Here is a 144179-nt window from a genome sequence, read left to right on the forward strand (position 1 = left end):
ACACTAAACTAAGATGGTGAACATGGTAGCCATTATACCTGTTAAACATAAACAGAATGTTAGCATTGTCATTGTGAGCATGTTAGCATGCTGATGTTAGCATTTAGCTCAAAGCAGTGCTGAGCTTAAGTGCAGCCTCACAGATGGCTTAGTCTCACTACATTTCTGTTTGTTGGTGGATTAACATAACATATTACAACATGTTCATTAGTGAGCATTGTTGTGATGGTAGGCGTATTTTTGAAGTTTGGACAGAGCCAGGCAAGCCGTTTCCATCTGCTTCCAGTCTTTATGCTAAGCTAGGCTAACCACGTCCTTACTGCAGTTCTGTACTTTTAAAAAAGTATTTTCTGGGGCATTTTGCTTTTATTCAAAGATGGACAGAAGACAGGTGACAGGAAATGAGGATGGGAGGTGACATGCAATGAAAGGAAAAAGCATATTTACCAAAATGTTGAACTATACCTTTAAAGATTTCAGTATCTCCTTCAAGATCTCTGTTGAGGATTTGCAACAGTTCACGGTTGAGTTTCTAAAAGAAAAAAAAGTTGAAATTCCAAACATCAACAGAAAGCTGGGAGGAAGTTTAGAAGTTTGGGGGCACTTCAAATCAAGGATTGTATCTTAATAAAGTTTTGTTAAAATTTCTCCAAATTTAACTTATTTTTTCTTTTCAGCTTCTATAGCTTTGGTTACTTTTGAATTCATGCACCTTGGAGGAGCTACAAATTTGCACCAGATTTTTCACCCAAACTGTGGACTAACTGTGGACTAAGTATCGCGTGTCATGGGCCGACTGTACCGCCCTCCTTCTCTCTTTGTTTGTCTGCCTGTCCCCTGTTTGTCCTCCTCCTCCTCCTGTGTGTGTGTGTGTGTGTGTGTGTGTGTGTGTGTGTGTGTGTGTGTGTGTGTGACCATCTGGGCGTGGTCTCCCGGTTCTGCTCTGCTGAGGATCTGACACACCTGCTACATACCTGTTTTCCATCCACCAATCACGAGCCTGCAGTATGTCTACCTGGCTCTTCACTCCAGTCTTTGCCAGATCGTCTGTTTGCCTACGTGGTATTACGCTTCGGTCGCAGAGCCTCTGCGCTAGAGTTTTCGCCTGTTTGTACTTGTCTCGTTTAATTCTATGCTTCCCTGTGCTCAGGTTAACCGCTCGGCTCAAATCCTGGATCCTGATTGCTTCACCTGCTCCAGCCAGCTGCCCTACTCTGCCTGCTCCACCGGACATACAGCCATTCTCCACACCCGCCTTGCTCAGCGTCTTGGACCGGCCCAGCTCACTCAGTTTACCCTCTTTACCCAAGTGTCAGATAAACTGAGGTTTTCTCTGTACGCTAAGTCCTGTCAGGATTTGCTTTTGGGTCCAGATTCCCCTGTGTCTTATAACATCAAGTATCTGTATCAGGACTGACACGGATCAAAAACCTCTCCAAAAGTCTAAATGGATGTAATGAACTTCAAAATGTGGTCACCTGATCCATAATCAACCTCTGGAGTCTTTAACAAGCACATCTGTCTGCTCAGCTATTGATGGTTTGTTTTGTAGGCCTGGTGAAAAGCGGAGTGCTAATGAGGTTTTCCCCAGCTCCAGCCAGGCAGGGCACCACTCAACCATTAAGTCAATTAAGAGTAGACTGGGGCTCCTTTAATTTGGTTCTAATTAAAGTGCAGGAAGTGAAACAGCAGCGCTCACCTACCTACCTTCAGGCTGAACGGGCTTTCTTGTGCTCTCTGGAAGCCATTAGCACATGTGGCCTCACTGGATGGATTGAGCATTTACTGGGTTTTACAGAGCTCATAACAGCGTGTCATCACAAGTTAGATGAAGAATTTATTGTCTGTGAAGAAGACCGTTGCTCTCTTCCACGGCCTCTGAAAAGACTTTCTTTTGGCGGATCTTCTTCCACAGTTTATAAAGGTATGGCAGTCTGTACAGTTACAATCTGAGCTTGCTTGTCTGGTATGAAGGTCATGAAGAGGAATGAACGCCAGTCCCTCCAGTCAATATCTGAGCAATGACAACGGGTTGCCTGTTCTCAGGCAAGCACAGAGAATACTGTCTGACCCATATCACGTTCTCCACGCAGAGAAGGAGCTCTTATCCTCTGGCAGACGATATAGAGAACCCCAATGTAAACTCAGTGACTTTAAAAACTCATTTGTGCCTACCTCAATTAACATTTTAAATAATGTTGCTTGAGGCTGCAGGGGTTGTGCAATAGCTTCATGGTGTTCTTATCACTGCTTGTGTAATATATGTATTTTTTTTTGTGGTTGGGATTTGCTACAGTATGTGCTGCTTTGTTTATTTGTTATTTTTTATTATTACAACTATGGCGGCAGCCAGTTATGTGTGCGTGTGAGTCAAATTTCCCTACGGTGACACTAAAGTATTTCATATCGTATTTTAAAGTACATACTGTACTAATGTTTACAGTCAATGACATTACTGGCAAGTATGTAATGAACAAATGTCCCATATTGTACTGCATGTACAGGAAATTATGCAAAATGTGTTGATGGATGCCACTAAAACCCTTTTTTTTTTTTAGACCATTTACTACAAACCACTCTTACTTTACATCACAGCTAATCATTTTGTCTTCAGCTTTCTGACATGCACCTTGTTACACAAATTTAGTTGTTTTTTTTTGTCTCGTGTTTGAATAAGCCCATGACTCACTTTTATGTAAATGTTGGCATGGCAAACAGACCTACACTTTCAACACAGCTCAAATTTGAATTGAATGCTGTCACATTAATGTAAAAGTTCCAGCAGCACGGTTTAATATACACAGAGATATTAAATGCACGTCTTGTTTCACCCTCTTAAGAGCTATATGTATTAAATATATCAATTAATTATCATTTCATATGCACAATCTAATCAGTTTAATAGACCACAAAACCCCTGGAATGAGCCAATTTTGAGTCGTTGAGGACATTCCTCTCATGTCTGATCAGTCTATAAAAATGTAGAAATGATCAAAATAAACAGTTCAGTTTGCCAGCTCTCATCGCTCATCGCTCCCCACTAGAAAACCCAGAGCTCAGTGCGAGGGGAACATAAACTCAGAGCCTGCAGGTTGATGCTGGGGTGGAGCTGATGTTTAAGAAACGCTATATGAACAGCGACAGCATAGCTTTCAGGTGGTGGTGTGGCAGCAGGCGTGCAGCAAGAGCAGAGCAGAGCCCTGACAGCTGGAGTCCACGGCCGTGATCAAAAAGGGTGCGTTGGATACATGTTGCAGTGGCAGGAGCAGCGAACTTGATTTGACTGCCTGAACTAGCAGCCTTTGCTTTATTCTATGAGTCAGACCAGCTCTCGCCACCTATCTTTTCTATATTTGCATGGAAGAGAAATATAAATATCCAGCAAAATGCTTTACATACTGTGAGCAAACAGGAATTAAATGAGAATGCCACTTTGTCTTGTCATTCTCTGCTTGTGCACTGTCAGATATTTGAAAAAAGGCAGCTCTATCTAATAAACTGATAAGAACATTTATGAGAGGATTCACTGTGAGAAGCTGTGGCGAGTGTCCATCATGCTCATGATGGACATTTATTAAGGGTTTGTTTTACAATGCATCAGCGATGCAGCCTAAGAGAGAACTGAGAACACTCTTCTTCCTTCATATCATTACTCAACAGATACAGTAGATGATGCTAGCAATATTTTGTTTTGCATGTCTGAAAAGGGCTAGTGAATTATAAATACAAGAAACCTACGAATGTTGAAAGAAAGCTGAAATATTTAGAGCTGCTCTAATCAGTATTTTCAATTTAGATCTGTTAACAAACCCACAGAGAATTATCCTCACCTCTGCAGTTCTCCTCAGCTCAACGTTTTAGAGTCTTTTAGCTCATTGTTTTGGTTTGATGGCTGTTCAGTAGTTCAGCTCAGCACTATTATGACAGCCATTTCCAACACGAGGAGGCAGCTGTTTTTAGTGAAAAAGCTCTGTTAAACCCACTGTGCACTACCTGCTCAGCAGCAATGCAGCAAAAGAGCCCCATATTTCTCTCAGGAGCTGGTGGAGACCAAAAGCAGAGCTAAAAGGAGAGTGAATGTTGGACTTACATTCATCAGGTGACACAAACTCCAAATGAATGCTCTGTGTCTGCTGGATGTGAAACAGGAAACTGACTGCTAACTAGTAAGCCATAACAAATCTATAAGTTGATAATATGTCATTGTTGTGTTTACAGCTTGTTGAGCTGCTCTCAAGAGGCAAAAAAATAATCAGTTAATACAGTATAGTATTACAGTGTCTTATTTTTGTAGTTTCGTCCATCATTTCTGTCAGTAATAATAACATTGCATTCACCCAGGTAATTGCTGAGCTCTGGGAATGCAGTGACATCGCTAAAAAGAAGTCGACGGGGCAACAGACAGGAGCAGTCACACAATCGGACAGGTTGTGAACAAACCCCAGGTTAGCCGCGCTTCTTTCCAGTTGTTTCCATGTTGCTGCCAAGATGTTGCCATGTTTCAGATCTCTGTAATTACTTTGGTGATAGAAATGATGGCCAAAAGTACAGAAATAAGTTGTAATAAATTGGAATTAATATCAATGGGACACATTTGACAGTGTTTCCTGAATGTAGAGGTGAGTACTTCAGTACAGGTGCATTTTGTAAAGCACTATCTCCACGCTGGCCATTAAACGATATCTCAGTGAGTTCCTGTAGCCTCTCATGAGCTGCTTGATGAGCAGCTGCTTTGTTTTTGGCCTCAGCACACAAAAAGTTCCCAGCATGAAATATTCTGCATTGAGTGACTGTAAAAGCTTGTCAACTCAGCACCGACCACACTACAAAGCAGATTTAATGCTGGGTTTGATAACACAGTTAGAGAGAAAATGAGGCGGCTGCCGGGAGGGCTGGGAATTAAAGTGCTTTTTTTCCTCCTCTTTCTTGTTCAAGTTCACACTCGGGTCCATCTGGTGGCAGGTGGTTCAGAGCAGCTGAATAGGCAGCGGTCCAGACTCTCCTCCTCACCCATCACACATGGCTAACTTATCAGAACAGACATAATGAAAGCAGCAACGACACTCACCGTGCCTGTAATCTCTGTCAGGGATGAGACTTTGATTCACAGACGCTTTCAGCACATTTGTCGACATTTTTTTCCCCCATTTTCCCCTCCTTTCCTGTTGGGTTCTGTGGCGGCTTGGCATTGTCTGTTTGTGTGTGTGTGTGTGTGTGTGTGTGTGTGTGTGTGTGTGTGTGTCCTCACACAGACGGGGTGGGCTGGCAGAGGTCACGGTTCGCCGGCCCGCCTAGATCCATCAAGAGGAACAAAGCAGGGGGAGAAGGAGCAGTGCCAAGCCCCCCTGAAATCAAAGACCAGGTTTGGGATTGGGATTCGCTCCAAAAGGCTGGACCCATTTTGGTAGTGCAGGGGGTCTCGGGCAGCCAGGGGGAGGAGGAGGAGGAGGAGGTTAAAAACAATAATCAAATCCACCACAGCGTCTGAGGACTGGGCCGGTTGAGAGAGCTGGCTGAAGCCTCTGCGTGCAGCATCCCTTCTCGTCCCTCCCCTTTGAAGTCTGCTTGCTTTTGTTCTTTACATAACTTGATCGGATATTTGAAAGGCTAATTTGTATGCATTCTGTGAGTGGGGGCTGGAGGGACTAAGGCAGAACCGCCCGCCACCCAGAATTCCACAGGGGTGCTGACAGGAAGGTCAACACGATTGGCCACAGGGGGAAATGGGGGACACAAGCAAGCCAGAAGCATATGATAAGTGTCTTTGAATTATTGCAGCTCTGTCCAAATTTGATGACAATGGCAAAGTGGTCGGGGGGGCTGAAATCCCTTTGCACACAGAGACCACACATGCTTTGGTGGTCTTCATTTTGCTGTCAGCTTCCCCACTGGACGATACAGCAATAGGCTGCGAAGGCAAATATGAATAAACACTTCAAAGGAGCTCTGATACGGCTGATTTCGGAGCTGGACCCTCCAAATGTTGTACTTTTATTTTTGTGCTTTTTATTCAGTGTACTATTCAGCTCCAAACAACCAACATACTTCATCTGAATTAAACTCAGTTGTTGGACATGAAGCAGATGTATTCCTTTATTGCACCAAGTGTTTATGATGAATTGGAATGAATAGAAAACTGAAACAGATCTTCATCATCTAGAAAAGATTAAAAATATCCATGATGTTAATACCAATACCTAAATGTTTTCCCACGGGCTACACACAGCACTTGGTCCCACAGAATGCCACCGGTCTGTTAGTCACTTAACCATGCCCCGAAACTAAAGTGTACTTTTAAGCCAGTGGGGGAAAAGAGTTTACAAAGAAGCGACACTAAGAGCTCCGTGAGGCTGTACACACGGCGCTTTGAGCTAAATGCTAACATGCTCCCAATGACAATGCTTACATTTAGCATCTATAATGTTAACCATGTTCACCTAGCCTGTTAGCACGCTAACTTTTGTTAATTAACAGCTGAAGCTGATGGGAAGGTAGTTGTGTCGGTATTCGGTCACAACATTCAAGATACGACACATCGATGTAAGAGCGTGAGTTTCTGTAGAAAGCATTTTTTCAGACAGTTAAGATTATATCTCCATCATGTGGGCCTGGACGCTCCACCTGCTTCTGTGCAAATAACCCAGAGCAGCATGCCTTCAGACAGCGAGGGAGGCGAGAGGAGGGAGGAAGGAGAGACTTTTCATCAACCTTGAGCTTTAATGACTTCCTCGAGGTGCTTTTTGACTGCCGTCCAGAGGCCCGGCGGGGGGGGAGCCTTCCTCCTCAGCCTTGGCCTCGTGCCAGGGTGACAATCAATGCCTCTGTGTCTCTTCTGCGGGAGATTATTTCGAAGGTCTCCCCCTTTTTATTGGAGGAAATGGTATTTGGAAGCTCAAACAGGATGTCCTGCTGACTGGCCGGGACTCTGAACCATCCCCGCCCATTCTTCCTCTATACCCCCAGCTCTGTTCTCTCAGAGGAAAACAGCTTAAATTAATCCAGGAGTCTAAGCAGCCACTTTCTCTTTTTCTTGTCTCCATTTGGAATGGCAGCGGAATCATTCACAAATGAAACTACCAGAGGCTTCGGTAGGTCTGCTGTCTGCTGGAGATGATGATCCATTCAAAGGTGCAGATGGAGTTTTACTGTCCCATAACACAAAATGACAACAATTTCTGACTTCTCCCGGATACTGTCCAGATTGGCTACATTTAAAAACAGCAGTCTTGTGTTAGCAAAACAACGCGAGAAAGTTTGCTGACATCACCTAGGGTCATTTGTAAAAGGAAGATTGTTATTTTTTCTTTCAAGAATTCTCTAACAGTCTCGCTTTAAAGCTGCACTAATTCATATTTTATATATTAATAATAAATCAAATGGGTAATGTGAAGGGTGCTGAATATTGTAGTGATGAACCCACAGATAATCATCACCAACTCTGCAGTTCCTCAGTCCCCTCAGCTCTATTCGTTTTTTTTTTTTTAGCTTATTTTAGTTTTAGTTTTGGCTTTCTGGCCCACAAACTCCGCTCCCATCAGCCTCGTTTCCAGCAGCAGCTGTTTTCAGTGAAAAAGCTCTGATAAAGCCACTGTGCACTACCTGCCCAGCAGCAGACAGCAGACAGACACAGTTAGAGAGCAGCTGGTGAACACAGTGGAGCATCTAGCAGCTGAAGAGCCAGACGTTTATCTTAGGAGTTGGTGGAGACCAAACCAGAGCGAAGAGTGGGAATATCGTTCCTGGAGTCTTGGCGTCACAGTGAGGTTGCAAGGTTTGGACCTGACTGAAAAGGAACAACTATCAGTCAAATCTTGCCTATAATCATCTGTTCTGTGTGAATGAACTCTGAAATGTCAAAGAAAACGTGTTCCAACTCTGGCAAATGTCAGGAGCATAGAAATGTAAAGCAGACATACCAGAGCCTCATGGTGAGATGCGGGTTTTCATAGCAGAACACAGTTCTGACCTTTAATCCAGTACAAAATCTGATCATTCTTAAGGGTTTTTTAAATCACAGCAGAAATACAGTAATTAGCTGTTCGTGTTCATGGCATGTGTGGAGTTCATAGTTGGCCCCCTGCTGTTAGCACTGACCTTCTGACTTTTAAAGAGGCAATTTGGGCTCAGTAAAAAATGAGAGGAGTGGGAGTGCGTTGGGTTTGCACTGTGGATCATCCAAACACTGTAGAAAGAAAAAAAAGATGTAAAAACAATCAAAAAGGTCTGAACCCAGAGCTGCGGCATGTGGACAAACCCCAGCTGGAGCAGTGCCGCCACTGTGCTGCAGGACCTTAAAGCTCAGGCTTCAGTGTGGTGTTGCTGTTTGAAGGGAGGACAGCTAATGAAGTAATGAAGAGGTGTCCGACGGGAGGTGGAAGCATGGTACGATTAAAGCATGATAAATTATGTTTCCTCCACTGGAAACTCAACTTTAACGTCTTGAGTTGTGTCCAACTTTCTATCAGTAGCATGTCTGGCAATTTCATATTTTCACAGCCAGAGTTTTCCAGCTCTGATACAGTGGAGGTTCCTCCCTGGCAGTCTACAAAACAACATGAAATACAACCCTGAGATTAGAGTCTACAGCTATCTACAGCTCTGAGAGGCTGCACTTAAGCCACGTGCACAACTTGTCAGATTAATGGAGACCGGAAGTCACTCATTCCACTGGAGGGGGTAAAGGCAGGGATGCCCAGGCACAGCGAGGACTAGCTTTTCCTGCATTTTGTTTGCCGTTTCCATTCAACTGTGTCAAGACAAAGAGCTCTGCTGCGCTGTTTCAGGGACAGAGATTGTGTCAACAAATCAGTCTGCCAAAATAGCAGAAGTTGAGCATGTGTTATAAGACAAAGCCACAGGCGGAAGTAATGAATTACATTTACTCTTGTTACTGTAACAAAGTTGTTTTTTGTGTACTTGTACTTTTTAAAGTGTTTTTTAAAATATGTAATTTTACTTAAGTACTTTTTATCACAAGTATTGTACTCCGCTACACTTCCAGTCTATTACAGAGTAAAAACAAGTCACATGAAAAAGTCCTGACAAACTGTGAGAACACAACAGAAGAAAGGAGCGGGCTAGCAGCTAGTGAACTATACAAAAATGCATGACAAAGCAATAAAGTTAAGGATCTTGTCATTATGGGGTGTGTTTGTGGTTAGCATCATTGTACCTCTGCATAGTTCAAAAAGGTTGCATCTACCGTAATTAATCCCTGACTTTAATGCACCACCCGGCGGGCACGCTAAGTGACACAAATCAGACTTGTTCGTGGGCTGCAGCTGGAGTTTAGATTTTCTCTACATCTCTGTGTTGTGTACTTTGGTTATGTTTCGTTCTGCTGTTGATTCTATAACAAGTGTCAGGCTATGAAGCCTAATAATGCCTGTTTTGTCTAAGTAGGAGACATAGTACTGGAAAAAGTTTGACCTGATGACGGCTCTAGATGAAAATCAGTGGATCACCAAAGCAATCCACCCGATAGCTGTTGAGATATTTTAGTCTGGGCCAAAGAGGTGGAGCGACCTTGCCACCCTTAGAGCCCAGATGTTAGCTTGGCTAATAACTCAAGATGACTGAGCCTTTGTCAATTATCCAATAAGAACTAGACATATACATGAAACTACAAGTGTATTTTTTGCACTTATTTAGCAGATTTTTAATATTTACTTAGGTCTTAAATACTCTTATTTCTGTGACTGCATTTTGTACTGTTTGCTGTTTATGTGTCTCCCTAGATTCTCATGGGATAACTGACAAAGACTATTTATAGGCTGTGCTTTTATTTATTGTGTAAAACACCCTGATGAAGGGTGCTGAAACACTTTGGTGAAGCAGTTACAGCACACTTTAAATTCTTCATTTAAAGGCCCACCAAGAGTTTTCCTGCCAGCTAACTTTTTTTTTTTTTTTTTTTACACAGTGAGCAAGTGGTGGAAGATTACAGACAATCAGACAATTACGCCCACTATACGCAGCTATTGGTGAGAGAGGTGAGAGAGTGAGCAAAGACATGCAAAATCCATGGAGTTCTGGGAGAGAAATCAGGGAGGCAGAGTGCGGCCGTCTGAAACAGGTACAAACACTCTTGCCTTTAGACGGACAAGTTGACACATGATTGTGTGAAGCATGCTGAGGTCTTTACACAGTGGGGCCTAAAGTGCCTGTCCTGTGGGCGATGCTTGAGAAAAGGCCATGGCGACAATTCAAATCAAAAGCAACATGCTCAGGAAATTTCATTTTTGATATTTGTTGTGTACAAGTGAAAATGTGTGCCTGATGGTGGTGCTGCCAGGTGACGTTGCCATAAGGCCCGCTCCTAGTGGGGCAAAAACATGACTTGTGCATGAAATCCACAGGATGAAAATGGACTGGAACAGCACACAATTGCACCACGACTAAATATAGGAGAACACCACTGAACACCTTCCAACTCCTCCACAGAGACATTTTTAACATTTATCCTGCAGTCAGCAGGAACAGGCCTGGTAAGATGTGTGACATGGAGACTGATGAAAGCATGTGCGATTCTTCCTCGCCCACAATAAATGGGGAAACTGGATGACTTCCAACTTTTTCCTGTCAGACCACCCACTTAGACTGACATAAAAAGAACATGCACAGCACAGATTTTGTCATCCACTAGAGGAGGGAGATCAACATTTTGATCCCAGAATTCAGTAGTTCACTTTGTTGCTGTACTTTTACCCCTTTAAACTTTGATCAAGGGACGTTTAATTAACACTGCGTGCAAGACAGATAAATATCATTTTTAGATTTTTAGGTTTTAAGTCACAACTTGCAATACAAATATTCCATATAAGGGTTTCTCCTGAAAGGGGGGATCCTCTCCATACAGCAGCACTGTGTGGTTTTGATTAGGCTTACCCTCAGTATCCTTCACACAGACAACACTACCCACACCAAGTTACTATGTGAGCTCTACAAGCCCTTCTGCACTCAAGTTTCATTTGGTTTTGACAGCTGGGGGCTCAGCATCAGGCCAATGTGTCAGTGAATCCAGTATTTGAAAGTCTCTATATTTGTCAGAGACAGTGTTGTGATTGAAGAGGACTGGACAAGAAGAATGGGGTTGGCTTTGTCTCATCAACAATAACTGTGGTGTTATGGCATCATTGCGGGTTCTCTCAACTTGAATTATTTGTTTTGAGTGAGTAATCCTTGTTATAGTTTACCACCAAAAAGTTGCATGTGAATGGAAAACAGAGTGGTTAATACCTGCAGTAACCTAAACTAAACAACACTGAACTTTACACATTATTAACTGAACATTAAAATTCAAGCAGACAGATACAAGCTAGTTTTTTAAATATTATCTTCTGCCAATAGCTCCTCCTCAATGTTACACACTGGACCTTTAACACAAAATGGATAACTAGAAAACTGTGGGATGAATATTATGCCATATCTCTAAACTAAAAAAAATTCTGAAAGCTGGAAATATATCAAAAACGGTTTTGACGTCTTGCATAGGGATGTGACAGGCAGAAAAAAAATTTTAATCTCTGCAAACATTGTTTTTCCTTCTTCACAACTGCAGTGCTCTTTTTACAGTGTCTCTCCAACACATTTTCGGAGTTTCAAATGTGTCCCTGTTCTGTTGGGAAGAAAGTTGTGAAACGTTGAAACTTGAGTTTCAAAAGGGCGAATCTTTGTTTTGAAACTTGTGCGAATGTACATTTGCACTCGTATTGCAGACTGTTCTTTCAAAGCTGAGTTTATAACACCCACTTTTCAGAGATCTGCCCACCCATTTGCAAGCTTGAGAGTCACATGATTTCTGGCAGCGTTGTCTCAACTCAGGTCTGAAACTCTGAAACTCCAAAACAGGACGGTCTGAAAAGAAAAGGCTGGGATCCTGGAGGCAGGGGCATTTGCTTCATATTTCATATTTGTCCCGGTCGGGCCGTGTTCACTGGGAAGCTGCTGAGCCCTGTTCCATTTCCCACTCGCTCAGCTCCGGTTCTGGTACCCATTCCAGCGCCACTCCCCGCCAGCATTCCCCACTGGGTCCCTCTGGCCCGGGCCTGAAAACCTCCTCCTGGCGGCCCAAAGCCAGTGCTAGAGGTGTAAACAGTGACACAAACACTCACCCAGTTCTCCGAGCTCAGAGTCAGCTCATAGGACTGCTAGCTGCACAGCTAACAGAGTTAACTAGCTAAAGGCAGTTACAGTTAGCAGCAGTTAGCAGTTACGTTAGCAACAAGTAAAGCTATCTGCCCATCAGGAAACTCCGTACCCAAACGTTGAATCACAGAGAGTTGAGGCAGAGCAGCCGGAGGACATCAAAGGAAAAACCAGAAAATATATTTTCTCCATAAAACATGATCCAGTTTCACCAAAATCAATGAATAAAGTTATAAAGTTGTGTGTACAGTAAGGCCCGGCCCCCAGAAACACTCCACTCTGGCGTGGCATCTACCGCTTTCCCAACCATGTCTCATTTGTGGTCTGATTAACAGTAAATTCATCAAATCCAGTGCTCCATATCACTATTTTCCGAGCTACTGTCTGCACACATAGCCGTCGTAGCCGGTGGCGAGAGCAGCGTTTACGTCACCATGACCACATGGCCCATACAAACAAGTCAAGGGAGACTGATAAAACAGAACTGATGAATGTCATTCAGGCTTATATAAAATCATACTGTGGCTGGCAGTTATTTGTCAACTAGGAAAGCTGCCATGGCTTTTGCCCTGTAGGCCGACGTTGTTGTTTGTTTTGTCAGCTGACAATTACGTGGTTGCTGCCACTGGCTGACAGGTTACACTTCCTTTAAACATTTTTCCCGACCCTCGCCGTTTAGTGGTGCACCGGTGCACAGAAATTGAGTGGACCCACTGTGGTTTCATCTAAAGTAGGTTGGAAAAATGATAGACACCTCCAGGACCCTGGCTTTTTTTTTTTTTTTTTTTTGGAGTTTCAGCATGGATAACTCTCCCCTCTCACCCTAGCCCCCTGTTTGCAACCTGGTAAATACCTCATATTTCAATGTCCAGGCTGTTAACAAGAACAAACAATAGACTTTTTGTCTGGCATCCATTATTTACATCCTGCTGTGACTTTTTCCATCAGTAAGGTTTTTATGATATGTTTACCTGTGATAACCATGTGAATGCAGGCACCTGGCAAATATGATTTGGTAACATTTGATTTTCCAACATTACAAGAACCACCCATACGCACCATTACCAAGAGACAAAGTGTAGGAAAGACTGTGGGGTACTGAGAGCTGTGAAGGACACACTGGTTGGGGTTTCTAAATTTTAGCAAAACAAGCACACCACTTAGCCCTACACCTCCATATTTGCGCGGTCACACGTAGGGGTAGGGTGTCCCAATTCTTGTTGAGATCGAGGGGAAGGGTGAAGTGCTAGGGCTATATGATCCTCCAAACGGTTTTTCAGAGGCACACTCCAAACCGAGTGTTACCAGAATGTCTTGCGAATCATCGGCAAGCTGGCGGCAAACTGCTCACAGGCAACAAAAGAAAACCACAAATGTAAGTATTTTTTTAAATAAAGATTTCAAAATTATAACCTGCGGATCATCTTTGTTTAATGTTGTTTCAATGTATTATAAACCTAGTTGTGTGTATCATTAGTATGCTCATGTCTCTAGCTAGCCCCTCTATATGAGTGCACACTGGCAGGGTAGGAGCACGGGTTGCTAGTACAGAGCACTGGCAATGTTCATTTTTTCACGTCTTCTTTTTCTTACATTTTCCTGATTTGCTGCCGACAAACGGAAAAAGACGCCTATAGCCCACGCAAGACAAATCTGAAGACGGCATTGTGAGATGTCCTGGCAACAAACTCGTTGCATCTGTTTACGACGTCATCGGAGACTACTGATGTCAAGGTCTTGAAGGGTTGCCCCATTTCATAGGGGAATATTTCAAACACTACCCCTTGTAACTCTGTTTCAAAGGGTGAGGGTCACTTGAAAAAGAGGGGTAGGGGTGAAAGTAAAGAAATGGGATTAAGATAACCTTACAGCTGTACCAGCTGCTAACAGGCCACAACATATACAGAGTGCCATAAGTTGCCGATCCCAGAAAAAGAATGAGGGAAAAAACCTAAACCTTGGACAGTTTCCTGCAGCATTGCCTCACGGGAGCTCTGCGGTGGGGCTGGGCCTGGCATCCTCTTCCATCAGCAGTGGGCACTGATGGCTCACAGCTCAGAGTTTGTTTTACTACACTTCAGTCTAAACAAATGAGTTCCTCGCTATATCTTTTGTAAGCCAACTTTCTTGTGTTTGCGTTTTCTTTCACACTCAGCATCTGTCACACAAGCTCATTTTAAGACCTGCCTTCTTGATGTTCGGCAACCAGTCAGTAGGAAAATGTGACTGACATTTGACTAATTCAAATTTGGGGCTGTATCTGAAATCACTCCCTCGTTCACTCATTCTCCACTCCCTATATAATAAACAATAGTTTCCTCTATAGTGAGCAGTAAATTGAGAAAGTAGTGTATATGCTATAGATACTATTCACTCATAAAATGGCAGAAAGTTAATATAGTGCACTATATAGTAAATAGAATATGATTTTGAACACAGCCCTGGTGTCACTGGTAAGAAAACGCCACACAGGAAATAACAAAAGTTAAAGCCCCTATGTTTATAATTTTTATGCGATTCTCGTATCTTACGCCTTCTGAATAATTTGAAAGTTTTGTTGTTTGAAAAATTAATCACGGTGAAAACTGGTGTTGCATATGTAGTGTTCAGCCCATTCATTTCCCTGTCTGACACATGCCTTTTTTGATACTACCACTAGGGGTGTCAAAGTCAGACATTTTCAAATCCTACACATAGGGGCTTTAACTTGAATTTCAAAGTTCTTTCAGTGACAAAATATTTTAGGGTTCGTGCACCAGGATAAAATATATACAGCCACTGGAAACATAAAGAAAAAGTAAAGTCAAGTGAAAATCTGTGCCACAAAAAGCTCATCCACAAGTTACTTAATAACTCATCTGTACAGCATACAGAATATTTATTGTATGTCCTCAAAATACACAAGAAACCATAAGACAGAACACAGGGTAAGAAAAACCCTTTAAGGTCATTTGGAAAGGACCACCTCGGTTTACCATCCTGAACTTTAATTTATCAGACTGGCAAAAGTGTCCTCTGTTACAAATCAAACAAAGGCATTCTCCTTGGAAAATTAATGCTGAGCTTTGATTTAACAACTCAAACTCCCACAAAATAAATAAAAGATCTTTTTTTCTTACACCCGTAACAGTACCTGTCAGCCAAAATTCCCACTGGCTTTTTATGTGTTAAATTTATCCAAAACATTTCACACATTTCAGAAATGCAGAACACAGGAGCTGTCTTTTCTTGACTCTGACATCATAAAAGGGAGTTGGTCTACAAATCCATTTCCCCCGATGGCAAAGACATAACGACTTCCTTTAAATCATATTCGGTAGACAAACATTAGTAGTATCCTAAACCAACTGAATCTATTAAATATGCTTTTGGCTTGTTACATTGGCCCTGTAGCAGAAAATGAGCCGACACAACAGCTTTCTTTAGGTTGAAGCCAATGATGGTCGGCAGGGCCAACCTGCAGCACATTATTCCTGGATTTGGTAAAAATGTATTTTCTATTGTATCATGAGAACTTTCACCTTAGTGATTTGTGCTCAGCTCACTCCAGCAGCCACTTATGTCTTACTTTATACAGTGTCAAAATATGGGAATAAAAAACTGCCAAATGATGTTGCACTTGTATGAAATATTGTGGTGGCTCCAATTCTTAAAGCTGGAAAGCCAATCTCTGTGTGTGCAATGTAAGTTAAATGTTTTATGCATGTGGAATACAGATATACACTTTAGTCTAATGGTTTGCAAGTCATGTTGAAAACAAATTCAATAGCAAGCTTTCTTTAAGATGACACAGCCAAAATGTGGGGATTTAAAGCAGCTATGTTTAGACTTTTTATGTCGTGATAGTCCCGATCCAGACCCGATCCAGTCAAAACCACTCCCCTTCATGGACTGGCCAGGGCTCTAACCTGGATTCTCACATACACTGACCTCACACGATTTAAGAGTGCTTCTGCAAGGATGTTGAAAGCAGTTTTTTTGCACAGTATAGGTTGTACCTTTATGAATAGCAATTGCGAAAACAAAACAGATTCCAAATTTTCCTACAATGTCGCACACACACACGTATTATGTCTCTTATGGATTGGAATAAAAATGTATAAGCGTCAACTTCACATCTGTGTGGCAGTTTTTTGTTCCCACTGAAATGATTCAGTATGACATTAAATTTCAATTCAAGTCAGTGACATATCGTGTCGTAGTAATGCTCAACTGTCACACAGATTCAAAGATATACCTGTTGTATAGTGCTTCAACAAAGTGTCATTCTGCTGTTTTTCTTTTTTTTACCATTTCAAATACACACACACACGCGCGCACACACACACACACACACACACACCTGCAAATTAAATTCAATAAATAAGACTTACAATGTTGTAAGGCAATGCTGACCATGCATTTGTCACAATGAACAACAAATCAAGAAACATACATGGTAACAATATGCACATTCATTAAGAGCAACAAGGTCGCCATTCGCCACTTGTATTTTTCCATAAATCAAGCGACGTTTTCAAGGCTTTCTGGGTGATCTCCTGATCGACAGGGCTCATCCCCACGACACCTGGCTCTAGTTTCTGTAGCGGGATGACCTCTTCTTCAGAGAGCCCAGTCCAACCAGCAGGCTGGACACACAGCAACTGGACCCAGCCACAGTGGTGCTTTTGCATTGCATCCAAAGTTGGAGTTCATTTAAGAAAAATCTAAAGTCTACGTGGAGACGGAGATCCAGCAGCCAGCTGCTCAGAGCCTCAGGACAGTCCGCAGGTTTCCAGGTAACTCTGCAGTTTTCTTACTGTACTTCTGTCCAAGGAGCAAAGGTCAAAGTCAAAAGTAGTGTTTGTGATGTGGAAGTGTCCGGTCTCTTCAATGAGGTTCACGATCTGGAGAACAGAGGGTACAAAGGGTTCAGGTTAAATGTTTTCGCCACAGAGCCCTGATTACAGAGGTGAATAGCAATAAATGCAAGTAAAATATCTGCCCAAACAATTAATATATTTTTTCATATTCAGAACGACCGTAACAATGAATTTAATCATGTACTGAGCTTTACATAAGCATAAGATTACATAAGCAGAAAGCGCCAGCGATCGGAAATGGTTTCACTTGTTTCTAGTGCAGCTTTACTTCTTCTGAGAACAGTAATAAGACCGATCATTCCTATAGTATCACTCTCACTCGATACGTGAAGTCGCTTGAAACAGGCTACTTTTAGTTTGCTAAGCTGACCTCAAACACGCCGGCAAATGCAGAATTTCTTTAAACAAACATGACTAAGAGTCTACAGCCAAACTACGTCACAGCAGGAGCCCAGCTCAATTATTTTTTGCACCATTCATTTGCTGCAGTAAGCGATAGATACGTTTAATGTATCTTCCGGCGTGTGTTGTATAATAAATGTGTTTAATGTGAAGGCAGTAGTAGGCTCTTACGTCAAACTACCAAAGGAAGTGTTAACCATGTTAGCTAAGTTTATCTTAAAAAAGATCAGCACTTCCTGATGGGAAGACGGTTTGAAACATTGAATGAATGAAACGAATCATTATTGCATCTCTGCAGCATGTGGAAGGCGAGGACGTCAGAAAACAACGAGAACTGATTTTTTACTGGAGTCGAAAAAAAAAACAGTCCGGGGGTATGAAGTCCAGCAGAGCAGTTTTGGCTTGAGAGCGAGAAGAGGAAAGAGGGGTCCACGCTCATTTGATTTGGTTAGATACAGGGTAAAAGAGTTTGTATGGGCAAAGCTTGTAACGCAATGAAAATGAGTGAGGCCTCCTCCCTCATGTACCTTTCCTGTGTATTACTGGTTTCAGACTTTGTACCCTGTGGTGAAAATGAAGCTTGGGGTTTGGAGTCCTGGGGATTATAAGGAACGCCACCCCATATATCTTGGTGTAGGTACAGTTCTCAAAAATGTGGGGAAAATTACAGCTTGTTTTTATGAGAGGGCAGATCTAAGTCAGATGCTCAGGCGTCACCTCTCTCATTTCACTTTGGTGCCTTGTTTTAGTTGGGTGGGTGGCGATTTGGCCAGTTTGCTCATTTTCATTGCTGTTTAGGATTCGTTTCAACTGGAAACAGCTACCAAACTCATGTCATGTTGCACTGTCTGAAGACATGCCATCTGCATTACAGTGTTGTGTGATACAATATGTGGTCCCCACCAGTGTGCAGGAGAGACTGTGAGTTAATCATTTCCATCTCTTGTAACAGGAAGTAGAGCCAGTTGGTGAACTCGGCTAGATTAGCTTGATTACTGTGCAAATTAAAGCCGTGCACGGGCGATGCCGTTTTGGATGGGATTTCGTCTTTCCTCAGAGCCAGACGTCTTGTCAGGAGAGCGAGGCAGAGCTTGGCAGCTGCAGCTGGGAAGATCCACTAATACCGTCACACGATAGGCCTCGAGAATATAAGCAAGAAACATGCAATCTCTTAGGTGGAGAGAGGTTAACCAAATAATTAATTGCTTCCAGATGAAGCTGCAGATTGCAGAGGATCTGTAACAGATCACAGCTCCTCTTCTAATCCAACGCAACAATAGCTGCTGACCAATAGTACAGGCATGTAGCGATATTATGCCGAGATCAGTGAAAACAGTGGACAGCCAATACACTTTTCATTTTTTTTATCTGGAGCTTGGCAGTTCAGTGTAACCTGTCCATAGAAGATAATGCAGTAAAGTAAACTGATAATATCAAACCTCAACTATATCCAATGTTTTCTTATTGGCTATGGACTTTGATACTTCTAAAGATTGTGAGTGTACAGCTAACACAGTCTATACGTTACAGTCACCCTAAAAACTCTTTTAAACTTGAAAACAGCTCCTGGAAAGGTAGACTCTTTTGGTCATCTCATTTTCTTCCTTCCAATTAACCGGTCACTATCACACCAACGTTTTGTTCTCCTAATTGAAAAGTAATGTTCAGTGTTCATCTGTTTCTAGAAAATCAGACCAAAATAGCTACATTACTGGCATACTTAAAGGGGAGCTCCACCGATTTTACACATCAATGTTTCCAGATGTTGGGAAGAACTACTGCATGTGTGAAAACAGTTGTATAAAGCCTTTTGTGTCTCCAGAGGGAGCGGTGTGGAGTCTGAGAGGTGAGCTCACCAGACCTCTGTAGCCCGCTCCTCATCTCTGCTGCAGGCTCTGGGCTACATTAGCCGCTACTAGCATAACGCATTCGAATCTCCAGCCAAACTGTTGGCAGTTAGAGTTGCATTATGGGTACTGTAGGCGTCAGGTTTTGGTAACTCTGGTTCTGCCGCGTCGATTTTGAGTGCGACAATCTTATTGTGCAATACTAAACTGGTGTACGCTTCACATTCAAAAGTGGCATAATATTTATTGATGACAGCTGCATAGATTTTCACTTATGGTAATGACAAATGCCCGACAAAGCTGAAAATATCAGCTCACTGTCTCACTTTGGCTGTTGAGCTAACCTTACGTTAGCTAGTGTTTTAGTTTCATGTTAGTATAGTATGCTCCAGCTTCCAAGGACTGATGTCACAGAAGTATAGCTGAGTGTGTCTTTAGTTAGGTGTCGGTCAGTTCTTGAAAGGATCTGTGCAGTCAGCTAACACTAGACCTTTTACAGGCCGACAAACTCACCACACTCAAAAAGACACAAACCACTCGATCACTTCTTAAATATCAAAGCGATAACCAGTGGTGTTTCCCTCTCTTGCAAACCAAACATTGGCTGAGCATACAGACAATAGGGTAGGTTTTAGTGACGGGACATTTTCAGGTAACTCAGAACTGTAAAAAAGTCAAAAAACATTGCAGTGGCACAATCCTTGGCCAACCCATCCACCCTGTTGAGCAGACGTAGACTGAGCATTTCAGCTCAACTGCAATATGTAGAAAGGGGTTCATCTTAAAAATGATGATGTCCTGATGTTATTCCCTCTGGCCCTCATCATTTTCTAGACACTCTTTATCAGTAATACAAGGAGAAACCCAGCATAGCAGAGGCAGAGAAAGCAGCTTCAGCCATCAGTTGCTTCTGCTGGTGACTGCAGCGCAGCGACAGGACGTGCTGAAGCCACAGGAAGTGATGTCAGCTTCAACACGTTACAGCGTTCACTAATCACTTGGCAGCCTACTCATGTTTAAATGTTCCTAAGCCTACTTTCAACTGAAGAGTGTGCCTGGGTTTGTTATGTGAAATGCATTGTGGGAGTTACTGGAAATATGTAGCTGAATTAGAGGAGGCAGGCTGAGTGAAAAAGGTACATCAGAAAGGATATCTTCAATTCCCAGAGTGTTACACACTGATGATACATTACAGTGTATGCAGTGTATACATACATACATACATACATACATACCTGTTGCAGTATATGACCTTCTCTTAGTGTCATCAGTCTTTTGTGCAGTTCCACCAGCTCATCCAGGTAAGCCTGGGAAACACAGCCAACATTCATATTCTGCTTTTAAATCTGGTGTAAGGTACAGGATAACGAACACACACTCAACCCATTCATACCAGACTCGTCTCCAGGCTGTAGCGTTTCACACAAGAGCCATATTTGCAACTGCTGTTTAACACACAGAGTTGGGTACAGTTGGAATTCTTCAATATCTGCACTGATACTGAGTTTGGTACCAAAACTCTCTTTTTTTCGACGCCACATTCTGAAATATAAATGATCTATTGTCTACAAACCCCCCTTTTCCATTAAGCAAAAGAAGCCGAAGTTCTTAAATATTTAATGTTATCTAAACACAAGCAGCTACACAACAACTTTGCCCAAAGAATAGAGTCTAAAACTAGAAACCTTTTTTTTTAAATGAGGAACTTTATGATCAAAAAAGAAGTAAATAAGATTATGAATTGGACACTAGATGACAGCTGTCAGTACTTGACATTCTTTGATACTACACATACATCAATGCTTTAATTATATTTTCCAAACAGAGCTGTCAACTGCTGCAATACTTCCACTGCTTATTTAACTACACTGTCCAAGTGATGTGTTCCTACAGGATTTCTTTCAGTTTATTCCTTTTGTCTGTTTGACAGTATCACATATATATTCTTTGTCAGCTTGTTGCAGCTCTTCATTGAAGCCATACGATGTTTAAACAGAGTGAAATATTCAAGACTTTGGTATCTTTGGAAACTCCAGCATATGGAGAAGTGGCTGCCACTATAAAGTTACAATAATTCTATAATAACTATAGTAACCCATCAAGTATTTCTAAAGGTGTTGTATAAAAGCCAAGCTCTGCTCAGGAGCAAGGATGTGAAGTCAGGTTGGATGACACGTTACCCCATTCAAAGCAACAGTAAACCCAGATCAGCCCTGCCTCACTGTCTGTCTGAATAGTGTAATATACTGTGCCAGCAGACTCTACTGAAGTCAAGCGCTGAGCATGCACATGTTTCCATATGCTGCTGGCATTTCCCAATCTATTTGATATGGGCTGCTTTATACTGAAAAACTAAACAAAAAAGACTTGTGTACCTTGTCACAATCTAGGCTTTTGTTCTTGTCCTGCTTGCTCTGCTTGCTGGGACTCTTCACTTCCAGTATCTGACAGAGGACAGAGTAACATCATCACGCTGGGTGACTTTGAGCTACATACATTAACACCTGGGTTCCCTTGTGGTACATTAAATAACACTATCAAAATACATGATACATAATATAATCTTACCTGGTTATTAGTAGTCTTTAATAAGGGTGGGGCTTCATTGCGGGGTGGGGGTGAGGGCGAGGAGCTGTCACTCTCACTGCCATCACTTAAACTGACTCTGGATAGTTAGTCACAGGAGAAAAGACAAAGAACAACTGCTTCAGGTGATGATTATAATGATGATTATACTTCTTCAATGAGGCTGGAGTCTAGAGTTCGCGGAGAAATAAATGAAAAAAACCCTGAGATTGTTAAAGAAAAATTACCGCCTCCACACATTTTTGAAAACTGTTAATGCAACTTTATATTGTGATATTGTACACTGTCTGGAAACCATTTGTAGATAATAAAACCAGATGTTAACGTCAGTTTTTGGGTAACCCCTTTAAATAAAGCTGCATTCACTGATTTGACCACTTGAGGGCAGCAGAACAAGCTGTAAACACATCTGACATAAGCTGAAGCTGATACGGCTAACGTGTTAGCAAACAGTCGGCTATTTACACATCCAGCAGACACAGAGCAACATGATCATTTGGAGTTGTGTTTGTGTCATCTGATGAATGGAAGTCCAATATTTATTCTCCTTTTAGGTTCTGCTTTGGTCTCCACCAGCTCCTGATAAAAAAATGGGGCTCTTTAGCTGCTAAATGCTCCACTGTGTTCACCAGCTGCTCTCTAACTGTGTCTGTCTGCTGTCTGCTGCTGAGCAGGTAGTGCACAGTGGCTTTATCAGAGCTTTGTCTCTGAAAACAGCTGCTGCTGGAAACCAGGCTGTTGACAGCAGACTTTGTAAAAGCAAAACAAATAGCTCAGGGATGCAAACTCATCAGGGGTTAAAAAGGTGCCAAAGATGTGAATCCCCCTAGGTGGTTCGGGGGATGCCACCCGGGAAGATTTATTTATTTATTTTGTTAAAATATCAGCTCTAAAATGTGGATTTACAGTTGATTTTAGCATCAGGATATGCAGCTATTGCAACTGCTGTTTGGTCTATTAAAAGACAGGGCGTAGATATGCCATTTATAAATTGGTTTCACAACCAACACAGAGAACAACTAAAAGAAAAACTGTCACAAGGTAATTTCACTTCTGTCATTTTCAGTGAGCTTGGCATTTGCCCCCTTCTCAAGTGACATAATTAGGCTACTATAACAAGCGTTCCGTTTAACTACATCATAAGTTAGGTCCATTTTAGCTAGGTTAAATGTCTACACCGTTGTCTCATGAATCAGTCCCATGTTCCAAAACAAATCCAAAAGCAAATTGTTTAAAAGGACAAATAAGTAGGATTTTCCTAAAAAAACAACGTATAGACTCATACAGAACTAATCCCTCTCAGTCATCACTTCTGACCCACTAGAAGTGTGTGGCGGTGTCTGCATCTGCTGAGGGGCTGCCCTCTGCCTGGATTCTCTTAGTTTCTTGTTAGTCTGCTGTGTTCGGGCCGTTTCTGGGCGTGGTGTGTAGCAACATCGCTGTCTCGGACTCTCGTCTGCTCCGTCTGTGTGTCTGAGGGCGGGGCTGAGCGGACAGATGAAGCCTGGCTTCGGTTGCATTCAATGTGGCTCCTTCCCGCAGGGTTGTGCGGAGGTGTGGGTGATTTTATTTGTGCTTTAGAACGTAACCTCCATGAAGCAATCAGAAAATAATGTTTTATTTCTCAGAGTCACTGCTTCTCTCGCTCTCTGAGAAGTGGCCAATTTTGAATCTTGTGTTTGCAAACACCAACCGAAAAATCCTACTTATTCTGCCTTTAATTAGATTGCGGTTATGACAGTATTAGCCTTGCTAATATTATCCTAGCATTAAGAAAATGGAACCATCAGGGGCTTATGTTAAGTTGGCTGAAGAGCTCAACTTATGTTGTAATCGTCAGCAAAATGGTAACGTTAGTAATGTTAAACATGTAAATGGTAAATGGACTGTATTTGTATAACGCCTTTCTAGTCTCTCCGACCACTCAAAGCGCTTAACATTAGTCCCAGAGCCCTAACGTCATACAAGTGGAATTTTGAACAAGTACACTAACTAACGTTAGACTCTATAGCGTTACATCCAAATTGTGACGGCTAGCGTTCACTAAGAACGTTAGAAATATTGATTAGTGCAGCTTTAAAAACCAGAAAAAAAACTAAGGAACTTCATCCCATTAATGCAAAGATCCTGAGATTTTAAAGGGATAGATATTGTGCCTCAGCGTAAACAGTATGGCGGTTTATACCATCATATCAGTCTGATGCCAGCTGATTTATATGTTGTGTCTTTTTAGCCATGCTGCCCTGACTGCAGAGGTACAGCACACCTTTACTGGCAGGAGAGCGCACAATGTGGCGATCAAAACCCTGTGCCAAACCCAAACTTGTTTTTGACGGAAAGTTCACCATTCTGCTTGTGAGAACACAGAGAAATCACAAACCTGCTCCCCAACAACCCACACAAATACAACAGTCTAGTTCAAATTCTACAATTCCTGTATTCCGTTAGTATTTGCAGTCTGTATCTATGATAACAGTATCATGAAACAAATGTGTATGGCACAGGCCTATCAACAAGCTGGCTTGTTGTGACCATTTACTAACCTGCGTTGGTGGTGCGTGAGATGTGTGTGTGCTGGTCGCTCCACGTCAGAGTCCATGTCATGGTCATCGTCGTCCTCTGAATCTTCATCGTTGTCGTCTGAGTGCAGATCCTGCATGACTGACTGCAACGGGCCCAGCACTGTGTGCGAGTGTGACAGAACATCGGAATTTTTTTCTCGAATTAAGCACAAGTAAAAACATGCATAAGGCAGCGGCTCATGCTGTGAGGTGGAGGGATGGCGGGATGGTCCCCTGGAGCTTGTGGCTGCAGAACCGCTGCTGGTTTGATCCCAGTAAGGACGGGGGTACATTTACACTTCTACTTTTAAAGGATAAGGCTGTCGTTATTCTATATTTTTCTTTTCCTCAACAAATCCCATGACAAGACCAAAAACCAACTAAAAGTTAGTCCATCTCTCCCAACTTTCTGATATCCTGTCTGTGGCTCTCAGCTCCGAGCCCACTGGTTCCTCCTGAAGACGTAAATCTTTAAAAACACCTCACAAATAAATAGTTCCATTTTTTAAAAAGGCTCACTGTAGTTTTTAACAAACATTACAGGAGGAAATAGTGCATTTGTTGGGGACTATTTTCAGCGGCGGATGAATCCACATGTGGTGCTGTAGTGAGTGTTTGGGGCAGCAGGACGGTGTGTGTGGGACTGAGTCAGAATAAACTACAGTGTGTGTGTGTTCATGCTAATGAAGGAACATGTGTGGCTCATTGATGTGTTTTTAATAGTCTTTGGACAACAATGGAGGTAATCACCTAAAAAGACAAATGTGTTCCCACACTTAGACATCATGTAGAGAGCAAGAGGACATATGTACACATGTTGCAGTGACTGGTTCTGTGACGGGTGGTATCATATCCATGATGTAATACCAAACCCTACTAACATGACTGCAAAGAGATGCATGAGTTTTCATGCATATAGACAAGCTGGAAAAATATTTGCCATGCAGATGTGAAAAGGGTGTGGGGGCCTCACAGGTCTCAGAGGAGCTGTTACCTGTGTGGGTGGTGGCAGGAATAGCCACCCTTTTCCTGATGATGAAGTCCACCACTGCATCCAGAGAAAATTACAAACACACAAGCAGAGGTCACCCTCAAGACAAGAAGCGCCAAGCCCTCTTCGACTATTTTTAGTCCTTAATGACTTTAAGACCATTTTTTCTTTCATTGTTTTTATAGTTTTAGACAGAAGACATTTTCATCAGTGACGATAACATTCTCTTTCCTGCACTGATCTGGGGGTTGCAGCGGCTCCAGATTCCAAAAGGGAACCAACATAAACAGTCAAACAGGGTTTAAACATATGGCAGGTTTAACCCTGATTATCTAAACCACTTATTTGGAAGTAAAAACAGTCAAAGTTGAACGAGGATGGCGCTCTGCAATATCTGGCTGACCTGCAACTGGCCGTTAGGATAATAATATCAATGCTTTCCTACATCCACAGATTTCGAGAATAAAGTCCAAATATTTTGATAAGTCATAATTTTAGTTAGTAATTTTTTTTTAAATTCAAAATACTGAAAAGTATTTAAAACATACTGTAACATTATGACTTTGTACTTAAAATATTACAACTTTTGGCTTGTAAAATAACTGTTTTATCTCATAATATTACGGCTTTTTCTCGAAATCACCTAATGTCCCCCCAAACAGTGGCCCTAATACTCCTCCGTAAGATCTCAGCTACAAAATTGGCCAGTAAAATGTTACCTGAGCAAAATCTGCTTTTTGTTCAGACCACATCTTTTTGCTCATTACAAAACCTGGAGAACAGTCCCTCAATTAAACTAAATTATGTGTTTAAATAAAAGATACTTCTGCACTTAAAAATCTATTTATGTTGCAGTAGGCATATATTCCATACTCTTCCTATCCTGAAAACGTTTTTTTGATCTCCGAGCAAAAAGGTTAGACAACAGGTTAGACTGTCAGAGGAAAAGAACGCCAGCACGGTTTACATTCTGTCTCTGCCATTGGCTGAGCTTCTTTTATTTCTGCAAAACAAACTGGACTAGAAGTTACACTGAAACCATGAGGTGCTCCACATCCAGATCATTTCTGACTGAAAAAGACAATAAACACGAGATCAGCTGTAAATCATGCATGTGCCAGATAATTACCTTGTCGTTTTTGCTGCGTGGGAGCAAAGCCTGAACTGGAGCTGGAGCTGGCTGGACTGGGCTGTTCAGACTGGGAGGAAGAAGAGAAAACAAACGGTGATAAGTAAAATAATATTCTAAAGAGTCCGGTCTAGACCTGCTCTATAGGAAAAGTGCAATGAGATAACTTCTGTTATGAATTGGCGCGATATAAATACAATTGAATTGAATTAAAACAAGACTGAAGTTGATCAATACAGTTTTTGACAAACATCAACACCGTCCAATATTTCCAAAAAGTCCAAAGTTCTCATGGCTGGTTATTCAGTGTGCGATTGAAGAATATACAATATTTTAATTATTTGGCGCCTGCCTGTGGACCGGAAAGACAAGAGCGTTAACCATATACAGGAAGGAGATATATATATATATATATATATATATATATATATATATATATATATATATATATATATATATAGCATTATTTTGGCCATATTGCCCAGCCCTATTGGACACAGTTTGATCAGTTTGTTTTCTGTGATGTTCTTTTTAAGTACAACTGCATGTCAGCAGACAGCTGGCCACTGGCTGTAGTCTTCGAGGTGACTTTAAGTGCTGCTTTTAACAAGTCGTGACGTGGCACATTCATCTGTCTTTGTCAGCGCTAATTCTTTGAAGTCATCTAGGTGTGTTGGGCCCTAAGCCAACATCCATCCAACAATCCACGCAGAGTCGCTCTACTCCTGGCTTTGTCTGAAAAGAGCCAGGCCATCTTTCCTGCTCGAGCTCAGGTCTACATTTAGCTTCATAAATCACTGAGTCCAAAGGTGTGCCACACACATGCAAACACACACGCAAACAGCGCTGAAACATAAGAGTGCTCACTACATTTAGTGTTGAACGCAGAAGTTCAGCATAATGTATGTCACTGCACTCAAAACAATCGTCCTGTCAGTTTATTTCTCAGCATGTGAACAACACTGGAGCCTGTTTCATGTCAAAGACAGAGGAGCTTCCATCTGGTGGTGCAGCGGGGGCCACCTGGGGTTTGATTCCTGCGAGCTCTAACACAAGACTTGCTTGTTGAATTTTGATCTTTTCCAGTTCCATTTAAGTAAATTGTTTGGTTCTACTAATATTTACCAAGTTTTTATGACGTAGTATATAACTGTTCATTTTTTTGGACATTAGTACACATTTAATAAACAGCATATATTATCAAATATTTTTAGGATGATATGGATTTGTTTGTAATATACTGTCATATTGTCCAGCACTATATAAGCTTGGAAAAGACAGGCATTCTAATAACACAGCCCTGAAATAAACTAATACCTAACAAACTGGTAACAGTGTAAATTAAAATGATTAATTATTAATAATTATTATTAAAAAAAATGAAATCTACCAGAGCATCAACAGTCTCAAGGCCAATACATGCTCTTTCAGAAGGCGGCATGAAGCTCATTTCAGACGTCCACGTCATCCAGTTTCTGGAACCGTTAGACACCGCCAAGCCGTCAGCCACGTCGGCTCTCTGCAGCGATCCCAGGTGTGCACAGGTGTGCACAGGTGTGAGAATGGGCGGAGCGCCAAGCACTCCACAGATTATTTTCTCCACATTCCTGACATTTGTACTTCTGCCACTGTTAGTGTTCACTGCTGAGTCACACACACTGCCTGTTGGCTGTGATTAAACTGTGCATGTTTAGAGAAGAGATGGGAGAACGCTACCGAAACAGGGATTAAGTTCTGAACAACAGCCAACAAAGTGTCTGTGCCAATATGGCTCATTGTTAGCAAAAAAAAAAAAAAAAAAAAAAAAAAAAATCTTGATCAGAAGACAATCACGCCTCATAATAAACTTCCTGTGATGAAACATCTAGTGGGTACCTAACTTTAGCCTCATGAGTATCTTCAAGACAATGTGGCAAATAGACAGCACAGTACTGTAGCGAGTGATGTAACAATTAATTTGTACCCACCGGATCCATTTTGATTTCACCCCTTCAGTGTTGAATGAGGGACTTGTGATGTTAAAGGACAGTGAGAGGGAAAACTTCCAACACATTTAGTTAATTCAATTTGGAGATGGTCACAATTGCAAAATGCTAGTAGGCATTAGAGTTAACCATAAGTATTTTAGGTTCCTCTTTAGTGAATTCAAATATGACCAACTCCTGACAATACCTGCCTCCCTGGGGAGTTCTGTCAGGAGCAGTGTTGTTTACGAGGCCAGTGAGAAATGTTTTCTAAATGAGGAGGCAGATGCCCTGTCTTCTAAAAAGACACAGACTCGGACTATTGGGGACGCAAATAAATGCCAACAATTACAGTCAGGGTTTCTGCAAGGTTTAACAAATAAAATGTAAGCCTTTTAAATGCTACATAGTATGAAATATTTAATACCTTTCTCATGGTCATCATAGATAAGTGGCAGAAAATTAATGAATGGATAAATCAATTAAATAATAATTAATTAATTTAAGCTCTCTTAAATTTTTGCCAAAACGCTTATGTGTTTGACACTTATGTGTTCACTCATTATGTATTGAAGTACCTAGCTAATGTGGCTAGCAGTAGTGACTGTGTTTGCTATAGGCCTGATGGTGCTGACTCAAACGCCACAAAAATGCCTTTTTAAGGATTCAATGCTTTTTCAAGACCTGCAGATACCCTGATAGTTTTTCAACATCAGCATGGCACACTGCAGGCAAATCCAGGTATACGCACTCAGCTTGTTTCATGACACTCCATCGTGATCAGATACACACCGCGTCTTTATAGTACCTGCTTGCACTCTCATATCAGCAAACACTCTCCTTCACAGCCTCAGCAAATCTCTCAACCTGATTAATCTCAAATGAGCTGAGGAAATAATACCACACATGAAATTACCATGTGTGTTCCAACAGTGGGAAGCAACCAGAAACACACTACGCATGTGATGTTGTTCATCAATGTAGGAAACGATGTATTAAGGGAGAAGCTGTGAAAAAAAAAAAAGTTTACTCCTTTGGTCAATGAGCTTGCACACACTGCAGCAATCAAAGTAGACAGTGGAGTAACATATTTTCATTCTTTTTTTAAATTCTCTTCTTGCATATTAAAAACATTCTTGTTCAATCCACAATATAGGAAGAAAGGTGTGGAAGTTTTCATTCAGCTGAGCTCAATGATGAAAATGTACATTGATAATGGGGGTCTCCCTATCTCCTCACCACCATGGCGGACAGGCAGTTTGCTGAGTACTGTTGTATATAATATTTGAGCTTTCATGGTCACCATAGAAAACAGACATTCCAGTCTGATTTTTTATCCTTAAACAGTCTCTCGATGTTTTTCCAGAAAATGTACTCACAATACATCCCATATTGAGAATTAAAATTACATATACTGTGAGAGAGGCTTTTACCCATATCACCTACTCTTACTGTCATTCTGTTCAGTTCTGCGGTTTAGCAGTGACGTGTATGAAGCTGCAGTTGTGGAGTCAGATTGGTGATGACCAGGGCATTACCCTGTGGCAGGAGTCAGTACTGTGCGTTATATGCATGTTTGTTGTATGACATGGGTATTACAGTGTATTACCACCCTTTACTATGGCAGGTAGGTTAAACCTAAACATTTCTATTCATAATTTATGGTTCAAATACAAAACTCTTTTACCTCAGGAGACAAACTTAGCTTTAAAGTGAGCAGTTGTGTAGTCTGTCCTACACTGGCCCCTCTAATCACTTTGATACAGAGTCATCTGTTGCTCTCCGTCCTCTTCAAACAGAACTTTTAGATGTGTAGACAGCTCATAAATTTCAACAAGGATGTAGTGTCAGTACTCAGGGGAAGAAAGAGCTCATCCTAGCAGACAAGGCTACAGACCAAATGGACACATCCAGATAGTCAGATGTGATTATCTGGCCACTGATTTGTTGACAGCTCTGAAGACCCTTGAAATTGAATGTAAACCCCGGCCCTGCACTGAGTTGCAGTGTGTTGAGCTTTCTTAGGCATTCAAGGCTTAGCCATCAATCCTGCAAATTAAATAACTGATAAATCAACGAGCATCATATACAAACAATATTGCCATAAAACAGTTGTGCTCATTGATTTGCCATCAAACCGACACAATTCCACTGCAAGAACTGAACTAAACATAAACACTGACACAGGTGTTCCTGGAGCTAAATGTGGGCACTGCTCAGGAGGTGCTACTAAATCCAAGTTTCAGGTACTTTCAGGGGCTGCCGATCGTGATTGGTCAAGCACATGTGATGTCACTTCACAACAAGGATGACTACAACAAACACAACAAAAGTAACCGCCATTTTGCATCTGTATCGACCATACTTAAGAAATAAGAAAGAACAACTATGAAGTAAAGCTGCAACAATTTGATCGACAGAAAAATAATCAGCAACTATTTTGATAATCGATTAATCATTCTGAATCAAAATTCTCTTGTTTCAGCTTCTCAAATGGGACTATTTCCAGGTTTCCTTAGTTTTCTAGGATAGTAAACTTAATATATTTGGGTTTTGAACTGTTATCGGACAAAACAAGAGCTTTAAAAACCACCTTGGGCTTTGGGAAATCGGGATGGGCAATTTTCTGACATTATATTGACCAAATGACTACTGTAATCAATCAATGGAGAAACTAATTGACAGATGAATCGATAATGAAAATAAACGTTGGTTGCAGCCCTACAATGAAGAATGCATATTAGACAAACAAAGATGTACGCCTCATTAGTATTTGGGGAGAGGAAGACATTCAGAGGGAGATGGAGTCACTGCTCACAAACAGATTTCTCAGCATCTGACAAAATAAGGATACAACACTCAGCCAAAGCGTACAGGGAAGACTGAAAAGACTGAACAAGATGATAAAAAAAAAAGGATCAAAATGCACACAGCGGAGCAAACCAATACAGTACAAAGTGGTTCTACCAGACAGCACATAAAATTGACAGTTGTATGACCTAGTATAGTTAGTAGGGATGGGGCATATCAAATTTTCATGCTATGTTTGTGGCCAACAATATTATAGTAAACAGTATTATCACAATAATCATCAAACTTTCCTGAAATACTACTACATAGTGCTAAAATACAGTAAAGTTACTTGAGACCATGATTGCCTTGGATTTTATTCAACTGCACAAACTAACAGTTAACTGTATATTGCAACTTTGTTGGACTGGAACCAACTTTAAACACACCAAACACAAGCAGGCTGGTTGTTTGAGACCACTGACTGGAAATGACTTTAAATGCAGCTTCAGTGTCTCTTAGATTCTATGCCCCATTCATGTTTTGATACATGTTCTGATTTCTTTGGGGTGTTATTAGTTGTGAAAGTTTGCTTCTTTCGGAGTCTTAGGTCCAATCAATCTGTCTGTAAGACATTCTGGAGTGCAGGAGCTTTGCAGTAAGTGTGACCTGCTAATAGTTAAAAGGCAGAACATTAGAACATAATAGTGATGGACCGCCTGTCTGCACACCATCTCCACATCTAACAAATACCATGGCCAGAGCTGAAGCTGACCTGTGAGAAAGAGCATAATTTATGTGATCTTGACGCAGTTTCCTTTTGGTCAGTCATGTAAAATACAGAGCTTCTAGCACTAGACAGACCAGGAGCCTGGTCCTGCTGTGGTTGCTCTGCTTCTATTTGACAGTCAAGCAGGGTCTCCAAAAGTAGATTGGGAGCCAGAGCCTTCAGTTTCAAGCGCCTCTCCTGTGGAATCAGATCCCAATTCCCAATCCTCGCTTTCAGCAGGTATTTCTGCCTCCAGAGCTGCAGAGTCTGGATCTGTGGTTGTGGGCCACCTGCTGCCCCTGTGTTCCTGCTCGACAACTGCTACTACAGTTGTTGTTATTGGCTCTGTTACTAATACTGTCATTATTATTCCTATAGCTGTCATTCCTATTATTATTCATTTATTAATATTAATGTTACCACTACCATTACAATATATAACGAAGAAATATACAATATAAAAGGCGACTGCCAGTGCAAACCAGAGCTGCCCAAGAAAGTGGTGAGAAGCGACCTCCAGAGAAAAAGAGATGTGAGGAGGCAGAGCGACTTCAATGGCTGTCACCTCCTGCCAACAAACAACACACAGCTGGTCTGTTGGTTTATGGGACAGCTTCTTCAGAGTGCCATAAATCTTAGCACCACTCTTTTTTAGGGCTTTTGTCCTGCTTTACTCAAAGCCACCAAAACTGCCCTCTTCAAAGACAATAAATAGTCTTTAGTCGGTGTTTGCTGGCATCAATCTGGCGTCTTCTCTTAACTCCTGGCAGAGTTACGATGGCCAAAAAGAAATGCCAGCAATCAAGACCAAACTGACCAAGACTATTTGGTTTGCTTGTCTAATTCAGCAGGGGCTATCCAAACAAAATTATTTTGAATGTGAATTAAGAAGCCAGTGCAATCTCTGTCCAAAGGATTTGCCCAGATAAAAAGTGTATAGAAAATACTCAGTCTGAACACGAGTCAGCAATGATTTTTAGAATACCACGAAAAGAGGACACATCGACTAAATAACCATAGTGCTGTTGCACCAAAACACAGATGGGCAAGTCTGAGCTAGTTCTACAAAGATTGCATTGCATGTTATATGACTTTTGCTATTTTCATGACATTAAAAAGAGTACTCTGATTTAGCATTGCACTACAGTTTTTAAAAAAAGGATCAAAATCGATGCAGCAGCACCAGAGATATTGTCTTTTTTATTCTATGCAGCCTTCGTCCTTGTCAAAACCTGGAGCCCACATTACCCACAATGCAACTTGACCACAGACAGTTCGGTTAGAGTTTGGGGTGTGTTACGTTTTTCACATGTGGTACTCCCCAACACACTCGGTGGAGTTCCCCTTTAAATTAAGGTCATATAACCTAAACTTAACTTTTAAATTTTATTTATTTATTTCTCTTTAAAAATGTTTCATGTCCATTTTATAGCTAAAATGTTGTATTTATTATTTCTCTCAAATGTTTGGTAGAAACTCATAATGAGGAAAAATATATAATTCATTATAAATTCCCTTATCATTAAGTTGTTTCTCAAACCCAAAAGCAAATGTTAAACTCACTTATCTGAATTTGGTCCACAACCAAACTAGTCTTTCATGTCACTTTAAGGGAGACTAATGTATGCAGACAGTTAAAATGACCATTTGCTCAAAATGAAAAAGTGTTTTGTTGTTACTGTCCAAAGGCTCTAAGAAATGAAAACAAAAATGCCTTTTATTGCATGAGACCATTAAAGGGTTAAGTTGTTTCTCAAACCAAGTGCCAGATATTATACAGCCAAAGTTTTGCTATAATGTTGACAACAATATTAATCAATCATCGTTGTGATATCACATACTATGAGACTCATAAAAATACTTTAACAGAAAGCCATCTACAATACATGTCACTGTGATAATGTGAATTCTAAAATATAAGCCGGGCTGAGATTTACACAACTTGTGCAGGTGACCAATCACTCAGCCTGTGCCCACAGAGTGTGCTAAAAACAAGGCCAACACGCCAGCCTGCTTTCCCTTCATGTCATCACCTACTCCACATTTCCTCCTCTCTGCTGTTTCTGGCCCAGGGCTTGGTGGATAACACTGAGATCAAACAAGTGGTCACATGGGAAATGAGAGCGGTGCACTGTGTCGGCCCGGTGCTCGGCCACCAGGGTTGCTACCCTGGGGTGAATCAAACACCTGGCATTTGTCACTCCACATCCCCTTTACAACCAAACCGACCCCCAGTCCCTGTACGGGAAAACTTAAAAGGCATTTACATACAGTGCAGACAAAAACACCGGTTCTGCTAGTAAGTAACAACTGCCCTGGCTAAACAAGCTGCCCCTACAGAAAAAAAAAAAAAAAAAAGATACCCAGAAGACCCACACTTTATACAAGCATTTGAGAATAGAAATGAAACACATCACATAAAAGAAAACTGCTCAAAGCATGGGGATTTAGACCTTTCTTCCAGAAATGCTCTCCCTTTTTCTTCTTTCAAAAGCTAAAAGGATTAAAGGGGAACTCTATGCTATTCACTGCCACGTCTCCCCTTTCTCCTCAGGTGTTGTAAAACCATAAATCTTTCTTGTCTACTATTTGGCTTTAAAACAGCCCTTCTTTATGGGGAGGTTCTCCACCAAATGTGCATGGACCAGGCAACCCAGTCAAAAGTCAGCCTATTCATGAATGGAGCCTATGTAGACACAAAGTTTTTCTAATCCTGGTACAGAGGAATACATTAAGTGAACACATTTTACATCCATATTCAATTATTTCCAATAAAAACACATTTTAAATGTACAAATTTGTCATTTGCTGTCAATAATGCAACAAAACTGCATCTTGTAATTATCTTAGTGCAGCTTTGTCCACTTCCTGTTTGGCCACCCAGACGAATGCAGCTGAACTCCCACTAGGTTTATTGGTGCCCACCCCTTCTTCCAATTCCCTTGCCCAGCCCCCTGGAGTCCACAGACCACCATTAAAGAAGATTCTCTCCCTTTGGTCATTTAATTTTATAGCCCTTCCATGCTGAGGAAGGAGTGACCACCAACAAATCCTCCCTTGGAAGAATTGGATGCCTTTCCACAATCCCTCCCTTCACCACTGTTTCAAGTAAAGTGGACTGAAATCAGTGAGTCCAGTGTGCTGGCCTTGTACAAGGGCATGACAGCTGCTTCTTAAACCTCCATGATAATGAAAGGGACATGGGTCTCCTTGCTGTAAGTGTATACATCAATTTAATCAGCTGCTTTACACTTAAACAGACCAAGGACTCTTATATTCTTTGTTTCAATAACCTTTAAAAGTCCAAAAAGGTGTACTACTTACATCTGACTTGGTAGACTGGTCCTCCATATCAGAATCATTGGGGTCCACCAGTTCCTGGAATGGCGGAAGTGTCGACACCTTCCTGCACTCTGCCTCGTCACCTTCTGGTCGCAATTTGCTCGTTCGCATCTGTGATCTATCCTTCAAGAGTTTCTTATCCGAATGTTGAGCATCTGACCCTGACATCTGCTTTCCTGATGAATCCACAAATCCCTTCTTACGTTTTTTGGTCACGTGATCGTCACAGTCAGGGGTGGACAGACGTTTGTTTAGCCCTGACCCATGAGTCGTCCCCTCAGTCCGATGCTCCTTGGACAGAGACTTGGGTTCCTTGAAGCCCATTTTAGGATTGATATCTCTAAGTGGCTGGTTCTCTTTGGGTTTCCTGGAAGGTTCTTTGGGGGCTTTGCTGGGTTCCCAGCCAGAGTCTCTGAAGGCACTTTTGGGCTCTTTCAAGTCTTTTGGAGGCTTGTCTTTGTGGTCCTTGGAGGGTTTGTGGAGTTTGGAGAAGCTGCTGCTGTTGGAGCTGGTGGTGGTGGCGGTGGTGGTCAGAAGGGTAGTACTGCTTCCTCTGGAGCCATCCTGTGGATTAAAACCAACAACATTGTATGAACACATCATACAGAACAAAAGACTGAACAATAAGCAATAGGTTTAAAATCTTGGTTACTGGCAGTCTAAATTATGATGTACGAACTGCATGATGGCAAGTTAAGTCACCTACAAGAAATTCTAACCTAACTAAACATTTAGGGTGCAGAATTACACAGAATCAACTAAGATACAAAAGAAAAAAACTTCAGCTCAAAAGGATTATGGAGCAGGGCAGAGGGAAATCCCACTTCTGGTCAGTGGGCAAACAAAGGCAAGGGCATAATTAGCCACCGAGAAATACTGTTGTCTGAGGATGGGATGGGCTTGTTTTGCTGTGATAATAACCAATCTAAATGATGTGCCAGTGAAAATAACTCAATAACCCAAAATATGTAAAACAGTGGCCCAATTTTGGATTAAATCTCATTTTTCTAGCAGTGTTCAAACCCTACTTTGCAGCACGAAAAAAAATGCCTCCTGTGATCATGTTGTGCTCTTGCTGTTTGTGTTGTGTAGACTTTGGACTGCACTTTAGACTTCATGTAGAACTTCTAAAATGCATAATACCAAACAACAAAGTGAGCAAAAACCAGGCAGCTAGGTCAAATGAAGATTAATCCTCTGCCTTTTACACAAGAGAAAACAAGCATGCCACCCTGCAGTTTGGCATTACCATCTGTGAAAAGAGGTCTATTCTTAAAAGAAAATCAAAAGGGTCTTCTTAGTCCCCATCTATGGGCTTAAAAAGCAAACTCAGGACTTCTTTTGAACAGTGCTGTTCAGTGGGGTGAAGGGGCCTTTTCAACAGCCACACATGCACAACCTTAAAAGTGGAGCAAAGAGCAATGTGGAGAAAGGAGGAAATGCATTCCTTCTAACGACGGGGGCCATTTGTCCCTGCGTCTCACCTCCAGCCCCTTGTCAATATTTCATCAATGCAGTAAACCCATTAAAGCAGTCTAGACGACGGGGTGTGTTACAACTCTGCCCAACCACCTCTAAAACCTTTCATTATGTCTATCTGCTGGTGACCCTGGGACCTCAGGATGTAAAGCTGCCGGCTCATTCTAAACGCCAGCATGCTCCTCCACTGCAGTGAACCCATTTCCCTCCCAGGGCTGCCCAACATAAAAACTGGTTTAGTGCTCTGGAGGGGACACACAGTGCCTCTACTGCCATCAACATTCAAGAGATCACTAAAGTGGCACTTTTTAACAAACCTTTCAGCACTGTGACATCGGCAAGTTAGCAGGTGACCCAAGTTCATGTAAATCACTGAAGGGTCTATAATAACAATGCTGTCAGTGTGGAACTGAAAGCGCAACATAATTACAAACGGATCCTGAATACATTTTTGCTTTCTAGGATTCTTTTCAGGAACAAGTGAACTAGATCACATAATTTACCATTTATAATATATTTTATGACCTTTTTAATGCCACATAGAATGCAGTTTAATACCTGGTCTAATACCTGATACAAATACTGATATACTGAATATCTTGTAAACTATTTGATTTTGCTGGCAAAATATTATTTACACAAATGTAGATCTCCTGTTTTTGAAGCATTTAAAAACAAATTTGTCTTTTAAAAATCCTTGAGACATACTAAAAGTAAGAATTCATTAAAACTACTTGACTCCCTAAAATTAAATTTTAAGTAATCCCTTCTCTCACACTTTATCCTTTTTTATAATTCATTTTGATTATTTTACTTCCTAATTTTAATTATTTACTTTTATCTGTATTTGTGGCAGTCATGTTGTCAGTTGTATTATAATGAACTAATATCATGTTCTACAGATGCCTGTTTGGGATTTTTTTTCTTTTTACTTTCATCCCCCACTTTATTGAATACAAAAGTTCAAACATTTCACCGACAAACAGATGCACACTGTCATTGTAGTTTCTGTGCACGACTGTGTTCAGGCACACAATTTAAATTTTAATCAGGGCCAGTAGAAATTTTGTTCGGCCAGTAGAGTCTTGACCCACTAGCCAGAGGCAAAAATTTTTATTGTTGGACCCTGTATACATACATATACTTATGTTTGTCTTTTTACCCTTTCTTAGCCCGTCTCTTGTGCTGCTGTAGCATGTAATTTCACCCAATAAAGTCTTATCTTAACTTATTTAAAATAAAAACTTTAATAAATAATGAGGGAAAACTTAAGTATTTTGTGAAATAGTTCTGTTCTATACCAAAAATACCTAATGTGTTACAATACAATAATTTGCACCGTGTGGGGTGGGGGGTTGACCTCCTGCTACACAAGTAATTCATCACACACACTCTGTTTAGACTGGAAACTGTTTCCATGTGAAATGGGCCTCTCCAAACCTGGCTCTTAAATGACACTATTTAAAGGGACTAAAAATAACACATAATGGAAACAACATGCCAGTTTATTGACATACACAATTTAGTGCTGCACAAGATAATGTCTCAAATCTCACATGTAGCTTCTAGGCCCATCATTTATGCCTTTTCCCCATCACCATCTTCTATTCTCTTTACTAATTTTGTACATTATTGTCTAAAACTTCTATACATAAGACGTTTTAAAAAGGACAGAGCAAAATATGGGTATCTTGAGACCCACAGGATGTCAAAGATTCACAGTATGTCTCTGAGTCAGTGGAGTAAGTGCTTATGGCTGAGCGGCAGCCAAGATATAGTTTGCTTAAGCCAAAGTTGTATGTCTTTGAAATCCCTGAGTTTAAATATATTGGACATCTTTGAACCTGCCAAAGATGTGGGGGATTAAGGATTGGGGACTTTGAAGGGGTAAAACGTTTCAGAGCTGGGTGGGGCCGAGAGCGGAGGCAGAGGAGAGGTTGTTTAGCTCCAGGCTGTACCTGGAAACACTGACCTTTGACCCATGGATGCTTTTGCTCTTCTTTGGGTCGGAGAAGGTGGATGTCAGCAAGCTGTTGGGAAGTGTAGGCAGCTTCAGGTGCTGGCCGAACAGGGAAGTGGAGCCCTCCTGCATTACCATCACCTGCCAGAAGAACAGCAACAAACCATAATGATCAGATGCTTCTTTGCTTTGAAAGATTTGTTTGGGTTACAGTTATAAAGTTGAAAAGTAGGGCTGGGTATTGAACTTAAATCCTTTTGGGTTCTGACTCAAAGTATAGTTGCCACTGAATGCTTAGTCTTGTTTACTTATTCTTTGATCAGATAGTTCCTAATTTAAATTATATTTTTTATGGGAAAATATCTATTCCAAGGTATCCGAAAATGTGCACTATTGGGATTCCTAGTCTGCCATTGATGTATTGAGAGGCAGTAGGTTTGGTTTTATATTCTGATACTGAACTAACCTTTTTATGTTAATAGCTGGAAGGGTTGCAAACACCTGATTTATGAAACATATCATCTGCATATAAAGCAATTTTGTGGTGTGTATTTTTAATGGTTATGGGTTTAACTGCCTCTGCCACTCATGTTTTTGGGCTAAAGGCTTAAGAAAGAGTACAAATAGAAAAAATGATGGGCATCCCTGTCTACAGCCTCATGTTATAAGTGGCTAGTGGATTGATTTCCCATCATTACTTTTGTTTATGGCTTGCAATAAGACCTTTAACATATACATAACTTTATCTCCAATTCCTATAATATGCATAGTATACCAGAGATAGGACCATTCAAGCCTATCAAATGCTTTTTTCAGTATTCAATTTAGCAAATTTTAGACTGTATTTATTTAGGCAAAGTTCTTGTATAGCTGTTTTGTGTGAAGACAAAATTAAAAACTGATGCATTTGAGAAAGTTTGGTTTATTTTGTCAAAGAAACAGGAAAACTCAGGTATCCCATTGTCACTGAAAATCTCGATACCCAGCCCTATTCAAAAGAGAATGCATTCATGGCATTTCTGTTATATGGTATTAAAATTAAAATCTTAAAGGAACGGTTCAAAATTTGGGCAATACGCCTCCTTTCCGAGAGTGACAAGGTTGATATCGAACTCATGTCTGCGTATTAAGTATAGAGCTGGAGTCAGGGTGTGGTTAGCCTAGCTAAGCATAAAGACTGTTAGCAGGGGGAAACAGCTAGCCTACCAACACCTCTAAAGCTCTCTACCTCTTTCTATACCAGCAGAATGCCAAATGCACTTTGAGGAAACCTCTTGAATATATACTGCTTCATACTTTGCAAAGAAGATGTGCTACCTTCAGACGACTGAGCAGAACAAGGGAGCTAATATTGAGCATATACAACGACATGCTAACCGTCAACATGTTAAACCGAAGACGTGTTTGGTAAGAGTGATATGTTAATGGGAGTTGGGTCAGATCGAGGTTGGATCACTTTCCCCACCACAAATGAACCGCTCCAGAGTTTGTTTGGGACCGGACCGAGACCACTTCCTCTCAAGGATCTCGGTGCGGTTGCTTTGGTCTGCGCCAGAGTGTGTTCACACCTGCCCAACAAAACGCACCAAGGGGGAAAAGGAACCAGAGTCCGATTTAACTGGACTAAAAAGCGAATGTGTGAAAACACCCGTGTTGGTATGTATTGTTTTTTAGTTTGGACAGAGACAGGCTAGCTGTTTTCTCCTGCTTCCAGTCTTAATGCTAAGCTAAGCTAACCATGGCCTGACTCCAGCTCTGTACTTAACACACAGACATGAGACTTGATCTTCTCATGTCACTCTTTGAGAGAAAGTGAATCAGTGCATTTCCGAAAAAAAGAAAATTTGGTGTTTGTACACAGCCCTGGCTTTGTAAATGGGAAACTAACAAAATGGCTCGGACCGAGCCACACAACACTATTCCAGCCATGATTTGTGTGTCAGGTAACATTAAATGACAGACATTCAGCTTACTTTCTAGTTTGCCAAGATCTGCTGTTGTTGTGCTGTTAGCTATAGCAGCAGGAGAGTTGTGAGCATCGCTGTCTGGAGCTGCTGTGCTGGCTCTGGGAAACCGTCTCGTCTACTCTGTACCTACAGTTGCTGCTGAGAAGCTAACAGCCAGTTTGCTAACCCACAACCTAGCTAACGTTAGTTACATTACTTGCTGTGTCGTTGTTCACTCTATATCATGGTATTTGTCATGGTATTTGATTCCTCCAGAATTGCATACTCCACCTTTAAGAGTAATGAATTAGTGCATTGCCATCTTCTATGCTAAGAGCAGCAAATGTCTACACAGCGCACATTCAAACAAGCTGCCTGTTTTTGCTGGAATATCCTGCAGTCATTACAGGGCTAAAACGGTAGCCAGAATATTCAAGTATAGACAACACAGCTGCTTCCGTGTGTCTATATTGGAGTGCTGAGGCAAATGACGGTAAATTTCCCTGCCAGGATAAAAGTACTGGTATCAGTACACAAATAACAATTTGGAGCCACTTTTATAGATGTCCAAATCTTTAGTCATCTATAGACAAGCCCGTTTCATCCATGACCCCCCAAAGCATGTTGGAAATCTTACTTTTGAGTCCTCTGAACTTCGTTTGTGAGGATCCCGTTGCTGTTAAAAGAGAGGGACAACAAAAGAGATGGATAAATATCATCTACAGCTTACAACAACAAGGTGTGGTCAAGTAACTTTGAACTGAATAAAATTGTACAGCACAATGTACTAAGACCTTTTAGTAGTGAGACTCTCTTCCTGACAATAGAGAATTTGAGTTTCGACATGGTCAATGTCAGCACTTGAGCCTTTTTTGAGGCTAAGAAGGGGGTGCAGGGCAAAGTAAATAGAGAGCACTTAGCTCCAGTCATAAAACCTCCCGACTACAGGAGTCCTCTGGCCGGGGGCCAACAAACTGTCTACACCCGACACTGAGGAAGCAGCCAGGGATGTCCCGAGCTGATCCTAAGAATCGGTATCTGACCAATCCGGGCATATTTTAGTTGATCGGTATCGGATAAAATGAAGCAGATCAAAATCCGTTCCTTTTTTTACTCTACTGTGTTTTGTCCGCCTCAGCCTGCTGGTGTTGCAGCGCGCTGCTCTCCTTAATAGCCACCGGTCTCCACACTGAGAGCATTTTGCTCCATATGCAAATTAATTTTACAGGGTGTGAATGTGAAATATTATTTGGTTGCACTGGGGATTGACTCTGTTCTGACACCTGGGTTGGCAAAAGAAATGGATTCACTAAACTCTGACGGTACAAAGGCTGTCATCTCTCCTCTGCTGAAGCTGCTCATTTTTAGCTGGCACAGACCGTCCCTTTCACCGGTATAAAAGAAAAATAAATAAAAGTCGCCGGCAACAGGTCACATCAGCTGTCACTATTTAACGTTACTTCCATGTGTAAGTTGATGGCAGGCCAAACTAAACTTGGCTGTTGTCAGGTTTGTGTGCTCTCTGCAGCCGCTGTCTGTACTCAGCCAAAGATTATTTCTGAGGTAAAAGAAGCATCAGTCTGTAACACCGTTACAACTGTGAGCGGACTGAGTGTTTCTGTAGTTCCAACAAAACAGAGCAGTGATGTCGATAGGTTTTCAATGTTGTGGGCCCCCGGGACCCACAGGTGGTCATTTGAGTGGTCCCCAATAAAATTTGTGTGTTTTTGACAAACTGTAGTGTTTGATGTTACATGTTATATTCATGTTAGGTGTGTAACGGTACACAAAATTCACAGTTCAGTATGTACCTCGGTTCTAGGGTTTTAAATAAACTTTGTGTCATTAATTTTGAAAAAATGTCAAACGTATTCAACAGTGGCTCACTGGCCCTAATTCTTACTGTAACAGATGAGACACTCAAATACTGGCATGTTGTTAATAAGAAAAAATAAATAACAAATAAATAATAAGTCATGCTCCATCATAAGACTGACCTGTTGGTAATTCCTGAACTTGTGCTCGTTGATACAGAGCTGCACAACAGACTGATCAACATGCACACGTGAAGGCACGCTGTAGCAGAGCTCAAGCACTTTGACCCTCTGTCTGAATCCTGTATTCTCTCGACGTAGAGCATGGTCGCATATCTGCAGCGATAAACGCTCCTATAGCATTAGTTATTACTCTGGCACGGTGTGAATCTGCAGCGCGAGGCTGCCTGAACGCTGCGGGGAGGAGGACTCGCCTTCCAGTCTGGTTTTGTCTCGTTGCGCTAACCGACACATTCAGGTGATGCCGTCGTAAATGACGTGTTTGAAGCGTTTCCACAGACAAACCCGACCTCAGCTGAACAATGTCGACATACAGTTTGACACTAATCTGTGTCCATGTTCGCTGTAACTAACCGGAAAACCGGAATGCTCCAATACAGTTGAGCAGCGATACTACATAAGTTGACTAGCATGCTACAGCTGATACAACAACTGGTGCGCTGCCAAAACGTTCAAAAAGCGAGGTTTCTTTTGTTTATTGCAATGATTTCAACACAGATTTGTTGCTCACTGTGTAGCATTATCAGGGAACCAAACAGTGTGCGTCCCCTGGACGCGTCAACAGTAAGTGGACGCAGGATGCGTACCTAGCAACATGACTGACAGAGTGATAGGTCTTCTCTCTAGCGGATCGTGTCACGTCAGTTTCAGGAGTCACATTCTCCCAATGGTTATTCATATCAATAATTTAAGACGATCAGCTTTAGAGTTTTGAACCAGGACCTTCAGTATTTGGATCAAATAGCTTGTGAAAAGTACGGTGGGAAGGATTTAGTAGCTACAGCTGTTATTTCAGTGTGTCAGATACATATTTAATTATCAAAAAATTATAAGTATCGGATCAGACTCGGTATCGGCAAATTCCCAATATTAAAAAGGACTCCGATCAGGATCGAGACCAAATAAACTTGATTGGGATATCCCTAGAAGCAACTAAAAAGGTAAAGTGAGGCCACTTTATCACAACTGTAATAACTATAGAGACCTTTAATGACTAGATAAGCTGATTTAAGAGCTGCTTAATTTAGTCATTCATTCTGCATTGTATATGTTTCATAAAACAATACCAACGCAAGAGAAACACTGGCATCTATACATTTAAACAAACTGTATTTTGCAGGATAATTCTAAAATAAAATGATAAAATACACAAAAAGCTCAGATAACATTGGCCAAACAATAAAGCAGCCTCTCCAGAGTAGAACTGATAGCAGGAGTGATTAGGTTACACCCCATATGCTGTAACAGAGTGACATTTCCACAGTCACACCGTGGTGCCTGAGAGTTAAATAAAGAGCCGTTTTCTCAGGTCTGGTAACATGTTTACTCCTTACAGAAAAAAATGTGATCGTGCCATTGATACCCTGACATTATGACAGCATTATTAGTCCATTGGAATATCTGGCATCCAAAAACATATTCATGAAAAAATAAATAGGCAGTTGCAGTAGAAGTAGCTGTATTGCATTAAGAAATGTCACTCATGCCCCAGCCTCTCCCTCGCCCTCCTACCCCTCCGGCTTTCAGGAGCTTCCTACGAAACTCCTCTGTTGGGTTGTTGAAGGTGAGCTTCTCACAGCGGAGATGATTGACAGGCGGGTGGCCCTCCAGGTGGAGGAACAAGTCGTAATCAAAGCGAACTTTCTTCGGTTCTTCCTGAGGAAAAGTGGTGATCCACCCAGAGAAGGAAACAAGGAGAACAGTCCCAATCAGTTTATAACGACTCAACCAACGTGTTATTCAGTTTGCTGCAGAGTAAAATTGTTAAAAGTACCTTGTTTTTGAAGTAAACTTCAATAGGCAAGATGAAGCCTGCGTATCCAGACTCCTCCACTTTGTACGGTGGATCCTTGCACACTGAAATAAAAGAGAAATTAACTATTAAAGAGAAGCGTCAACCTTCAACACAAGGCGACTAACAAAACAGAAAGACTGGCTTAAATGAATTTAGTTCTATAAAATGCAAAGCAGCTGCCCTCATCCAATCACTGTTGAGTGCACAGCAGCAGTCTGCGTGTGTTGGTCTCACCATTCTGAACACAAAAATCATGTCAGAAGTGTATGAAAACATATGCGACTGTTGTGACCTTTGCTTCTGAAAGTCTTTCAGTGTGTCACTGAATGTACTGAGCCACTAAACCTGCAGCTCCATTCTCATGAGATCTCATTAACTCCCATTTCCATTGCCTGTGCTGATATCAATACAAAAACTGTGGCTTAAACTAGAAGCAGGGCTTTTAAAGCTTGTTGATATCCACCCAGCTCATGACAAGGTGAAGACTTCCCCCCTCACACCCATGGGCCTTTAAAGACAAACAAACTCTACTAGAGCTCAGGTGTTCTTCCCTGGGAGGTGTGTGTTTGTCAGCCTCTCTCCCAGTGGACTCTGCACAAAAAGTACCAATTAAGTCCATGTATGTGGAGACCTGAGTGTGTTTACTGGAATAACAGATAGTAATTTATTATTATACTAATTCAAATCTGATCATGATATAATGTAAACAAGACTAAGAATGTGTATTTGGTGTCCAACTTCAGTTCTTGTAAGGTATTCAAAAAGCATTTGGTCCCACACCCATTCCTAAAGTGGACACAGTAGACTGCTGGACAACCAACAAGTGTAAAGGAATATAAAGGAAAAACCTAATGGATTTCTAAGCATACAACTGACAATTTGGTTTTCATTGATGAAGGAGACCTTGGAAATACCTTGAGTCATCCTCAGTACTGACCAGGCTTTGGCACCAACCTAATCATCACTGTGCTCTCTTGTTTCATTGTGGAGCTTCAAGGAGAAACCGTGATTGATGGCTCAGCTGACTACGCTGAGGTCGACCTCACCACTGGGGCCAAGCCATCCAAAACCAAATACCACTGAGCAAATATTATGGGTTAGAGTTAATTGTGCAAGTGGGTCAGGTTCAATTACACCCAGCTAAAAGAGCCCATTCACCACCACACCTTTATATAAACCGAGGCGGAGAAGGAGATGAGCTGAACCAACCCTGAATGGAAAGAAAAATTCACACTCAGGCACATAAACTCTGTACATGTGTTGGTATATTTTTCTTATTTGCATGGATAACTGGGAGACGTGATGTCATGCTGAGATATTTTCAGTGAAGCTACAGTGAACTTACACACCTCACAATTACAGCCCAGCCAGTACTGGCTTTCTTTTGGATATTCCTTTTAAAACAAAAAAGCACAACAAACAAATATACTTGATAAGAATTCTTTAAATTTGGTTATCAAAGAATTGTGACCATACGGGACATTTTACGGTCATATGTTAACTGTTACTGTAATTATTTTGTAAGCACTCCCTGATGGCAAACTCTGTAATGGAGACACTGTTTCTAAATGACCTCAAACATATGTTTGGCATTTCTGTGCTGACATCTCTTATTACTTATTGGCCGATGTATATATAAGCTGAGAAAGTTCATATCTTATAAGCTAAAAAACAGGGGCACCCTGGTGGCCTAGTGGTTTAAGGTGACGACCAGTGCTGGAAATCAACTTTTTTGTCCACCTGCCACTGTGGCCAGTGGATTCCAAAATCTACCTGCCACGCAGTTTTTTTTAACCAGTCTTACTTAACCGGTGTTTTGTCGATATGTGCTACCTATCGAGATGTGCTGCTCAGCGGTTCTGCACATGACCCACAACTCCCTGAAATCTCAGAGATTTTATAAAATAGTATTTCAACATAATCCCCATATTCTTACAGTATACGTGGAGTGAGTGGTGGTGTGATATAAAATGATTCTGTAGTGGGGGCATTATTTGATATTGGTCTATCGAAATACGCTACCCCTCAAATCTGAAATAAAGATATTATAACAGAGCATCAAAATATGCTCCCATATTCTTACAGTACACTTACCCGATTGTAATCAAAAAATATAAATAAAGACGTCATAATACCTTTATGGGATATACACAACTGGAAACATAGTAGTAGAATCTCTCAGAAGTTATCTCATTGAGCTTTTCCTACAGAGCAGGTCTAGACCGAACTTTTTATATTATTTACAGAGACCCAACAAATCCCGGTGGCAAGTTTACATACATTAGTCAACTATAACTGACCACACGATTAAATGACTGACTTTATGAAGTGACTGCAGCTTCATCATGTTGAGAATATTATGCTGCAGTCAGCCAGGTTGAGCAAATTCACCCGCATTTGGCGGGTGCTAATTTCCACCCCTGGTGAAAACAATGAACAGCAATGGTCCCAGTTCATGTCCAACCAGGGGCCTTTGCTGCATGTTCCCCATCTCTCTCTCTCATTTTCTCTCATCACTGTACTGTCACTATCTAATAAAAAGCACAACCAATAATCAATAATATGGAATGAACAACACCAATATCAACAGTTTGATAAAATAATAGTCGCAGCCCTACTGTTCTCCATGAAAAAAGAAAGACTATTTTAAATTAGACCTCTCATTTTATTTTAGTTACACGTCTGTCTGCCAATACACAAATTGTTGTCAATATAAATGGCAGAAATGGTAAATGGCTTTTGGCACTCATTCATCCATTCATGCACACACTTTACATGCACACAACCATACAGGGTGCTGGCCAACCATCGGGAGCAGTTTGGGGTTCAGTGTCTTACCCAAGGACACTTCGACATGCGGGCTGGGGGGAGCCGGGATCGAACCGCCAGCCCAGTGATCAACAATACACTTAAAATAACTTTGCAGGGAAAAGAGCAAAGGTGCCATTTCACACAGTAAAAGCAATATACGTAATGAATTTGGTTTTTGTTTAGGCATTATTGGATATGAAACTAAATTGATCTTGAGACGAGATGCCGCATAACACCTTCACTAAACAATTCCCTGGGAGAAACCTTGCATGTTTATCGTGTTTTGATGCAAGCAGCTTCCTGACCTGCCTTTTATTAAGGGCTGCACAATAATAATAATAATAATAATAATAAATATATATGAAATAAAAAATAAAATCATACTGCAATTATTTTGACAAATATTACGATATGATTCACGATTAGTTTGAATTATCATTTTTGCATTACAATTTTCATTTTCACTGAAAATTCTTTTTAATTAAAATCATGATGATGTGACATTTGTTGGGGTCTGTACCAAACAAACACGTTTTCTTCCATCTGGAGAACAGGATTTGTAGGCCGGGGCGTCTCTGCAGCACTGCAGTGCTTCATTATAAAGCTGTTTTGTCACAAAAAATTGCAGCTTCTGCGATTTGGATATTGCACTTGGCCATGTTGCAATTTTTTGATTAATTGTGCAGCCCTACTTTTATTGGTAATTAAAAAAAAAAAAAAAAAAAAAAAAAACACTTTAGCAATGAACGCTGTCTGAATACTGTCACTCACTGTCAAGAAACCCCTAGCGGTGTTGTAACTGAAAAGAAATTTAATCTTTTCAGATTTCAAGTTACAGGTCAAGTTGTGGTTAAAATTTGAGAAAACCCCTGAAACTGCATGAAGACACACAATGAACCCAGCTAACGCGAAGGAGAAGTCAGTGCAGCATCTTGGCTGGGGTTCAGTAGTTCAGGTTGAAAAGGTTAATATTATCTGAAGGAGCGTCTGAGAGGCAGAGATGCACAATGCAACCACTGACCTGTAACAGAAAACTTGCCAGTGGTCACAGAAGCTTTCAAAGAGGGACAGGGCCGTGTCGTTTATTAACATGGCCTTGGTTTAAACCCAGATGCCAATCACAGAACAATGCCAGTCACTATGTATTTGCCCTTTCTACACAGACTGGTTTGTAATGAGGCCAGGCTAGACGACAGACCTGACCATAAAACAAAAGACAAGACTGGAAATAAGAAATTCTTTAGTGAGGCTTGTGGCACATGAGCTCCTTCTGTTAATCCCCCTTCTTCCTAAGAGAGCCATTCATCTCAGCATCAGTTGTCCAATAAATGCCAGGCAAGTGTCCATATATGCCGCATAGAGAAAGAAAACAAGTTTATATTTTAACTGTAAAATGTCTTGAAATGATCACTAAGTCTACAGTTCCCCTCAGTTTTACTGAGCTTTTCAGCCTCTTTTAGCTCATTGTTTTGGTGTTACAGCCCAAAAGTTTGCCTTTTTGGTTCACTCTCACCGCTCTCATACTCTTGTTTCCAGCAGCAGCAGGCAGCTGTTTTCAGTGAAAAATCTCCAACTTCATAAGATGATAATATGTCAGATGTTGTTCCTGATGTTCTGCCCCCAGGTAACTAAAAATCAGATTAGTGCTGCATTAAGCATTTCATTGCACTTTTATTCCAGAGCTGAAACGATTAATTATCTGGTTAGTCGCTCGACAGAAAATTAAGCACTATTTTAATAATCTATTGGTTTATTAAGTCATTTTTCTAGCAAAAGAAAAAAAAAACTTGCTTGCTTCAGTTTATCCAATGTGTAGATTTGCTGCTTTTTCTATCATGGTAAATTGAATATGAGCATGTTGATGGGCAAAATGATTGAGTGCATTTTTCATTATTTACAACATTTTATAACCAAACATTAATCAATTAAATTCAGAAAATAACCAGTAGATTAAAAAAATAATAAAAACAACTGCCAGTTGGACTATTCCAACCAGTCAAAAATGTGGTTTGCTTATTGTTACTTCACAATGTTTGAGCTTCACTGTTCAGAATGATGTGTGTGCAGTCCAGTATGCAGCTTACACAAATGTGATGTGGAAACCTCCAGCGCACAGAGAATAGACTTTTCAGTGAAGTAGGAGACATCTTGCGTTCAGCAGTTAAACTTTTGAAATTAAAAATATTTGCATATTCATACATTTGTTTTTTCAATGAGGAAGAAGGAATACATGTCATTTTAAGACATTTTTACAAGGTAATTGGACTTTTTTGTGGAAAAAGCCTAGAGACACAAATTATTATTCAAAACAGAGTAGTTTTAAATGTTTTAAAACATGTTTAGAGGGGGTCTTTAATGAAATATTTTCACCATCTATGGCAGTGATTTAGCTGGTTTCTACAATGTCCAGGACCAAGTGACCACAGTAGAAACGGACAACTGTCACAACAGCACAAAGTCATGTGTTTGCACGTGTGTTCTGTTACAAGTTGCACATGAACACGCTACATAGACTACATACAGCCAAGGGCCAGTAGACCACCGATATTCACATTCATTCTGCCCCTATGTAAGAGGGGGTAACTAACAGTTTAAGTAGTCTGTGTTGCACTCCAAAGAACATTGCAAAGAGATGGACAAAAAGAAATAATGAGTCATTTTCATTTTAAGCGTGAATCTGATGAAACAGTCTTGAAATACAACAACAATTTGAGCAGAGTACAACATATTTCGTGGAACAAAACCACAATCGTATGACAGTATAGCAGTCTAAAAAACATCGAGTAGTCATGATATGAGCTGCTCTAACAATGGTGGGTGGTGATTAGCAGCTCAGTAGGGATGGCGTCTGTGGTTGACTGAGCACAGTCCTTTAAAAACAACCTCACACTATAGTTTTCTCCACAGTCCTACAGGAACTCTACTGACCCAAACAACATCACACTAATCATCTAACACCAGGACCCAGGAACACAAACGGGGGTTACGATTCGTCTGCCAGAACGCAAGAAACATCTAAGTTTGCGTTTTAAGCCAACTCACCAGATAAGTGGCCCAACAGGTGGCAAGTCTGAGGCGGTTTAAGGGTGAACAGGGTTGGGAAAATGGCATACATTCCTTACCAAACAGCAGCACCAGCATCAAGTAAAGCATAGAAAGACACAGACTGAAGCATGTTTGTCAAAAAAGAAAGAGGTTGGATGACAAGAAATTATACATAAAAACACCACCATATGCACATCCTAGACTAAAACCACATAGGTGTGAAGCCACACCCTCCTCAAGGGACCAAACACAGATGGAAAGGAGAATTGGAGGATTGAAGTGAGGAGTGGGGGTTGGGGTCAAAATCATGGGGATGCTCCTGATAGCAGATCCCAGACAAACAACGCACACAAACACACAGTGGGACACGGTGTTGCCAACAGACACTAATACCTCCCTTGAGAACCATTATGTGCGTATGATGTGACATTTGATGCTGCATCTTCTCAAAGGGTCTTTCAGAAAGTCGTACTGCTTAGAAGATGCAACTGTGCAGCTATTGCTATATATCACTAATGCAATTACAAATGTCATATCTTGCAGCCCCCAGTCAGCACTGGGGGCCAATCTGCACCCACCTGCCCTGGACTCCCAGCTACCCTCGCCTGCTCCAAATCAATGGATGACTGCACACTCACACTCCCAAACAGCAAGAAAGTCGGTTTCTCTCTGCCTTTGTTTTCTCACATAGAACCAAATGTTAGCTATGATAGCGGACATGTATTAGCCTCTGCATTGGACATATTAGCTAACGTTAGTTCTTGTTCCAACGGTCCTCTGCCAAACCAGCAAAACGCCAGTTAAAAGTTAACTTTAACCAGCCCCCTGCCCTGGCTACATACAATATAAGCTTATTACAGATATATCGGTATCTGTGTATACGTCGGCAGATAAGTATCTAGAAAGCACCCAACCAATAAAATCGACTGGGCTGATATATCATCCGATTTAATATTGTCACAGATACATCTGTATCAGTACTGGAGTATACTGTACGTCTGCTGATAAATAACAAGAAATGTACATTTAGAAACGGTGTAACCATTACATACTTTGTAAAAAATAAACTTGTCGGTGCTCTCCAGTGGACACTCGAAAATGTCCCCCTCAGTATGTATCTTGGTCAAAATAAAAATAAAAATCTAAGGGATCCATATCAAGATTAATGCTGATGTTATACGTTAATGTAAGTTATCAGTCAGTTATGTGGCTGTCTAACATTACATGTCGCAGAGGTATGCAGGAAAAACACTGTTACGCCCAGAGACTGGGCTCACAGTTTTTTGTTTTGTTTTGTTGTTTTTTGCCAGCTGCTTATCTGCACAGATAACTAAGTGAACTTTGTGCTGCTGGTTAGCTAGCCAGTGCAGTGAGTCCGTTCACCACATCGTCCACCGGGATGAAAGCCCCGGCGCATTCTCTCCTCGCCACCGCGGGCATGGAGCCTGGAGCCGAGGCGGAGAGCGTTTCTGACGGCAAACATGGCGTTGCTTAACGTTACAGACCGACAGATAACGGAGAGAAATACTCCTGAAGTTGACACGGTGGATTGTAGTCAGACCCGAGCTAGCTTCGCTTTAGCACAAAGTAAGAGGTCTCACTCTGTCACTATTTCGCAGTACCACAAACGTTCTTCGTTGGATTAGGCAGACTAGACGCTACAATGGCGTATTGCCTCCATACTGTTTGTTATTAATGTTCCTTTTGACATTTATTTATAGGTTTTATATAATCCAATACTGTACAGATATTCCATGATTTTCGTCCAGTTATCCAGGTTGAGTAAAATGTGCAGTGCAAAAACAGTTTCTCCAGCTGCTCACACTCTTTGAACAGCTTTCTCCTTTGAAGTGAGTAATTGTGCCGTAATGTAATTTTCTTTTGTTAAAATGGATTTTATAAAGCTGGTATTTAAAAAAAATATGTTCAGGAACCGGGATCGAAGTCAAGGTATCGGTATCGAAAGGTTTTGGACGATACCCAGCCCACTGAGTTGCATTATGGGAAATGTAGGATCCAGTGCTTTTTCAGCTTGACTCATACTAGGGACATCGAGTCTGGATATCTTGGCCCCTGCTGCACATGTTTTGACCTTTCCTTGTAAAATCTGTCTCTCACAAATCCACCAACTTCCCTCAAATATCTGTTGATCCAAACTGAAAACATTCAATGTGGGATCAGCAGCACCATTTCAAAGCTATAAAACAGACAACTGCCTCTGCCAACCAAAGAAAAAACATACAGTGCACCATGATATAGCTTTTTCAGAAGAAAGATAACTTAATCTAACACATGCAAAAAAAGGTAGCTGATCTTTTGCAAATAGAAACAAAAGGTCCTTGTGATTAGGCTATGTTCATCATCATCATCATAATAATAATAATATAAAAAGAGGGTCTACTTGAAGTTGTTTAGCATTAAACAGCACTGGGAATTTATCTGTCAATTACTTTCTTCCATTAGTCAACAAAATACTGAAAATTGTTAGACAACCAGGAACCCGTGACATCTCTTAAAATCCTTGACCAAAGGTACAAACCCAAAGATTCAATTAGTGACGATATAAAACAGAGAAAAGGAGCAAATCCTCCCATTTGAGAAGCTGGAACCAGAGAACGCTTGGCGTTTTGCTTGAGAAATGACTAATGACTAATTTTGAATTTATTTTCTGTCGATGGACTAATAGATTAAATTAAACCACTGTAACAAAAGGGTAAAGTAACAGCTGAAGTTCGTTGTGGTAAATAATTTCACCTTTTGGCTCCATTTATTTCGTTGCTGAAAAGGGAGACCATGGCTCCTTTAGTGATTCCTGACTCAAAATCTTCCAGCTTTGGTGTGTGGAGGTGCTGTAAATAAAGAGACAAATGTTTTATGGCAGGGGTGAGTGAGAAAGGAGTGAAAGAGCTGCCAACAGACAGCCCATATAAACCATGCTTCAATAAACCACTTCCTGCAACCTCCTTTCATTGACTGAACCGAGGAGAACCAGCATTTACAGCTCAGTTCCTGTTATTTGGTGGCGGCTGCCCCGTCTATTTGCACCTCCTCCCCTTCCCCATCCTTTCATGACAGCAACAGCAGCCAGCCTGCAGCTTTCATGGCTCTTGCTTTCTTTGTGTTCCACCTATACAAAGTAGGTATGATTTCTGAGGAATCGTAAAACAATTACTGGCAAATTCCTGCAGCTCTTTGATTTCTGCCAGATACTGGGAGAGGGGGACGAGGAGGGGTCTTAGGGGCCTATACACACAAAGTTGGGTATTTTTTTATCCAAAAACGCTGCACATACCACCTGATGTTTAGACCCTAATGTACACACCGACTCAGAAACTGCCGTCACTCATAAATAGCCTCAGAACAGTCTCGAACTTGTGTCAACTGTGGACAAACTTCCAGCTGCTGGATCACAGTAATTGGTCTGGTTCTTTTTGATGCGTGTTCTGTGGGTTCTTTTTTAGCATTTTTTGTAAAACTGGACCTGACATCCTAAAGTAGATCTTCCAGCATTTCTGCAGATCTCATTTCAGCACGAGAAATACTCCCTGCCCCTGACTGACACGGTCCTTTCTCCTCAGATGTGAGACAATCATCACTGCTTGAGGTCTGCATTTTGTTTTGTAATTTTGCCAAGTATTTAAAAAAAAAATAAAAAAAAATAAAAAAAATTATATACAATCATACTTTGTGTGCCAACTCTGTAGTTAAAAGGTCCAGTGTGGAACATTTAGGAGGAGCTATTGGCAGAAATGGAATATAATATTTATAAATATGTTTTCCTCAGTGTATAATCACCTGAAAATAAGAATTGTTGTGTTTTCATTACTTTAGAATAAGCCGTTTTTAAATAAGAAGCTGGTAGCTGAATGGTTTGCACACTGTTCTTTGCTAATGAGAAAGAGTGAGACTCAGAGCTTAGCGAATCCGTGTAACATTATTCTGTCAATGTGGATGTCAAAACTAGTCACCGGCATCGGTGCGCGCACACACACACACACACACACACACACACACACACACACAGGCATGTAGACGCAGCACACAACACAGCAGAGTACAGGAAAGAAAGGATCGGATTTTGATCTGCTTTATTTGAGCTGATACAGATCCATTAAAATACGCCTGCATCGGTCCTGATACAGTTCATCAAGATCGGCTCGGGACATCTCTAGTGCGGACATTTCTGTTTGGACAGAGGATCTTCATAATGCTTTATGAGGTTGTTTTGGCTTAGTGTTACCAAATAATTGATTCTGTACACATCCAGACCACCACCACACCATTCGGTACAGGACATTCGGTTCGGTATGCGACTTCCTCGGTTCGGTACGCCCTGAGACCCAAACTATTATTGTCAGAATTGTCTATTTATGTCGACTGCTCGCACACGCAGAACAGAAAGTTCTACAGTGCGACTTTTGCCCAGAAAGTTTTGGCAGAGCACCAGCTGTTATCAGTTGTAGCATGCTAGTCGGCCTAGCCCCGTTAGCCACGTTAGCTCATGTAGTGTCGCTGCCTCCGAATGGCAAACACAAAAGAGAGACCAGAGCTGGAGGATCCTCCCTGACATTTAGATCCTCTGTGTGGAGCGTTACGGTTTCTCGGTTAGTTACAGCGAACATGGACACAGATTAGTGTCAAACTGTGTGTCGACATTGTGCAGCTGAGGTCGGGTTTGTCTGTGGAAACGCTTCAAACGTGACAATTACGACGGCATCACCCGAATGTGTCGGTTAGCGGAACGAGATAAAACGGACCGGAAGGCGAGTCCCCCTCCCCGCAGCGTTCAGGCAGCCTCGCGCTGCAGATTCAGACCAAAGTAATAACTAATGCTATAGGAGTGTTTGTCGCTGCAGATGTGCGACCATAGTCGGTCGCAGAGAATACAGACTTTAAGCTTACGGTCCAAGTGCTTGAGCCCCGCTACAGTGTCCCTTCACGGGGGCATTTTAGTCAGTCCGCTGTGCTGCCCTGTATGAACGAGCGCGAGCTGCAGTTGTTCAGGAATAATCAGCGGCTCAGAGTCTTACGATAGAGCATTACTGACTTTGTCTTATTTTTATTTTTTTTCTTAATATGCCTAGAATGTTACAGCAATAATTATGGCCAATGAGCCACTGTTGAATGTTTCCATTTTTCAAAATAAAAGACAAAAATGTTATCTTCTACATTTGTTTGTTTTCCCCGCTGTTCCGAAAATGTACCCAACTGTGAATGTTGTGTACCTTTACACCTCTAGTTTCTGTACAGGGTTTCCCGCCTCACCTGAGCCAGAGAGTTCATCCACTAATGTCAAAAGAAATTCTTACAGTTTTATGAAAAATAATATCAGGCTGTTGCTCAAGAGCTTGTAACAAGTATTTCTACTGTGCACATATGCATGCATTTATTGCCTTCTTTTTTTTTTTAGCAAATTATTTAATTTTAAAGTACTCCAGTCCAGTATCACTTGTAGAACAGTAGACTGAATAACAGAAGAGAAGTGCATATTTATAAAACTTGAAAGGTGGCTTCCTTCACTGTAAAAAGTCACTAGTATTTTACTAAAGGTATGATGAGGTTTGCTTTTTGAAACTTTATTCAGACAGGCATAAGACAAAAGAAACCACACATGCACACAAGTACAGGAAAGCATCCTTCATCTCCTGCGAGGATATCAATACTGATATCATCAGAGCTCAGAGAGATCACATTAGCAAAGCCACAGCAAAGAGGAAAGGAATGCACAGCAGCTTCTGAGACATATTTCAGCCTGAGGATCTGTATCTTATGTATAGATCACTGCAGTGATTTGACTTATGTGGTATGTGCACACAAGCCACAAATTAAGCCTGAGCAGAGGATGAGGGGAGTTAAAAGGTTTCATGAGAGCGTTCCAGAGAGCCCAGGAGATGGCCAGAGGCTAACATGTTGGCCCAATCATTAAGGCATCAATCTGTGTGTGTGTGTGTGTGTGTGTGTGTGCGTTTCATGTTCTTATATCCTGGTGGGGACTTTAACCTGAATGCACACTAACCCATGGGGACTTGTGTCACTGTGGGGACAAAAATTGAGGTTCCCGTGGGTAGAGACGGCTTTTTGAGGGTTAAGACTTTTTAGAGTGCAGGTTACAATTAGGTTAAGGTCAGGGTAAGGGGCTACAGAAAGCCTAATGCCAATGACTAGTGAAACAAACGTGTGTGTATATATGAATTAAGGGGCTTATAACAGAACACTCTTTCTTTAAGGAAAGGCGATACTCTTCCACCCTCAACTATTGTTGTCTAGTTTGACTTCAGTAAGTGATCTGTGTGTCAGAGAAAAGCTCAAGACAGGAGGTGTAAACATGAAGCTTCAGGTAGCTTACGAGTGTAAACATCGATGAAACTCACAGTATCATGTCACAGGAGCGGTAATGAGCCTATTACAGCTTTGTGGCAAATAAGACAACACACTTGAAAACACAGTTGGACAAGCCTCACACAGAAGATTTTTTATCTTTATTGGAAGTATTTTCAGACAAAAGGCTTCCAGGATGAAGACTAACCTATGGGTTATATCTTAGGTCAACTTTTCCACCTTAAGAAAAGCAGCACACAGCCACTTCCCTAAATTTTACAATAGAAAGCATACAGAATGGGACAAATAAAGACAATTACAATCATTTTCATGGGTTCACATAAATAGATCACAGCCACTTACAAACGTTCCTAATGGGAACAAATGAGGTGATGAGTTACTGCTGTGAAACAGATGTGCCTGTGCTCATCCTCAAGACAGGGTAGGAGAACAAGATAGGAGTGAGACTGAATTTCTCATATGGATGTAACAGTATGTGTATTTGCAGGCGGTTTGATTTGATTTGTGACTTTCTTCGGTTTGGTACGCCCTACAAACCAAATATTTACTGTAGAATTAGCCTCATACGCTCTAATTAGGTCTATATCTTGGCACTTGTGGAGCATAAATTCTAAAGAGCGAGTTCCACCGGGACAGCTTCGGCAGCGGGGCAGTTATGATCTGTTAGCCAAACCATGTTGGGTTAGCCCCTGGATCAGTGGCAGCTGGTGACTCAAAAAATTGGACGACAGGAGGAAAACCAACCCACCGCGTCATGTTATTGTACACTAGTCGCTACTTATCTCTACTTTCTTATGTTATATTAAGCAGTAAAACAATTGCTTACAAGATTTCTTAAAAACCAACATCATTTTATTCAATCCAGATCAACCATACAGGCCTAATGCAGAAGACAGAGTGTTTATCAAGGGTGTGCGATGAAGCAGGCCAGTAGTCTGTGGTTGCTGTTGAGAAATTAAATATACATTTAAGTAAACAGTTGGCAATTATCCTTAACAGTTTAAACACACCAGCTCTATTTCTAGGCTACAAAGGAAATATCAAAGTAATTATCACAACACCATTGGTAAATTCTCATACTAAAATAGTAGGTGCAATTTTCTTAAATGGCCACTAAGTGTCAGGTTAAGACCATCATATTACGAAAATGAGCCACTGCCCACTACCTGATCCAGAGCAGGTGGAGGTTAACATAAGCACTCGCAAATGTAGCAATAATCCAACTAGCAACATCCTCCATGCAGTGCAGCCCGTGCAGCAGTCCGTTGCCCATACCAGGATCTAGTCCCAGGTGAGGGGAGAGCAGCTTCACATCGGCTGTCACATGCCACCATAGTCCCGCCATGGGTCAAGCCCGGACAGCTGAGGCAGCGAGGCCCGAGGCCGCACTCCCTGGCGGCGTCCTGCTGCGTCCCCCAGTCCAAATCCATTCTTGCCGTTAGCTTACCAGTCCTTCAGGGCTGCTACAACAAGCTAACTGTTGCATTGGCTAATGCAAGTAGCTAGCTAGCTACTGCTCAATAAAAAAATTTAAAAAAATTTAAAAAAGGAACGCAAATCTGAAAAAAGTGTGGACTGTTGAAAAAGCCTATAAAATAATTTCTTAGTGATGTGTTTAAAAGTAGCGAGCGATTTGCATATTATATAAATTTATTTTCTAATATGCTGCTACTGTATGAATCTATCTATCTATAACTTTACTCATGACATTTGGAAATTATAATTGAACCAACACGATGTCAATATTGTATTCTGGTTGTTGATTGGACATCCTCCCTAGAGCACCATTTTACATGTTTTGACCAATAACAGATTAGCATGAAAAAAATGAAGTACATTTGATATAAGAGATCCCGTCCTCCTCTGCCCCGTACCACCACTTCACACACACTGCCCTTTCCCCTCTGCCCTGCAGGTGGCGCTGTTGATTCATTTTAATCAGAATTTCAATAATGGATTTTTTTCCAAAGAATACAGAAAAAATATTTTATAAATGATACGGAGATTTTTTAATGGTTTATTTCAACCAATTATTCTTTAATATTTTGATCTCCATCTTGCAAAAATAGAGGAGCAGCAGCCTCCCCTGCCCTGGATGTACAGCTCATATAACGATGTCTAAGACTCGAGCTGGAAGAGCCTCTATCGTTTGGGGGATCTTATGGTTTTCCAGTAACTTACAGCGACACAGAACAAAGATCGGACTAAATCCAACTAAACTGTCGATACGGTTTTACCACAGATGGGTATTTTTCTGGAAACACAAACAATCTAAACCATTTAAGACGGCATCATCTGAATGCATCTATTGTGGTGTTTGAACCCCACTGTAATGTCCCATATGCATCAGTCAGGAAGTTGTTTCTGCCCTGTATAAATTGCTGCAGTCGTCCGGAAATTACTCACTGTCCCAGCAGTAGCCCTCACACCGGTGGATTCATGATTTCATTTTCTAAATAAATGACAAATGTTATCTTCTGCCTTTATTTTGTTTCTCTAGCTGTACCGAAAACGCACCAAATCCCAAAGCTGAGGTACATACCAAACCATAGACTTTGTGTACCATAACACACCGAGTACATAATGCTAAAATAAACTATGCTAAATTTCTCATTTCTAAACAAGCACAATATGTTAATTTATGCCAAGGCTGATGATTTGTAACACTGGAATATTAGAGGTTTGGTTTGGCAAGCTGTTACACAACCACACCCTCTTTTTCAACCAGGAAAAATCTTGGTTTCAACTGTTGTTTTTTTTCCTGTAACAAAAAGTACCTTGGTCTTAAAAAAACACAAAGAGAACCTCAGCTCTGGTGCATCTTTCCTGCACAGACCACAAATCTCAAACTCTTTTCACCAAGCTTGCCCATTTCTTTCCCATTACACTGTCTTACAGCTTTCCATAAAAGTGACAATCCTCTGAAATATCACAAACACCTTTGAAGAGATGCCATCTCCAGAGTAAATTAAATGGCAGCCGAGGCTCCAAATGAGGTGCTTAAGCAGCATGAGCCACTGCCGCCTATTGCCAAAATAGCACCCCCTTCACTGGTTCCAAAGAGCTCCTTTAACTCCATTTGTTCAGACGGCATTGCCATTAGGCCGTCTCCATGGCAATGCCTCAACGCTGGCCCGTTAACCGCATGGCAATAATGAAGCGCAGTGGCAGCTTTACTGACTGATTCGTCATTAATCTAAATGTGTGTCTGGCAGCTTCTCTGAGCTGCACAAATCACCGAGTGTGGGAGGACCGGCGGTAGGAAGTTACGCTCATGGTCTCATCACTTTCTCATTCTAACTGCTTTCTGTGTTTTGACTGCTACGCCTTGTGTGTGTGTGTGTGTGTGAAAATTCATTAAAGTGATGACATGTTGATAAGAACAGTCTTTGGCGCAATAAGGAAACAACTGATGTTGAAAAGCTGTTTGACGTCCTATCAGCGTGCTATATGCGCCTTCCTGTCGTCTGCGTCTTTGCAGGAGCAAATAAAGCGTGGCTGACACAAATGTAAACAATAGACGCCTCTTAAATTAAACCTGCAAGAGAGCCAAGTGGCAATGACAGATTTCATTCCATTTTTAAATCTGTACAGGAGTCTTTGAAATCCTGACAGGCCATTGGGGATCCCTGGTCCACATAAACGCTTTCCTGCTGCCATCTTTTTCACAGAATCATGAAGCTAAGTTCACACACCTAACCTCCATTCATCAAACACTGCTGTCAGTTATGTAAGGGAAGATCTAGGTGGAAGTAGCTCAGCACACAGGGCTTGGAATTCAAATGTATCGGGTCCCAATTTTTAAGGATTCAATTTTGTTTTATTCTCATCTTAAAAGCAATGAAATGATAAATAAATAAATTCAGGCATTGTGCTACTAAAACTGACTTTGACAAACCAGGTGAAACATGGAGAAGTAGAAATGACGTTCCAGTCCATTTAGCTTGAGATGGGCTCTGTCCTCCCAGCACCGTCCCACTCCTCACACTAAATATCACGTGTCCAGGGATTCATAGTGTGTAACCAATAACAGCTACTTTCCTAAGCCGCACAAATATTCCTGCTGTCCATAAAAGTAAAAAAAGAAAAGTAAAATGTTATCTACAGACTCCAAACACAGCAGACAGACTGTAGGTCTGAAAGCTAAATGTTAGCACTCAATTCCTTTTGACAGGTTTACTTTGTGCTTACGACTTGTTTAAATGCCTCCCATTTTATTTTTAGAGTGGATGGCGAGTCACCGTGTGAGACATGCAGGTGAGCAAAACCCTTCCTTCTAAAGTGAGGAACGTGTAATCTTCAACAGCTGCAAAATAGACTAAACTAAACACTGTAGCCAGAAAGAGAAGAAAGAAAGGAGAGAGTGGGTATTCTTGGCGTTGACCCCAAAACTTCCTGTATGTGTGCAGCCAGCTGTGGCCCTGCTGGACCACTCAGCAAGACTGTTAGTACTGACAGTGTCAAACAAGAGCCTGGCTTCACCAAAACACTAGCTACAAATCTTACTTACTTGGTTTGGGTGAAAACTGGGTTTTTTGTAGTCTTTTGTCAACATAATGTGTAAAGCCACATATCTATCACAATCCCGTGTTCCTGTAATTGTAAATTCTGTTTGATCAAAAATTCAATTAGTGCTGAAAGGAAATTAATAAACAACAATTTGTTACCAACTCAACCAATGCTGAAACAATTAGTTGATTAATCAACAGAAAATGAATAGACAACAGTTTGATTATCGATTAATCGTTTGTCGTTTATTAAGCAAAAATGCCAAACATTTTCTGGTTCCAGTTTCTCAAATAAGGTATTTGGAAACTGAATATCTTTGGGTTTTAGACTGCTGGTCCAACAAAGCCATCATCTGGAGGAGGTCACGCTGAGTTCTGGGAAAATGTGATGAGCATTTTTCCCATTTTATAGACCCACCAATTAATTTAAAATTAATCGTCAGATTTACTTGATAATAAAATTATAAAAAATATGCTAGCTGCAACTAGCTACCTAAAGTCAATCTGCCACTTGCATTTGAAAAACCAAGTTGGTTAGATGGGAATTAACCAGATCGTCTGAGATAAATTGAATATGACATTATGAAAATTCAGCAATGCAAGAAGAACTGAGATGCTTGACTATGTCAAACTAGTAGGGCTGTAACGCTGCACAAGATCCACGGTTCGGCATGTACCTCGGTTATAGGTCGAAGTGTTATAGGTTTGAAGCGTTTCCACAGACAAACCTGACTTTAGCTGAACAATGTCGGCCTACAGTTTGACACTCCTAGTTGCCCATCGTAACTAACCGGGAAACCGTAACGCTCCACACAGAGGATCTAAATGTCAGGGAGGATCCTCCAGCTCTGGTCTCTCTTGTGTTTGCCGTTCCGAGGCAGCGACACTACATGAGCTTGACTAACCGGGCTAACCGGGCTAGGCCGACTAGCATGCTACAGCTGATAGACAGCAACTGGTGCTCTGCCAAAACGTTCCAGGAAAAAACTCGCGCTGTGAGAATTTCTGTTGTTGTCGTCGACATAAATAGACTATTTCGACGGTAATAGTTTGGGTCACAGGGCGTACTGAACCGAGGAAGTCGCATACCGAACGGTTCGGGACGAATACACATACTGCTTACACCCCTACCAGACAGCCTTTACAACAAGCTGTATTCACATTAGGCTCGCAACCAATGATTATTTTGATTATCAATGAATCATTTCGTTGACTAAATGTCTAGGGTTGCTGCTAACAATTATTTCCATTATCGATTAATCTGCCAATTATTTTCTCGATTAATTGTTTAGTTATAAAATGTTAACTGTGAAAAAATGCAATTCACAATTTCTCAGAGCCCACGGTGATGTCTTCAAATTGTCAGCAACACAATTGAGAAGCTTTAACTAGACTCTTTAGCATGAAAAATTAATGAAACAATTCATTGATTACCAGATTGTTGCTGAGTAGTTTTTTGTCCATCCACTAATTGATTAATTGTTTTAGCTCTAATTCATATCAAGCATCACTTTGTCTATTTGAATTCAGCAGAAAGACATGGGCAGGTAGAAAGTAAACTGCTATGCAAAAACAGTCAATTACCACACTTCATCACAAAATAACTCCTGCCTGTAAAGTATATGTATATCAAACAATATAAGAGTATACAAAGGTGGATTTTACCTTTAAATTAATTTATTCTCAATCTGTACACAGATGTCAACATCACCATATGTGCAATGTAGAGATGACCAACGTCCAAATCAGCACGGCATCATTTTGCTTGTTCTAATCAAGTCTACAGTTTGTGAACGTAAAAAAAACTAAGATCACAGAGTTTTTTTTCCAGTGTGTCATATTCATAACATAACATTCGAACAGACGGAGAAAGAGTTGACTTGTGGGTGACGTTAGTTTAATTGTAAAGAAACGCTACATTCTCCTGAGCACATTTTAGAAATAAAAACACAGTCATTTTCTCTGATCTATTATACTTGGTCTGTGTTTCAACTAGAAACACTCAAGAGCATCTGAAGACCCAACAGATCAAGAAGCTCTTTGGCTCACAATTTGTAACCATGTAAAAACACACAGGCCCCAAAGACTTCACTGACACTGGAAAGATCTCATGGCATGTGTCATCGCGTGAGACTTATTGAAGGTTAAGTATTCTCCTGCTGGGCTTTTGGCCTTAGTCTTCGAGCCACACATCACATTTATCAAGACTGAGCTGAAGCACAAAAAGCGCAGGGAGAAGCATGCAGTGTGCAGAAGCCAAATCACATTTGGCGTCTTGTAATCGAAGGCCTTTTAGAAGAAACTTTAAGCTTTGAAGGTTCCATATCAACAGATAGAAATTTGATTCATAGACAGCTTGGAGGCACTGGGGGAAATGAATACAGTATGAGATTTCAAACTTGCTGTGTGCACTGCGCCTGTTGCAAACCACAACTTTTTTTGAGAACTTTTGACAGCTTTGAAGTCCTTCAATTTCTCAGCTGGTTATTAATCAAGGTGATATATATGTACTTGCCACATTAGACTTTCAGACCATTCAGGTGGTCTTCAGCTCAGAAATATCATTTTCACATGTTGAAAAATATGCTTTGAAAGTTTTGGCCAAAACAGACATGGTGGTCAAAATGCAGGTAAGGTTCCAGAGTTCTTAAAAAAAAAAAAAAAAAAAAAAAAAAAAAAAAGGTTCCTGGATCCCAGAAAAAAAGTTCTAAAAGTGAAACTTTTGTTCACAATAAGGATTAAAATGAGGTTCTTGTTCCAATAAGAAATAGGAAAGGACAGTTCTGCAAACTCATTGTTGTGTTGTTGGAGAGTACTTTTTAAAAGGCATATGCTATTCCACCCTAATTTCAATTTTACAAAATTCTAAGTGTAAAAAACAAACTATTCAGGCAAAGGAAAAAAAAAAGATGATTCCAGTGATTCTTTGAAGCAAAAAGTGCTCTGTTCTCCTTATTCTTTTGAAGCAGAGCTTCAATCTTTTCAAATTTCACTGACGGATAACAAAGAAAGTGACTGATTTTATTTTAGTGCCCTGTAGATCTTAAAGACTCACAAAGGCCTGGTTTTGTTTTTATAAAAGGGGTAAAGGGTTACTGTTGATAAAATTAGTATTACAAAAGTAATTCAGGACTAGTGCACAAAGACCAATTTACATATGGTTGGTCTCTAGCTGCTTGGAGTCACCTCAAACTTGCAAATCATTAACATGTTCAAGTTTGATCCCTAACAAATAACACGTTCTTTTAATCTGTTCAAACATGGAACTAAGGCTGCAACTAACGATCATTTTTATCATTAATTAATCTGCTGAAATGTCAGATAATAGTGAAAAAATGCCTGTCACAGCTTCCCAGAAGATTGCATCCCAGGTGGCATCTTCAAATATCTTCCCTTGTCCAAACAACCACAGAGAAACAACTGCAGAAGTCCAGGGAAACCAGCAACAAAAGAAAGAAATCACATTGGAGAAGCATTTTTTATTACAAAGTGACCGCTTATCAAAATAGTTGCAGATCTACATGGAACAATCAAACATTCAGTTTGTCAGTTTCTATCAAAGGTCAGTTAAAAGAGGTTTACTGTCAGAGAATAAGTGCTGACACCGTCCTGCACAGCTACATAACTAAAACACTGACAGGGGATGGTGTGAGGTTCATGATATGCAGTGGAAAGTGAAACGGGAATCTTATAATAAAACGTAGACCTTGACCAGTATTCTGATAGGGCTATAAAGATAATTTTAGTCTGATGTCATCAATAGACAATATTTTATGCCATTTCCATGCATAAACAAGTATTATGATAATGTCTACCCTAATTTCATCTGGGCAGAGTGGAAACGCCTATGAAACAGCATTAGAACCATGAGACAACACAATTCTCCACTGAAACCAGACTAATGACTCTCTCGCTGCAGGGCTACATTCAGAGCTGAAACTATCAGAATCAGAATCAGAAATCCTTTATTGATCCCCGAGGGGAAACTCTTTCGTTACAGCAGCTCACTGTCAGTCAGTGCACACAGGAACAGAAGTACTGAGCAAACAAATATCATACACTATAATACAGGTCAGATTAATTAAGTACCAAGTGGGTATAAGTATAAAATAAAATAAGTGTGAAGCACAAAGTGGGTTTACCGGTTGATGATAATAATACGGTATAAGGTAATGGTGCATGAACTGTCAAGTTAAGTGTAGCTTATTAAGATTATAATGAGACGGTGGATATTGCACAGCAGTAACAGAAGTATGAAAAATATCAATAAACAGGGAATTTTAAACTGAAAACAGAGTATATTGCACAATTATGTCAAGTATTGCAGAGATATTAATGATCAATGTCCAGTTTAGTGACTTCGGGTCATACAGACTAACACTTAGAGGGAGGAGTTGAAGAGTCTGATGGCCACAGGCAGGAATGACTTCCTGTGGCGCTCTGTGGTGCATTTTGGGGGGATGAGTTGATTAATTGATTAGTTAATTGAAAGAAAATTAATCAGCAACTATTTTCATTTACAAACTACAATCATTTTATGTCACTGAGAAAGTGTGATGGACTTTTTCACAATTTTTTGACATTTTATTGACCAAAAATAAATAGAGAAATTTACTGGCAAGTTAATTGATAATGAAAATAAATGTTAGTCGCAACCCTGGATACATTAATGTAAAAAAATCGAATTTTATAATTTCTACAACTATCTGATAATCACTCAATCGTTTCAATCATTTTTCAAGTAAAAATGCCAAACCTTTGCTGGTTCCAGCTTCTCAAATGTCAGGATTTAATGCTTTTCTTTCTCTATATATATATATATATATATATATATATATATATATATATATATATATATATATATATATATATATATATATATATATATATATATATATATATATATATATACACACACACACACACTCTAGACATTGCTGGGTTTTGGACTGTTGGTTAAATAAAACATCACCTTGGGCTCTGGGAAATTAAAACTATTTTCTGACATTTTATAGACAAAACGAAAATAATCTTGCACAGTCTGACATGCAATTAAACTGCAAGATTGCTATTATCACACAGTGTATACAGTATGTAGCTTATAGCACGTGTGTGTATGCAGTGTATGTGTATACATCCATTTGTGGCGGGGAGACGGCACAGCAAAATGAATGATCAATAGCAATTATCAGTCCAACCATGACCTTAAAGAATTCCTATTTAGCAATAGTTGTGCTTCAGGCTCACTGGCCTGTTAGGGGCTGAGTGCAACCAACCAAAACCAACACAAGTACCTGTCACTGCTTTACCTTTACACTTATAGCGCCCAATCACGCAGCTCTTACATACAAGGTTTGTCTGTCTCATATCCAAAAGCAATATCAGATATGATTCTGTTCGGCAGGGTTTCAAACCAGCACATCTGTACGGAGTGACGTTTAGAAGAAACACTAAAAATGCTCCAAACAGACATCAACACACCACAAAATCTATTTTGTATCATCAGACATTATGTCCAACCTTTCCATTCTGTCCGAGGATTACAGAGAAAAGGACACACATAACTTGTTTTATTTGCCACTATATAATATATATAACTATATATATAACTGTTTCTGCTCACAGAACCAAAGCCCACTGCCTTTTCTCCACAATAAGCATTACAGTACAGAGCCACTTAAAAACACAAGGGCATTTCCTGCCGCCCTCCACAGTCGTCCGAAGTCCCAGTCAGCTACATGGACTCAAGGGCTTGATGAGCAGGGTTCAAACCCGAATGTCTGCATGAGCATGTGGATGCTTGCTGCTCTGAGGGTTTGAACCCTGCTCCCACCCCCCCACCCCCACCCCCAGCAAAGGGCCAAAATGGAGCAGAAACAGCAGGTCTCTTACCTCTTTTTGGTTTAGGGAAGCTTTCATGCAGGTGAAAAACTACTTTCTCCACAAAGTGATGAATGTTGCTGTGCTCTGGTCCTCGGACAAACACCATCCAGTCGTGAGTGAAGCCCTCCACAGTGGGTTTCTTTCTGACCTGGGCACGATGACCAAGTTCTAGTTTCACCTGAACAGCACCCTGTGAAATAACATGATGCTGGGTTACTGCTCAAATTCAAGAACAGTCCAAAAATAAAATAAAAAGACAAAATAAACCTTTGACCAGACCTATACACGTGTTTGACAGAAAATGAAAATAATGTCTAACCCATTTTTTTTTTTTTCATACTTAACAATTAAAACCCCGAAAGCTGACGTTGAAACAAACCCTTCAGTGGCTTTGATTAGCTGTGATCACAAAGCACGTGATATTTCCTTGTCATGTCAACGTAATGTAAAACTCCATTCAAAAACCTGCTAATTTAAAGAAACGTTGCTTTTCGGCAAACCCACACATCTTCGTGAACCAGACTTACGACTCTTTGCTATGATCTAGTCCACAGGGACATTCAGAAAATTCCTAAAATAATATAAAACACGCATGAAGCAGAAAACATTTCCACAAACTTTAAACTACTGAAATTTGCTCCCACTGCTTTCTACCATGGGGTAACGTTACATGGCTGTTAAAAGATAATGTAATGAAAATAACAAGAAAACCCCTCGAGAAAGTTGATATTTTACCGATTTACGGGTTACTTTATGCATTGCATGGAACATTAAGCCGAATTGGAGGATGGACTGTAACTATTCTTAAATAGCCCTAATTTACGCATTAGCAAAAGCGTTTTGCTTTTTTGACGCGAAGCAGAAAAATACTGGAACTGCCATGTTTTTGAGTGGAATTTTGCATTAAAGTTGCACTGTTCATTCAGGAGATAGCGGCACGTATCGGCTCTAGCTAGCTGTGCGGCATGAAAATCCTCGTTACGGAGTAAAAACCAGCGACTCCTCCGGTGTGACAAAACAGCAAAATGTCCAAATATATACTCCATTAGACCGGACTGGCAAGCAAATCCTCCAACTGGCTACTCACCGAGTTGGCCATCCTTGAGGCCCCACGTTACTGTTATTTCATGGAGAATTAGTTTTAAATGAGAGTAGAGGTGCGTATAGTTCGCCTATGACGGCGGACATGGTCTCTCCTGGACTGAACTCAGACTCAAGACTTTCATAGGCTCGCCGGCTGTCAATGCCCTACAATAACATAGAGAAATTCCGCTGCGAACTTTCAAAATAAAACCCCCGCAGTGCGACCCCTCTGAGTGTACCTCCCTAAATTTCAGAATACTGTTAAAGCAATGCTTTTGCCATTTGGGGTATTAATTAATATGACATGGTATTTGCATGTTATTTACTCTGGCCATAGCCATAATTTTAGAAACACAGAGGTCCTGAGCCCCCTCCTAGAACACTTTGAGGAGGCACAAAAAAATAAAGTCTCTAAAATAGTTTACAAATTACGTAACCATTAGATTTTTCAGATTTTTATTTATTCAGTTAAGTATTCAATTTCCTAAGAATTGTATTTCCCAACATGAAGCCAACTCTAGCCAAAAAGTGGTCAAATTTAAATATATTGAGTCTTAAAAATACTCAAATCAGCATATAAAAATCCACCACATCATATTGTTGCAGTGTCACAATGTAGCACCCAACTGAAGATGGAAGACAGGTGTGTGCCTTCGTGGTAATTCTATGGCATTTTTGTAGGATTGTATTGCATGACTGTGGTCCTCAATATTGAATTAACAGCATGGTTGAATGAAGACCTCCATGGGCCCCTTGGTGTTTAAAGTCAAAGGTCCCCCACCTGTAACATTAAAGTTCATTTAGGTTCAATTTGATTTATGTCTTCATGACAGAGAGCAAAATACTGACCTTGTGCCTGTGTAAAACAACTGTAATATAACAGTTACTCTTTGTAGTGCCATATCAATCAATCAATCACTCACTGCTCTCATATTTCTTTAAAACTGTTTTTTACCTTTTAGCATAATTTACCGATCAAAATGTATGTTTTCTTTTATTTTGAGCGTAAAATTCTCTTATTTCCAGTTACTTCTCTGTCTCAATTCTGCAAAATTAACGACGCTGAGGGGTAAAGCGCACGCGCAGCTTCGTGTACCCGATGGGGCTGCAGACAGAGCACGAGACGGAAAGAGCCGAGAACAGCAGATACTCGGGCCTCCAATCAGGTGGCCGCAACCAACCTGTAATGATGTTGCCTTCAGGTCCCAGGGGAAAACCGGCGAATGAAGCATGTTTTAACAGTTTATATGTTCAAACCCGTTTAAAGCAGTCAAACATTAATCGTACATGACTTTCAACAAATAAACATGAAACTTTTACAAGCTATTTTGGAGCAAAAACTGCAATTTCTATGGATACCATTGGAAACGGTTGACTTTTTTCCATTGTTTACTGGTTTGACAATTTTTTATTTGTTGTCTGCATGTATGGTTACAGTAAATGGACCTCTAAAGGCTTGGGCATACAGCGACATAAATTAACAAAATGATATGATCACAAAGTTTTGAGAAAAAACATCTCTCATAATGTCTGTAATCGGAATTTTGCATGTTACCATTGTCTGCAAGGCTGTTGTTACCAACATTAAAATTAAATAATTGAATCAAACTGAAGTTTCATTTCCCATTTGTTCAGTCGTATTTTCATGTTTGAAAATGCATCATTTCTGCAAAAAGTGAAATCAGAATTGACAAATAGTTCTCCAAAGCATAATTATCACACTGCTAATTTGATTATATTCTACTGAATATTATTGTTCTTCAGTATTCTTCATTATTAGGGTTCAAACCGCGAATTAATGAGTTTGTGTCGGCTTATTGGAATTGCCAATGTTATTATTATTGTTATTATTCCTAGGAAATCTGCCTTCCCATGAGTGAAAATGAACCATTTTGCACACAGGTCCAGTCCTCTGCCAAACGTCCTCAACAGGAATTGTGGGCCAGTAGTCCTGATGGTGGCGCTACAGCAACCGCCTACAGTTTAAAACTTTGCAAATGTATAACTGATCAGTCGCACGCGCTACCACTTTGCAACTTACACCAAAATGTATGCTTAAATTAGTTGTAAAACTGCTTCAACTGTGAACCTATCTCCTCCCACATTTTCTACGCAATCGACACCAAACTTGCCACACTGCATCATCGGACTGTCCTCCACAATCGATCCAGCCAGATTTTTGAAATATCAAAAATTGAGCCCACAGTGCATCAAAATGTTTTACGTAAACAGTACGTAAAATATGGAGGACCACAGGTGCCACGGAAATAGTAATAAAGCATTTCATGAATTAATAACTAATTGTACAATAAAAATAGGCATGAATAAATCTGATTACAAATTCGTTTATTAATCTATAAATAAATAGACTAAATTACAAAGTAATTCCTTATTTGATATTTTAATGGGCAATAAAAAGAAGAATTATAAAAAGAATTAAACATTAATCCATCAATAAATAGTTCAATTTAAAAAGGGGTTTACAAAAACAAGATTAAAATAGTCAATAAGTACATCATTTTAAAATACATTCATGAATTTATATATAAATAATGGAATTTCAAAATCATTTTGAAAACGCAGTTTTAAAAGAGAGATAAATTACTGGATTTACACATTTAATTACAAATACAGATTTTAATCAGGCATTTAAAAGGGCAACTTCCTTTTGCATTTGCATTTCCCCGCTGCTTTTCCTTTTTCTATTAGCTATTCGATTTGCTTAGTCATTTAGCTTCTCCATTTAGCCTTTCTGTGACACTTTGGGCCTTGCGCTGATAAAACGAGGTAAAACAATGCAAATTAGACATGGGATGTAACAAGCTCTCTGATTGGTTAGAGAGCCACACCCGCCTTATACCAGTTGGTGTCCTTGACTCTGCTTTAGCTCAATGTGCGGTAGTAGGTGGTAGTGAGTCAGTATTTTTTCAGTAGTTTTACATTACACTTCACCATTTTACATCATGGCGAATTATTGTGTTTGTGTAGATTGCAGAACACCGTTTCCTAACAGAAAACGCTTGTTAGCTAGGGACTTCACTGCTGTAACGTTCAGCGCTCATTTTGGACAGGAGGCTTATGTTCCCGGTGACATGATGGAGTTCAGGACGGGATAACGAAGCCAGGACCGTGTGAGACTGACAGCTGCTGCTGTTGCTTCAGTACACACAGCTGCTTCATCAGGTCCACCGTCAGCAGGCGGCTGGTAAACGTGGAAAACGTGAGCTGTGCACCGTAAGTCTTGTTTTCTAACGCTTTCTAACTTCCAGATGATTCAGCATAATGATTTCAATAATGAGAAGCAACATATGGGAAGTATTTGTTGTTGTAAAGCAGCGAAGCCATCTTGTAAAACCCTGCAGCTGATAAGGCATAATGGCTAATGTTAGCTAGCATTAGTATTCTATTTTGTAAAACCTACCACATGAGAAGACGTAATCAGTAACTTCAACATTAGAACCCTGAAGTCTAGTTACACACTTTGTTTGCACAGCTAATACATTTTTAAAAAATGTTCATGTGGTGTAATGTTGGTGTGTTATCAGGTTTTGAGAGATAGGCCTACTACAAGTAATGAATTGACAGATCAGATGCACCTACACCCAGCGTTGCAGTGCTTGTAGACCCAGAGCAAGAGGCCTTCTCTTCACTGGCTCCTCAATCACCATCTGTGCTTCACTGTGGCTCACAGTGACCTCAAACCTTTCCATCGTTCATCAGATAGTGTAACGTTATTCTTATATCTAGTATTAGCTGTGCATGACTATAGCAAACAAATCCAATGTATTTACATAATGTAGGAGGGCAAAATATTAGAAACACCTCCGTATGATGCAGTCCAGTACAACTCAACACTTTGTCTGTGTGGGAAACACTGATGTATGAATCTTTTTTTTAAATCTGCTATTTCAGCCCATCAGCCATTTTAAGATAAAGAGTAAAAACACATGAACAAAGCTTTATACAAATAAAAAAAATAGCCCTCATGAAGATAGAATTTATTTCTGGGCTGTTGTATTGGACTGCATTAGTTTTAGCTTGGTGTACCTAATAAACTGGAATGTCAAACTGTCAATGGCTAATGGCACTTTTTAGCCACACTGTGGCAGCGTTGCCTCAACACTTCACACAAGACAATGTTTAAAATTAGGTTTAACAAATGACCTATATGTTGTCTCTACTTCTGGGTTTATTCACATGTACAACTTGTCAACGGCATAATCAGCCTTTTCTACAGACTTCTCTTGGTAGCCCTGCACTTCAACTATAATGGCAGCTGAGAGGTTGCTGTGAGTGTGAGGTGTGTTATATTATAGAAAAGAATTTCCTTCCCTAGCATATGCATGAGCCCTCATGGAGTCTCTGACAGAGAGATACTCCAGGTCACTAAAGGCTCTACGAGAGAGAAGTGCTGTCTTGTCCTCCACTGCACCTGCCCTCCTTTCCAGATCCTGCCAGAAGATCACCAAGGATGAGGAAGTTGCCCTGTATCTCACATGGCATTCATGGTTTAACAAAGGGCATTTAATGTGAAACCAGCACAGATGTTTTGGTTCCAAGTTTTCAGGTTGAGATTATTATAAATCAAGGCAAGTCAGATCAGTCCTACAATTCATATTCATATTATCCTCGGCCAAAGACATTCTTAAAATTAACATAAAATGATCTGTGTATTTTTATGTAGAGCCAGATGCTAATGAAAACATTTTCTATTAATAAAATATTGAGGATTGTACAGCTTTAGTTGGAAGTATACCCTGAGTGTTTTCTAGTTTTAAATGGGTTAGTGGGGGTTTTTTTTGTTCATATATATTTGGTACATCCACATACATATTTTAAAAAGTTCCAATCTAGTGTTTTACTAAACTAAATTATAACTCATTCGAAAGCCTTGATCTTAGTCTTTCACACCCAACCTGGAAAACACGACGGCCAATAGATTCTATTGGCTTTTGTCAGAGTGTACATGAAGCCACTCACTGTTTTGACCACACCCTCGACCTTGTTCTGGTATATGGCATTGAAACTGAACATTTAATAGTCTTTCCACAGAATCCTTCTTTATCGGACAATTATTTATTAATTTTTGAACTCCTATTACTGGACTACACGCCATTAGGCAAAAATTCTTACTCTAGATGTCTATCTGATATTGCTGTAGCTAAATTTAAGGAAGCGATCCCATCTGCATTAATTCAATGCTATGTCTCAATATAACAGGGGACTCCTATGCAAATCGCAGCTCCTCCCAAATTGACCATCTTGTTTACAGTGCTGCAGGCTTACTGAGAATGACACTCGATTTTATCACCCCTCTAAAAAAGAAGCTAATAAAACAAAGAAGGTTAGCTCCATGGTATAACCCCCAAACCTGCAAATTAAAGCAAACATCGTGACAACTTGAAAGGAAATGGTGTTCCAAAAATCTGGAAGAATCTCGTTTAGCCTGGCAAGATAGTCTTAAAACATACAGGAAGGCCCTCCGTAATGCCAGAGCAGCTTACTACTCATCATTAATAGAGGAAAATAAAAACAACCCCAGGATTCTTTTCAGCACTGTAGCCAGGCTGACAGAGAATCACAGCTCTATTGAGCGATGTATTCCTATAGCCCTCAGTAGTAACGACTTCATGAGCTTCTTTAATGATAAAATTTTAACTATTACAGAAAAAATTCATCACGTCCTGCCCTCAAGCGGTACCTATTTATCTTCAAACACAGGAACCTTAGAAACAACTGTAAAACCTGACATATATTTAGACTGCTTTTCTCCTATCGACCTTCTAACTTCAACGATCTCTTCATCTAAGCCATCAACCTGTCTCTTAGACCCCATTCCAACTAGGCTGCTTAAAGACGTTTTACCCTTAGTTAGCACTTCTTTACTGGATATGATCAATCTGTCTTTATTAACAGGCTATGTACCACAATCCTTTAAAGTAGCTGTAATTTAACCGCTTCTTAAAAAGCCTATTCTTGATCCAGGGGTTTTAGCCAACTATAGACCTATATCTAACCTTCCCTTTCTCTCTAAGATCCTTGAGAAAGCAGTCGCCAATCAGTTGTGTGACTTTCTAAATAACCATAGTTTATTAGAGGATTTTCAGTCAGGATTTAGAGTGCATCATAGCACAGAGACAGCACTGGTGAAAATTACAAGTGACCTGACCCTAATTGCATCAGACAATGGACTTGTCTTGTTAGATCTTAGTGCTGCATTCAACACCATTGACCATCACATCTATTTAAAGAGATTGGAACATTTAATTGGCATTAAAGGAACTGCATTAAGATGGTTTAAATCCTTTATATTAGATCAATCTCAGTTTGTACAACGATGAATCCTCTGTGCACGCCAAAGTTAGTCACGGAGGTCTGCATGGTTCTGTGCTTGGACCAATTCTATTAACCTTGTATATGCTTCCTTAAGGACATAAAAACCTGGATGACATGCAGTTTTCTGATGTTAAACTCTGACGTTATTGTACTTGGTCCCAAACACCTCTGAGACACATTATCTAAAGACATAGTTACTGTAGATGGCATTGCCCTGGCCTCCAGCACCACTGTAAGGAACCTCAGAGTTGTCTTTGATCAGGATTTATCCTTTAATTCCCACATGAAACAAACTTCAAGGACTGCCTTCTTTCACCTATGTAACATTAAAAAAATCAGGCACATCCTGTCTCAAAATGATGCCAAAAAACTAGTCCATGCATTTGTTACTTCTATGCTAGACTACTGCAATTCCTTATTATCCGACTGCCCGAATAAGTCCCTTAAGACTCTCCAGTTGATCCAGAATGCTGCGGCACGTGTACTGACAAAAACTAGGAAAAGAGATCACATTTCTCCAATATTAGCTTCTCTCCTGTGGAATCAGGTCCCAATGTGGGTTTGGGAGTCAGACACCATCCCCACATTTAAGAGTAGGCTTAAGACTTTCCTCTTTGATAAAGCTTATAGTTAGGGCTGGCTTGGGTGAGTCCTGAACCATCCCTTAGTTATGCTCCTATAGGCCTAGACTGCCAGGAGACTACCCATGATGCACTGAGCACCTCTCTCCTCCTCTCCCTCTCCATCTGTATGCATTTTTATCCCATTAATGCATGTTACTAACTCGACATCTTCTCTCTCCCATAGTTGTGTACTTGTATCTCTCCTCTCTCCTTCTGTCGCTTTCAGGAGGTTTTTCTGCCTCCGGAGCTGCAGAGTCTGGATCTGTGGTTGTGGGCCACCTGCTGTCCCTGTGTTCCTGCTCAACAACTGCTACTACAGTTGTTGTTATTGGCCTTGTTACTATTATTGTCATTATTATTCCTATGACTATCATTCCTATTATTATAAATTTATTAATATTACCACTACCATTACATTATGATTTTAAAATTCTAGGTGGAATTTGCATTGTGCTTCACTCTCCCCTAACCCCCTTCTCTCGCTCTCTCTCTCAACCTAACACAGAAGCAGCGGATGGCCGCCCACCATTGAGTCTGGTTCTGTCCAAGGTTTCTGTCTGTTAAAAGGAAGTTTTTCCTTGCCACTGTCGCCAAGTGCTTGCTCATGGTGGGATTTGTTGGGTCTCTGTAAATAATATTTTAAAGAGACCTGCTCTATAGGAAAAGTGCAATGAGATAAATTCTGTTATGAATTGGCGCTATATAAATAAAATTTAATTGAATTGATGTTGGGGTTAAGTCTTAGTTTACGTTTGTATTGAATGTGCCTTAATGTCTTAACTGCAATTCATAAATATTAGAATACATTAATAGTTTATTATTATGTATATAGGACACGTTTATTAGTCTTGCTGCTGCAGCATGCAGGCCTTACCATTAATGCAGTATCTGTTCCATATATATATGATCTTAACTACATAAAATGTTATACAGTATGACATGTTGTGATTGTGATTAATTTTATTGTCACCCAAATGAGGCCATATAAAGCTTTGTAAATACCCCCTTCTTCTGGACACACAACACATGAGGGTAAGGCTTCCTAATGTGCCTACCCAGAATGCAACAGGCCCAGCGGACAACCTGCCTGTAAGCTGTATAGCAGTACTGCCTGTGGATAGGGACACTATCTACAGTTAAACCTGATAATCTTATTAATCTTATTATCATCAGTGTGATATAAGTAGTGATGATGTAAATATGGACAACTTAGAATAGGAACACAGAAAATTATCCAGATTCAGTTTTAATATTTTCTTAAATTTACTATTTATCTACATAGTAAAGTATTTCTTAGCTGTTATGTTCACAAGTTCAAATAGGTAAAGTCAACTTTCCACATATATCAAGTATATGATTTAATAGCAATGATTTCTGGGTTTACCTGCTGAATACTCTGCATCAGTATGTACTGTATTACCTTGGTCCACAAGGTTTTTACTCTAATTGTAGAGAAAATCAGACAATTCAACAAGGTAATAGATTATCTCTCTCTCTCCCCTGTGGGGGAGTTTTAATATTAAGTACGAGATACGACTGATAAAAGCTGATACTCGCGCATTAGTCTGTTATGGGTATGTATCAATATTCCCACCAGTATTAAATGACCAAAACCTAGTTTTCTTATAGCCTGATCCGTGAAAGCAAACTTTACAATGTCACTGGGGTCTACAACCTGCAGTTGCTCTTTACAACGTCCAACACTGAGATATCAAGAATTCTAAAAGGACATTGCCAGTGAAATGGAGTGTTGCACCGGTGGAGATGACTTCATCTTCGGCTTCCACCACAGATGCTAACGTTAGCATCTTTGATGTAGCCCCGCTGTGTGTACTGAAGTAACCACAGCAGCGATCAGTCACATGCAGTCCTGGCTTCGTTTTCCCGTCCTGAACTCCATCATGTCACCGGGAACATAATCCTCCTGTCTAAAATGAGCGCCAAACACGACTGCGTTTTTTTCGTTACAGATGCAGCAGTGAAGTCCTGTCTCTTCTCCTGCACACATCAGAGCTAGTTCGCTAACTGACAGGCTGAGTTACACAATAATTCACCATGATGTAAAATGGTGAAATCAAATGGAAAACTATCAAAAACAGACAACTGGCGAGATTACAGCCGCTCAGACCCGCTACCGCACACTTAGCTGAGGCAGAGTCAACATGGCTCCACAGCCTCTAAATACAGTATGAGACGGCTCTCTAACCAATCAGAGAGCTTGTTACATCCCATGTCTAATTTGCATTGTTTTACCTCGTTTTATCAGCGCAAGACCCAAAGTGTCACAGAAAGGCTAAATGGAGAAGCTAAATGACTAAGCAAATCGAATAGCTAATAGAAAAAGGAAAAGCAGCGGGGAAATGCAAATGCAAAAGGAAGTTGCCCTTTAAAATGCCTGATTAAAATCTGTGTTCTTAATTCATTCATTTGTGAATCCAGTAATTCCATTATTTATTAATGAATTAATTAAAGCATTTTAAAATGATGTACTCTTTGACTGTTGTTGTTATTGTTTTTGGAAATTGAACTATTTATTGATGGATTAATATTTCATTTGTAAATTATTTTTATAATTCCTCTTTTTATTGCCCATTAAGATATCAAATAAGGAATTACTTTGTTATTTAAACTGGTTTATTTATAGATTAATAAATGAATCTGTAAATACATTCATAAATGCCTATTTTGTATTGTACAATTAGTTATTAATTAATGAAATGCTTTATTACTATTTCCGTGGCACTTGTGGTGCTCCATAATAAACAGCTACTGCAAATTCTCAATAAAATAAATCTTCAATGTTCATAAAAAACAACATTTTGTAGTTATGGTAGATGTAGTGAGGTAAATTTCAGAATTATATCTTAAAAACTGAATTTTTGACAGTAATTTAATCTCTAAATCATGTTTCCATTGCAGTCTTAATCTGGAAATAGAGCATCTTTAAACATCAGTTTGTCAGTTTGTAATAATAAATTACAGACATCTCTATGTGTGTTGTCTAGATGAAGTCCACAAAAAAAAAAACATGCATATGTCTACTCAGCCGTTATGTGGCTCAGAGAAAGGGGGGGTCCTAGAGGTTAAAAACTTTGGTCCGGGATTTTCTGCTGATGGACTGCATTTGTTTTATATTTTTCATCTTCCTCCTCCCTCTTCTTCTTCTTCCTCCTCAAAATCCCCCCGACTCACAGCTGGCAGCAGCTATAAATAGAGGTTCAAGCCCCTTTTATGTTTGTACCGGTTTATTATTTGTTGTCTGCCGCTTCAGCTCAATTTCCCGTGAGCATGGTGGCGCTGTAATTAAGGCCCAAAAATGCCCTTTTGAACAGGCCACGCCCCTCACACTGTAAGTCCGAATGACTTGAAATGTCTCTCACAGGTCCAGCTCAGTGTGCGCTACCAAAAAGCCCCTGGACCACTAAAGTCCGCTGACTAGATTTTTCCATCATTTTGACTTTTTTGAAAAACACATTGTTGACATCTCCTAAACCGTAGGTCCGATTTTTCTGTGGCTCATCATTGGACGAATCTTATCAAAGGTTGTATAAAGCTTGTTGATATCTTATTGAGTTTTCAAGATATTGACCAATGAACTTCAAAAGGGGCGTGGCTCAGCACGTAAATAGACCAAAGTCAACAATCGTTTGGCCAGTCATCACAAAACTTCCAGGATATTTCCACATAAGTACCTGAAACATACCCTGGAAGTGTCCTTCAAATCGACCACTAGGGGGCGCTACAAGGGCAAAACATGTCCGTGGAATAACACGAATCAGACTGGAAATCAGAAATAGTTAGTAGCCTACAATCATCACAAAACTTCCAGGATATGTCCACATAAATACCTGAAACATACAGCGCCCCCAGTGGTCAATTTGTGGTATTTAACTGCGGCTATATTTTTTAATATCGATCGTACTCAGGTCTCCCTTAAAAATGAGATCTCAGTCTTAATGGGACTAACCTTGTTAAATAAAGGTCACAATAATAATACTTTCATTTTAACATAGGCAGCCATACTTCCCCAGTCTCCCCATGTCTCCCTCTTACAAAGCGTCATAGTCCATTATATGAGGGAATTACCAACCCAGCTGTTAACAATGAGTTCTGCATATGTAAACATGCTATTCAAAGCTTCCTTATTAGCTTGTAATTGGCGTCTTGGTCTTTACACTAAGGTTGCTACACCGTGGGTTGCAGTACATTTTAGAGAAAGGTTATGGCGTGTGACAGGTCGGTTTCTCTCTGTCACTTTTGGTCCTCGCTACACGCCGTAGTTCCATGCGGATCTGCTGGAGGCTGGATGAATGAGGTAAAGTTGAGGCAGCAAAATGTCTAACTTTTCTTAACTTCTAACTTATGAGAGGCTAATATGATCCTCAGTGTAATGTAGTAGGAAATACAGTCCACCTTTATTTACTATTACGAATGGACAACCTGTCGAATAGCCTTAACTTTTGTGTTGATAACTCAACACAGTGTACTCCAGTTATTAGCCGGATCAGCTAACTTTATTTTCTGTCATGTTTGTTGTATTTAATTTTAGTATAATTACTAAGAATCTCTGGATGTCCAACAAAGGTTTGTGCTAAAGTTGTTACGTGACTGGTTTGGTATGTACGACACATAGACAGCATCAGGACCACGACTAGCTTGCGCGCTACAGTAAAGCCCGTTGAAAAATCAGTCAACTTTATCTTCAGTTACTTATCAGCGAAGCTTTCTAATGCACAGAACACTACTGAAAGCATTTTCTGACAAAGCAGAAAGCACCATTTAATTCGGCACAAATATAATCTACCAATATTCAAAATAAATGATAAACAACTTACTGCCAAAATACACCACCGTGGGCGACATCAGCATCATTCTGCTGATGTAACACCTGCTGCTGGTAACTATAATATTGAGTAGGGTTTCATGTGGTGTGTAACTGAGGTAGCATAAAATAATCATGATAGTGAATGGAGTGATAGTCTGCCATGACTAGCAACCCATGTTGATGTTTATCACAACACTAATTATTATAACTTTAATATGCTCGAGTATAAATGCTATATGTATCATAGTATAAAGACCTCAGTACTCTATGGTAAAAGGACTTTTTTGGTCCTTTGGTTTTGTCAGAATTTTCTTTATGGTTTTGCATAGTTAATGTTTAGCTATAAAGGCTTTCTGTTGGGTTAGCACTGCACATCTTCAGGTGGCCACGTTGGAGGTCCTCAACTATAAAATGACAGTCAGTTAAAGGTCCAGTGTGGAACATTTAGGAGGAGCTGTTGGCAGAAATGGAATATAATATTTATAAGTCTGTTTTCGTTAGTGTAGAATCACCTGAAAATAAAAATCGTTGTGTTTTCATTACTTTAGAATAACCCGTTTTATCTACAGAGGGAGCGGGTCCCCTTCCACAGAGGTTGCCATGTTGAACCGCCATGTTGAACCGCCATGTTTCTACAGTAGCCCAGAACGGACAAACCAAACACTGGCTCTAGAGAGGGCTGTGAGTGCCAGATCCGTACTGGCTGCTGATCCGTTCTGCACATGTGCAAAATAGGTCCTGTCATCCAAAGAAGCTTACTGCAAAGGTTAACAAAATAATCACTGGAAATTTAATAGTTAACTATGATGTAATAGGGAATTTACTGAAGTTATAATTTACATTGCATAAACAGTGATTACAGGTATTTATTTATTTAATAAATATAAAAAAAGAACTGCACTCACTGGTTTTACAAGAATCATCAAAAAAGCTATTCGTCATCTTATATTTTGTTATTTCTGACTAAAAAGTACTTGATGATGTGGCACGAGTCACGTTCACAGCTTCCGAGAACTGTTCCAAGAAAGTGTTTCTAAGGAGCACAAGAAGGCAGCAAGACTCCACCAGACTGCTTTAGGGAACAGTCTAGGAAATATAATAAATAGAATATTCACACAACAATTGCGATTCACAATATTATCCTGATAATCATCAAAATATGCTCGTAAATGGCACTAAAACATACTGGAATCACTTTACCTTACATTTTGTTAAGAAACAAATGTTTTTATTGCATCACAGAGAGGACACACCTCTAAATCATAAGGCCCCCCTGCATAAATAAAGGATAAATAAAAAATAGAAACATTGTGAGTCTGTTCTTTCTTACATGACAATTCCTGGATTTTTTAAAATCAGGCTCTATTTTTCACTTGTCTACCATGATGTCACATTGTACAGACAACAATTTCATCAATTGCATCAGCATATATATTTATACCTGACTAAAGAAATACAGGAATTATCCTTTAACAAAAATAAAGTCCAACTGGCATTGTGGCATAGAGTCAAACTGTACTGCTACTACTTTGGATCCGTTTTAGTAAATAAAAAAATAAAAAACCTGACCAACACTCTGGCACCTTTCAGTCATCAAACAGTACTGCTGGCCTCGTGGCCTAGAGAGTGAGACGTGCCAAACCTTGGCAATTCAAAATAAATCAGGAAATCAGTATAGCACTGTACGTTAGTGAGCTAGACAGCTTTTTCAAGTCACCTTTTGTGAGGATATCCACGATTATCCCAACAATGGAAATTCTCCACGATCAATTTATCTCGAGTGTTTTTTAATCCAGATCCATGATAAAAATCGAATATCACCCTGTTCCTACTGTCAAGTCCTGAAAGCTAGCATTGAATGTCTGGTCAGATTTGTAATCTTGTTTAGTTATTTTTTGATCACACAGGTCAGATTTAAATCAAACGTTTGCCAATTTTAGACTTTTATTTTAGCAAAGTTCTTGTGCTGCTGTGTGTCTTTAGACAACGTTTAGCCTAATATTTACCTTTTGGATACGCCAAAATAATATAACGTTGGAAAGAAATCTACCAGTATTCACTATTTACTTAAGAGCATTATTTAACGACCTACCCCCAGTTACACACAAAGGCCCTTGTCAGTGTCAGTGCCCGATCCGTTCTGCACGTGCGCTAAAGTGGTCCTGTCAGTCAAAAAGGGTTACCACAAATGTGCCTGTTCAAAATTACCCGTGATGTGAGTGACTGCTCATAAAACAATCCTACTCACACTCAAGATAACGGATGTTTTTTTAAATCATTGGAAGTGTAATGGTTCGGTCCGTGTATCATCGGATAATCCGTATTTCATTTGTAATTAAAAAAGAAAAAAAACTTCATTCTGTTTTTAATTCTGCGTTCATTCAATTCCTTCAATATATGAAAATACATGTTCCAGATAATATGTCATTATAAAAGTTGTTGTAAATATAAATAAATAAATAAATAATAATAAATAAATATCATAGTATATAATATAAAAATAATAAATTACTTTGAAATCACAATCCTCTGTTATAGAGTTCTCTATTTTTATAATATTGTGTTGTTAATAAAGTTTTTTTTTTTTTTTAAACTCACTGGCTGTAATATGTTCACATATCGTGGTACAAATCGGGCAGGAATAAGTACACGTATGTGCAGAACGGATCGGGCACTGACAAGTGTCAGGTTTTTTATAACTTCAGTAAATTCCCTATTACATCATAGTTAACTATTAAATTTCCAGTGATTATTTTGTTAACCTTTGCAGTAAGCTTCTTTGGATGACAGGACCTATTTTGCACATGTGCAGAACGGATCAGCAGCCAGTACGGATCTGGCACTCACAGCCTTATTTTCAGGTGATTCCTTTAAAATATTATATTCCATTTCTGCCAACAGCTCCTCCTAAATACACTACCTATATATATATATATATATATATATATATATGTATATATATATATATATATATATTTATATGTATATGTGTGTGTGTGTGTGTGTATATATATATATATATATATATATATTTATATGTGTATGTGTGTGTGTGTGTGTATATATATATATATATATATATATATATATATATATATATATATATATATATATATATGTGTATATATATGTATATGTATGTGTATATATATATGTATATATATATATATATATATATATATATATGTATACATATATATATATATATATATATATATATATGTATATGAGAGAGAGAGATCAAAACTCTTATAATAAATAATGCCTTTTTCCAAATTTTAACTCAAACCATTTCAGATGACGTGAATCAATAGAATTTGACCAGGCATGAGAACCGTATAAACCAGCTTCACTAATAGTTAGAAAGAGATGAAATAAATTCCATTATCAGCAGTGCTCGAAATTGACTTAACAGATTACAACAGGTAGTTTCTTCCCACCTGTACTCTGTTACTTCACAATGCGTACCGCGTTAATAATGAATCACTCACGGTCTAATTCATTCCTGCTTTTTCTGCTCACACATGTCTGGAGTAAAGACAAATGTGTTGCTGCAGCTGCACTGTCTGAGCTTCAGGATGCAGGCAGAACAGCAGAGCCTTTTATTCTTACCTCCAACACCTGTCGCTAATATCAGCCTAAATATAGACTATCTAAAGATCAGGTCTCGTGGCGACTTCGTATAACTTCCATACAACGGAGGTGTGCGCTAGCAGTCTGGTTCTCATTAAGACAAGCCCACTATGCAGTGACGAAATCCGCTGAACTCATATCAGCTTCTGAACATCTTTATGACAAATATGTGGTTAGCTTTGGTTTCATACAGCAGCCAGTGCAATTTCTGTCTTTCCTTTGACTGTCTCGTTTTAATATTAAATACATTTATATTTTGCTGGATGGTTTTCAACCACAATATTACCACACTGGCTGTCAATCTGGATTTTTTTAAATAAATAAAAAAGCATTTTATGGGTTGAGTAATTGTAGTCTGGCCAACTCAAAATTAAATTCATAAACAACCAAAAGTAACCACCCTATTAGCAAGTTAACGTTCCACTGACGGGCTATGAGTTTTACAGTACAACAAAATGCAAAGAAGATCCCTCAGAGTGTAAGGACAGTTGACTGCAGTGGCAGGCCGGCTTAAGAACGATTATAGTGAATTACAAATAAAAATGTAAATTGATTAGCGTCTTCTTTCAGCTCGGCTCACTCCGCTCCGCGCAACCTTTTTATATCAACAAATAACTTTTATTAAAAACAAACTTAGAAGAAAAATTACCACTTGAATATTCATCGGCGTGATGAAACCTACCTAATGACTAATGACAGGAACCCCATTGGGGAAAAATGTATTTGACGTGTACTTTTTAGTTTGGCTCATGTCCCAGCCGCTAACATGGAGGGGGCGGGGTTGATGACCTGTTCTGCAAACAGCCACCAGGCGCTGTCATGTCGTCCATCTTCATACACAGTCCGTGGTATCAGGGCACCCGGGTTCTCAAGCCCGTGCGTGCATGTTGTTGTGCTCACAAGCGTGTGAGATTGACTTGCTCATACAAACATTGCTCCACAGCACTACTAGTGTCAAAAACTCCACAGGGTAGCTTTAATTGGTCTGCCTCAGTCTCAGTTTTGTTTTAAAGGATTAAAGAAATGTCCCCATTACTGACTGTGACCTGTAAACTGATCTGTGTCTAGTTATCATTGAACAACAAAAATCCAGGCATCTTGTGGTGTATATGTTGGTTGCTGTACATATTTTATACTTTCAATAAGTCAGCTAGTGAATAGTGAAAAATGCCCATCAGAATTCCCCAGAGCCCAGTAGCATCCTTAAATAGCTTGTTTTGACCAGTAAACAGTCCAAAATCCCAAAAGAATCAATTTACTTTGAAATAAAACGGAAAATAAGCAAATCTTCACATTTGAGAAGCTGGAAAGAGAATGTTTGGCACTCTTGCCTGATAAATGACTACAACGATTAATAGATTACTATAATGTTGTTGATCAATTTTCTTTTGATCAATTTATTGACTGTTTCATGACAAAACAATAAAACAAAATGATCTCCCAGCCCTTGTAAGATGTATCTAATGAAGTGATAAGTTATTAATCAAAACTAGCACCAAACCAACCAGTTTTCTTAAAACCCTTTTGAGACATCTGTGTCATATGTTAAAGAATACAATCAGCCGGCTGCATTCTGTGCTGCTGCGGTTTCAGGCCTTCCAACACGGCTGTGAAAGTGTGTGTGTGTGTGTGTGTTGTACAACCCCAAATCCCATGTGCCTGTCTGGCATGTGCAGTTTGCAGCAGTGTCACACAGTAAAGCCTCAGTGGTGTCATTTCTAAAGCACTGTTGGCTCAACACTGTTCGTGCATTGTCCTCTCCTCTATTGCTAATGCAGACCTAGCAGTACAGGCCAGCCTATATTGTTTTGCTGTAAGGTAATATGCTGTAGAAACCACTGGAACAGTTTGGTGTACAAACTTTTTTTTTGGGGGGTTTAGCTGACCATTGACTGTCGTTGCATTAGAGAAGAAGCCAGATACTTCTAAATTATAGGCATGACCTAAAACATGACAGGTGATGTCTGAGTTTTTAGTTGTTATTTACTAGTTTTAATTTATTAGTACATAAACTTCTACCACCCACATTCTTGTCAAACTCCTCAAATTGATAATTCATTTTAAAGACCATTAAGTTATGCTAGATATACAGGTAGACATTTCACGATGAATCGATCGGGTACAAACATCAATAAATAAGCTGACAAAGTTTGGAGTCAGTTTGGAGTATAGTTGTATAGTAGCAGGTGCTGCTGACTTACCTGTTTATGTGGCCATGAAGCTGAATGGCAGTGGGTGCCAGTGTGGAGCGTGCAGGAGCAGGGAGGTGGACAGTACAGCAGAGCAGGCTGGCTTATCAGTTAGATAACAGCAGGGGGTTGGGTGTCTGTGTTTGGGGAGGGGGCGATGGGGGTTTGGCTACATGAAGCTCGTATTCCCTGTGTTTATAGTATTGTTAAACCAATATATCGGTTTACAGATACTGATTAACGGAAAAAAGTTGGAGGAAAAGGGACAGAAATGTTCCCAGTTAGGACTAAAAACCTTTTTGTATGCTGCTTTCTTAACTGAATTTATTGATATTACATTTTTTCCCTCAGATATTGAATTTTTTTTTCAGATATATCCAGTCTCTAAACTCAAACCAATTCTGTCCAGAGAAAGCATTGTAGTCGGGTTTGTTGTTGTTATTATTTTATTCATAATTAATTTGTCAGTTCAATAGTTCTGTCTCTAAAATGCCATAAGATCATCACAAGGTCTTTAATTGATGATTTTAATAAGAGTCCAAGATGATGTCTTCAAATGTCTTGTTTTATCCAACCAACAGTCCAGAATCCTCACATAGAAGAAGCTGGAAGCAGTCATTTTTGGGCATTTTCCCTCGATAATTGACTTAAAGACTCATTAAATATCAGAGTAGTTGTCAGTTAAAGGTACCAAGCGGTCCCCATTTTGTTTGTATCTCGAGCGCATGAGCCATGAGCGCGCAAGTGAACCAGTACACGTTCTTCCGACTGTTTCATGGTATTCCACTGAGCCAGCTGTTGCCAGTAATGCTCAGCAATAAGCCTGCCAAAATCTTCTTTGCAAATAGGTAGTTTATGAGTAAATAAACACAGTCAACATGTTTGTTTGGCCTCAAGAAAACTGTGTTTTGGTGAGAAACAGGGAATGTCGACATAACTGTGTTTTGTTTACAGAAAATTCAAGAGGGTTCAAGATCTTTAATATTCTGTCTGTAAACAAATGAATTAATTCAGCACGAGTGGTAGGGAAGGATTTTACACTGCAAGGTAAGCCTGCAGTCAAACGGGCCTCAAACTGCTAATAGAAGCTGCTAACTCACCTAAAACACTTTCATCAGGATCACTTTTACTAGACCTGAAATGACTAGTCAGATGATTGCCAATTAACCAAAAAATAATCTGCAAATTTTGTTTTTCAGAAATGTCAAACTTTTCAAAAAATGTTCTGCTCATTCAGCACCTACATTTTGGTACCAACAGCACGACAATACTTTTTTTGGATATCTTACTTTGAGAAATATTAACATGGTCTACAAGAGTACAAGACTTTTTCAATTAAAAACAGAACTCTAAAAACAAGCAACTAGTCAGGTTAACTAGTTTTTAGAACTAGGTGTCTTTCCAAAATTTGATTTGAATTTGAATTTAAATTAGGAACTATCACTATAAGTAAACCAGATTACAGTCTGACCATACAGTACAGTATATTCACTGCCAATTTTTAACAGCAGTAGACATATTTCAGTGAGTACCAAAAGAATTTATGAAATCTATGCCTTACTCAAAACCTAAAAATCTGCATTTCTATAGCAACAGCTGTGGTCTACAGGCCTCAGACAGCTGGTGGTCAGCACCTGTACGCCATATTGTCAGGCCTAATGACAAAACCTGAGATGGGGCACTCGTCTACTTAGCAACCTGTGAGTTAGGGAGTGGGATGGTATACTGATGACTTGTGAATAATTTAATACAAAATTATGTCATGGCTGCAGGCCAATAATTTGATAACAAATGGTAGGGATCAGTTTTCAAAGGGTCAGTCCCTGAATACCTCCAAGCAGTGCTTCTCCCTGGAACGTTTGATGCTATGAAGCAACAGGTGGCTGCCTCACTTAGCTTTTGTGTCAAAGGCTCACCCTAACACCACTGATATGTGATATTCTTGAGTTAAATAGAAGGGTAGCACCAAACTTTCTCTCTGAAAAAGTTTTCTTTTATAGTGCTGTCTGACAAATATTGAATTCTTGGAAGAACAGAAATTAGAACAGTAAGACTGTTTACTTTCATTAAGTTTTGTTAACCTATGCTAATGGAGTTTGTTTCTGCTCTCAGGCATGACCGGCAGATAGGATGGAGAATTTGAAGATGCGATTTGATTTCCCCAGCCCTGTCATACAAGCCCAGGTAAGCTACTGACTCATGGTCAGACTAGACAGTGACTTTGTAGGAATGAAAAATCTCTCCCCATCTTCTGTAGTCCACATTAAGTTTTTTCTCTTTTATCGTTTCCACTCCTTTGACTTTTGTCGTTTCAGGTCATTTAGCTAAATAGCAAGGAATCATGTCAAAACTAGATTTTTTTTTATTTTTCAGATATCTTGAGTCTTAGTTTAAGTTCTTAGTCAAAACTAAAATCTTCAATAGTGGGTTCAAAAGGATTAGAGTTTGTTAAAAGAGTTGGGAGGACTTAAGCCTAGCTTAGCGTAAAGACAACAGCTAGCCGGGCTCTGTCTAACGTTCAATAATGAACACCTTGTATCTGGGTTTCTGTACACAAACAGAAAGGTAAAACGAAACGGTAAAACGACAGTTCGTGGTTTTAGGAGGAGTTATGTGCTGGATCTATTTCTTGATGAACAACAGTGTACAGGTATCCATCCACCCTGCACTTCTGTGCACTGTCTCCAGCTATAGCATGGGTTGCCAGATATGGTCCGTGAGCACAGTTTTGCTTTTGGTCTCTGTACAGGCGCTATGGTACCAAACCTGCCAACATCACTGTGACAACAAGACTTCAAGAAACAGCACACAGTCTGTGTTGTGCGTCAAGAAATAGTTCCAGCCCATAACTCCCCCTAAACTCCACAATTTGTCATTTTTACATTTCTGTTTGTGTACAAGTTAAACAAATGAGATGCAGCATGTTCATTAGTGAGCTCTAGAGGTATGTATTTTTCAACTTTGGACAGAGTCAGGCTAGCTGTTTTCCCCTGCTTCCAGTCTTTATGCTAAGCTAGGCTAACCACATCCTGACTCCAGTCCTGTACTTGACACACAAATATGAGATTTATGTCAATCTTCTCATCTCGCTCTCAGAGAGAACGCAAATAAATGTATTTCCCAAAATGTACTATAACTGTGATGAAAAAAACTCATAGGTTTAACCTTAGTGCCTGTGTTCTTATCAGTTTCCACCCAAATCTAGCTTTTTGTGTCAAATGTCTCTGTGACTTGAAGTTGGCTGTAGTTTGCTCCATTGCAAAATGGTGGTCAGCATGGATTCTGAGTAACTAGTTTTCATGACAGAAAACATATCAAGACATCCCAGGTCAGGAAAAAGTGGCTGTCTGGTCATTTGTGTCTTGAAGAAGTAACTCTTTGAGTGGTGTCCCTGGTTGCCCATCAGTAAACTACGAAAGGAATTCAGACCAACGAACGAGCCAGAGGCAGGTTTTTCATGTTAACCAATGAGTGAGCTAGGATAGCAGTCCCGACCAATGGAAGAGAAGGCAGGTGCTCACCTTTTCAAACCTACAGTAGGTGAGTGTTTGATAGCAAAAAGACAGATTTTGGGTGGAGCATCACTTAAATGGTTGAGCAAAACAAGATCTCTTTCAAAAACATTGCCTTTTAATAAAAAATTTACATGTAGGTCTGCCTTTGGTTTTCCAGACGGTAAGAAATCTCGTTGGTGCTGTGCTAAAAGAGAAAGGGCCAAATGGGAAAATCACGCAGTCTTCCACACAGGTGAGTTACGTATTTAAAAAAAAATTGTGACTTAAAGGCCCCATGAAATGGCTTCTTTACTCCCAAATGTGTTTCCTGTTTTAACATGATGTTGGGCATGACCTAACACTGTAAGGGTCCATTCTGAAGTGTAAACCAACAGGATATCAGTCATTGATAGAAAGGTGACTTTATTTGATTGGAGGGGTAGGATTGGCCATTAACGTTTGATGGTTTCATTGGTTGGAGTTCTTATTTATGGACTACTTGTGTAGCCTTTCCACAAACTCAAGAAGTTAAAGTACCCATTTCATCGGGCCTTTAACAACATGATGCTTTGCAGCACCAGTCACTTGCTTGCAACAAGAACCAAGTTGTTTAAAATGCAATTTGTCCAAACCTGAATATGGAAAGTGGAAGGACAGCAATTTCGGTACCTTCTTTATCAAGTCGACTCAGGTTAGGGCAGTAAAGTCCTAGTTGTCCTTTAATGGTACCTTTAAGTTAAATCTGGATTTAAACCTTGAGTTGTGTATGTTGTGTATGTCGTTGCTGTGTATCAGGGTCCAGCGTTGGAGGCTCTGTGGCAGCAGTGTTGCACTGACTGTGCTCTGGTGCGTTCAGCCTGCTGTGACGCTGTAGTGCTGCTGGTGGATCAAGGCCACGCAGACCTGCACTATGTCCTCAACAGCGTGCTCAATCTCCTGCCCTCTGCCAGGTACAGAAAACACACTCACACCTGGTCTCAGTGACAGCATCGTGCCCACAAGCAAACTCCGTGTGATGGGTTCATCAATAGAGTCTGTGTTTTAAAGGAGAAGTACAAAGGTTAAAGCAGAACTGACTCCTGCTGCAGATGTTGTGACTGTGAACCTTATGAATCTAACTTTATATGTGTTTTGATTTGACCTATTTTGTATTTTGTGCCATTCTTGTACCTCTCTGCAAAAATGGTTTTTGGGACCATTTAAAGGATAATTCCAGTTTATTACAACTTATCTTCTTATTTTATAGTCTTATTTTTGGAGATTCAGCCTTCATTCCGATAATAGTAAGATTGTACTCACCAAGTTAATCGCCGAGTTCTGGGAGACATCACTGAAGATAAGTGATGTCTCCAAGAAACACGAGCAGTCAGACGATCACATCAGAAAATAAGAGCCGATTTGTAATAAATCCGAATTATCCTTCAAGTTGAACCCAAAAGAAAAGGAGAACTTGCTGGATGCTGTGATGTCCTCGGGATTCACAGCCCGGAGATGCTGTTTCTTTCACAGATGAGACCGTGCTTTTGTAGACTTTGCTTATATCCTCAGTAAATTATCCAAAGTTTTATCAGTTTTATAAGTATTGTACGTTTTTCAGCAGATACATTCATGGGTGTGTCATCACTCAGTGTGGTTCCTAAAGATGTTGACGGGACCAAACAGTCTTCATGAAACAAAAACTGTGACTAAGTCTCCATAGAATATGATTGACAAAATGAGTTTGCTAAAACAAAATTTCTATATATTTTTGTTGATGTATAAAGAGGAGATAAAATTACAGTCATGACTAAAACTAGACTTAAATGAAAAGTGTTTTTAGTCAAGAGTTTTTGCTGACAAAAAATAAGAAGTTGACTAAATACGACTAAAACTCGCATGGACTTTTTTGGACTAAGGCTAAATTAAACAGTTACTGACAAAATGAACACGGGCAAACCACCACACAGTACATAGCATACTTGCACTTTATGTGGAGCATGGAGTGTAGGTAACACAGCACCTCTATGCAGAAGCATAATTCAGCTTTTAGTAATGGGACACTGCCTCATTGTCCTTGCCCCCCCTGCTGACTTGGATCCATTAATTCTTCTCATGTCCCGAGCATCAGAGCAGGAGGATCAAGTCTAACTGCAGTGACCTTCTGTTCAACATGATATGACTCATCTTATATGGAACATGTTGAGTGAGCATTTTAAATGACCGTTTTGCCAATGGTTGGTGGCCCATAATCCCTTTTTACGTGCCAAAATAATTTTGATTTGGTTTGATTTCACTTTATTATCAGAATATTTTCTGAAATTTGTCACTGTTTCACACACATCAGACATTACAAATAAGTGGCTGCAGTGCAGTCAATTTAATCGCTCCCTCTTACATTCACAGCTCGGTCTACACAGGAACACCAAGGCCTACTGAGAACCCCAACTCTGATTTAACAGTTTGACAGACTGAGGAACAAAAGAGTCCCTCAGTCTGTTCAGTCGAGCCTGTGGGACGCTAAATCTTCTGTTTGATAGCAAAAGCTGATAGTCTTCAAATAAAATATTAGATGGGTCTGATGTGATATTACCAGCCAGACAACATCCTATTAGTATATGCAGTTTGAAAACTTGACCCAAGCATTTGACCCACAAGTCTAGCCAGTCTAGCTTTAAGCTGAATAGAGCGACGACTGTACCATGCGCTCTGTATTATACATTGAAAAATCAATAACAGGATCTGATTGTTTGCTCCCAATGACCTTAGTCTCCTAAGAAAATAAATGCCTTGTTGTTGTATCTCGCAACAGATATAATCTGTACACACAGATGCCTAAATATTTATAGGACAAAACTTCTTCAGTCTGTGTGTTATGGACAGGAACTGGTGGAGGATACGAGTTCACTGGAAGACCAAAAATGATTTCTTGTGTCTTCTTTGGATTAATAAGTGAATAATTTTCACACCACTCCGCTAATCTATCAGTACAATACTGATGAATACTAAGATCATATTCAGTGCCTAACAAAGACAACAGTGTAGAATCATCTGAAAACTTCAAAATAAATGTATTTGGAATATCAGTTTTCTGTATAAAGTGTGAAGAGCAGAGGTGAACTCGCACAACCCTGGGCTGCTCCTGAGTTAGTAACAATGGAAGTTGAATATGTCTGATTAACTTTAACTATCTGCACTCTGTTTGTAAGAAATGAATGGTACCACTGAATCAGACGAGGATTAACCTCCATTTGAATGATCTCTGCCAATAAGAGCTCTGGCTGAACTGTGCTGAATGCAGATATAAAATCTAAGAAGAGGGCCCTCGCTGTAGTTTTAGGCTGGTCTCAATGCTTCAGTATTATGTGTATCAGTGTTACAACTGCATCCTCTGGTAAGCACCCAGTTTGCCACCTACAGACTTGGTGAGCTGCTGAACCACAATTGTTTCTAAGGTTTTCATAACAACAGGGGTTAAGGCTACAGGACGATAATCACTGGGTTCCTTAGGAAATGCTTTCTTTGGGAGAGGTATTATTTGTGAGGTCCAGTCATCCACTTCATAATGTCCCTTAAGTGTTTGGTATTGTTGTTTTTAAAAGCCTCTTCGCCTCTCGTAATTTCCCCCTTAAATCTCTTTCAACACCCTTTAATTCTTTAATTGTTGTGTCCCTCTTGTTGATGGCAGTCTTTCTCCAATTCATAGTATGCTTAGCAACATGGATGTATTTTTTATCTCTTTGGTTGGTAATGAATGCATAGCTGCACTTATCAGTATTTTATATGAACAATAGATCAAATTACTGTGTAATGTGAAAGGAGTCACTTGTAGTGACAAATCCAGAGGATTTCAAACACATCTCATGGTCTTCCTCAGCAGATCTTCTGTAGGACCATGAGATGTGGTTATAAGTGATGAGATGGACAAGACTGACTGGACAGCATTCAATTTTTAATCAAAGGCTATACGTATCAATCAACCTGATTCAGTTATTGTTTCCATAGTTTGGAGTTTGCGTGTCAAACTAAGTAAAACATTCTCCTCATGTTGTTTGAAAGTTTAAAGGAATAGTTTAAAGTTCAGTTCAAAGTTTTGGGCTTTCTTTCCGAGAGTGAGATGTCAGTAGGTGTATTTTTCACTTTAGACAGAGCCAGGCTAGCAGTTTTCCCCTGCTTCCAGTCTTTATGCTAAGCTAGGCTAAAAACATCCTGACTCAGCTCTACTGAACACACAGATCAATCGATATTGATCTTCTCATCTCGCTCTCAGAAAGAAAGCAGATATTTCCCAGAACTATTCCTCTAAAAAAGGAACAGTCAACAAAATTGTCAACAGTACAGTTTTCCCCTTTTGTTGTGTTTTGAGTCTTTCTTGACATTGTGTGTGTTCTGTTTTTGACTTGAACTGTGAACAGAAATGTCCAGGGGCTGATAAAGGTCATTGGACGGCTGCTACAGATGCTGGCAGACCAGAGAGACGGAGAAACGCACTTCACCTGTCCTTATTCTATCAGGTCTGTCTTTGTCATATACACAGTACAGTCGTCTCTATATGTTGTCTGGTACAGTATAAAAGATATCTATTTCCTATATCATTGTTTTTGACTGTTGTTTTGTATAATCTATGATATTACACATTGTAGTTATGATGACATCATCAAGGTTATTTTCTCAGACTCGACAAAGCTCCAGAGCCACAGAGGACGTTATACACCTGTACCAACCCTGACTAGTAAACTGATCTTAACATGTCAGATCAGCGCAGTTCTCTTCATGAGTAGAGACAAGACATGACTTGCGAGACCTACTTTTTTCTCCAACTGACCACCAAATCTTCATTTGTACCTGTGGCACAGTGTATTATAACCCAACAGCGCAGCTTTGGAGGCTGTGTTGTTGTTGAGACTGGTTAAAGAGAGTGGGGGCTCCACTAAATCTAGAGGCAATTGGGAGGAGGAACTTGGGTTGGAGTTGCCGGGAGATTGGTGGGGGGGGGTTGCCCTTGATAGGTGAACTCCACCTCGTCCTGTGCGCGCCTTTACATCAATCCAATTTACAAGATACATAAAACGAAGGGTGCTTTCACACCCGTAGTTGGGACTCAAGTGGTGAAATCAAATTCCAGAGACTGACAGCAAATCATGCAGCACATTACTGCTTCCTATGTTCTGATTGTGAGTATTATTAGTCGAGATTGCAACTGGACTTCATATATTATAAATTAGATTATATATAATTATTATAAATAGGGAGAAGCAGACAGAAACGTGATAAAAAAGGGGCATTTAGTATTAACAGAGGAGAGTTACTGTCTGGTCGTTATGTTTCATTTGTTTCACTGGCTTTTTATCGGGGGACTGCTAAAATACACAGAGTAGGACTTAACTTATTTCTGGTTGAACTCCTTTCCACTTTCTGAAAATCCTGCACTCGTGTTCCGAGGCACATCTATATTACCACGGTTACCGAATGATCTTGTATAAATATAAGCTATACTTCGCATGTACAGATCAGGAGATCGCTTCCCTGAAAGCTGACAATCAGAGATGACTTTAACAGTAGTTTAGCTTTTGAATTTATACTAAAATCAAATATTTACTGTCACACAGTCCTATGGTTGGTCTGCTTTGCTTTCACACCACAACCCGAGTCCAGTTGATAGGTGTATTTTTGAACTGTGGACAGAATCAGGCTAGCTAGCGACAATTTGACATGTTACAGTAGGAAACACAGAGGTGTAAATAATTAAATGAATGATGGCTGAATTCCATTTAGGTGCTTCAGTTTCTTAAAAAGAACCGAGCCATAGTTAAAACGGTCAAACTTACCAAAATTGCAATACAACAGAATTACACTTTTACTTTTGCTTTTGAGTCTTGTATTTCATTTTGCGCACCATCAAAAAGATCAGAAAAATTCTAGGTGGAACTTCCAGGTGAAACGTGGAGACTTCCTGTTCTTGTATTTTCAATTAATGAAAACAGACATTTCACTGGAAGCTTTTGTTAAGAGCTCATTCTTGGTTTAATGCAGACAATACAGGTACTATTCAGAGTAGGGCTAGCTCGCTGTGGTACAGGTCAGTCTAAAATATCCCCAAGTAGATATAGTGTGGTGCTGTGCTCCTGCTGGAGCCTGGACCGAGCTGCCTCCTCCTCCTCCTCCTCCTCCAGTCTTAGATCTGCACCTCTGCCAAGACCGTGGGGCCTCCTTAATCAGTTACAGCGGGTGATTCCTTCATTTCCCTTCCTCCCTCCTGCTCTCCATGTTTCTCTCTCTACCTCTACCACCCTTTCCTCCTTTTTTTACTCAATCCCTCTTAAACTTTTTTTCTTCACATCTCTATCCCTTCTTTCTTTCTCTCCTACAGTCTTCTTCTCCTTCCCATTGTCCTTTTGTTTCTCATTCTGTCTTCATCGCTGTCTCTGCTGTCTGCGTCTGTCTGGCGGCCTGAACCTCCCTGGTGGGAAGATGAATGTGTTGAGGGCAGCAGGGTGGCGCCGTTGGCCTGGCAGTCTGGCCCGCCATTGGTCGTTGGGCCTGGCACTGCTGGGCAACTGTAAATGCTGCGGGATTAATGGAGGATGCACACTGGTGCCCATTGTTGACCGTCTGCTCGCCACTGCCCCGTGCAATCTGCCACCGAGACTCTTAGCCACTTCAGCCCCCAGCAGGATCAGGGAGGATTCAGGGCTCTGTACGCCACACCACTTCATTTCTCATGTGATGTTAGTGTGGCTGTAGTAGTGTAGTCTGTCCTGAATGTCCCCTGCGGGCTTTCCCACATACTCAATGTATCTGGCCTGCCTGCTCAGGTATGGGAAAATGGTAATCAGCATATTAATTACAGGCAATACAGGGCTAAACTTTCTAATAATCTGTGCTTGTTTGTGAGACGCATTATCTTCGTGCTGCACAAATGAGTCCATTGTTTTTGTTTTCTCCAAAGTTAGAATGTCACTGCTTTTGAGGATGAGAACTTTTGCCAGATACCTATATGTGTAATCTGTAAGGAATTTTTCATATGTTATCTCTTAAAGATTAAAGACAGCTGCCAGAGATTTGTGAAGGGGAATGTTTTAGCGACATTTGCCTGCTGTCATGCTTTCAGATAGTAAATCAGGTCTGCGTCCCAAACCCAGACTTCACGTCAGAGGTTGGTGTAACCTGCAGACATCTCCAGGAAGTTGGGCGTTACGGCAGACAGATCTTACCTGGCCCATTTGTCTGCCAGCACTCTGATTCTGCTGTGAACTTGGAGTTGAACTAAAAGGAGGAAGCTCTCTGCCTTGACTTCCTGCCTCTTCCTTTGTGTGGCAGCTGAAAAGTAGGGAACAGTGTGAGAGGCTGATGGATGGGATCTTTATTGAAGCTGAGGGTTTGGAGATGGCCACAGGGAACCTGAGGAGGGGGGACAGAGATGGTCAGACAGATTACACCATGTGAAGAGTGGGAAGAAAGAGTAGAAGGAGGGGGGAATTCAGCCACTGAGTAGTCCATGTCTAAGCCTGCAGGCTGTCACAGGCACAGACACGCTCAGTCACTGAACTTCCTTCCTACACTTAGATATGTGATGATTAATGGAAAGCATTAGTTAAGTGGACCTGATGGCGGTGTGTGCCCCCACACACACACACACACACTCACACCAACCCAGTTGTGTTAACCTCTGGCCTGTCTGTGGGCTTGAATCTTAACAATACAGAGAGACTTCACCTTGGATTTGACCCCAATGTTTTGTCTGGACTTAATGGGTTTGCAAATTCAAGAGTAATGGCTGTCTGTTGTTTACACTCACAGGACAGGACAGGTAGAGGACAGGACAGGTAGAGGACGGGAAAACTTGGCAATAGTAGTATCGAGAAACCCTAGGTATAATGTTTGAAATTTCTATTTTATTGCAAATAATAAGAAAACATGTACATCATGAAGATATCATGTGAATATTAGGGATGTACCGAGCCGATACTAAGGATTGTCATCGGGCCGCATATTTTAATGGATCTTATCGGCTCAAATAAAGCCGATCTTTACTGAACTGTACTGTGTGTTGTCTGCCTCAGCCTGCTGGTGTTGCACTGCTGCTCTCCTTAATGACTGCCGGGCTCTACGGTGCAGAATTTCACTATATTCGGGTGAAAATCAAAGTGTGTGAATGAGAAGATTTATTTGGGTTTCAGACACTGAGGTTGGCAAAATGGCACAGATTTGCTAAACTCCCACACTAATTATCATTAGCAAAGAGCAGTGTAGAAAACCTTCATGTAGGCTAGCAGCTTCTCTTTTTTAGCCAGTGCTAACCCTCACTTTCACTGGTTAAAATGACAAATGTTGAAAACTGCACGCCTGCACAGCAGAGCGAGAACTACCACAAACGGAAAGGATTTCTAAGGCAAAGTACTGTTTAAAAATGATATAGTCTACTTTGTCAGGGTTCATCAATGATGATAAATGATCTGAAGTGTAGTTTGTGAACGTTTAGAGTCATCAATGAAAACAGTGTTCACTGTTAAAGTCGATCTGCAAACGTTTCATTTAGTTTAGCTGAAGACTGGGGCAGATATGAAGTGAGTCACTGACATCCTCATCCTCACGTTAATCCCACAGTTTGAGACTATTTTCCACAGATCAGACTGCATTTGTGTGGTCTTTAGCGAAATGTCTCGACAACTATTGGATGGATCACCATGACATTTGGTACAGAGATTCATGTTCCCCACAAGATGTATTCGGATTACTTTGCTGATTGGGGGCACCCTGCTAACTCACCTGGTAGAGCGCGTGCTCCGTGTACCAAGGCTGAGTCCTTACCGCAGCGGCCTGGGATTTGGACACTGGATCTGTGATGTGAACATGGCCTTTGCTCTGTCCCATTGTTTTGCAGGAGCAGCCCTCACCCATACATCACAGCCCTGGAGAACCGAGTGGAGTGCTGGCCAGCTCTGCTGCTGGAGATTAATGACTTCATTCAGCAGGCAGCTGACAGGTTAGCATGGCTGCAACAGAGGCCTTGAACCCTCCATCCAATCACTTCCTCCTTCACTGCATGAATTTCAAAGCCATCTGTGAAAAGCACCCCATGCCAAATAACTCATCACACCACTGTCAGCTGTTATTATGCAGTACTGACCAATACAAACAGACACACACCACGGCACATACAGTATGGATCATTTTCTACACACGACTTAAGTTTTTCAGTTTCAAACATGTTCGAGTCGTATCGACCTTTGAAGGCAGATTGATATTAGCCAACAGCACGTGGTGCCTCTGGATTGTTTTTTTCAAAACTTATCAACACACCATGTTTACATATACTGCAGAAATGAACCAGCCTACATCACCATGCTAGCCCCCTTCCTGCGGTACCTGTACTGCGAACCTCAGAGGCAACCCCAGCACGCCCTGCTGCGACACAGTCTCCTCAGGGTGCTGCTGCCCATACATCCAGGAGCTGGATCAGTCCTCCAGAACAAGGACCAGGACCAGGAGCAGAGCTCCCCAGTGTCTGACAGCCTGCTGCACTGCCTCTGTCAGCTGGTGCCACACATGCAGGTGACACACTGATGCTGGAGTGCTTTTAGGCAATAATCTGTGAGAGGCCAACATCAATAACTGACTCAAATTAATTGTTTTGTTTTTTTTAAGGTCATTGTAATAAAAGATATAGTTAACAAATCATATCAAATCGTTAGCATATTCTTTCTCTCACAAATGAGGAGCAGTGAAACACCCCTTTGCTCAATTCAGTAACCTCAGCAGTTTTACTGCCGCGGCCTTACTTCGTCTGGTATGACCAGTAGCTTATGGTGGCTAATGTTAGCAAACTTTAGACAGGTATCACTGTGTAACCTACATTACTGAGTGAGTTCAATAACTTTAGGATTTTTTTGTTCTACCTGTGCTAATGCTACACTGCATGTTCGCAGGTCACAGATGTTAAAGAAAGTATTTATTTACTTTTGGTCTCCTTCCACTCACTCTCAGTCCGGTCACCTAACGATGATGTCCGAAAAGACTCAAGTAATTCAAGAAATTCAATGTGCTATTGTGCTGTAAGTGCCATTTGCCATTCACAGTGGCCACTGTTTGCCACAAGTTACATAGTCCCACTTTAAATTAAATACAAATTTAATTTATACAATGCTTATAAAAAAGCTTCCATCCCATAGCATATTTAGATTTGATTTAGTGTTTTTTTACAATATTGAATCCCAGTGACAAAAACTAAATGATGAAACCTGTGTAGTTCGTAAACTGCCTTTTACTATTGAGTGACAGTTTAGGTTAATCAGTCAGATTTTTAAATTACTATGCAGCTGTGTTTAGAATATTTTTTTATTTGTCATTGGGTTTAATCTCTAATCAGCTCTCAAATTTGACTGATCATGAAAAATCTGTGCTCCCCTTAAAGTTGGAGCATTGACTCCTAGAGGAAGTATTTACAAGTATTTACAAACAAATCTTATATCACTATTATCAAGTAACTTGAAAGATGCTATAATTACAAAAGAACCCCGAAATGCCATGTAAACTTTTCAAAATCTCTGTGTCCTGGCTGGAGCCAAGAGACCTGCTAAATGGGACTACAGCATTTTGTTGTGAAATCTGTGGGCGAAACATATCTCACTCAGTAGTAGTTCTGTGTCACTCAGGTTCAGAGAGGCTGAATAGATTTTTCAACAATATGTTGTGTGGGAAAATGTGGTCTACTGCTTGGTCGAGGAAGAAATAAAAGCGTTACGAGGCGTTTGTGTTGTCCTCTCCGCGGTGACAGGTGGACAGTGTGGAGGCGGTGCTGGAGTTGTGTGGATTCATAGACGCTCTGCTTCAGGGTCTCGTCCTGGCCTCTGAGGAGCGCTGGAGGACTCAGAGAGCCGGGTTGCTTCTGCAGCTGCTCTGCGCCTGCCAGCGCTGCCTCAGGTTCAATGGAGACTGCCGACCTCTTCTCAACTCACTACAGCGGTTCCTGCCTGCCTGCCAACAGGTGACGCAGCGACGTTTATGATCCAATAAAAACTTTCTCTAAACTGGATTACTCTCAACAAGTTCAATATTTTTGCCTTCAGGACCTCATAATCAGTATCAGTATCTCACACACCAACACACACATTATGTGTCTAACCGTTATTGTTACTTGTAGGGGCTGCCATTGGACGAGCTTTTGATGGGTGTGGCCTTGCTCCTGCTGGAGGCCCCTGCAGCTCAGCAGACCAGCCTGCTCAGTCTGGGTAAATACCATCTTAAATAAATGTCTGACTATTATTGGGTAGCTAAGGGTGTGACATCCAGTACTGGACACAGTCTTTCAGTCTAAACTTGCTAAAGTTATTACTAAATATCCCGTTATGTGGGTGACTGGGAATCATCACAGACAGCTTCTTCACTACAGTATGTCAAAATATCAGGGCTCCTGTTCTGTGCTGTATGAGATTTAGGAAATAAAGTCAAAATATTTTAAGAAAAAAAGTATACTATATAGTATAATATATAGTATATTAGAATAAATGAAAAATGAAGTAATATTTCGAGATATTTATTTCAATACTCCGGTGGTAGTAAACAGGTGAGAGCAGCCTGTACATGCCAAGTGATGGATGTGGTTGACCTGTAGTATGAATAGCAGCGTTTTTCCTTTTCCTGTTTTTAATACTATGATTATTCTCACAATATCATCACTTTTTATTGTCATATTATGACTTCTCATAAAATTGCAAATTTATTTTCTTAATATGACTTTTTCTTGTGCGTAATCTGCCTGTAACAGTAAATGGCAGTATGATATGGATGCTTTGTGTCTACAGTAGAAGAAGAAGCAGATACTGCAATGCCAAGGTGTATTTGAAAAATCCATCCAAAGTTTCCATCAGCCTTTATTGCATCTTCTCGTTTTCAATAAACCGACTTTTCCACCTTAGCCAGATGTTAAGTTTTTTGCAATATTTTCGCCTTTTTTGTCAAATTTGCTGCATTTCCTCTTAAGTTTTTTTTATGTACATTTTCAATTTGTGCTTAAAAATGAGCAGATGGAAAAACCCCCTGAGTGAGTTCTCGTCCTGCATCCAGCGCATCAAGGGTTTTCAAGTGGCCAGTAACCCACAGAGACAATCCACCTTGAGCTCAGGGTCAGACCTGTAGTCTGGGTCACTTGGTAAAAATGGTTGGTGCAGACGCTAGTAAGCTCTCCAGCTGACAAATCCTGGCAGGCAAATAAAACGATTCAAGGAAAACAAACCCAAGGCCAAGCTCTCATCTTTTTGAAGTATCATCCATGTCTAACGCCTACAAATTGTCTCATTTACATTTTATTTCTAATTGGTTCCCACGCGCATAACAAGTCATTATAGGTTATTATATCACTGTTGCGAAGGCTGCACCACATGCATGTTTTAATACAGCAGACTTACATGAAGAATGTAATTATACACACTGTTAGCAGGCTGTCGGAGCCCAGAAGAAAAATATGTTTTTAATTCTAAAAAGTGAACGGACCTGAAAAGTATACTATACACACACCATGAATACACATCAAGAGAATGAAAAAACTTAGAGAAACGAGTTTTTGCTGATGTGGTTGTTATTGTTTCTTTTGGTCTTAAAAGGATGATCCATTTAGGAAAGTAAATGGTCGTAACCCTCTGTCCTCCTGTCTAGCTTCAAAATGAAATATTAGGTACTTAAAGGTGCACTAATCAATACTTTTATATTTACAATGTCTCAAATGACTATACGTAATGTGTAAAGCTGTCGCTCATAATGATGAACTAACAGAATTATCACCAACTCTGCAGATCCCCTCTGCAGCTCTTTGGTGCCTTTTTCAGCTGTTTTCAGTGAAAAGGTGACAAACCTGCTGAACACGAGCTGCTCAGCAGCAAACAGCAGACAGACCAGAGCAGTTAGAGAGCAGCTGGGGAACATAGTGGAGCATATCTTTTATTGATGTTATGCATTTATCGGTTCCCATAGTTTCCCTAATAATGTCCTAGACATGAACTGATATTCACTGTAATGATGATGGCATGTTTAAGTCCTCCACTGTTGCTCTGTTGTTTAATTAGTTTTATTTTATTTTTTTTTTCCTACTTTACCAGCCTAATTTATCCATATGGATTATTTAACCTTGATGGGATTTTTGCCTTGTGTTGTCTTGTTTCTTCTCCCTCTCTCTCTCTCTCATTGACACAGCGCTGAGTTTAGTCCCTGAGCAGGCTGAGCTGTCGCCCTGGTTGAGTCCAGTCCTGGTTCTTCCTGTGCTGCAGCTCCTGTCCTGCTCGGGCCTCATCGAGCCGCTGGCTGACCGGCGGACGCACAGCCTCAACCAAGACTTGGCCCACAGCCTGCTTCGCAGCATCAGCAGAGAGACAGATAAACCCCGAGAGGTAACACTGAGGCTGGTTCTCAAACTTTTCCTGTCATTCCCACCTTTGGAATGGAAGCGAGTTTTTCTTTGAGTTCTTATTTGTTACTCTTCCGCACAAATGTTTCAGCTACTTCCTTCCTCTGTGTGCAGGCTCATTGATTATCACGGTCCAACCTCTTTTACACAGGTACGCCGGATCAGGTGCAACCAATTAAAACAAATCAAACGCTGTCACAGAAATAGGACACATAGGGCAGATTTGAAATATAAAGGAAAATTTGTCCCCCCCTTGTTAACCTGCTCAAAAGATGCTCTGTGCTTTGTCTCGTAGTGGCACTTCACATTGCCGCTTTTAATAATCACCACAGTCTCCGAACATATGAGACATACTGGGTTTGAACTGCCTGTAGGAAGATTGAACAGAGTCTGTCCATTCTTGATTAAAAGCTCTGTTTCCGCTGTCTGCTTTTCTCTTTTTAGAGCTCACCTTGTGAAATAATTTCTCCGACTCGTCTGTGTCCCTGTGTGTAGAATCATGTGAGATGATTTACAACGCATGCAATTCTTTTAGTTTCCCGACTAAACCAGCGCCATAAAACCTAGAAAAGCTGCGCCGGTTAAAACAGAAACGCTCCGTCAAAATGTAATAATTCTCAATAATTTATCGATATTCTCTACAGCAGACGGGGGGGAAAGAGAGAGTGCGGCAGCAGCATGACAGAGGCCGGGTCAGAAATGAACTGAGCTGGGAGCAAAAGTGCCCTTGAATACTCAAGGGAAAAGAAAAACAACATTAATAATGCAGATATAAAATAAATTAAACTACATACAGAAAAAAAAACACATCTTCTTGGATATGTTCAAATGAAAAGATTTTTTTGCAATATCAGTGATTGCCTTCACAAACCAACATTGGTTAAAGTCACATATGCAATTCATTTACAATCCAACATATAGACGGTGTAGTCCCTCATTCGTCCAGGAGTGTTCTATCGTAGAAAAGGTTTCAGTCGTAGTCATCTGGACACTGTTCAGAATCAAGATGTTTCGGCTCCCATCCAGAAGTCATTCTCAATTGTGAAAAAATTGGACGGGAACTGGAAATTTAAGCTAATCTGTGTTACATAAGCCCTGCCCTCAGGAGGGAATCTGCCTGAGTATCTGTTAATAGCTAGTTTCACCTGAAACTGACCTAATAGTTTCAAGATGGCCCAGTGATCAGTAATCAGGCCTATTGTTCTCTGGCTGCATCTACTTCATCACTGTTAAGTACCTGATTAGCATGTGATAGGCGTGACCAAGGTGATAATACACTCTGATAGAATATGTACCGTTCTTAAGAACGGTACATAGGCGAAACCAAACAGCCACTTCACAAAAGACTTTATCAGCACAGACGACACGCTAACTCAGGATTACAGAGCGCCGTGCATTTGCATTTAAAAGCTACAAACCACACATTTGAAGACAGCGAGGTGAAGATTCTTAGTAGAGAGAAGAGTTGGTTTGAACGGGGCGTCAAGGAAGCCATTTTTGTGAAGAAAGAGAACCCCTCTTTGAACAGAAATGGTGGCCTGAGATTCAATCTGCCCAAAGTCTATCACAGTGTATTAGCACCTTGGTCACGCCGATCACATGCTAATCAGGCACTTAACAGTGATGAAGTAGATGCAGCCAGAGAACAATAGGCCTGATTACTGATTACTGGGCCATCTTGAAACTATTAGGTCAGTTTCAGGTGAAACTAGCTATTTACAGATACTCAGGCAGATTCCTTCCTGAGGGCAGGGCTTATGTAACTCAGAGTAGCTTAAAATCTAGTTCCCGTCCCATTTTTTCACAATTGAGAATGACTTCCGGATGGGAGCCGAAACGTCTTGATTCTGAAAACAGTGTCCAGATGACGACGACTGAAACCTTTTCTACGACAATCCAACATATAGTAAATTAGTGTGGAAGAATCTGCCAGGTCATGTTTTAAAAGGCTGCCACTCTCGCTGAAGCTCTCAATTTAGAGCTTACACAAATGTATAATTTCTGTTTTGACAATTCTTCTTTTTCAGTTGTTGATTTGTTTATCTTTTTGTGTGTTCAGTCATAGATTTTAGCGCGGAACATGTAGCATGTTTTAGCAAGTCACAGATAAATGTTTGCCTTTCGTTTCTTCATTGCTCTCCTTCTACTCAGTTTGGTCCACAGCTGGAACTCCCTCTCAGTTCCTGGTACAGCGAGCTCAGCGTGGCTCTATCCATACTGTGTAAGGTGGCAGATGATCCAGCCGCGGCAGCCGATTGGCTGTTGTCGGTCAGCTCTGCCCTGTCGTCCAGCCAGCGCCAGCTCTCCTCCCTCACCCTCATTGTGACCCATCTCATCATCACGGGTCAGGAAGACGTCTGCCAGCTGGCTCTGAATGCGAGCCAGGCCATCGCTGCAGCCGACCCCTGCCAGGTAGATAATCCACAAGGCTTAGTTCGACACAGACTCTCAGTTAAAACACCTTCTCTTAAGATTTTAATACATGACATGAAAATGTGAGTATGGTGCTTAGTTGAAACTAAAATATGCACATTTCACTGCAAAGCAAAACAAATAATGCTAGTCCTGCCTTTTTTCTGCCAAAAACCCATCTGGCAAAACGACACATTTCCACCAGAGTGTGATAGTGATCCTCCTCCTCTCCCCAGTGGGAGAAGAGTACATGGTGGCCTTACTTTGTGAAGCCAGATTTTTGTATCAATTTTTATTTTCATTGCATTCATTCATAATTTTCACACAATAATAATAGTAAAAATAATAAAACGAGAGATAGGAGTTTGTTGGCCTTTTCTTAGTATATTTAGTCATAGTCATTAATAGGTATATGGTACCAAAAAATGCCAGTATTCAAATAATGGTCAGCACAAAGATAAAAGGCCGCTAATACAGGCCGGTTAAAATGGTTATTTTTAGTCAATGTGGAAGCTGCTGTAGGAAGATGACCCGCCTGCAAAGCTGTGATTGGTTGGTTGTTTCTTCAGCTTTGAGAAACAGCCGTAGCCTCAGACTTATTTGAATTGCTGAACTAATAGGAGATGTGGGCAGCGATCCAGAGGTCTGGATGCAGGCTACACCAAGTTGGTTGGTAACTTTGGTAGTAGTTGCAAGGAGCACTTCATGTTTTTTTAACATAGATTAAAAGAATATATCAATTTAAGTTGTTATTTCTTAAGTTGACTTACAACAACCTGTGCAGCTGCGTCCATCTTATCCACACTAAATGCCATGTTAGTGGCCATTTTTCAGTCACTAATTTTGGAAGGTTTGGAAAATTACCAACGGTGAGCACTGAAAGTAGAGAAGGAAAGATGATTTGTGGTTGATGGGTTGAAACTGGCAAAACCTCTGTTGGTTGGATCCTTGAATTTATCATTTAATTTACAATTTGTTGATATTTTTACATCTTTTGGACATAATGTGTCATTGACATTGACCATTGAAAATTCATTCTTACAAATACATTCTTAAAAAAAAAAAAAACCTACCTGGCTTCAGCTGCTGGATTTTCTGCAGTTGCATAAAGAGAGAGGTTTAAACTTACAGACTTTCCTCTGCCCCTCTGGGACTGTAAATGGAGTCACTAGCTCCAGAAGATGATGTGAAATATCACATGTTGTTATAGATTCCTCATTACTCGGGCTCGTTAGATGCCTCAGAGTATTCCCCTGCTGGTCTAATTGCTCCCAGAGTGCCACTTGCGCCGGTCGTTTGATGCGATGGTAGAAGGTTATTGGCGTATTTGAATCCACTGGATTTCCCTCACCGCAGTATCACCTCACACCTGCCTGCTTCCTGTAACACTCGAAACACCTTGTAGGTTTTCAGTATGTTTGCAGAGACGAGGATAATAACAAAACTAAGCCCCGTGTGGAGATGTGAAGGTGGTGCAGAGGGAAAATGATTTATCCATAATTATTTATTATGATTTCTTGGAATAATATTTTATTGATTGAGGTTTATGCAACAGACCTTTCAGGGATTCAACTCCATATCAGACCTCCATTTTCTTCTTCTCTGCCTCTTCTCTTGCTTTCAAGCAGGTAATGTGGTTGCTATGCAACAGCCAAGGTGCAGGGCAGCAGTAAGTGCTTTATGGTAATTAAAGGCTGTTACACTGCAGAGCTGTTGACTACATGCGTCCAAGGACCCCGACTAGTTCCTATTTTTGACCTCAGCACTAAAGGGAATGATGTGTGACTGTTAACCCTGCACTGTCCTCCATTCCACTCTCAAACTTGTATCCACAAAGCTTTAATTGGCCAGAGTGGATCGGGGTGGAAATGAGCTGGCACTCAGACGTCCATGACCATGGGTCAGACCATGAGGAGACTGGGAGGTGGGACAGCCCATAACCTGGAGTGCTTAATCTGTGCGTCAGCTCAGCCTGCTGGGGTTTGTGCATATGCACAGGTACGGGCATGCATCACCAAATATGGTTCAGTTAAACCTACAATAACAGATTTTGTTTGGCCACATTGACGTCTTATCACCTTATAAAGTTGATACGGCAAACTTGTTAGCAAACAGTTGCTTATTTACACATCTAGCAGAGAGCAACATGATCGTTTATTTGGACTCGTGCTTGTGTCCACCTGATGAAGTAAGTCCAAAATTCACTCTCCTTTTCTGGTTTTGTCTTCAACCAATTCCCGAGAAAAATATCTGGCTCTTCAGCTGCTAAATGTTGAACTTTCTTCCCCAGCTAGTCTCTAACTGTGTCTGCCTGCTGCGTAGGGCTGAGAGATACTGCAGAGTTGGGTGGTAATTCTTTGTTGATTCATCACTATGAGCGACATAGTTCACGTTACACATATTCATTTGATCCATTCCATGATGAGTTTCTGCCTGTTGGGAACATTATAGTGTTTCTATACATCACCGCTCCTGGGTTTGATCTGAGTACATCTCTGCTTGGTCACATTAAAACCAGGATCAGTGCTGATCCTCATTGTGACTAACATTTCAGTAACAGCTCTAATAATCAGGCAGCGTAGCGGATGAGGGATCAGACTTGAAGCTGCCCTACTAGTGAAAAAATGAGCGTAACTGGAAGTCAAGCTTAATTTAGCAGCTCTTTTCAGTATAACTCAACAGCTGGGTTAGGGTTAACAGTTGACTGAACTTATTTTAAGTTTGTTTGTTTTTGTAGTTAAATTGACTCACTGTGTTTAACATTGTAACTAATGTTACAAACTGTTCCGTACCCTAGACCCTATGTTAGATTTAACCAGTTGTAATTAAGTTGAGATATCCTTCATGACAATTAAGCAGGTGGTGTCCAGCCAGGGGGACATAGTGTTCAAGATGAAAGTTTTAGGCTGCTCTCACTGAGGACCTGTGAGCTGTGCGCACTGTCTTTATGATGTGCTAGAAGAGCTGCATAACAGTTCAATTTAGGGCTGACCAAATTGTCAGTTCTGACAGAATTATCATGTTGCACAGCTGCATTTCCCCCGTTGCAAAATAGTGTAATGTTGTGAGGACGTTGGTTTCTGCAGGGACAGCACATGTTCTTCTCTGCATCCCACACACAGTCAGTCTCAAATATTATTCAGATTTTGTCAAAACGATCTTTTAATAAGCTTATCTGCATCAGTCGTTACCAAAACCTCCCCCCTCTTGTGGAATATCTCCTGAACGCCATCTCCTGGCAACTCCTAACAGGTTCGGATAAAGCTCTCCTAAATATCAGCACAGATAGGAGTGATTTCCTAAGTTAAGAAACCCTTTTGCTCCTAGTCCTAGAAGCAGGACCAAAAATGCGTCACTCTGAGAATTTTTGGCCAGTTAGGACTGATTTCATACTCTGAGACGCTTGATAAATACAGACCATTGTTTCACTTGGGTGTTTCCTTCATCCAACTCACATGTGTGCCTGCAGGTCCCTTCCCTTATTCCTGTTCTGTTGTTCAAACTGGGGAAGGAAACGAATCCAGGCCTGGCTCACGCTGTGTTGAACTGCCTGCCTAACCTCGGGACTCATAAGGTACTGGGCACCTCTGGCCTCCACTGTCCTGCTTTACAATGAAGATGTTATGATATGAAATACAAACCACTGCACATCTCTGTTGTGTATACCTCCATTATTTAGTTCTTATTAAAGCATAATTCAGATCCTGAATATAAAAAAACTCTGCAGAGAACCCATAGTCAGGTCTGTGAGAATATACAGGAAGCTCATTTCAGTTGCTGTTCATCGTTAACACACGCCATGTGCTTCACTGTTCCAGCTCTGTGTCCCAGTGGTGCTGCAGACTCTCCACAGGCTGGCCAGCGCCCCCAAGCTGAGAGCAGTGGCAATGCGCCTCATGACTGCTCTTTGGAAGAAACAGGTCTCGAATAATAAATAGTCGTCAAAATCATCATATTAATATATGTAGACCTTCTTTATTCTTTAATATTTTTCCTGGGTTGTCTTCTTGTTCGCCTCTTCCTCACAACTGACTTTGTTCCTTCCTGTAAGGATCGAATCTACCCGGAGCTGCAGCGTCTGCTGGGCCAGCAGGACAGTAGGGTGGTGGTGGGAAGGGACGCCCAGTGGGAGCAGATCCTGGCCAGAGCCGCCTGCCTCAGGGACATCTGCAGAGAGAGGTCGGACCACCACACACTGGACGCGGTGTGACGGGGGCATGATATGAGGGTCTGATTGATGGAATACAATGTAGACTGACAAATAACTGAGTGAAGGGAAATCATCTGTCTGATGTTTTTTCTTTAGTCATTTAAGTTTATATTTGGTAAGTTGAAATGTAGCAGCTCCAGGGTTTTCAGTGACAAGCTTACTGCCTTGACAAAAGAGTGCTTCACAAATGCACTGTAGACAATATAAGCTCCAATCTTAAAGGTAGGGCGATGGCTCCGTACAGATGTAGGGTGATCTGGGCGTTATCTGTGGGACAAATAATTGATCAGTAATATATTATTTTACCATACTTGTTTCCGTATGTCCGTCCGTATGTTTCCTTTGTTCCAAACAGTTTTTGAACAACTGCACACTGCGCTATTGTTTCAATGTCACCTTTAGTTCGTCGGCTCTAGGCCTGTAACACCTCTAATTTGATAAACTGCACATGTACACGTTGAGTGTTGAAAAGGCTTAGAGTCTGTGTACCTACACATTTTATTTAAGTTGTCTGTAAAATTCAGCAAAATTGAAAACACCTCATTGTTCAGTGAATGAATAGAAATAATGATCTCTGTTTTTTCACTTGAATACCTCATTTTAAGGTTATGAAGATTGTCATATATCATGTATCATATAATTGTCTTTGTGTGTGTGTGTGTGTGTGTGTGTGCGTGTGCGTGTGTTTGTGTGTGTCAGGCCTTACCAGCATGGAGGTGACATGTTGGCTGCCATTACACTTACTCTGAACCAGTGCACCAGACCAGACATGGCAACCCCTGCTGCCCTCGCCCTGCAAGGACTACAGGAGCTGTGCCGGGCAGAGGTCACACACACACACACACACACACACACACACACACACACACACACACACACATATGTTGCCAGCTGTTTACTATACATGCAGTAAATGTAGCCACTGAGTTTTATGAGGCTTGTTTTGCAGGTAGTGGACATCATCTCAACATGGAGAAGTCTCGGGCCCCAGCTGAGCTGTGACCCCCGTCCACTGATGGTTAAAGTCATAGCTGAGCTTCTGGCTCTGGTTCCCCAGCTCATTGTCAAGTCAGAGGAGTACGAGGTATCTGACTTACTTCATGAAATTATGTTTGATGCACTGTTAGAGCTTTGTTTTGGTGTTTTTGTGTCTTGTCTATGTTACTTATTAATATGATATTAGACTTTCCTGACAGTCCCAATCTGCAGCTGGATTTTTGAAAATTCGAAAATTAATGTTGCTTTAAAATGTCTTTTTATCTCTGTTTTTCCAGAAACTGAAAGAGGAGGTTGTCAGCTTTCTCTGGAATTATGCTGTGAGCAAGGTCTGTGTTATGAAGATATCTGCTGCGTGGTGTGTGTGTGTGTGTGTGTGTGTGTGTGTGTGCGCAAAATTCATTCAGATAGTCATCTGTGCAAAAACAGCTTCTACTTCATACAGTGTGCTTGAATTTCAAATGTTGAGTCATCGCTGTACCTCCAAAACTCTGAGCAAACAAAAGTTAAAAAAATAACTGTGTTTGTGTTTGCTGTAACAGGATCCAGAGGTGGCCAGCTGTGGCTACAAGGCTTTGGCAGATTTTCCTGAAGCGGCCCACACAATAAATCTCCTTCCTGAGGCAGTAAGAGTCCTGCTATAACTTTCTATAACAGTGTATCTGTAGAAAAAGCTTACAGAACACAATAAATTTAATAAATACTACTAAAATGTATTGAAATGATTCAGATATCAATGTTTTTTCTTTTTCTACTCACCGTACAACTCAACATTCCCATCAGCCTTAGCTGTGCTTTGTGTTTATTGCTAATTACCAAATGTTAGCATGCTAACATGCTAATATGGTAATGGTAAATGAACTGTGCTTGTATAGCGCCTTTCTAGTCTTTCCGACTACTCAAAGCGCTTCACACTACATATCCCATTCACCCCATTCCCACGCTGATGGCAGGTGCCAACTGCTCATCAGTCCAAAGAAACGAACTAATCACTCACACACCGAAGGCACAGCAATTTGGGGTTCAGTGTCTTGCCCAAGGACACTTCAACATGTGCGCTGGGGGAAGCCGGCATCGAACGAAGGCATAATATTTAGCTCCTAATTTCCTACCACTTCCACTGCACCGTGCAAACAGTAGCTAGCAGGTGCTGCCTTCGAATGTTGGATATACTGTAATTCGTATTCATACAGTGTAATATTGTAAAACAAACTAAATAATAAGGTAAATATTGGAAGCACTTTGTTTAGCTTTAGAACACCTGAGTTATACTTCAACAAACTGTGCGTAGAATTGTTATGCTCATTCAGATTATATTGTATATTAGTCTATAGATTTATGGTCAGTTGAGATTTTCTGTTCCGCAGCTCTTCCCCAAAATCTCTTAACCCCGAAGGTGGTAATCATTTTCACATCTCCTATTGTGGCCTGTTTTGGTAATCTGTTTACGTTGTCTTGTTGGTTCTGCTGTATCCGTTGCTGCTGCTCTGTCCGCTCTGTAGGCCAGACCAGCTACAAAGCTCCCTGAAGATGAGGACGATGAACAGGGGAAGGAGAAAGAGGGAGAAGAGAAGGATCTCTCCATCCTAGGTTCATCTTATGTGAAGCTGATGGCTCTCACCCCTGTATCTGTCCTACCAGGTAAATTGCACTCACGTTGTAGTCAAAGGTCATGCCTCATAATTGTGCTATGGTGCTTCCAGCTGGGCCAGGAACTCCACCATTCGGCTGTGTTTATGGTGGAAAGCCATCATATTGGTGGAGGGGTTGGATTTGGGGTGATAATGTGAACTTATCACAGCACTTCTGTCTTCTCCTCCTCACAGACGCTCATCTTGATACTCTTTTTCTTCTTTAGCCTTTGAGCTCTTCCTGACCTCACTGGTGAAGCAGGAGATGAGCCAGATGCCACGGGGGGTATACTTCTCTGCCCTGAGGGGGGGACCTGCGTTCAGACCAGGGTAAAACGATGGCAGGAATTCCATCATTCATGCTGAAAACCTACGAGAAAAACAAGCAGCCTGGGCTAAAGCCTGGACTAGCAGGTGACCAAATCCATCCCCTACCAGTGTGAAGTTTAAGATTTTACATTTCTGTTTACTTGGTTTGTGGAGGTGTTTGTGTTGGATTACATTATATTACACGGGTTTGTGTTATTGTGTCTACCCTCAGCTACTGTGCCCCTTACATATTTGACATAGAAATTATGTCAGGGTGATGTGACAGAGTGAGACAAGTTGTTACTTTGTGTTTGGTTATGGATACATTTCAAGCAGTTCATGACTAATCAAGACAAGCCACATCAGGTGTATTTATTTACTTAATTGTTCAAGAACTTGTTGTCCTAAAGGACAACCTAAACTGTGACATCATTGCTCAGGTATTTGTGAGACAAACTGGGTGTGTACTCAGACAGTTGTTTGCTAACACATTAGCCACATCAACTTTATAAGGTGATAATTTTAGCTTTTTTACTATTTGCACATAGCCAGTGTGTTTGCAATTACAAAGCTTCTATAGCTAACTGTGTGTGTGTGTGTGTGTGTGTGTGTGTGTGTGTGTGTGTGTGTGTGTGTGTGTGTGTTGTAGCTGGACTTCTGCTCTGTTACGAGCTGCCTGTGCAGACGGACCGTAACGGCAGACCAATCGATCGTTTCCTCATAAGCCGCAGCCGCAGCTACCAGCAGACCTTGGCAGCCCTCATTCATGAAGTACATCTAAACCTGTTCTTCCTCTGCCTCTCACGCTCCTTTTTGGTTTTAACAGTTTAAAAACAAAACTCCTGCTTATTGTTTTTGATATTTAGGTGAACATTCAGCCATCTGAATGGCACCGTGCTCTCCTCCTGCCCCGGGCCTGGCGAGGATTCATGAGCCGAGCTTTCCACGCTATCCTGCAGGTTTGTGCTTCTAACAACTGATAGATTGAGTACATATTTATTGAAGAATTGAGCAATACTATATTCTCCAGGCACTGTTGAGTTAGAGCTCGGTGAAAAGGTATATTAAAAAACTGACTAGTTTCAATCTCACAGGGTTTTCATCAGGGCAGAGGTAACGAAAAACATATTTAATGACACCTGTTTCCATAATTGAAAATGCACCAGAAGTAAACATGTGACATCATATCATGACAGACTACATTTAACAGGGCATAAAAGGTTTAAACAGTAAGAATTACAAGGAAGAAGTATGGAAAAATGTGGCTGTCAATATTAAAATGATATTAAATTAAATAATTCAATAAAATTTAAATTTTATTTTCAATTTGTGTGTGCGCATGATGTATGACAAAAGTAAGATAAAACAATTAAGCTCAAAGAAAGCATTAGCTGTTTTCCACCCAGCAGTATTATTGCTAAGTAGAAAGTTCCTCTTTCCTTTCCTAGCTTTGTATGTTTGTTTCACGGACATTTTCTTTGAGTAAGTATGTCAATGTACAGTATGTGCAGTATATAGTGCCACACACTTATACAGATGTGATGAAATTACGGATGTGGAGGTGGAGTAACACAAGGTGTGCTTCGTCCGGTTGGCTTTCTTCCAGAAAGGCCTGAAGGCAAACTTCTCCCACGTGCGGTTAACACAGAGTGCATGCAACGCAGAATATGTTTGTCGTCAATGAAGTGTTGAGCGCATGCAGTTAAAGCTAGTAAGTGGACTATGATTTGGTCAAAGCCCAAGTTGCTTATACTAGGCAGACACCAGTGCAGTGGAATATGTATCTGCCTCTGTCTCTGCCTCAAATTGGTGGGTTTTAACCATTTGGATGTTATGTCCCTCCCATTGGTTTTGATGGTTAACTTTGACAGATTTCACAAAAAGGACCAGGAAGTCCTGCCAGTATCAATAATGACCATAAAAAAGATCATTTATATGAAATTTTTCATTTTCATTTTGGCAGTACTTTGACAGTACCGCGTTTTCAAACACGGAAATGTAAAGGAAAATTTTATATCACTCTCCACACAGAAATTGAAAATGATTTTAGTTTGAATGATTTTAATTTGATTAAATTATTTCATTTAGCTCTGGGAGAATGCTGAGCTTTCAAGTTTCATCAGAAATCACCATCAAGCACATAATTTTTAATTAGGAAAATAGTTTAAAAACACGCACACAAAGGGCAACTATTTACTGCATACTGCCGTTAGAAAGTGAGTACAATTAGCTGATAATTAGCCTGATCAGCCATCGTCAGTAATCAGACCAATAACTAACCGTAGTCATCGTCAGACAACCTTATCATACTTGAGCAGTTACCGAGTGTTTCTGTAATGGTGACAAAACATAAAAAATATAGGCTACATACACTATTAGCAGTTTGAATTAAACTGAAGCTCCCTGCACACTCCAAAATATTATGCCAAACTGCCTTTTAAGAAATATTAAGACATATTAACAATTCCTTAAAAAAGTGTCCGCAAAAAACACATAACTCTAGAAACACAAGATAAAGGTGTGCTATGTCGACAGTCTTCTTGTCAATTTGGCATCAATATAATCCATAAAGAAATTGTATTTCTGTACTTATGTACAGTGCATCTGGAAAGTATTTACAGCGCTTCACTTTTTCCACACATTATGTTACAGCCTTATTCCAAAATGGATTAAATTCATTATTTCCCTCAAAATTCTACAAACAATACCCCATAATGACAACATGAAAGAAGTTTGTTTGAAATCTTTATTAAAAATTAAAAAATCACATGTACATAAGTATTCACAGCCTTTGGCATGACACTCAAAATTGAGCTCAGGTGCATCCTGTTTCCACTGATCATACTTGAGATGTTTCTACAACTTGATTGGAGTCCACGTGTGGTAAATTCAGTTGATTGGACATGATTTGGAAAGGCACACACCGGTCTATATAAGGTCCCACAGTTAACAGTGCATGTCAGATCGTAGAAAAGGTTTCAGTCGTAGTGATCTGGACACTGTTTTCAGAATCAAGACATTTCAGCTCCCATCCGGAAGTCATTCTCAATTGTGAAAATGGTCTGAGAACTCAGAAATTTAAGCTACTCTGTGTTGCTTAAGCCCTGCCCTCAGGGAGGAGTCTTCCTGAGGGTCTGCTGTTTACCCTGCCTAGTTTCACCTGAAACTGACCTTCTTTTGTTTCCATGATGGCCCAGTAATCAGACCTATTGGTCAGAGCACAAACCAAGCCATGAAGTCCAAGGAATTGTCTGTAGACCTCCGAGACAGGATTGTATCGAGGCACAGATCTGGGGAAGGGTACAGAAACATTTCTGCAGCATTGAAGGTCCCAGTGAGCACAGTGGCCTGCATCATCTGTAAACAGAAGAAGTTTGGGACCACCAGGACTCTTCCTAGAGCTGGCCGCCCGGCCAAACTGAGCGATTGGGGGAGAAGCGCCTTAGTCAGGGAGGTGACCAAGAACCCGATGGCCACTCTGACAGAGCTCCGGCGCTTCTCTGTGGAGAGAGGAGAACCTTCCAGAAGAACAACCATCTCTACAGCACTCCACCAATCATGCCTGTATGGTAGAGTGGCCAGACGGAAGCCACTCCTCAGTAAAAGGCACATGACAGCCCGCCTGGAGTTTGCCTAAAGGTACCTGAAGGACTCTCAGACCATGAGAAACAAAATTCTCTGGTCATGTCATGTCTGGAGGACACCAGGCACCACTCATCACCTGGCCAATACCATCCCTACAGTGAAGCATGGTGGTGGTAGCCTGTGGGGATGTTTTTCAGCAGCAGGAACTGGGAGACTAGTCAGGATCGTGGGAAAGATGAATGCACCAATGTACAGAGACATCCTTGATGAAAACCTGCTCCAGAGCGCTCTGGACCTCAGACTGGGGCGACGGTTCATCTTCCAACAGGACAATGACCCTAAGCTCACAGCCAAGATAACAAAGGAGTGGCTACGGGACAACACTGTGAATGTCCCTGAGTGGCCCAGCCAGAGCCCAGACTTGAACCCGACTGAACATCTCTGGAGAGATGTGAAAATGGCTGTGCACCAACGCTCCTCCTCCAACTTGATGGAGCTTGAGAGGTCCTGCAAAGAAGAATGGCAGAACCTGCCCAAAAATAGGTGTGCCAAGCTTGTAGCATCATACTCAAAAAGATTTGAGGCTGTAATTGGTGCCAAAGGTGCTTCGACAGAGTAAAGACTGTGAATACTTATGTACATGTGATTTTTTTCGTTTTTAATAAATTTGCAGAGATTTCAACCAAACGTCTTTCACGTTGTCATTATGGGTAATTGTTTGTAGAATTTTGAGAAAAATAATGAATTTAATCCATTTTGGAATAAGGCTGTAACATAACAAAATGTGGGGAAAGTTCCCTGGACGCATCAACAGTGAGTTTACTGTGTCCTTTGGGATTTTAATATCGGAGATGTAGGAGGCGTACCTAGCAACATCACGGACTTTATATACTTTTGGGTAGTTCAATCTATAGGCAATGCATCATATTCTAAGATCATCATATTTTTGCACTATTGGAGAATTAAAGCTATGTTATTTTAGAGAAAATGTGTATATCGAGATGTATATCATATATCATAGCCTCAAAATATCGAGACAATATTTATGATACATATCGCTCAGCCCTATTCTGGAGGTATATCAGGAAAACTGTGATGGTGTATCAGAATCAGAAATACTTTGAATCAGAAATTAAGGCCATTACAGTTGACATACTAACAGTTGTTAGCATATCAACATACTGTATAACCTTATAACAGCTAGTCATTACATTACTTGTGAAAATAATGGGCTATATTACTCAGTAATTACATCAATTCTAATGCAACAACTTTTCATTACATCTTTTACACTGTTATGTATTTCCATTTTTATATGTGTAATAGTCGGACTGTCATTTCAAGGTTTTGCCATCGTATTGGTCTTCAAAAACCATACTGTACATGTCAATTCCCAAACTGTATGTCTTTCTTTGAGTTTGACAGAATGGATTGGATGTCCTGCATGGTAAAGTTAACTGTGGTTTTGTTTTGTGTATGTCTTCAGGGTCGACGTGCTGATTTGGAGATGCAGCAGAAACAAGGCAAAGAAAACCCGCAAGAGCTACAGTACAAACAACACTGTGCCTGGCTTTGGTGAGAATCACTTACACAGATGTACTGCTACCTGAATGTTAACACACACACACACACACTCTTTCAGGACATTGTAGCTCAATATGAGCAAACCCTAAGAACACGTCCTTACATGTGAGAAAGGTTGCTAAATAAGTTGACAATGTACAGTTGAACTTTTTTTTTTTTTTTAAATGTACCAAAGTTATACAGTATGTTATTTCAAGACAGGTAGGAGGATCTCTTCAGGCAGCTGGCCTTGGCTTCCAGTCCCACATACAATACAGTCTGCTGTCCAGAGCTCTGCTGACCAATGAAGAGCACATTGTGATGGTGACTCATGACTTGTTGCCCTTTTCCATACACATGTGCTGGCTTGGCTCGACTCGGTTTGATTTGGCACGTCATCCCAACGTGGCAGGGATTTGCATCACCAGTACAACAGGGCCACCCGCTTGAAGGTGTGTCTTGAGCGAGCCAGAGAGAGGGAGCAGCGGTGGTCGAGCAAGCATTAGAGTAAATGAAGAGAGGGAACGTTAGTGAGAACAAAGCAGTGAATCAGAGAAATAAAACGTTATTTTCTGATTTTTTTCACGACGGTTACATTCTAAAGCACAAATAAACACGGCCACACCTCCGCACAACCCTGCGGGAAGGAGCCACTTTGCCGGATTTTGTGTGACACACTTGCTCCTGTCCCCGGCCTCTCTGCTCTGCCTGTGTGTGTGTAATGTAGCACCATTACTGGATGGGACATGAGCCTAACCAAAAACTCAATGTCCACGTCAAATAAATTTTTCCCAAAGATGGTTTCTGTCAGTTTAGGTAGTTCTTATCACGCTGATAAATGTCCAGGTGTTAGTTTTTCTGATATGTTTGGTTTATATTAGTTATTTGATGCTATAAGAAGGGGGTTTTACATCACGATTGACAGCTGAGCTCTGCTCGTGATTTAATCGGCCAGGTGTATGGGCGGGTCCTCAATACCGCGACTCCAACTCCGGCTCCAAATGACGTCAAAAGCGCAAGATGGTAGCTCCTGTACCTGGGATATTTTGGCTTCATTACAGTCTATGGGGAGGAAGTGGAGACGCGTCATCCATCTATATATACAGTCTATGGTTTAAACTGGTAATGGAAATGCAAATCAGCGCTGCATGGTTTGACTCTGCGCAGCCAAAAGTGCCAATGGAAAAGCACTATTGGGCACAAACTTTTGCCAAGGACCAGCCCTGCCGCATTAATCTTAGAGATGTGAAACTTGCTAAATACGAACTTAGTGTTTTTTTTCAGAGGGCATTCTGGGTTTAAAATGTAATGGCATGCATGTCATTAAAGCCACAGGATTCAAATGACGTGAAATGTGAGAAAGTTAACTTGCTACAATTGATAAAGTGACTCGCTGACTAGCTAAGGGATCCAAAAATGGCCAAGATACCAGAAAACATTTATACAGTATATTGATGTTTCATGCTATAATTTAATTCACTAAAGTTAGGACATTTTAATTTTTAGCTCTTTCTTTATTCAGAATATCTCAGATTGAACATCAAATCTAAAAAAAAAAAAAATTAAACATGGGGAAATACAAGTTTTTATTTTTTTATTTTTATTCAGATAATCAGTTTTGTTGAAAATGAAAATGTGGTCATACACATACTGTATATAACAACATATAAGATAGTTGTTAAGCTGCAAGTTTAAACGTCTATATGTCTATATTTTTGCTAGCAGCTACTGCTAGCACTTTTGCTAGCACCTTGCTCATTTCCAGCTTTTTGTGTCCAAGATAATAATAATAATAATAACTTTATTTGTCTAGCACATTTCATGCAAAAAGTGCTTAACAAAACAAGATCAGATTAAATCAGAGAAAAAAATACACAATAAGTAAAAAATATCACTAATAAATAGCAAAGGCAATAGTTTTATCAAACACCTTCTGTTTGCTTTGTGATGATAGCAAAGTCAACTGTAATTAAAAAAAAAAGATATCTTTAATTTCTTAAAAAAAAGATGCTCAGTATACATAGTAAAATAAATATATACATAGTTTAAACATATATAAACTGTTCAAAAAGGTGCATCTGTGTTACTGTGTTACAAATATAGATATACCCAAATATACTGTAAATTATGAATGTAAAATAAAAAAATGAAAACCACTGATTCATTAGTAACGGTTCATTAGTCTACCTTTCTGTGGAGAGTTTTAGTGTCCCGTCATGGTCTGAATGCTCCTTCAGATACATTTTCACCCTGATGGCAGAATCAGCAGATTGCATTCAAAATATGGGTACTGGCCTTAACTATCATATTTGTCATATCCGAACACACAAACACACACAAAGTAAAGAGAACACAGCAGATCACACATCTTACTAGAGCAAACATCTGTTGCATCAACCAGGTGACTGATGCTCCAGCCTGGGATGAAAGGAGAGAGTGTGTCTTTGAATGCTCGCTGTTGTTCATGTCATTCCATTAGAAGAAGAAGGATCCTCCTTTCATACAGCGGTGACGTTAAAATCTCTCTCTTTTTTTTCTTTCATCCTTTCTTCCTTATCTTTATTTGTCTCTCTATCTTTTTCTTCTTTTCCCTCTCAGGGCCAGAGATCAGCTGGCAGACGTTATCAAAGCTGCTACAAAGTGAGTCCCCTGCTTGTGATGACTGTATTTTAGATTCACAGGAAATAAAATAGTTTAGGGGCGCCCCGGTAGCTCACCTGGTAGAGCGTGTACCATTAAGTGAAATGTGATCACTGGCCAACATTAACAGAGTGTCAATACTAACAGTAGTATGTTCTTTGTGTTCTTCAGGGACAGTCCTGTTGTTCAGGGAAACTCCATCCTGGCTCTGAGTGGCCTGGCTGCTGTCCTCGCTAAATATGAGAGCAACCTGCCTGCTGATAGTGACGGCAGCCTCGGGGTAAGATATTCAATATTTTATCTCATCACTCTGTGAATTACTATACCTTCATTGTAAAACTCAAGAAGTTCCACTTTGGTTGGTCTTCATGAAAGTGATAGAAGGTGGTAAGTTTGGTAAGTTTTTTTAAAAATTTATTTTATAAGTGTAAATTATTTGAGTTTTAAAATAATCTAAATTATATTAAATTAGTACAGTTATTGTTATTAGCAGTAGTATTAGTATTATAAGTTAATTATTACTGGACGTTTGATAAATGTTCATGAATTCTAAGACCATAGAGCTTATGAAAACCTGTCAAACCTCACTGGATATACTTAAACACAGTTGTTCTTGGTTAATCTGTTGATATATTTGACATACATACATTTTGATAATCAGCTATATATGATTCATGTTTTCGGTTAAGTGTCGTAATTTAAGAAGAAATCCTCTGAAACTCATGCAGTGCTGTGGTTTTGTACTAACAGTAGTATTATCTATATGAAATGGCAGAATGTTTTGTTATTTAACCAATAACTGCATACAGTATTTCCTTCCTATCTGTTCATTAAAAAAGTCCAAAACATAATGTAAATCTCTCTGTAATCAGAGAGAGGCCATGCTTTGTGGTGATTTTAAACAGGTAACAGGTGTTGTCAGGTGCACTTATAAAACAACAGCAAAATGTCTTGTTGTTAAAAAATGTAAACATCTGGTAATACTCTTTACCAGTATTCTAATTATCAACAAATGCCATTAAAAGACCAAAACCAACTATGAAAACACATCTATTAAACCACATCAATGAGCCACACTGTTGCACTTATATGACAACCATACTAGTCCCTTCACTGTCTACCAGTCAGGTACAGGGATGACTTTAAAATAACCTGGTTTCCTGCAAGGATTTACATCGTAAACCTTCAATTTATATTACCTAGTTGCATCCTCAAATGAGGTCTGTCCTTCAAACAGGTGTGATCAAGGTGGGATTACAAGCATAGGAGGGTACAGTTAAAGTAGAAAGCTCTATAAATGGTCTTTACTACCTTGTCACTGTAGGCTGGACCAGAGTTTGTGCCCACAGCCAGCTGGTTGGCCATGGTTCTCAACACCCTGCTCAGCATCAGCAGCAGCAGCTACAAGGCCAGAGGACAGGTTTTCCCATGGTTCCTACATGTAAGTTTCTTCTGAGTTTTTTGCTTGATGTTTTTGTGTCTTTGTCTGCCCTAATAACTACTATGAATATAAGGATTCAGGGCTTAAAGGTGCTATTGATAACATTGATAATATCCAGCCACTAGATGACGCACTCCCCCTCTCCCCTTCCATTCCACTCCAGTGGTTGCCAGTTCGTTGCACAACCTGCATATTTCATGGTCGAGTGGAGTGAGACTCAGACTCAGTCATATTATGGTGAATCTTTCGTGATAGAGTAATGAATTAGAGTAATAATTTTGCAACATAACTCTATACATTAGCTATAGATTTAGGTTACTTTGTGCAGTGCTGTTTCATGTAACGTTATCTGTGGTAATCAGGATATGGCTAGCTAGCTTTAGGTAACCCTTTTTCAGGTAAAATTACATTTCAATCATCCTTACACTATAAGACATTAGGTAAATATTTACATTTTAATCCAATCAAAGAGTACAGTACATTGTAGGGATGCTATTAAAACCCACAGCGCTCCACATTAGACAGCTACAGTAAAAGTTAGCTTTAACTAGTGTTAGTGTTAGCGTAGTGTTGACTAACATTAGTCGAGGTGTTTTCTTGCTGAAAACAAACTGTAAAGGACGACTGTATGGTCATGTCAGTATTTTCAGATTTTTATATTAACATGAGTACCGTAGCTGTTGAGCTCAAAGCAGCTGGCTACATGGCTAACTAGCTACAACTACCTCAGCGAAGTGTCTCATAAAAGGGCTAACGTTAGACTGCTATATGAGCTGACACCCTCAATAACACGTTTTGGGTCTAAATAGTATAATGAGCAGATTTACAGTAGTTCGGAACTTTAATTTACCTTCGACATGACACATTGGTAATATATTAGAATCCAACATCCACTCCGTCCTTAAAGAAGAGTGACCGTCTTTTCATCAGCAGACCAGTCCACAACTGGCCCGGACAGACTAGTGACTGGTCAGTCAAGTTGCCTTGCATAAACTTGTACTGGCCCCAGGCCATTGGTTATGTCAGACCCTGGCCCACTTCTAAATCCCCTCTGATACGCATCTTCGTCACAACGTTACATTGTTTGAGGAACTATAAGGTTAGATAACTGGACCTGAGGTGCTATTCTGACTCTGGATGCAACCGTCACTAATGCTAACGTAGCTCCTCAGGGATTGACGCTGTTATTTTTCTAATATTGGCAATCTAACTGGTGACAACGCTTTAGTTAAGGTTGTAAGGACTATGCCTGTTGGTAGTTGTTGTTTATTTTGTTTAAGTATGCAGAACTGTAATTTTATGGGTTATTGTTGTTTGGATGTTTAGGCTAAGATAGCTAATATGTGCTAACATCATTGTCATCATTTTTTTTTTTTTAGAAAAAGGGATACTTTTATTCCACACCTTTCTAAAAACTCTGTGGATGTATTATATATATATATTTTTTAAATATTCATTTAGATAAAAATGTTATCAATATAACCTTTAATGTAAAGTAGGTCACAGCAGGTAGTCACTTGGTCCATTCAGACGTTTTTAATCCAGTTCCAGTCTTCCTCGTGATATTGCCTTGAGGCTTGACATAAAAACCCATTAAATCACTTTTTTCATGTGTACATATCAAATAACATAAATGTAAACACCAAAGGCTAGTCACAGTTCATGAAGTGATTTTGGTTGTTGCATCCACATGAAAGCAAAAACCATTTATTTACTGAGGTTTATATAGTATGTAGATAAAGTCAAACTACCACATATTGTGTATCCATCTAATTAAAAGTGAACACTAAATTGACTACATCTGAGATTTTGTAATAATTACTCTGCTTATTTCAATATCACATAACATGAAACCACTGATTTAGGCAACAATTTTACAGCTGGTTAATCAACAGGAAATATTGTTTTACTTGGCAAGCTTCGCAGCATCAGTGCTGTCCAAACCTGAGCCAAACAGATAGAGCTGAAACTGTTAGTCGGTTCATTGAATAATCAATGGACAGAACATTAATCTGCAACTATTTTGATAATTGATTAATTGTTTAAGTAATTTTGTGAGAAAAAGTGCCATTTACTATTTTTCTTAGTCCTCTATGATAGTACATTGAATATCTTTGGTCTTAGATTGTTGGTCGAACAAAACAAGCAATGTGACGTCACTGTAGACTCTTGGAAACTGTGATGGGGATGTTTCCCAGTTTTCTGACATTTTATAGACCAAAGTAAGTTATTGATTAATTGAGAAAATAATCAATAATGAAAATAATTGTTTGTTGCAGCCCTACAAGCTTATGGTTTTCATTCTTAACACAGCTGCTTGTTTCACTGATTACGCTGCATTCGGTAACAGTGTTTCAGGTTTCTGAGATGCAGTTATCTTTTGTCATATCAATATTGTGTTGCACTCTATAAGTGTCCAAAACCACAGCAAAAAAGTATGTTGTTAAAGTGTTTTTCAATTCCAGAAATCTCGATATTTAAGTAGCCTAATGGTTGTGTTATTGGTACTGAACAACACTACGTTGCATTTTATAAGACTTGCTTGGAAGTGGATGCGAAACCTCGTTTTCCATCCTATTGGTGGTGGTGTGGGTGGAGATTTGTAAACCACAGGAAGCTAAAGTTGCTCTCTATCTTGTTGAGATGAGGAGTGCTTTGTGACATAAAAAAGGGGGAATGTGTCCATAAAGGGATGTCCCATGAAAACATCATTTCACCACCACTTTTTTCTACAAATTCCCTCTTTGTGTTCCCATGGACACAGAGTAACACCAGCCTTATATTATCTTAAACTGACTGTATTTTTACACAGAACAAAGACAAATGACAAATGGTCTGTTTAAAAAAAAAAAGAGATCAAAATCAATACAGCAGAAGAGATATCTTTTTTTATTCCACACATTCTTCTTCCTTGTCAAAATCTGGCACCTACATTACCCACAATGCAACTCGACCGCTGACAGTTCAGTCGTAGATTTGGGTGTGTTATGCTAGTAGCGGCTAATGTAGCCTGCAGCAGAGATGAGCAGCGGGCTACAGATTGCTTCAGGACATTTATCAGACTTCACAGCTCCCTCTGGAGACACTAAAGGCTTTATACTACTTTCTTTCACATATGCATTAGTACTCCCCAACACCTGGAAACACACTTTGATAAATCGGTGGAGTTCTCCTTTGAGAAGTGATCACTTCACAGCCAGTATGGAGAGGAGAAATAATTACAGTAACCAAAAACTCAGTATATGTGCATAGGAGTATTGATTTAAGACAGACTTGAAAACATTTGAAGGGGTCCTTTAAGTTGCAGCTGCATAATTTGCCCATTTGAGGAACTGGCTGACAGCATGAAGTGGCTACTGCGAAAATTCCATGTAATGAGCCTTAAACTCCTGCAGGTGTCCTTGTTTCTGTGCTGTTTTCTAAATGTGCTGCACTGAGAATGTCATTACAACCTGTGAACACAACACAGCAGTACCTGCTCCTCACTGACTGGTAATGTATGGATTACTGTGTGAATGCTGCGCTCTGTGGCTGCTGTGTCAGTCTGCAGACTCTTGACGCTACAGAACCAATCAGACACACTTGACATCCTTCTCCTTCCCTCTCAGCGTTCCTACTCAGGTGAGAACACGGCGAGTGCCATAGCTCGCTCCTGTGCCAGCCTGGCGTTGTCACTGCTGGTCCCGGTGCTGGTGGTGTGGCAGAGGGACGGTCTGGTCCAGGTCCTGTCAGCACTGCAGGCCGGCCTGCCGGGCTCCCCCACCGCAGACGACTCCCAGGCTGTTCAGTTCCACTCTGGCCTCGCGCTTGGCATGGTGCTGTCCAGTCTGCACCACCAACGCCTCAGGTAGTCTGTATGTCTGTAGTAATGACTCACAACACACGCTGTAACCCAGTCTATGCCATAGACTATCAGCTCAACAATAAACGATGGGTTACAGGCAGAATATCTGTTTACATGTGTAAAAGACACACCTGTTTGTCTTGTATGTGGAGCCAATGTGGCTATAACTAAGGAGCACAACGTTAGACGGCACTATGAAACGGTGAGTTTCAGTAAGAAGTCTTGCTTTTAGCGTGCCAGGTAGGTGTTTAGATGTGATTCTTGGGCACAGAAAGTCAATAAATTATTCATTTTCCTATATTTTTGTCGGAATAAAAACATTAAAAAAAAATTTTTATAAAAGAAATTGCATCATATAGAAAACTAAAAAATACATAAAAATAATATCAAAAATAAATAGGTTTTACGTTGAAATTTGGTCAATTCAAATATTTCCATTTCCCTATAATTTTGTCAGGGACTGTATATTGTATGGTAATAAGCGCTGCTTGTTTCATATTCAGTGTTAAAGCAAAACTTGTTTGGGTCCATGGTAAAAGGTTCATTTGTTCAATGTTGCCCAGCGACTTTGTTCAAGTTTTGAATTTTGGCCCACAGTGTATTTGAGTTTGACACCCCTGGTCTGTCTCTCTCTGTTATCCAGTGATGTCTCTGTGCAGAAGGACGCTGAACTCCTCCTCAGCTCTCTGGATGCTCTGGAAAGTTGCTCCTTCAACCCCAACCTGGAATACAAGTCAGTGCTGAGTCCTCAGACATGATGTGAAGTACTTACCAGTAAGGGTGTAACATATGCTGTATGGTTTATACCAGTGGTTCCCAACTGGTGGTTCGTGAGCATGGGAGTCAACATTTTGATAACAAAATTATTTTGAAGTTTAGTGAATTTCCAGCATTGCGCTTTTATTTTGAAGTATCATTTCTCACTGCAGAATAAGTAACGCAGCTACAACGTACAACTTTACAGTACAATTAGACAATCGATGCTAGTTCCTTTGGTCACATGACCCTCACCCTGCACATACACTTTGACAGGTGATATTTAGTTTCCTTTTTCCTTTCCCCTTCCTCCTCTGTCCTCTCTTTCAGTTCTGGCTGTATGCTAGGTCTGGGTCTGGTGCTTGCAGCTCTCTGCGGTAGTGGACAGACGGACCAACATGTCCAAGTCACCCAAACACTAGACAAACTATTGTCCAACCTGCAGGACAGCAACGGGCGGGGACGCATGCTGCAGGAGGTACAAACCACCCTACCCAAAACTAGTTTTACTACGATCCAGTTTTACGCAGCAGGCCCACTGCACGCGACCAATTCATCTGGTATCCCAGCATGCTTTGTGCAGCGAATGAAAAGCCAGTCAGTTCGCATCAGAGGTCTCAGAAATATTTGCTGGATTCTTTGGAGAAATCCGCCCTGTCATGCTGACTTGCATACTGATTGGAAAACAGTTTTCAATTTTCCCCTTAGTGTTAGTTATTGGCAGTATGTATTGCACGTCTGGGTCAATTTTGTTGTTTGATGATTGATTTTAAATAACTAGTCGAACATATACAAAACATCATCATTTAGCGTACAGCAGAGCTTCAGCGGGGAATGTTTCAGGAGTCAGACATCAACACTAAATGTGAGCCTGTTTCTACAGCCACTATGATGCATCAGTAGTCAGCATCTGTTATAAAATGCGCAGAAATTGTACTTACTCCACTGACAGTAGCTTTAATAGAGCACATTGTAATGCAGCCACAAGACATTAGCATTTTGAGTAAAAATCCTCACTAATTAATGTAGATGTAGACCACACAGGCTGAAGGCAAATGGGTACAACAAAAAAGCAAAAACCTTAACCTTAATTAGAAAATGATTTGTAATAGTATTTGAAAGAGGATTTCTTTCTTTTTATATGTCCACCTGTGCAGGTCTTGGCGTACTCTGTGGCATGTGTGGGCGTCTCAGCCTTCAGCGGAGGCCTTATAGATGCTGCCAAGGCTGAGGAGGTCATGAACACTCTGCGCACCCTGACTGAGGAGAGCCAGCAGGTCAGCAGGAAAGAGTCTCTTGTCAGTGGAATTGTTTCGGGGGGGTTAGCAGTTGCTTCATGCATGGTAATTCTGATGTTATCACACAGACCTCTCAGGAAATGTCCTGAGACTGTCATAAAAAAGTTAGACCTTGTTGAGCCACACTGTTTTGAAATACATTTTTTTTCTGTTAAAGCAGTTTTCATCCTCATCTTGGCTACACTGCTCACTACTAGGCCAAGAAACTTTCAAGTCAGTGTACAAACTGTGATAATTAATCAAGAAGCAATTAAAAAATAAATGAGAAAATTGTGAGGACGGAGTAGACTCATTACACCAAATCCAGGTAATCGAGCCTTTGTTGGATGTGGTTGCCACAGAACACGTTTGATTTAGTATTTTGAAAGTACGTTTACTCAAGTACTTTACTAAGCACAATGTTAAGGCATTCTCTAGAGTCTAACCCCCCTTTCCATACTTTTGTAATGTTTATGTTTAGACTCCAGGCTTCTCCCTGGCTCTAGGGTTGGTGGTCCACGGCCTGTCAATGTCCGGCCACGGTAAAGCAGAGGACATCCATCCTCGTCTGCTGGCTGCTTGGATCAAGATCTTACTGGCCGAGGTACGACATCTACATTGTCTTTCCTACTGACAGCTGTGTTAGATGCTGCATTTATTTAAAAAAATCTACCTAACTTGTCAGTCTAAATCAAAGTGGGGTTTCATAGTGATCATAGTGAAGAATGTGCCATCACCATTAGTTGAATCCCTCCAAACTTGCTCATATTTTGCCTAAATAAATGATATAGAATGGAATAAAGCAAATCTTATCAACAACAGCCAGTGATGAGTAACTGAGAGCTCTGCTCAGAAACAGCTAGACTCAAAAAACACGAGACATTTTTTATCCCTTTAAGAAATCTCAAAGCAGGATTTCTGGTGTTTGAAGTTTCCATTTTTCAAATACCTGCAAAATGTAAAATGCTCTAGTGCAGCATTAAACTTAGGCTCCAATAGGTTTGTGGATGGTTCAGGTGAGCAAGTTGAACCATTTTTGGTCCATTATTGATCCCATGCATCCTGTTCGTGGTCATGTGGGACTGGAGTCTAACCCTTTAGGACAGGATTGCAGGGTGAACACATTAACACTCACATTCTGTTTTTGGACTGTTGGAGGAAGCCGACACAGACCGAGGGAGAGCGTGTAAACTCCGCGCAGAAAGAACCTGTTACTTATATGAAATATGTTTAAGTATATCCAAGCCTTCATTTTGATGATGCCAAGCAATTGTATCTGGAAGTCTGTTTCCCAGTTTGTGTTGAGTGTTCAATAGACGGGTTGTCTTTGTGTTTCAGGGTTGTCCCACTATGCAGCGACTGGCTGCCGTCAACGGCCTGGTGGCTTTAGTAGGATCTGAGAGTTACCTCATTCAGGTGAGAAATCCACTCGCCTGCTGGGGTCAGTTTGAAATGTTTACATGTCTTTCATATTTTTTGTTTGTTTGTTTCAGCGGGTGTGGCATACAGTGCATAATGTATGCAGCGGTTAGGACAAAAGGGTAGTGAAGACAAATGATTTCTACTTTTAGGTTAAAATCAATCATAACATAGAAATATAACATTTTAAAGAAGATTGTTTGTTTCATTTTACACTTCGAGGTAATTCTTTAATTGTTGTAACCTTGAATGTCTAATGAAAAATGTTTGTACTTCATTCCAATACGTATTTCTCATAAATTGTAGCAAAATAATCCAACTAAACAAAAAAAAAAACCACTAGCTTGATCATTAGCAGGGGTCCAGCTCAGTCTCAGCAGCTACATCACAGTAGTTTTATGGTTACTGTGGCACCACTGTTCAAGGGTTGCCCACTGATTGGCTAATCTGAGACAGTGAGCTATGACTAATTAGGACTCCTGGCCAATGAACAAGCTACAAGGGATGACAGAATTTTGCAGAACTCATTTATTAAAATGTTTTGTTTTGTGTTTTGGCATTTTGCCTTTCTTTGATAGTTGATGGTGTTCAGATAGACAGGAAGCGTAGGGAGCGACAGAGAGCGCTATGATGACATATAACAAAGGTACCTGACTGGAATTGAACCGAGGATGTTTCAGTTACGTGCGATGCACCTTAACCGTTTTTAAAATTCTAAATCGTCTTTTTTGAGACAGCCTGAACATATGAATGCATCACAGAGACGTGAACTGTGCTGCAAGAGTACTTATGAGTAGGTGTGGAGAGGAGACGAGGAGTTGTCATTGGTTTTGGCGCTGTTGATAGAAAGTGTCATTTTGTCAGAAATGGCTACGAGCTTCAAGTCTGTTTTCCATTAAGGAATCAAGTACTTTTTTGTCTGGACTATCAGAGCAATAAATTGATTAAAATGATTAAATCTTGGATTTCTTTGATATTACATTTTTGCTGTAATGAGGCCATGAATGTTTCTGTAACTTTCAGTTTCTCATACTGTACTGAGCTTGTTGTCCTCTGGTACAGCTAATGAGAGAGTTGGAGCTTTCCTCCCAGCAGCAGAGCAGGCTGAATGAGGTTATTCGAGCCATCACGCAGGTATGTAGACACATTTATTCTCAATACTGTTTTTTCAGTGGTGAAAATGTGACCTACTAAATACTACAAGATGTCTACTTTTGCTAATACTTGGAGTGATGCATCGTCACTGTACCAGTGTTTAAAAATGATGTTTCTGTAACTACAGTACTGTAAATATCGCCGCCAACATTTCCAATATCCACGAGGAAAGTCTCCATAAAATATTCCTGCTACCCAGAGGATTAAGCTTTTCTATTTCGGAGAATCCGTGGGTTGTCCTGTAGCGCCACCCTCAGGACAACTTTCTGTAACTTTTTGATACAAGAAAGCGAAATGTGTTCCTTAGTGGAGATGAACTGCAGCCATTCAGAGGATCCTGCTGCCTTTCTTCATGTGCCACCCTTACACCAAATTTTCTACTTGCACTGAACTTGCCATGACATTTGCGGAACACATTCAAGACCTGTCCTTTGCTCTTTATGTACATTGGGTTGTTTTGGCTCTCTTTTGCAGATCATAACGTTCTCAGGAGCCATTGGTTTGCAGTCCAACAGTGCTTGTTTGGTGGGTCATTTGCATTTGGCCCATATGTCCAGCAGCCACAGTCACACAGCAGGTAGGCACAGCAGCTCAAACTGAAGGAAACAATCCCAGGGTGAACTGGAATGGAGCCGACTATAGTTATTGTCTGTCTACAAAATGAGGAGCTATTTGATGGGATATCTCTTTCTCTTTTCCCGCCATATTCTTAGTTCCTCAGGATTTCAGTTACCTCTCAGAGAAAAGTGTCATCAGACCCATCATTGACTTCATCACAGAGGCAGGAAAAAAAGGTTTGTTGACTGGTTTAGTTCAATCAACCATCTCTGCATCAATGTCTCTTTTCTCACCTTTAACCTTCTTTTAACCTTAAACTCATCAGGAGAAGCCCAGTTTATACAGGGTGTCCGCAGGGTCTTAAACAGGATTCAAAGTTGATGAATGAATTTAGCTACAATGAAGGCCCTTAAAACGTATTAAAAAGCCTTAAGGGCCATGTTCAGAGGTATTCAATTGTGTAGCTTGTTTTCAGCATGTATCAGGGATGTGAGTTTTCCGGATTAATACAGAATTCCGGATTTTCCGACCTGAAAATGTGGCCCACGTGAATCACGCAGATTCAGATCCGTTAAAAGAAAAATTGTGGCCACGCTAGCTTCTCTGTCCTCTGCGTGTTTGACCGAGGGCCGGGCTCCGCTGCTACACACACACACACACACAAACACAGAGCAGAGGCTGCGGTGGAGACAGCGAAGGTACCGTTTTACTCCAGTTGACAACAACTCGAGGAAAAAGCGACTTTCCACCTGCTTTGTCCGCAGTTTCTCTGCCTGCAGCAGAGGGAGGAGGACTGGCGCTCTCTGAGGTCTGCTGCTCCATTCTTTCTAAACTTCACTCACTATTCTGAGGCCAGGAATATTAGGCTTATTTTACTGACATTTTAGATTTGTCTCCAGTGGGATAGTATTGAGAGTATAGAGTGACTTTGCTGTTGTGAACTTTACTGTTGCTAGAAACAATGTTTAGTTATATTTAAAATATAAATCAATTCTTATCCTGTTCTGAATTTATTCTTTTAAAAAAATGATCATTTAAAAAACCCCAATTCTTTAGTACTGATAAAGAACCGCCGATAAGAGTATGGATAAGATAAAGATACAACCCTCAGGTTCCCCACCCCTGCAGCTGGTTATGGCTTTACCCTGACAGGATGAGCAGGTTCAGATCTTGTTTAACCAGTGGTATTTTGTGATGATTATTTTTTATGGCACACAGTGCGATCACTCACAACAATGTGAAGGATTACTTCAGGAAATCGTGCTTACTTCATCATGTCTGAGTGTAATGTGACTACAACCAGTGTGTTTTAAAAAAATAAATTCAGCAATGATAATGGAAAATGCATCATTTTTAGTCAAATAACAAACTTTTCTTGGGGGCGGACCCCCGTATAACCACAGCACCGCGCCCTGCTCTGCGCTCTGTGTGTTTTCTGTCCTTTGCCAATCACATGCCTGATTACTGATGTTACTCTTTCTAATAAACCTCACATTGGGTTAGTCACTGAATTCATTCAACTCAAAGTGCTGATGAGGTCTTAAAATGTATGAAAAGGGTCTTTAAAAAAGGTCTTCAACTTCAGGATTCCTGCATATACCCTGTTATAACTTTCTTTTCAACAACACATCACAAATTTGAACATAAAATGTAAAATATACGTATATGTTGCATATGTTAGAATTTCACTTACACTCTTACTTTTGGGAATATCCTCTCTTCCTGTGGACTCAGGTCCAGAGTTTGCCCACCCATCTCTAGTTAAGACTGCTCTGACCCCCCTGGCATCAGTTGGAGCCAGTTTCCAGTACCCACCCATCAACTGGAGTGCTGTCCTGTCTCCTCTGATGAGGCTCAGTTTCGGTAAGAGTTTTCACACATTTGTCTCTTTGTACCTAAGGGCAAGCACAGCCAAAGCACCAAACTCAGCATCTTTTTTTTTGACAGGAGAGGACGTACAGCATCAGTGTGTGGTGCTGGCAGTGTGTCAAGCTCAGTCTTCTCAGAGTGCCTCTCTCTTTCTGGCCTCCTGGCTGTCACCGCCCCTTGTGCACAGTCTCAGTGTAAGTTCCTCTTGAATAGGGTTTGGTATTGAACCTCAGTACTTTCTGAGTACTGAGTGAAATGCGTCCACAACATCCAATATCAAGTGTCAGGATAAACTGGAAGGCAATCCAGGCACTCCAAAATATAAGAAATAATATCAACGAGGAAGGACAGTCTTAATTGTAGTGGCAAAATCATGATCTTTTCAGAAGCAAATGTTATTAGATTATGAATTTGAAGTTGGAAATATACATATATGTAAAATACTGATATTTATTCAAGTTGGGGTGTGTTTTTAAAATAGTTTTACATTTGTTCAAATTGGTTGGTATTTGTTTGTGAATTGGATAATTCTTTTGTGAACACCATAAATGATTCACAGTTGTCATACACATTTGTAAATCTTTTTTGTTTTTATTTGTAGATCAAGAAACATGCATTTGTCAACAATATTGAGACTAAATTCTTTCCATATAACTTTAGCTTTGTCTGGCCCAACATAGTCATATACATCAATAGGCATATTATTTACCCATTTTCAAAACTCTTTAGCAATATGATATTCATTCAGTGGCCACTTTATTAGTTACACCTGAAAAATCTAATGCAATCCAATACAACAACTCTGCCACAAATTCTAACTTATCAAAGATAAAAATGTTCAGTTCTCATTGACACTGTCAGAGAGGTATTCATTTCATTATATGGTTATTACTGAGCTTGTAGTTTGCAGTTGTATTGAACTGGACTACATTATATTGAAAGGTGCTTCTGATGTTTTGCCCACCCCACTTTCAAACGATGGGGGCAGAATATTAGAAAAAATGTTCAATATCATGCAGTCCAGTCCACGCCACCACTAACTACGACCTCAGTAATAAACATGTAGTTGAATTAACACCTCTCGGAAAGTTTTAACAAAAACTGACCATTACATGCTTTGTAAAGGTAGAATATGTGGCAGACCTGTTGTACTGGATTGCATTAGATTGTATAGGTGTACCTTATAAAAAAAAAACCCCAAGCCTAATGAAAAAATCATATTTTATGATATGACTGGTCTAAATGATTGTTACCAGTAGGTAACACTAGTGAACACTATTAAAAGAGGCTATGACTAATTAATGTATCGGTGATCACATTTACTGGAAAGCCTCAGTGCTGTTTGTTTTCCCACTATCACTGTCACGAGTGTTTGTTGAGAATCACTACACAATCTATAAGTGGGGCTGGATATTGTTTCAAAATGTTCATTATTAGTGCTAATACAATACCTGAGTTTCAGTGCTGATACCAAGACAATACTTTTTTTGATAGCTTACTTTGAGGAGTATAGACATGTTTCTTCTACAAAAACTTTTTTTTTTTAACAAAAATAGTCAAACTACTCAAATGTTACATGTTGTCCAAACATAAGCAGTCGTACAAGTACTTTGCAAAAATAAAATACAGTCTACAATTGACAGAATTTTAATTTAGGAAAAAGTACAAGTAAGCGAGATTGCAATTATGACCAGATGTTCAATGTCAGCTTTTGGTACTTCACAGTTTTCGATACCCGGTGCTACAGATACACGTAAGTCAGTCCCAAAAAGTACTGAGGTTCAATACCCAGCCCTTCCTGTAATACAGTCAGAGATGACTTTGGAGAGCTTATATTTCTCCTCCAGTACCAGACTCGGGCTCAGCTGTATGAGAGCCTGGGCTTGTGGATGAAGCATGTTGCTGAGGACAAGCTCCAGGTCTACGTGGAGAGTCTGGGCCTGCAGCAGTTCCAGGAGGACCTTCGACCCCAGCGTCTGCCCCTGTGCCGCTCCCTGCTGCAGGGCCTCGCTCAGGCCATGGCCCTTCCAAACCCCCCCAACCACTGCTGGACCATCCTCCGCTCCACCACAGAGAAGATTTTCACCCTCCTGCCTAACCAAATCCAGGTAAAAAGCTGAAAGGAAGTGAGTGTTTACACATTCAGGAACTACTTTTTATCTGACACTTTAATTCATTTTTATTCTTCAACTTACATTTCAACTGCTGTCACTGTTACACACCAGCGGACGCTTCAACTATTTACAGTGGGCTCACTTCAACTACCTCTGGCACTTTAACTTGAAGTTGCTCTCATGGTTTACAGTTCAACTGACATTTCAACTGCTTTCATCTCATACTCTTCGAATGAGAATTCAACTGCTTTCATCCCTTGCACATCAACTGACAATTTGCATCTACACATTAATTGACAATTAAATATATTTTTTCTCTTCAACTGACATTTCAACTGCTTTCATCTCCTACACCTCAACTGCTTACTGCCTCTACACATTAACTGACACTAATTCATTTTTACTCTGCTTAGATATTAACTGACATTAAAGCTGCTTTTACTCTTTAGCTGACAGTTCACCTGCTTTCAGCTTTTACTCTTCATCTGACAATTTAACTAAGTTAAGTGTTTACATACAAACTAACAATTCAACTGCCTACAAGTCTTAAACTTGAGACTAAAATTTCAACTGCTTTTAGCTCTTACACTTCAACAGACACTTCAAACCCTTTTAGTGCTTCAACTTGAGCTGACACTTCAACTGCTTTAAGTGCTTCAACTTAAACTGCAACTCCAATACAACATCTCACATGCAAACAGTTAACATTTTAAGACATTTTAACATGATTTGTTTAAAAGATAGTACTGTATCAGCAGCAATTGTACCAGGCCATTTATCAAAGCATATCCTCCTATTTCCAGTATGGTCTTCTGCTGATGATAAATTCTTTTGTTTTAGGATAATGAAGTGGATTTGTATGTGGGAATCGCCAAATGTCTGTCTGAGATGTCTGATACAGAGATTGAAAGAATCGCTCGAGTCACAGAGGTACAGTATGATGTGAAAAAGATACCACAGATTTATGATATTCATAGATTTTGTTGTAAATCTGATACTTACTAATCAACTTGACTTTGACCTGTTTTAAGAAACAGTTCAAAATTTTGGAAAATATGCTAATTATTTTTCTGTCAGAGTGAAATGAGAAGGTGGATATCACTCTCATGCCTGTGTGTAAAGTACAGAGCTGGAATATGTGCTTAGCCTAGCTTTGCATTAAGACTGGAAGCAGGCAGAAACAGCTAGCCTGGCTCTGTCCAAAGTTCATAAATACATCTACCAACACCTCTAAAGCTCACTGATTAACATGTTGTCTTTAAACATAAACAGAAATGTAAGAATTACCTTTTCTGGTTTTAGGGGGAGTTCAACTAGCCGACCCCATCTAGCTAGCTTAAAGCCACTATTCTGCTGGCATACATTGTTGTTAGTAGAACAAGAAGACAATCCAGGTGAAACAACTGGTGCAGGCTAGAGGTTAGCAGGATGCATTGCTGTCTGCACCAATGTCTTTTTTTGATACTACCACTGGGGGGCAGCAATGAATATTTTAAAATTGTACACATAGTGGTTTTAAAAATGTCAAAAAAAGCTCTGTACTCTGTACTTTTTAGTCTCAGATGGAGAAGACCTGCTTTGTCCTGGCATACTTGACCTCCCAAGGCAGAGTTCCCCTCCTGGGTCTCAATGACATCATTGCCGGTGTGCTTCGTAGTTGGCCAAGCCGCAAAGTCGGCTGGCTCCTCCTGCAGACTTTTTACCAGTGTCGCCTGGCCACCAACTCCAATACAGGTTAGTCCAGAAACGAGTCAGCGTCTGGAGCTAGAAAGCTTCTCTTGCTGCATTCACATCATATAAGGAAAAGGGGTGAAAATCTGTCAAGTTGTAAATAAATACTGTGGAAGAAAATATATCCATCCAAGTTTTCAAAAGTAAAAACTAAAGTAGAAAATACTGTCTGGCTTTTGCTGATGCGATCACTAGGTGGCACCAAAGTCGAGAATTTCAAATAAAATGGTTTTAATGATTGATTTATTAGCAAGACAACACATAGTATGCCTCCTAGTGTGTTTCTTTGTATGTTTTTTTCTCTTCATGCAGTACAATACCTGTGTCATAGTTTTACTGTATGTTATTGTCCACTTCTGAGTGAGTCCACATGTTGATATGGTTTGTTCTTTGTTATAGGCGTTTTGAAACGAATGGAGTGGCTCCTGGAGCTGATGGGACACATCCGAAATGTTGCCTATGGGGCGACCTCCGTCACGTGTGGAGACACCAAACTGGTATGTTTCTTAGCCGTGCTGGCAAACTGGTATTTCTAGAGCTTTCAGTGTGTTGTTGTCATATGCCAGAGATGACTGTCCATATGTTAAAAACTCTGTTTCAGGATATAGGTGAGAGTTAAGGGCTCCTCGAGAATAGTCCAGTCTTCTATGATATGCAAATCTGCAAGCGCAACCACTAATATGTATAACATATTGTTTGACTAAAAACACACATATATATATATATATACAGACACCGCCACACACTTCTAGTGGGTCAAAATATTTTTGTATGGGTCTATATGTTGTTTTTTTTAAGCTGAACATAGATTTCCTTTATTTTTCTGCAGGCCACAGACTTCCTGTTCCAGGTTTTTGCTGCTGCTGTAGTTTCCTGGGGTGACCACTTCATGCCCCTCCTCCTTGGCATTAGGGCCCAGTGGTTCCCATGGCAGCCTGGCTCCAAGCCCCAAACTCTACAACACAGTCTGTACGGTGAGGAGTCATTCACTGTCCACGCCCTGTCGCAGTGCCTGCTGGGAATGTCCCACAGCCTGCCTCTGCTTCTGGACAAAGAGCCCTGGAGCAGCCAGACACACAAGGTTAGTGTGTTTGATTAGTGTATTTTAATTTGAAAAACAATGACTAAGTTATGGGTCAGTTTGTTAGAGCCGAACAAGATGAGACAACCTGTGTGTGTGTGTGTGTGTGTGTCTCAGTTCATAGACTGGCTTCTCAGTATCACAGAAGGTCCTGAACAGAGTCTGTCGGCCACAACCATCAGCACAGCCAAAGGTAAAAAAAAAAATACACATACAATACACAGTTTTAAAATTGAGCCACAGAACATCACACACACACAGAAACATCAGTTGACAGTAGCTAGCCGAAACCCATACAGGTAGAACCTGAAACACACAGCCTGTCTTTCCTCTTACGTTTACATTCACAAGAGCAAACAACATTCATGGCACAAATGAAAACTCCTTGTTTGATTATAAACTGCAGTGCAGAGTGGTTTATCTGATCGTCCTTGTGTATCGTTTCAGCTGCCCTGTTGGCCCTGAAGTCCTCTGCTGAGTTCAAGAAGAAAGCTGTGTGGACCAGAGCATACGGCTGGTAGCCAGGGGGGCCAACACACTGTTACCATGGCAGCACATTCAGAGGTTCTTCACAAAAACATGGCTGGAGCTTTAACACACTCAAGTTACATCTTTCCTGTCTCTGACTGTTGGACATGGAGGACATACAGTGATGACTCTGAACGTGTGGAGACAGCTGAGGCTTACTGCAGCACCGTGGACTTTTTACATTTATGAGCTTAAACAGAAACTGCACTGCCATTGTAGCTCTACTTCAATCACATATGAGAATGACAACGTCAAGAGGAATGTGCTCTGTCAAAACAATATATGCCCAGTAAAAGTTCATCAAACATTTAATGGTGTGAATTTGATTTTGTGGCTCTTGAGTTCAAGATCTTTCTCCCCATTGTCTTTTAAAAAATATGAACTTCAGAGATTGTTCCTGAAAGACTTAAACCATCCAAACATTCAGTCTTTTGATTTACGGTGTCACTTCCTTTTCATCTTCTTGTTCCATTTCTCCAGGTGGTGTTGTCTCTCCTTCAGCAGTTGCCAGACTGTTACAGAGGCCCCTAAAAAGACAACACTAATGTTAGAAAGTCAGAAAAAACAAACAAAACTGTGCACAGTGTGTCTATAGTAATTTTATATTTATGGCACAAATCTAACAGCTGCAAAAAGATGGTCATTACAGAATTGTCTTTGTGCAGATATTGTCTAAATATATAAAGTCTAAATTTAGCTGCATAAAATAATACTTGCTGTAGGCGTAAAACAGTGTCCCAAGTAAAACTAAATGGTGTTAACAGGTACTGGTAGTAAACTTTGTTTGGAGTTGCTACATGTTGAAGCATGAAGAGCCACAACTCAATTATTCTAAACACAGCTGATTTCTGGCTTTGTTAAAGGGAGAATGAGTAGGATTTTCCAAAAAAACAATGTATAGACTCATACAAAAATAATCCCTCTCAATCATCACTTATGACCCACTAGAAGTGTGTGGCGGTGTCTCTATCTGCCCTCTGCCTATATTTTCTTATTTTGCTGTGTTTGGGACGTTTCGGGCGTTAATTTTTTGGCAGCGGTGTGTAGCCCCCAGCCAGTAACAGTGCCGCTGTTTATAAACCACTGTACAGAGTTTTGGATAAGCCTTTTGAACTCTTGGGTCTGTTACCCAAACTGTCCTCACCAATGCACCCCCTTGTGTTGTTTTAACACAGTGCTGTTTTCAGTCTCAACGTTTTCTAACTCATCTTACCAAGAGCAAGAACAGACAGGTAGACCATCAGGAGGAAGGGGATGTGAATGTGCGTTGACACTGTTGAATTTAACAGGGATGAGTTTGGTGATGTTGGCTCAACATAAGGCAGGGCCTGGTATATAGTGACACCTGAGAAAGACAAAGAAACACTCATGCCGCAACAAAAATGTAAATGGTTTTAATACTTAAAGTTCCCCTCTGGACACATTTTAAAGTATGTAAACATACTCTGCTGTGACTAATATTTTGTTTGACATGGTTATCCCACTTAAAAAGTTTTTAAAAAACTCTGAAAAGGGCTGGAAGCACATTACTCTTTCTCCCTCAGTGAGGAATTCTGGATCTCTGAATGCCCCGCCCACCACCGCTGCGTGTTAGGTTGACCGGTGCCGGTGAGAGCATGGATGTGGGTGAGAGACATACATCCATGGTGAGAGAGCGGTGCGCCTCAAGATGGCTAGAGTTAGAGGAAACATCGGAGAGATTCAGCCGTACATGTTTGAGCCTCAGTCAGACCCAGATGAGGAGTCTGTTGTGCACCAAAATCGTCAACTAGCAGACGCATCAGAAAGGTAAGTGTAGTTAGCATCTTTTATTTGTTTATGTTGTTAGCTTGCAACTGGCAGTGGCTGACAGCGTTAGTGGTTGTGACACATACAATAATATCTGCTACGAAGTTACAGTGTGTTCACATTGTTATTACGTAACGTTAGTAGATAGGGGAAGGAAGCTCCAGGGTCCGGTTTACATCCAGAAACTGCACACTCTACCATGTTTGCTGTCAAAACTTTCACTACGCTGACTTAGTGCAAACTCGCTCTCAGCACTGACAAGTCCGCTCTGCGCTGGAGGTTTCAGGTTTCTTTGCCAGTGGCGTTGCGATTGGCTTTCGAATTTGTGACGTCCCAAATCTAGCTTCCCCGAAGTCCGTTTGAATCTCAGATTTTAGGGAACTAAACAGACGTCTCCCCCTTCAGTAGAGGAATGTGAAAACACTTCTCTAGTGACAAACTTTGCACAGATCAGTCAGTAAAGTCAAGGTCTGACATTTTAGAGGACTGAAACATAAGAAAAACACATTTTTGAGTGGAGGGGACACACACTGTGCCAGTTGGAGTAGTTATCTGACTACTGCCTGTGTGTTACTGATATACTAGAGCTTCACAGCTGTCTGTAGTGTATGTTTGCTTGCAGCGAATGTGTTCCCTAACACGCACTCAGCAGAGGCTGGAATGTGCTTTCTTCACACACTTCCTGACATTTTATCATCAGCTCTGCTTTGCCAACTAATTTCCTGTATGCTCACAGTACTTCCCTTATGCAATACCAGTCTTTGAAACATTAAAGCAGCCTATATTGTTCAACATGTGTGAGGTCAGCTACAGTATAACTGCCCATTTATGATCCTAAATATAATGAGATTCAGTCTGAAGCATGCTTAGCCATTCGTTTTTGTAAAACTGTTAATAATAAAAAAGTTAATAAAATGATTTAGTCACCTTCAGTGGCCACTGACAGGATGTATAAGGGGATCCAGAGTGTGTAGCGAGTCCACAGCATGGCGATGGAGGGTGTATCAATAACACACATCAGCTCATGTGGGTACCTGTCATCAAACAGTACACATCAAAATGTTAACTGAGGTTTCCAACTAAGGGCATAATGGCATACTATTACACGATAACTGACAGTTGATTATAATAATAATATAATAAACTTTATTCATATAGCACTTTTTTAAACAATGGTACAAAGTGCTTTACAAAAATAAAATAAATAAAACCAGACAAGGCAGATAAAATGAGAATAAGGACATAAGCACAGAGGAAGTAAAGACAATAAAATGAATAAGATCAAATAATAACAGTATAAATAAAAACAGACTTAGTGTGTCTGAGTTCAGTAGGCTGAGAGTTCCATAGTGTGGGGGCTCTAATAGCAAAAGCCCAATTCCCCTTTGTCACAAACTGTGACCGGGGAGTACCATCTGCGAGCAGAACCATCTGCAGCTCAATGCGACAAAGTCAAAGGAGCTGATTGTGGATCTACGGAGGGCCAAGGCACCAGTGACCCCGGTTTCCATCCAGGGGGTCAGTGTGGACATTGTGGAGGACTACAAGTACCTGGGAGTACACTTGGATAATAAACTGGACTGGACCAAGAACACTCAGGCTGTTTACAGGAAGGGCCAGAGCCGCCTCTATTTCCTGAGGAGGCTGAGGTCCTTCAACATCTGCCGGACAATGCTGAAGATGTTCTATGAGTCTGTGGTGGCCAGTGCTATCCTGTATGCTGTTGCATGCTGGGGCAGCAGGTTAAAGGTAGCGGACGCAAACAGACTGAACAAACTGATCCGTAAGGCCAGTAACATTGTGGGGTGGAGCTGGACTCTCTGGCGGTGGTGTCAGAGAGGAGGATGCTGGCCAAACTACACGCCATCTTGGACAGTGTCTCCCACCCGCTCCATGACGTGCTGGCTAAACAAAGGAGCACCTTCAGCGGAAGACTCATCCCACCAAAGAGCACCACAGAGCGCCACAGGAAGTCATTCCTGCCTGTGGCCATCAAACTATTTAACTCCTCCCTCTAAGGATTAGTCTGTTTGACCCTAGGTCACTAAACTGGACATTGAGCATTACATCTCCGCCATAATTAATAATAATTGTGCAATATTCTGTTTACTACTCAAGTGCAATATTAGTTTTCCCTTGTTAGTTTTTCTTATTTACTGTTACGGATATACCTCAATTACTCTCGACAGTACATGCACCTCCGCTTTTACTATTATTTATTACATAATTAGTGACATTGTATTTATACTGTACTTCACCATCTACCAGTAAACCCACTTGGTACTCGACACTTAGTTTATCTTATACTTATACCAACATGTTACTTAATTTATTTCTGACCTGTTTATAGTGTATAATATCGTTTTCTCCTGTGTGCACTGACGTAAAGACGAGCTACTGTAACAAAGAGTTTCCCTACGGGGATCAATAAAGTATTTCTGATTCTGATTCTGAGTAACCAGCAGGGCTCCATCTGCGGATCTCAATGGTCCAGAGGGCACATACCAGGTCAATAAATCAGAGATGTATTTAGGGGCAAGGCCGTTTAAGTCGTTAAAAGTGAGCAATAACATTTTAAAATCAATTTGAAATCTAGGGAGCCAGTGTAGGGAGGCAAGCACAGGGGCGATGTAATCATGCCTCTTTGTCCTGGTAACGAGTTGAGCAACAGCATTTTGTACCAACTGGAGACGGGGGAGGGGGCCCTGATTGGATCAGTAAGTAAGCATAACCTTTTATTTATCATAGTAAGACATGCCTCTGTTGACCATTACACTTGCCAGTTCTCGCTGTATCTTGTAGAAAGACCATTCTAACACTAATTTTCACTGTAATCTATGATATTGCTGCAACTCTATGCACATGCCAATTTGTATATATTCAACCTGACTTGAACAACCAGTTAGTGCAGAATTCTGCAGCCAGACTTTTAACAAGCTCTAAGAGGAGAGTGCTTGAACCTCAATTTTAGCATCTTGGCTTGATTTGAAAGCTGCACTAATCGTTGTTATTTTTTATATTAACAATGTATTAAATTACTCTGTAATGTCAAAGTCAAATGTCTTGCAGTGACGACCCTACAGAGAATTATCACCAACCATTCATGTCCTTCCTTGATCTGGACCAGGTGGTATGAATTCCGTAGTTCCAATTTAGTGAAGATAGTGGCACCATGGAGAGGTTCAAAAGCAGAACTGATTAATGGCAGAGGGTTTTTGTTTTTCATAGTGATGTTGTTCAACTCACGGTAATCTATGCAGGGGAAAAGTGTGTGATCTTTCTTTTCTACAAAGAAAAACCAGCCCGACAGAAGAGGAAGAAGGTCGAATTAAGCCTGCAGCCAAAGATTCATTGATATACTTTTCCATAGCATCTCTTTTAGGAGGGGAGAGGTTATACAGTTTACTTGTGGGTAACGGAGCGCCTGGAAGAATATCAGTAGCGCAGTTGTAGGGGCGGTGTGGTGGCAGGGAGAGTGCTAAATCTTTAAGGAAAACCTAAAGAACTATCATCTGCACCCGAGTCTATCAGAGCATGAAGAGGATAAGACGAGAGATGGTGGCCTGAATCTGCATTTTTGGTCTCAGTGGGGTAGAAAAATTTGTCTGGCTCAACAGCACCCTTACGTGTGAGCCTAGTCTTTTAGGCAAACAGGGCATGAAGCACAGAAGTGACCTGGCTGACCACAGTAAACCGGCGAAACAGAAGGAACTGCAGGTACAGATGAGGCGAGTTCAGAGGTTAGCGTAGCAATGTGATTTGATAATTGCATTAGTTGGTTACTCGTAGTTTGGTTTCCGTCAGCTAGGACATTGTTGAGAAGTTGCTCATGATGCCCCAGTAATTCTCCTTGACTGGAGATCGCTCTCTGCATGCTTCCCGTTTCCGGGTCTGAGCTTGTTGGGTCCATGTTTTGGCCAGATCGTTCTGTACTGTTTTAAGAAAGCTCAAGACCCAAAAGCAGGACTCAGACAAGGACTCAAAGTTCAAACAGTTTTTCACACATAGATAGCAGGGAAGCATGAGTGAAACAGGCTACTTTACGATCATGATTATATTGAAGGGTACGGAACCCCTTAAAGGTCACGGTGAGAATTTTTTGAGGACTGCTTTTGCATTCCCTCGCAATATGTTTTGCGTTACCTCACAATACTTTTGCATTACCTCGCAATGATTTTCTTCTTCCATTCCTTCTGAGCCGTATGTCTATTTGAAATGGAAGGTAGTGTGGAGATGAATTTAATGCTGAATGCATTAACTTCAGCACAGGGTTTATTTTGACCGAGCCAGAGTTGGTGATTGTTGGAACAGTGGAAAGACTAATAAAGATGGTTTTGGTGAGTTAAATTTTTTTTTCTGTCCAGTTTGAATGAGTGTGTTTTACGATGATCTGCAAGGTAAAATTACTGTTGTTCTCAATCCAGTCTGGTGCGCCATAGTGCCCATTTGTTTTGGTCTGAGATGCTGGTGCTCTAGTGCGACATTTAGTGGCAGTGAATATTGC

General features: G+C 40.5%; 3 protein-coding genes and 1 long non-coding RNA gene across 15 annotated transcripts in view; 2 read left to right on the plus strand and 2 right to left on the minus strand.

Moving 5' to 3' along the window:
* Positions 1 to 971: 971 nt before the first annotated feature.
* LOC122870526 lies at positions 972 to 6075 on the plus strand. The gene is made up of 3 exons (XR_006376592.1): positions 972 to 1924; positions 4342 to 4445; positions 4936 to 6075. It is a non-coding gene; the product is annotated as an uncharacterized LOC122870526 (long non-coding RNA).
* An 8918-nt stretch (positions 6076 to 14993) lies between these two features.
* Positions 14994 to 68453, minus strand: mllt3 (MLLT3 super elongation complex subunit). Of its 6 annotated transcripts, none has more exons than XM_044184765.1 (14): positions 68298 to 68453; positions 67220 to 67400; positions 44604 to 44686; positions 44342 to 44485; positions 41413 to 41451; positions 38842 to 38970; positions 35373 to 35954; positions 26526 to 26595; positions 25400 to 25453; positions 24388 to 24526; positions 21827 to 21923; positions 21634 to 21702; positions 20494 to 20565; positions 14994 to 17033 (listed from the first exon to the last, which is right to left on the minus strand). In XM_044184765.1, the coding sequence occupies exons 1-14, from the start codon at positions 68307 to 68309 to the stop codon at positions 16902 to 16904; spliced, it is 1803 nt and encodes a 600-aa protein (XP_044040700.1). In that variant the 5' UTR covers positions 68310 to 68453; the 3' UTR covers positions 14994 to 16901. The 6 variants fall into 6 exon arrangements, with proteins under 6 accessions (XP_044040700.1, XP_044040699.1, XP_044040704.1 ...); XM_044184764.1 differs by having other exon boundaries at positions 38828 to 38974; XM_044184769.1 differs by lacking the exon at positions 68298 to 68453 and adding an exon at positions 53235 to 53329 and having other exon boundaries at positions 38828 to 38974; positions 67220 to 67358.
* A 10924-nt stretch (positions 68454 to 79377) lies between these two features.
* focad (focadhesin) lies at positions 79378 to 138199 on the plus strand. Its single transcript, XM_044184505.1, is given in 45 exon segments — positions 79378 to 79567; positions 88012 to 88083; positions 89572 to 89646; positions 90189 to 90343; positions 93785 to 93883; positions 98254 to 98355; positions 98693 to 98924; positions 100147 to 100356; positions 100513 to 100600; positions 102558 to 102751; positions 104920 to 105180; positions 108650 to 108754; positions 108999 to 109100; positions 109232 to 109359; positions 110090 to 110216; positions 110340 to 110474; positions 110665 to 110715; positions 110929 to 111012; positions 111889 to 112027; positions 112245 to 112323; positions 112325 to 112431; positions 112976 to 113097; positions 113193 to 113285; positions 117398 to 117486; positions 120073 to 120114; positions 120286 to 120394; positions 121439 to 121555; positions 125164 to 125402; positions 126043 to 126132; positions 126486 to 126633; positions 127313 to 127432; positions 127914 to 128036; positions 128771 to 128848; positions 129914 to 129985; positions 130481 to 130583; positions 130720 to 130800; positions 132299 to 132427; positions 132512 to 132627; positions 134281 to 134541; positions 135388 to 135477; positions 136104 to 136281; positions 136678 to 136775; positions 137108 to 137359; positions 137477 to 137552; positions 137807 to 138199. Coding segments are annotated over 44 exon segments (5427 nt in total). The 5' UTR covers positions 79378 to 79567; positions 88012 to 88029; the 3' UTR covers positions 137881 to 138199.
* hacd4 (3-hydroxyacyl-CoA dehydratase 4) overlaps positions 137361 to 144179 on the minus strand; it is a 20490-nt gene continuing 13671 nt past the window's right edge. For 6 of the 7 annotated variants that reach the window (XM_044184506.1, XM_044184507.1, XM_044184510.1 and 3 more), the window contains 3 exons: positions 140603 to 140709; positions 139101 to 139232; positions 137361 to 138414 (listed from right to left, as the gene is read on the minus strand). In XM_044184506.1, coding sequence (XP_044040441.1) covers positions 138332 to 138414; positions 139101 to 139232; positions 140603 to 140709 — 322 coding nt within the window. In that variant the 3' untranslated portion in view covers positions 137361 to 138331. The remainder of the gene's footprint in view (positions 138415 to 139100; positions 139233 to 140602; positions 140710 to 144179) is intronic. The other variant, XM_044184512.1, reaches the window with a different exon arrangement.

Source organism: Siniperca chuatsi, linkage group LG22 (genome assembly GCF_020085105.1).
Source record: "Siniperca chuatsi isolate FFG_IHB_CAS linkage group LG22, ASM2008510v1, whole genome shotgun sequence".
Classification (NCBI taxonomy): Eukaryota; Metazoa; Chordata; class Actinopteri; order Centrarchiformes; family Sinipercidae; genus Siniperca; species Siniperca chuatsi.

Excerpts from the sequence above, each read along its gene's own strand:
- mllt3 (XM_044184764.1), bottom strand. Across the intron at positions 26,596-35,372 it reads ACCAGTCTACCAAGTCAGAT|TCTGAACAGCCCAGTCCAGC; the intron begins GTAAGTAGTACA and ends TCTTCCTCCCAG. Across the intron at positions 17,034-20,493 it reads AAGGTCATATACTGCAACAG|ATCGTGAACCTCATTGAAGA; the intron begins GTATGTATGTAT and ends TCTGTTCTCCAG.